Below are 144,179 nucleotides of genomic sequence, written 5' to 3'. Positions count from 1 at the left end.
CAGGACATTATGTCACCTTTATTCGTAAAGCTCCTGGATGTGAAGCAGCTAACTGAAGCAAGACTAGACCAGACTTCAGTCACAACCTACAATATCCCCTTAAAGATGTCCCGTACCTCACGCTTCATCAGTCTCCAACTCAGCTGCTGCAAAATGGAGCTAAATGATCATTTTTTAAATCATTGCGTCCCATGCTTTGGGCTGAATAGCAACTTGGTGCAGATGGTAGATGCCCCTGAAACAGATCACAGTTGTCTCAAAGGCAGCAATAAAAGCTACAATTGCAGAAGCAGAGAAGTTATGCAGCCAGATGCTGATTTGCTGGAGGATTCCTCCTTCAAGCTCTCTTAGTTACATTTACAAAGCCTGTGTGCTTGCACTTATTGCAAGGGGAAGCATTAATTTAACATTATACTGTAGAGTTGCTTTAATATATGATCCCCCTGCTCCTTTTAGTCAATAAGAGAACAATAACTGTAGTTTCCAGTAGTGTTGTACCCATGTTGGTCCCAAGATATGAGAGAGTCTGAGATAAATACAAGTTGGGACAGATTGTTAAGCGTAAGGGGTTAAGAAATATTAACTTATATTAGCTCGGACACTGGTTTTCTTCCCCAGACATCTGTGAAGCTCAAAGGCTTGTATCTTCCACCAATAGAAAGAAGATGGTCCAATGAAAGATATTACCTCATCCTCCTTGTTTCTTTCATATAACATTATATTATATAATAATATAATCAATCTAATGATCCCTGAAAACTATGATGCACTAAGAGCACATTGCAGTGTGATTACAGGAGCTTTAAAAAATGCAACTGTACATTTAATACTAAAGAATGTGTGTAAGTCTGAGAGGTATCATTCAAGATCTTGAACCAAATTCCCACATTCTAAAGGATGGTTCAAAGATTTAAAAAAAAAAAAGCTGGCAATGAAAACGTGCTGGGAATAGAGTTGTATACAGAGATTTTGGCACAAGAAATCAGTGTCCATACACAAAAGACCAAAAGAATCTGCAACTGCTACACTGGTGAACCATTCAGGGCTAGTCTACAGTAGAATTGCTAGTGCAGATGCTCTATGCCGACAGAAGAGAGTTCTCCTGTTAGCATAATAAATCCACTTCTACGAGAGGTGGAAGCTATGTTGGCGGGAGGAGTCCTCCCACCAACATAGCGCTGTTAACTCTGGCACTTAGTTTCTGTAATTTATGTCACTCGGGTGGGTGACTTATTCCCAACCCTGACTGACATAAGTTATACCAACGTAAGTGCTAGTGTGTAGAAGCCTAGTCTTTAAGGAAGAGATCAGCTGTCTCTCTCATGGGAATCTCCCTGGCAGCAATCCATCAAGCAGCAGTAGAATAGCTACCCACTTAAATATACCAAGTTGCTGGATAATGGCCAAAAACTGAGGAAGGGAATAAAGTTACAGAAACAACAGTGCACACATGAGTCTTGTCTACTCTACAGCTTCCCTTCTTGCTACCACTGATGGAGCGGCACTGACAAGCACAGGTGGTGAACTGCAGCTCCCATTTTTGTCAGCATAGATGCAGACTACTAGACTGCTCTCAATGACACTGGAGAGTTATTTTATTTTATTAATTGCAGCATACATTACATAAAATAAGAATTTAAGGAAGGAGTCTTCTGACGTAGTGCTCTTCATTGCAACCTGGGAATACATTTCCACTCAAGCCTGCTGAGTCCTTTGGAAACAATGAACTGTTCTCCTAAAAATTTATTTGGCTTGCTTGTGTATGGCAGAGAATAGTGTAACTGACAGGCTCTCAGTTTGTTATAGAAGACATGGGACAAATCTGTTCTTTGTTTAACTTCAGCAAAAATAATGGAGTTACCTCACTGATGAAATTGGCACCTGGGTTTTAAATAGCTAAAGCTAAACAGATGTTGTCACTTTAAACACAAATACTCCTTTTTTTAATATCCATAGGTATCTCACTAATATCATCTTAGAATATTAAAATAGAAAATTTAAAAATTGAATCTACTTTTCACTATTTATTAAGTTTGTTTATTTTTTCCAAATCACTCAACTTGAACAATCCAAATAGACTATTCAGTTTCACCTTGGTCTACAGTTACTTTCTAAAAGGGTCCAGTTCTCACACTAACAGTTTCTCTGATATTGCAGAGGAATGTTTGTTTCTTTTTAAAATGTCATTTTTGAAGGTTTATTTAAAATGTTCCTATTAACAATAGGATTTGGAAAACTTTTTTTAAACCATTGAGCAAAATTTTCAAATAAAAAATTTCAGATGCTTTAGAAAATATTACCCATTATCAATAATTTGGGCCTAATATAGGGGAATCTCCATCAGTTTGTTTAAATCACTCCAGGCAGGTCAGTGTTAGGGTTTAAATGACAAGACAATACTTCTTTCACCTGCTGAAATTCAATCGTCCTGTAAATAGATCAAGTTCAACCTAATTAATACAGGAATTTACATGAAACCCAAATTAAAGTAATAAATAATTTTCCAATTTTTTTCCAGTGGATTACAAAGACATGAGTTATTTAATAATCTTCCAAAAAGTGTAACTGGATGTCAACTTGACATGCTATACTGATATGCTAAACAAAACGCATATTTGATTCTCATGTACCTCAAACAGCTTCAACACAATGACCAAATTTATCTCTGGAATAAGTCCACAAATCACAAGAAGTTGCACAGATGAATTTGGACCATTTTATTCAAGTTACGGTTTCATGCTTTTAGTAGATATTTCTGTTCTTCTCTTAAATATAAACGATATTTGAAGCACATTATCAAAAGTAGACATAAAAAAATTGCATTGTATCATTCAAGGTGACAAAAGACCAATTCACATTCAGTGTAATCTATATGTTCAACTATATATAAAGCACATAGGAACAGTAGGGATGAAAAGGACCACTGAATTTAGACAAAAAGAAGTACAGGGAACTGGAGCTTACAGAAAGCATAAGGAGGAATTACTGCAGGCAGGATGAGAGGAGATGAATGAAGGAATAAGGATTTCAGGAAAGAAAGGGGTTAAGAAAGAATAATGTGTAGATGATATTTTTAAAAGGGCTATTACACAAGCAGATTTACAGAACTCAAAAATGCAATAGAGAACAGAGTTTAGTGCTTCCTGACAGTAAAAGTGAATATAAAATTTGAGTAGAACAAAAAGGATTCTCATCAAGCAGACCAAGTACTAGAATATCAGTTATGGATACAGTGAGTAAAGTTATGGCAAAGACATGATCTAATGAAACAAACAGTCAGAAAGTGAGGCGTGCCTAAACAGGTAAGCGTTTGGGGGTTTTATTATCTGCACAGAAATTATACTAAAGGTTGAATTTAAAAAGATGACCAGACTGAAATAGATGAACAGAAGAGAAGCCAAGGACTGAATTCAAGATGACACCATAAGAGACAGGCCTATATGGAGAGATGCCAGTTACAAAAAGAAAAATGGTTGGCTAGGAAAGAATTCGTAACAAAATTTATTCCTTGCTGGAACCTACTATCAGCAATAGGTCTCCTTGAATGGGTGATCAAATATTTTGCCTGCTAATGACGACAGGTTAAAATTGTAATTCTTTTGGAGGCTTTGCGTGTGGAGGCCTAGGAATAGAATAATGGAGACCCTCTCCCTTCCCAACAGAGAGAAGGAAGCTGTGAACAGGGGAGAGCTCTGTCTTTCTTCTTGCAACGAGAGGAAGATGAGTCTTAATTTTATCAAAGAGACTATTATGAGAGATGGAAAGCCCCTTAGAAAAAAATAGAGACACCATCCTAAAAAAATCCTAGCCCGCTTTACCTTCCCAGTAGCAGTGGGTGAGAGAGGATGCATTTATGACATCACTTGTGGGAGCCACCCACACTCAAATTTCTTATCTATCTCAGGCAAATAGGTTTAGCCTTCCATCCAGTAGCTGTCTGGTTCACTTTTTCAAGCCCTGACTATACTGTTTACTTGCCTGAAAGACATGACAACTAAGGAACACTATGGATCAAGTTCTGGTTCCGCTGAAGTCATTGACAAAGCTCCCATTGACTTCAGTGCAGGTAAGATTTCACCCTAAATCTTTATTCCATAATAAAAATGTTATTAAGCTATAACTAAGGTTGTAAATATGTATTAAGATTGAGATCTAAGTTAAAAAAGAGCCCAGACACTGAAAAATTAGGAAACGTGTTAAGATAAAACTGTTTTTTAAAGTTCACAACATTCCCCTAAAAGGGCTTTTTTTTTTTTAAACTGTACATGTCATCCACAACCACAGACTTTGCAGAGCTCTCAAGTTTTAAATAGCACTCAGACGCAGGAAGAACTGGAGAGGCAGAACTACTGTAGTCCATTAAATATGGAAGTGTCAGTCTGAATGTAGAGCCAGTGAGTGTTCACAGGTTTATATACCATTAATTCCACTCATGTAATGTGACAAGTCAGACAAGTTTCCTAAGTAGCTCCTTCTGATAATGACTGTCAAAGGGAGCACTCTTTCAGCATGTGTTTTTAATGGGCTGTGCCAATTAGGTATCAAATAGGCAGGTTTCTTAATCTCTGTGTTTGCCCAGGTTTACGGTATGACAAACACTAGATATAGTATAATAATATTACTGCATTCATCAAGTAAAGAATTAACAGAGTAAAGAAGATAAAGTAATATAAAGAAATTTGTAAATAACCTCTCCAACTTATAACTATAACTTTTATAAGGCTGGCATGATAAAAATATGGATTTTTTTCCTTTGGATCCAATGTTCATTTCCCCCCCCCTTTCTTTTTTATAATCCTACAGAATATTTAAACACTTTTAAAAACTAAACATTAAAAATATAAAACTGACAAATGTTTCATGACGACTGGACAACAGATTTATTTCTTCTTGTCCCTCCACCTGCATATTTGCCATAACTTTACTTTTAATAAATAAACATATCTGCTGGTGCTTACACAATGAAACAAAGATATTTAAGGATTTTACTGCTTCACTGAGACTACAGTAAAGCGTTTTAGTACATATTATAGTAAGAATGAAACTCATTAAAAGTCTAAACAGAACACCAGTCTATTTCAGCCATAATAAAGCTACATGGCTATCCAGTTTCAAAAGGAAACATCAATCTACTCCCCACCTGTGAAAACTGAGCTTCTCACTTTCTTTATCTACAGCCACCAGTGCCACATGTTGACCTTGTAAAAGAAACAACAGACTGCAGGTGTCCTCACCAATGAGCAGACTCTGTGATGTGGAATTGGTGTTTAATTAACTAAAGTTTCAGATCTGTAAGGTTTTTAAAGCCTCTCAAAAACAAATAAAAATAGAACTAAACAAACTGTTACAGCTGTAAACTATTCAGTTACCAGATCCTTATTAATAAATATAATTCAGTTAATAGAACAGAAGTAAATAAAAATAGAGTCTTTATGTGAATAACTATTAAGGGTTGAATCCTGCTCCCAGTGTGGCTAATCACAAAAGCTCCCACTGACCTCAACGAAGGCAGGACTGGGTCCTAAAAATGGGTGCCCCTGCATAAATAATATTCTCAAAGTAACATTATTATTTCTGAGCTCCCAAAAGCGAACACAATAGAAGTAAAAAGATTCACTATATGTTAACCAAGTTAAATTGCAGTATTTTGTTCATACTTTTTGAATTTATACTTTTATTTATACTTTTTAAAACATTGTTGTACTGAAGTAAAATGGTTCTAAGCTGCTAAAGAAAGCAACTTATATAAGTGAGCTCCTAAAACTCTTCATCCCATTTTTCAATTTCTTCCCAGTTTCAGTAATCAATAATGAATGGCAATAATGAATGGTACTTAGCAATTATGCCTTTATTTATCATTTTAAAATGTCATCTTAAGTATTCAGAGACTGGCAATTAACTGTTCTCTCAAGAGATGCCCTTTATCTCCACATATATCTCTTCTTTCCCGCTAATATTTAGAGAGATATTCAGTTTAATGCACAACATAGAGTTTCCACAGCTGTGACTCCGCATAGCTTCATTAGAAATGCAAATAGCTCATGCTCCCCATGTGATACACTAAATAAAGATGTAGACAATAGAAAACTGCCTGCCTTTACTGCAAGAATAAAGATTTTCTCTCCCACAAGATCTCTGAAGTTTCAGAGGAGTTCTAAAACCAAGCAGCAACCTTACAAATACTCTTCTGGAGGCATTTAATAAGCAAACAAAAGGCTAAGTAGTAAATAAATCCTCACCTGCTTAAAACAGATTGCTGCTAGTTACAGACGTAGCAACATCTACGGGGTTGTCTACACTTACCTCCGAGATTCGGCGGCAGTCGACCGGAGTTATGCAAGCTACGCAAAAAATTGCATAACTCCCATTGACTTCTCTGCTTCTCTTCTGCGCACCGTCTTCACTGCACTGCGCCAACAGGAACCGCGTTCCCGTCAACACAGCACTGCGCCACTTGAAAAGGTGGTCTTAATATGTCGATTTCTGGATCGACTGAGCTTGTCTTCACTGACTGCTCAGTCAATCCAGAGAAGTTGATCTGACGGCAGCGACTTTGCCATCGTCAGTGTAGCTATAGCCTAGCAGTATGTTATGTATTTCCAACAACATGCTCAGTGCTGTACACAGCATTGTTAAAGCCCATCACTGCCCTGATGAGCTTATCTGATCCTTAAATTGATTTTGTGTGGGTACAGAAGTCGACCCATGTACGCACACTTGTAAGAACAGGGTCTCAAGAAAAACTCCAGACACTGAAAAATTAGGTAACGTGTGTTAAGATATAACTATTTTTTTAAAGTTCACAACGTCCCCCTAAATAAGATTTTTTTTAAACTGTACATTTTTAAGTTAGAACAATTCTGTAAGTTTACTCTATACCATTTGTCTAACATTTTAGAGTAAATAAGACATCTGACTGATATGTGGTTTAGTCTTTGTGGGCCTCATAGATACTACCTTGTCTGTGTTAATAGAAATATTAATACAAATCAAACCCGTTAAATACTGTAAAAATGTTAGTTTCAGGCAATTAGCAGATATGTGTTGTGTGTACAAAACCCACCGTGACTGTTAAATAGCCATTTGTTAGCACTGATGTACTAAACTTTCAGCTAATCCCTGCTACGCCAGAGGAGAGGATGGCCATCCAGATAAGAAGCAAAACACAGTGAGCCAATTTCACTATCCCAAAACAGAAAATGGGAATAGAACATCAAATCAGATACATTTCAGAGGAAAATGCCTGCTTTATCTTCATAGCTGATATTCTCATGTTGTAGATCTGAGGCAAATGATTTATCCAAATGTTGTACTGTGCTGATTGAATACTAATGGAGCAGCAACATGAGAAACTATCATATAATCTGGTATTTAGGAACAAACCTGCAGAATGACTGAGTGGAGGGGATCTAGCTAGACTTGTACATCTCTAACTTGTAGAAATGTATGTGAATACACCTTGCTGACTGCAACCCACAGTAGCAGGACAGTGCAAGCATCCCACTGCCCTCAGAGCAAAGACTCTTGCACCAGCAGAAACTAAACCGGCTCTGATCTCCTTTTAGGCTCTTATCGTCTTACCACCCTCTAAGGCAGTTGAGGCAAGAGGGAAGCACCGTTTCAGCCAAGGACTCTTGTAATTACTAAACATGATGCCCAGAACCTGCCAAACTAAAAACTAAGAAACTACTACTAGCCTCCAAGAAGGTCCTGCAAACTGAGTTGAGATGGTCCAGGCCAGCCTGCCCCACTGCACAGGGAAAGGCAGCCCCCATGCACAACGCTGCTAGTTGCAAACTAGTGCAAACTCTCCCCGAGAAACTTGCTGAGAACTTGAGATGGCACTTTTGGAAGAGCAAAGGGGGGGGGAACCCCTTCGCCCAGCTGCACAAGCCCTTTCCTCCCCTTGCTGCTGTTACCTGCTGATGTAGCCGTCCCCATCGCCATCGCAGGTCTGGAAGAGGCGCCTCATCCTCTCCTCCTCGCCGGTGCTGGACGTGTCGCTGCTGCTGCTCCCGGTGCTGCTCACGCTCACCTCCACCACCACGGCCGCAGCTGCCGCCATCATGCGGCTCTCCTCAGGGGAGCCGGAGCAGGAGCACGCAGCACAACCCCCGGGGCTTGGGTCGGGACCCTCAGTCGGCTCGGCCACCGCACGAGACACGTTCCCCTCACTCACCGCCCCGCCGTGCGTGCACGGCGCGGCTCGAGCCAAGCGACAGCGCAAGGCCAGCTAGGGGGTGGCGGCGAGCCTGGGCGTTCAGCCTCCTCGCGCGCGAGCGCCGCCTCCCGGGCCCCGGATTCGCGTTCTAGCCTAGGAGCCGCCGGGGGGGGAGCTGCACGCGCCGGGCCTAGGCGCGTTCCCGCGCGAGGGGGAAAGAAGAATGCGCAGGAGCGAGCGGCCGCTGCTAGCTGCGGGAGGCTGTTGCATTGCGGCGCCGGCAGAGCTCAGGTGTCCCCGACTCCCGCCGCGTGAGCTCTGCTACTCCTCCGCCTGCCCCATCCCTCCTTGCCCGCAGGGCCCGCCGCGGGGCAAACGAGGCGCGAGACGCAGCCCAGTGAAGCGGCTGCCCTACCCGAGCCTGGCGCTCTGCGCCGTGCACAGTATGAGGCCGGCCGGCCGGCTCGGTAGCTTGTGCGTGCCCCAGCCTGCCGGGCATCTTGGGCGCCCCGAGCCCCAGGGCACAGCAGAGCATGGCCAGAGGGGTTCCGCGCTCGCCGAGCGTGAGGCCGGCCGGGCGGCCCCTTCCAGTGGGGGGCGCGACGACATCACCACGAGGCGACAGGCTTGTCCGGGTTAGCGGGCTCCTTCAGGGCTCACAAGAGACTAACCTGACCCGCTTCCCCTCTCAAGCCTTGGAGCAGCACAGCCCTGGTTGCTGCCTGAGAGACCGGCCCGGCCCGACTAGCCTGCGCAGGCCGGCACTTGCGCGCTGGCTCAGGAGAGGGGGGAGTCGCTAGAAGCTCTGAACTGAGGCACGAGCAGCATCTTCATGAATTGTCTCCTGTTCACTCCCTAGAAGCAGCTGACACCAGTTGCTGTCCGAAGTCAGGGTGCTGGGCTAGTTGGACCATTGATCTGACCCAGGCAGTATATGGTTCACTCAATAGGCCTGGTGTTCAGAGGTGCTGAGCCCTGTTGCAGCCAATGGGAATTGTGAATATTTTTGATATAATTTTTTTTGGAGAGGGAGGGCTGTTGGGAGAATTTAATTTTATGTGTGCTAGGGAGGCAAGTCCTGCTCCCAAGTTGGGAGGCCCTGAGTGGGATGGGAGGGAGTTGCAGAGCAAGCCTGCCCAGTACTCACCCTGTTGTAGTGGCTTCACACTCCAGTCTTTGCGACTTGGTGTGCAGGTCACAGCACTACACGGGTCTGGACCGGCTATGCCTTCGTCATGATCAAGGGATGGGAGGAGAAGGGGTCAAAATCTAAGTGAGGAGTGCATGGGCCAACCTGAGTGGTGCTGCGAGCCCATCTGCCAGGTTGCAGCACTTGGAGTGGGGAGCTTGGCCCAGCCCTGCAGGACAGGAGCTGCTGCTGTGGGGTAAGTTTTTTGTTTTATTTTGTATTTGCAAAAAAACACAGGGCTTTAGGAATTGTATGTGCTTGGGACCTCTGAAAATCAGATCTAGAATGTCTCTATTTGGCCTTCTAAAAATATGTGGGGAAAAATTAGTGTACATTCCTAAAAATTTGACTTCAACTGCTTTTACAGGAGAAATAGATAAAGTGACTATACACAATGAGCAATGCACAAAGCAAGCAAAGGGAGGGAAAATGGAAACATTTTTCCTTCACGTTTTTTAGTCATAGTAATCTTAGGTGTCATATACAAAAATAAGTAAAAAGTATCAAGCCATAAGCGTGACTTCTAAATTAACAGTGTCCCTTTAAAGAAGTGATATGGAGCACTTCCTGAGGGTGTCACGGAACTTTCACTCCAAAATTTTCCACTTGTGTCTAATCTGTCCCATGTACTACATACACTCACTTGGTGGAGTTCCATGTTCTTCTAGGTGATACGTTGGTGATGGTTCCCTGTGAACTGTCTACCCTGATCCCTACGTGGAGAGGTTGCAAATGAGTGGGCTATTGGCTAGTTGCGAGAAACATCCTCATCTGCATACTTTTAAACTGCATTTGCGAACCAGACTCCAGTTTACATGACAGCAGCTGTTCATCATTTCTTACTGTTCTGCCTTCCCTTCAGTACCTGGCAAATCAAAGGGTATAGAGGAGCAATGGGCACTGCAGTACTCAGAGGCTCCCTTTTGTTCGTATCCTGTGGTTCCAAGCACCACAGGTCATATCAGTGAACAGAATGCAGTACATTCTGAAAGATTCCCATTCAAGCACCACTAACAAATGGGGCCATACCTAGAGACTGTTTTCTTGGAAGGTCTGGCAGTAGTCTGGTAAACTTGGCATAGTTGTCCAAAACATGTGGGAATCCCTGAATTAGATATTTGTATGCTTGAGGTAAAGTTACTTCTGTCAAATATACAAAACAGTTTTGAACCTGAGGAAGGCAAAAGATGCTCTAAGAGCATATTACCAATATTATGAAGAATAGTTAAATAATTAAAACAGTTAATGCAGAGTAACCACCTGTACGTCTCACATTATTTTCTTAATCATAATTTAATTAGTATTTACTTTTGTAAGGACTAAAATGCCTGGCAATTTCATGTTTTACAGAAACGAAGCCCAAGAAGAAGATACAACTTATATGCCAAGTGCAAAGAAACAAAATCATCGTTGTTGGATCTTTCTGGACTTGTCTGTTTAAAATCTCAGTTAAAAATTCATAAAGTTACAGCCCTGAAGCTGCTCTCACCTGTGCTAGGAGCCAAAGAAATTACCAGCTGGTAATAGGACAAGTAGGCACAAAGAAGGCATAAAGCCACGTTCACCCCACCTTACCACAGGTTCTCTGCCATGCTCAGTTTGGATGAAAATATAACTTGACCAACTGGATGTTAGGCTTACATGTATACTCAGAATGAAAAACCTTCTGCTATCTTAAATATGGAATCTCTACTGAGCAACTTCATGATGTATAATGTGGCCAAGTTATGGTTGCTGTAGAAGCTTTTAATTTCCACTCTTCATACATGTGAAATGTTAAATATACGTTGCAGTTTTCATGTCAAATTTCCTTGGTCCAAACCACTGGGAGAAAGGGCAGGTTGATTTCATGGAGATTTAAATTAATTGTCACTTCATGTGGGAATGGTTTTGGGGACAGAGTGCAGCATTCCAACCCTGTGAGATCCTAGGCATCGACAGAGAAGAGGATTTTGAATCCTTCAGGTGTCAGCCACTTTGTTGCTCCTTTGGCCTTCTCCTCAGAGAGCAGTGCTGTCATTGATAAGCCTCTCTGTATCAAAACATAACTCATTTCCTTAGGGAGATGCAGAGTCTAATGCTATTTGAAGCAGCATTAACTTTTGCATGGACATCTGGCACTCAGAGTGAGGAGAATGCCCTGTGCTCAGACCATAGAGACTTGAAAATTAGGAGTGCTCCGTTCTGCTTGAACAACTACCCCTCTTTCTCCTGTCTTCATCCTATCTCCCAAGTTATTTCTCCCTCTGCCAATTCCCCCACAGCTGAGCTTATTGCTGCTTCAGTGTTTTCAAGACCTAGTTTATCACTGCATCCAAACTGAGCATGGCAGAGAACCTGTAGTAAGGTGGGGTGAATGTGGCTTTATGCCTTCTTTGTGCCTACTTATCCTATTGCCAGCTGGTAATTTCTTTGGCTCCTAGCACAGGTGAGAGCAGCTTCAGGGGCTGCCTTAACTTGCACCAGCTGCCTATGTTTGCAAGGAGACATTGCAGAAATTAACAAGTCAGAGTGCAAGGATGCTTACAGCCCACAAAAGTTATGCCTGCAGAAATTAAAGTTGTTAGTCTTTAAAGTGCTACAGAACTCTCGTTGTTTTTGCTGTATACAGACTAACATGGCTACCCCTCTGGAACGTTTCACGAAAGATGCTTATGTTATTCTTATAGTTAAGGTACAGACAGCTTTTATTAAGAATTAAATTATTTTTTAATTTAAATATTACAAACACAGCAACAAAATCCTGCTATAAGCAGCTGCCTGCCACAGTATATTCTACCTTTGTGGTCCAGAATCCTGCTTTTCACATTTTTATCAACATTTTCTGGGGGGAAAAAATTTTTTAAGCAGCTTTACTACAAATGTGTCCAAAGCAGTGTATGAAAGGTCTCCTATTGGTATGTCTTAAGACCTCACTTTTCTTTCAGCCACATCAATTTTACACCTATTTAACACTATTGGTTTCAGTGGAGTTACTCCTGATGTACACTGGTGCAAAGGAGAACAGAATTATCCCATTGCTTTTTAGCAGTGTCAAGAAATTATTCTTGTAAGTATATTTTGCTACTACAGCTTGGACTTGTATGCAAGAAGGAATATTTATTTCCTGCACTTCTTTACTGTATATGCATACAGATATTTTGCATTTTCTCTTTTATTGATCAAAGTCTATTCTCTGTACCTAAATCTCTATTATAAAAATGCCACTTTGGTTGAAAAAAATTAGATTAACCTTTTATAGACAAATGAGCGCTTTTGTGGACTGTGGGTGTCAGAATTATAGAAGATTAGGGTTGGAAGGGACCTCAGGAGGTCATCTAGTCCAACCCTGTGCTCAAAGCAGGACCAGCTCCAACTAAATCATCCCAGCCGGGGCTTTGTAAAGTCACACCTTAACAATCTCTAAGGATGGAGATTCCACCATCTCTCTAGGTAACCCATTGCAGTGCTTCTCTGCCCTCCTAGTGAAAAGGTTTTTCCTCATATCCACCCTAGATCTCCCCCACTGCAACTTGAGACCATTGATCCTTGTTCTGTCACCTGCTACCACTGAGAACAGCCTAGCTCCATCCACCTTGGAATCCCCTTTCAGGTAGTTAAAGGCTGCTATCAAATCCACACCTCATCTTTTCAGCAGACTAAACAAGCCTAGTTCCCTCAGCCTCTCCTCATAAGTCATGTGCTCCAGCCCCCTCATCATTTTTGTTGCCCTCCGCTGGACTCTCCAATTTGTCCACATCCTTTCTGTAGTGAGGGGCCCAAAATGATACAATACTCCAAATGAGGCCTTACTAGTGCCAAACAGAGGGGAATAATCACTTCCCTTGATTTGCTGGCAATGCTCCTACTAATGCAACCCAATATGCTGTTAGCCTTCTTGGCAATAAGGGCACATTGTTGACTCACATCCAGCTTCTTGTCCACTGTAACACCTAGGTCCTTTTCTGTAGAATTGCTGCCTAGCCAGTCGGTCCCCAATCTGTAGCTGTGCATCGGTTTCTTCTGTCCTCAGTGCAGAACTCTGCACTTGTCCTTGTTGAACCTCATCAGATTTCTTTTGGCCCAATCCTCCAATTTGTCTAGGTCACTCCGTAGCCTATCTCTAGCCTCCAGTGTATCTACCACTCCCCCAGCTTAGTGCCATCTGCAAACTTGCTGAGGGTGCAATCCACCCCATCCTCCAGATCATTGATGAAGATGTTGAACAAAACCAGCCCCAGCACTGACCACTGGGGCACTCTGCTTATTGACTCTCCTAGATGGCCTTCTTTCTTCAGTTTACTGATAGATGCAATATTTAAACATGGTTCTGTAGTGAGGCAAATATCTACAACTCAAGTCTAGAGTTGGTCAAAAATGTTTGAAAAAAACAGTTGTTTTGGAAAGCGCTGATTCAATGGAACTGAAATGTTCCATGAGAGCTTGTCAATTCTGTCATAAATTTCAATGAAACCAGGCAGGCTGCCTCCCTGCCTTGTTTCCTGCTAACCAGCCAGCCTGCTTGCTGGGCTCCCCAAGCTGCCCAGCTTCCTGGCAGTCCACCTGGTGGTCTGATGGGCTCCCTGGCAACCTGCTCATTTCCCAGGTTGCCTAACAACCCAAGGAGGTAGGTACTGTGGGAACTGAGCAACCCAGGGAGTTGGTTGCCTGGAGAGTCCTTTCGGCAGCAGTTTATAAATTAGCCATCTGTAGAGCCCTCAACACCAGTGTGGCATACCTAACTAGAAAGTGCCAAAAAGTAAAGAGACTTCCATATGTAATATTCTTTACTCTTTGTTGATTCTTAAAGTAGGTTTCAGACTAAATTATTTAACATATAGGACTTAAGCAGAGCTGAAACATATTTTAAAACACAGGCATACTTACAGAATCATAGAGTTGGAAGGGACCTCAGGAGGTCATCTAGTCCAACCTCCTGCTCAAAGCAGGACTAACCAGGACTAACCTCAGCTAAATAATTCCAGTCAGGGCTTTGTCAAGCTGCAACTTAAAAACCTCCAAAGATGGAGATTCCACCACCTCCCTAGCTAACTCATTTCAGTGCTTCACTACCCTCCTAGTGAAAAACTTTTTCCTAATGTCCATCCTAGACCTCCCCCACTTCAACTTGAGACCGTTGCTCCTTGTTCTGTCATCGGCCACCACTGAGAACAGCCTAGCTCCATCCTCCCTAGAACCCCCTTTCAGGTAGTTAAAGGCTACTATCAAATCCCCCTTCATTCTTCTCTTCTGCAGACTAAACAAGCCTAGTTCCCTCAGCCTCTCCTCATAAGTCTTGTGCTCCAGCCCCCTCATCATTTTTGTTGCCCTCCGCTGGACTCTCTCCAACTTCTCCGCATCCTTTTTGTAGTGGGGGGCCCAAAACTGGACACAATATTCCAAATGCGGCCTCATCAATGCCGAATAGAGGGGAATAATCACTTCCCGCGATCTGCTGGCAATGCTCCTATTAATGCAGCCCAATATGCTATTAGCCTTCTTGGCAACCAGGGCATACTGCTGACTCATATCCAGCTTCTTATCCACTGTAATCCCCAGGTCCTTTTCAGCAGAACTGCTGCCTAGCTCATCGGTCCCCAGTCTATAACAGAGCATGGGATTCTTCCGTCCTAAGTGCAGGACTCCGCACTTGTCCTTGTTAAACCTCATCAGATTTCTTTTGGCCCAATCCTCCAGTTTGTTTAGGTCCTTCTGTATCCTATCCCTACCTTCCAGGGTATCTACCACTCACCCTAGCTTAGTGTCATCTGCAAACTTGCTGAGGGTGCAATCCACCCCATCCTCCAGATCATTAAATTTACTTAAACTGTTGTGATCAAGATCCACTTGTAGATTAATTATATCATACTTGAGTTTCAACAGTTTTCCTGTGATGTGTATGCCCTGTACTTGGGTACAAATTATTACTTCTCTGATATTTTAAAAAGCAATGTAAAAGTTTCCAACAAATATACACCTTTATTTTTCAAAGTACTACATGCAGGATAAGGGATGCAGCCACACAGAGGAGCTTGCAGGATTACTGCCTAAATAATCAAAATCCATCAGTTTGAATCTGAATGGCCCAAATAAGAAGAGTAAGTTACTGATTTTAAATTTTCATTTATTTTCTTTTACTCCATCAGAAGTCATGGGTCAGTGGAACTACTCACCTGAGTAAGGATTACTTAAAGAAGTAAGGTTTTAACAGATCAAGCCCTTTCAGTACTTCCAGTGACTAAATCAAAACCTGACAACCAGGAGATGAGCAATTATTCTAAATACAGGGTGTACATTTTGTTTTTTCCATAATCTTTATTACAAGGCTTGTCAACATAGGAAATTTCTAGCATAGCTATTTGGCTATAGCTATTTCAGTATAATTTAGCTATTCTGAAGTAACTCTCCTGTGTGTACACTCTAGTCCAAAATAAAAATGGTTTTATTCCAGAATAATTATTCCACTTCCAACATCCATCAATTTTTCTGTAATAAAGTCACTTGTTTTGGAATAGAGTGTACACAGGGAGAGTTATTGTGGAACAGCTATAGCGAAATAGTTCTGCTGTAGATTCGCCAGTCAATTCCCCCTTGCTATTGGCAACCATCCGAACTGGATCATGCTATATGCGTAAGAGGTCTAATCAGGTGCCTGATGAATCTGCTTTTGGCAGACAAGCCCAATTTGAGAGTGACACAGCTTGTTACAAATGTCACAGATCCATGTGTTGTCTGAGTTAGAGTCCAAGATTACATCACGCTGCTTTCTTCTATCTCACTTTGCTTCCATCCTCTGGATTAAAGCCACTTCATGTTGAGCTGCACCCAGTGCCAGATATTCCCTCCAAATTGGACAGGGTTCTGCACGCTTCTCACAGCTTTCTATGTTGATGTTGAACAACTTATCATTTTTGGACATGTCATAGTACCACCATAAAAGGCAACCCCGCTTTCTAGAGCCATCCCAAATCTCACTGTACAAAATATTCTTGGGGATATGGTCTCCTCCCATTTTCCTGACATGACTGTGTCATTGCAACTCCTCTTCTTGATGGTAGCTTGTAAGTGTGTCAGTCCTGTGCACTTCAGCACCTCTGTGTTTGGTATTTTGTCTTCTCACTTTATTTTCAGAATCTTACACAGGTATCTGATATGGAAACTGTTCAGTCTTGTGATGTGCCTAGCATATGTATTTCATTTTTCTGAACCATAAAGCGGGGGATGACAGCACTCTCATAGATTCACATCTTCACCTTAGTTGATAGTTTGCTGTTATTCCCTGCATGTCTCTGTAAATAGCTCGAAATTCTTAGCTGCTTTTCCAATTCTATTACTTCAGTCTGAAGGTCAAGATTCCTGCTGATCATAGAACCCAAGTATAGCAAAGCTGTAAACAAGCCCTATATACTGAAAAACTAAACCCAAAACATAGTACAGACACAAGCAATTGTTAGAAATACACACAGAAGAGTGATATAGTATAGGGTATGTGGAATTGTAAGCAAAAGTCATAGTTGTAGGAGAGAGACTATCCAAACAGTAAACAGTCCAATAAACACAACTAATGATAACATCTCAGTGGATTTGAAACTTGCTCTTTTAGGATTACAACTAGAAAACTGGAGAATCACCTTATAAATGTGGAAACTTTAATAATTTCTGTGCCAAAATTTGCATTTGTTGACAGTGGAAATCATTTGGAATGCTAATGGTACAAGAATGAATTGAGGAAGTAACACAATGCAAAACAACGTATTAAATCTGAGGAAAGTTTTGGGGCACCTACTCAGATTTTATGTTGTAAAATCTATGTAACAATATCACCTTGTAATTCTGCTAGCTGTTGCACATTTGTGCATGTCAACCTGTTTTGCCACCACCAAAAAATATAACTACAAAAAGTAGTTCATAATAATAGTGAACTAATAGTTCATAGTACTTGAGACTACATTGAGTATTTACCATAAAATGGCCAGTTTGGAACAGGTTCATCATGGCAGAAGGCAGCAACACCTTTGTGTATTGGGAGCCAAATCTTGTGTGTGCACATTCAAACATATATGTCTTCCTTAATAGTGACCAGGAAAGGATTTTTTTTATTTGGATTTATGCCCTTCCTCTCCTCCCCCTGCTTCTTTATGATGTATAAGGGAAGCATGAAAGTCTATTTTTTAAATTTTTTTTGCCACTTGTTTTTACATTAGAAATATCAGGAACATGGTATTACCTGATTTTGTTAGTGGTCTAGTGGAATGTATAAAGGAGTTTATTGCAAGTACGTATTTTGATTGAAGAAGCAAATTGTAACAACAACTTTCTCAGTTCAAAATGTTATTTATTGAAATTAAAAAGATTGTACAAAAAAAGTTTTAAACTCTCTTCCTAAAAATTCCTTCCTCTTTTAAAAACTCAACTTTCATTCTTTTGGCTCTTGTGAGCTCACTGCTGCACTAATTTTTCCATCCTCACAGCATCTTCAACCCTAGGCAGGATCTGAAGTTGCAAAGTGAAAAAAAAAAAGTTTCAGGTCATCTTTATACATAATTTAAAAGAGCACAGCCACAATTTTTTTTCTTTGCAGGTCACTTTTAAGCTAATGAGCACAAGATGCATGTAGGAAGATAGAACATGCCCTGTGGTTATTATATCATATCCTCAAAATAACTTTAAATAATTTGAGAATTGAGAGGCAGCACAGTGACTGACTCAAAGAATTTAAATGTATATTATTTATTTTCCTTTTTATGATGTAGCCCATTTTCAATACTTTTCTATACAATATTTCTAGTAACACAAAATAACTTTAACTGGGCTATTTACTACTTCTACCCATATTTCCCAAACTGGTGCACCAGATTATTTTAGAAGATGTAACACAGAAGAGAGGATTAAGGTAACTGAAGAAAACTGGGTCCACAGATTGAGCAGCCACCCACACACTTCAAATTTGCTGCTAGATAGTCCTGTGGTTATGGCAGTGGACTGGGACTTAGGAGATCTGAGTTTAGTTTTTGATTCTGTGACAGACTTCCTGTGTGGCCCTGGGCAAATCACTTGAGGCCAGATTTTAAAAGGCATTTAGGCACTGTGATGAGGTGTACAACCCCTGAACCAGGCAAGAATGGGTTAAAGAACAGCTTTGGGCTTAAACAGCACCATTCCTCTGCACCTCTGAAGCATGCCAGTCTTGGAGGAGGATCCTTCAAAAGGGAGAACCACAGTGCAGATGGGCCAGTCCTGGAAGATGGATGGACCTGTCTTCACTAGCTATTAGAAGGGAGACATCTGTAAGGGAAGGATGGCTTGCTGAACCCTCTGAATCTGGGCACTAATTGGGGGCAAAGGAGCTAGATGAAGGAGCAGTGGACTGAGGCCTTACAGCTGACCCAAGTTACAAGTCCAGTCCTTGGAGGAGAGCTGAGGTACTCCTGACTTGAGGAAATTGAATGAGAGACTGCCTGAACTATGATGCTAGCAAGCCAGATGCCAGCTCTTGCCCAGACTGCAGGCATTAACTAAGAACTGACAAACTCATAGCTGGAAACTAGACCAGTTCACATGTATGTTTAGTTTTGCTCAAAACAGGTATTAGTCTTATAAGAATGTATTTAGTGTTTAGACTCTATGAAATGCTTGTAAATTGCTGCATGCATTAATCTCCTTTGTAATGTCGGTATTCCAGGCTACAAGAAAATATGTAACTTTTACTTTATAACTTGACAATGTTTGCTCTAAACTTGTGAACCCAGGCACAGGAATCTTCCTACTCCACCATCCAGAAAGATTATCAAAATCAGATGGGCTATCAACCACGTGGGACAGGGAGGAAGTACCACGCTCCCCGCTCTGCCCCAGCCTTGGCCCCCAGCTCTTGACCTTGACCCCTAATCCACCCCCACCTCTTGGTGGGGTGTAGACCGGGTAAGGGGACACGGGCCAAAAATGTTTGGGGACTGTTGGGCTACAAGCATTGTCTTTGTGGTAAAATCTAGAGTACCAATTGATCTGGGGTAAGTGACTGGTCTCTTGGGACTGGAAGTAACCTGAATATTGTGTGATTTTTTGTGTAAGTGACCATTTATCACTAAGTCCGGTTCCAGGAGAAGTACTGAGAGGACCAGCAGGACTGTTTGAAATATAGATCATCTACTGTTAGAGAGACTGAGAATGGCTTTGAAGAAGCTGAAAGGAGCCAAAAATCCATGGTGGAAATAATGGTTTTCAGATCCACTTCCTCCCTCCACCCCCCTCTTTTTTTTTTTTTTAATCAAGTATGCTTGGAAAATATGCTTAGAAAGGCAAAATTAATGCTATTGCAAATGTAAGTTATATCATGTCAGAGCTCATTGTTACATTTTAAAGCCCTTTAGGGTGGCTTTATTTGTAAGGTTTATGGTTAAAGTTACATTAATTGTCCACCCAGAGACAGCAGTTCCATAATGTTAGTCTCTTTTGAAATATACTGATAGGAAAATCTGATGATCAGACTATTGACCTGCAACATCAACTCATTAAAAGAGCAAAACAACTTAAATTTTCTCAGGTCCTTGATTATAAACCTGACATGATGACACAGGGCCATTATCTATTTTTATTTCAGGCACTGAAGCAAACTTGTAATTGAACTGTTATTGGGAGTTATGTTTATTAATGATCCTATTAACGTGAGTTACGTACTTGTAAATTTTCAGGAGAATATGGATAATATGAAATTATCATGGGAGATGTTTGTTTTACTAGCTGATGAAAAATGGGCTTCTGTTGCTGTAGTGCACAAAATGTTATAGAGCAGTAGTTCTCAACCTTTTTTGTTGCTGTTGTTGGAGCTCACTTTGGGATGTATTGATGGTTGCCCCCAACCCCCGATTATTCCTCACACCATGCCTTGACACAGTATCCATAGTTTTTCCTTTGTTCTGTCCATTACTCCTTGTTGCTGCCTGTTCTCTGCTTTCTTTCTCTTTTACATGTTCTCTACTGACTTTCCCTCTGCTCTTGCTTCAGATAGCACCACTCACTGGGAACAAACAGAGAGGGAAGATGAAGGGCTTTCACTGATCTACCTTACATGGAGACTATCTATAAACTTAAATGGCTCACATTTAAGCACCTCACAAACAATTCATTTTACAGATTGGGAACTAAGACAAGGAAGGTAGCATTTTAAATAATGCCTAAGTGACTTTGGAGCCTCAGTCCCTTTTTCAAAAATCATCATGCTTCAGAGCAGAAGAGAAACACTAATTGCTGGGGTTAAGAAAAAATGTTGCCTATAGGTTGTCCAGAAAGTTCTATTTCTTACACCTTTCTGTTAAGCATCTGATTTTGGCCTCTGTTGGAGACAGAATGCCAGACTGGATGAACTACTGGTCTGATGCTATAAAGCACTTCCTCCATTCATACAAATATTCCCTAGACATCCGCTGACAAATGCCTGAGAGGAGATGAGCTTCTTCTAACTGATGAGAAGCCTGATTTATATATCTGAGAAAAAAGAACAACCAGTCTGATATAAGTGGGTGGCCTATATGTAGTGTGTATATATATCATTTATATTGTGATTCTCTTTGCCCCTTTTTTAATAGACTCTCTCTTTGTCATGGTGTGCACTGCTTAATTTTTCACTTTTTAATGATTGTTTCACCCTGTTCTTTTTATGTAGGTACATTTTTTTCTCTCCCCTCTACTCCTCCCAATGGAAAGCACAATCAATAACCTTGAGTCTGAGACACACTTTTTTAAACTCACAATGTTTCAGTGGGTTTAATATTAGTTAAAATAAATTTGTCCATCTCTAGTTTTGAAGAAATTAGAATGACAGGGCAACTGAGTCAGACATATTTGTTAGCCTAACCCAGTGATTCTCAACCTATATACCATTGTGAGCCAATATGCAGCTCTCTATGTGTTACGTGGCCCACATCCACACAATATATATATATACTACCTGTATGGCCCTGCGGATGTCACGGGCCGCAGCTGAGTGCTGACTGCTGACTGAGCCATAGGTTGAGAACCACTGACCTAACCCCATAAAAATCTGTATCTTCTTACCTGATTGAGGGTAAGACTGTGCCTTTCCTCATGTTACTGAGCACTTACTGACTTCAGTGGGACTACTTGTGTAAGTTCTCGTCAACATGAAGAAGGGTTGCAAAACCTAACCCTACCACTGCAAAACCTAGCCCTACTGCTCTTACCACAGGAGTTGAATTCTTACTTTGCCATCTCACAGTTTCATTGTATATTTGAACCAACTAGTTAACTGCACTAGACACTTGCAATACCTGGAAAGGCAACCAGTTTCATATGAAAACCTCAATCTAGGCTTTATTGCAGCATAGAATTATATTTCATTTGGTGGTTTTTGTGTTAGAGCCTTGCACCCTCACCCAATCCTGACAGGACCCAACTACAAGCATTGAATTCAGGTTGGGTAGGAAAACAATCTGATTTGCTCAAGTTGGCTCTCCTTCTTCTGCCTGGGGGGTTAGTGCATGCCCCGCTCCTGGCAGCCATTGCTGCCTTGCTGTGCTGCATGCATTCAGTCAAAGTACTTCACTTTGCAGTGCATGCAGCACAGCAGGTAGCAGTGGCCAACAGGAGTGGGGCACACAGTCACCACTGCACCAAATCTAGGGGCAGGAGTTAGAGGTGGCACTGCTAGCTCAGTTCAATGGGGAAGGGCCAGGCTGTGTGGTCTTGGGTCCAAACTGAGCTTAAAAATTAGACCTAACCTGACCTTTTTTGTGTTATCTTAAAGCTGGCTTCTCTACTTCAGACCAATGTTTTATTTGGGAATGGTTAATTCCCAATAAATCATTAGCTGTAAGATGTTTATTTTCAAGCATATCTATAAAAAGTCTAAACATCTATGGTGTGACTTATGTTTAGTGCCGTAACATTATCTGTTCTTTACAATATGATATTTAAATATTGTCATTCTAATAAATCAAACCTCTCTCTTTTTCATTGATATTTTGAGTTCCTGTCTTAAACTCCCAGAAGGATTAATCTCTGGTGTAATTGTATCAATGGGGATAAACTAGGGATGAATTTGGTCCACAATCATTAAAATGCACTTCTATTCTGACAAGGGATTATGTACAAATGATACCTTCTTACTCAACAGATCTGTTCCCTTTGTGATGAGTCATATTTGCTAACTTTAGTGATTGAAAATAACTTTAATTTTTCCCATCTAATAGAACTGGAAGTCACCACAACAATGGAAAAAGAATGCTGTGTATCATTAAAGATGTAATGTAGCATCCAGTTGCAATGTAAGGCCAAATTATGCTTAGTTATTCAGTTATAATTAAGGTTAAAATTGTGTCACGGGTATTTTTAGTAAAAGTCAGGGACAAGTCATGGGCAATAAACAAAAATACATGAAGCCTCTCTCCTCGATGGTCATCCCCGACTGAACTGGGCTGCTGTCTTTTATACTGAGGCTCCAGTTAAAGCATGCCCAGCAGTGGCGAGGGGGTGTGGCTTTCTCTGCCCACAATATGGGGTTAATCTCCTTGTCCAATGTAGAGCTGATACACCCCATCATAGGCCTGCATAGTCTTTATTTTTATGTGGGAAGGAAAGTGGTAGTGATAAGACAGAGGAGGTGGAAGATCTATGTTCTTAATCATAGATTTCCTATGTGACCTTTTGCAAATCACTTACTCTCTCTAAGCCTGTTTCCTTGTCTGTAAAATGGGAAAAATACTTCCTCATTCTGAGGATATTATGAAGCTTAATTAATAGCTGTGAGGTGCTCACATATTTGTTGAGTCCAATATAAATGTCCACAAATAAATAATACCAATGAAGATGTATATGAAAGAAAGACTCTAGCTTGATTTTTCAGAGATCTCAGGAAGAGTTTGCAAGGGAGCTGATTAGAAAAAGCTAGTATGTTACACCTAAATGGAGTAAATTCTAAATAGCACCTCTGAGGCACAGCTAACCTGGAACTCTGCAGTGCCATTTTACGGTCACTGTTCAGAGCAGAGCTGTGCCAAAGTGCTTCTTGTGTACTCATCGTAGAGTCAGTGACAACGTGGGCCACTATGACCAGGCCAATAGTCTTGGTATTCTTGATACATTCCCACTTCTAGTGATAGGATGGAGTTGATAGACAGAAAAATGTCAGTGCCTCTTTTAGTTATTTACCGTGAATTATGTGATACTTTATATGTATACACATTAAATTAATTCTAATAAAATAATGTAAATGACATTTTCCTTTAAGTGTATGAATATGAGCTACTACTCACAATTATTTTCAAAATATTACTTGTTAATATTTTTTCTCTAAAAACTAAGAAAAGCCTTAGGATTCAGATATTAAAACTGTTTAGAAGCCCATGTAACTGGTGATTCAATACTTTCTAGTCACTGATGAGTCTTTATAGATACAGTTAACAGGCTATCTGCTGCAAGAAACATGATAAGCCATATTCAGCCATGGTGTAAACATGCAACTCCACTGAAATTAATTACCCTGATCCTGCATCACAAAGCACAGAGTAGTCCCAAGATGGGAGAATTGGGAAATCCACCTTTGCTTCCCTCTCCAGCTAAACCAAGCACGTCTTCTGTCACAACTGAAGCTCTGCCTCAAATACACTGCATTTATACACGAAGACTAAATTTGGCCATTTGACTGAATTGTGAAGTTTTCACTCCAGCAAATCTCACTAGTTTCAGGGTTTGTCACTGTGATTTGGATTCAGAACTTTTGCTACATAAAAACACACATTTGTTGTACTAGCACCACCCTATGGCTAATTATGTTTAACAAAGTAACAGCAATCTTGCCAACTCTCATGATTTTATCACAAGTCTTACGGTTATTGGTGTTTTCTTAAATACCCAGTTCCTGGAGTCAAGTGAATACCAATATTACCAACTTTTCTGAGTCTCATGATATTTGGTATTTTTCTTATAGCCCCAGCTCATGGGGTCAAGTAATTATTTATGAATCTCAGCTTTTACTTAAAGAGAAAGCTTCCAGCCCTCAGGTAGTGGAAAATATTTGTGAAAATGTGACCCAACTACACCCTCATGTTTTTTAAGAGTCCTGATTTTGCGGGCAGTATTTCTAATTTGAGGTTGGCAATACTGACACAATGGCCACAATTTTCAAATTTGATTGGCTAAAATTAGGCTTCTAAATCCATATTTAGATATCTAACAGACTTTTAGAGGGGATGAGTGCCCATAAATCCCACTCAACTCAATGGCAACTTCTCTGCACTTTTTATTTAGTCACCTAATTTTAATCACTTTTTGTTTGAAAATTCTGACAAACTGCAAATTGATGTCCACCCTTTCATGCACCAGGTGATTATGATTTAAGTTTTATTACCAATGTAATATTGATGTTACTTAGTGATTTACTATAAGAGCCAAAAAGCTTATAACCAATATCCCAAATCGTCTATCTACATTCTGCAGCCAGATAGTCTAGAATTTTAAATTCCCTTCTAGTGCACATAGATAGATGTTTAACAGGAAATAGACTATATTCACTTACTTAAAATTGTAAACAAGAAGAAAAATAAAGAAAGGGGGCCTGGTGTAATGTTTCCCTAGTGAAATCTGGTCTGCTGTATTGCTGTGTCACCTCAACCCTTTACTCTTGGAACCTATCTTACCCTGCTCTGCTGTGAGAACCCCCACTTGTGGGGTGTCCATGCACAGCCACCAGCAAGCAAGCTGTTCTTTACTGAGTGAGTGAGTGAGTGCTGCTAGCCAGCCATTCTTTGGATTATACAACAGAATGACCCCAGGCACTACCCCCCATCCCAGATGCAACGCTAGGAACCTCCACCGTACAATGTCCAGTGCTGATAACAGCATAAACTCATATGTTTGTTAATTTAACAAAGAAATTGATATGCACCCACGTTGTTATTCCCAGTAAAGTCTCCCATACACTTCAAACCAAATGAACTGCTTTAGATAAAACAAACAATATTTTATTAACTACAGAGGAATTTTAAGTGATTATAAGTCAAAAGATAGCATCTCAGATTTGGTCAAGAGGAAACAAAATCAAAAGGCATTCTAAACTAAACTCAACACTTTCAGCAACATTACAAAGTTCAGTGTTTCTCTCCACAGGCTGGCTTGTTTCCCTTTAGCCAGGCTCTCCCTTTTGGTCAGCACTTAAGTTGCTTCGGGTGTTTATAGATGGAGGTGGAAGAGAGAGCATGGCAAATTTTTTAAATGTTCTTTTTCTCCCCTCTGGGGCTTTGCTCACCTCTCTCAGGGCCAACAGACAAACCATATCCTTGTATGATTTCATTCATGTCCTAAGTCAGTGAGCATTACCTCATCCTGGTTCCTTTGTTTCTGGAAAGCTGAGCTGAGTTTGTCTTACATAACCTTGATGAGGGGTGAAATGCCGCTTTGCGCCTGGAGAGTTTTGCGTGGATATGTTTTAAGCTATGAGGACACATTTTTGGGAATTAAAACTTTTTATTAAAGCTAATGTTATAAAATGACTAAAAACAGAGTTTTTGAAGGAAAGAATTTCTGTATATCTGGGAATAATACATAAATTATCCAAAAGGTACAAGGTTTGTTTAAAAAGTCATACAATACAAAGAGTACTTGATCTACAATATCCCAGATTAAGGGTTATCAATTTTAGTGATACACCATGAGACACTGGATTAGCCGAGTGTAACGCCAACCGATTCTGCATGCCCGCAGCACACACTCGTTGCAGGGTTCCCACGTGTCCAGGGCTCTGATGATCAGTGCATGTGAAACCTCATACCTATAGATATGATATTGCAATAAAATATTATAACAATAATGCTCAGTACATCATGAGTATTCCAAAAACATCTTATATGACATACTTAGCATTAAACAATATACAATTATGCTATAAGGGTGAATATGGGGGTGTAGGGTGTCACACCTGAATAATGAGTAAATAATGAAGACTTTGCAAAAACAGTTAATACACAGACAATTTTAATACATAATATCAGTGGGCCTAGATGATACTAAGCATAGATCCTATGAAGATAGGTGCCATCTAAAAACATGACCAGAACTAGAATAGATCAAATGTAAAGAATGACTTATAATTATTGCTGAAAAATTATGGAGTACGGAAAAGGAGGTAGCAGGGAACAGGAAACAAGGCAGGTAGCATATTTCAAATAAAGATGAGCAATCCTAGTAATTATTACATGCTAGTATTATTTGAGAAGCAATTATAATTAATGAGACATCTTAAAAGGAAAACAGACCTTGTAAACAGCAAGCAATGAAACCATGAACAATAAACCACAGATATGTATAAAGAATAAATCAGGTCAAACTTCATTGTTTTTTTCTTAAAATAGAATTACTCAATTAGCAGCTGGAGGGAACAGAGCAGTTGCAATATTTTGTTGTCAGTAAATACAGGAGTTCAGAAATCTCCTGCCAAAAGTTATTTCTAATGGGCTTGGATGGGCCTGTCCCATAGATTGAAAACTGCAAAGGGCTTTGGAAAATAGGTGATGTTACGTTAAGTGGCTCTCTGGGCCGCCAGATATGGGCAGAGGCGGTTGGTAAGGATCAATTTTAGGTCTGTAATTTCAAGAGTAGCTGAAAGACGCAGGAGGCGGAGCTTAATTCCCATTGACCTTCAATGGGGGTGGGGCCTTAAATCAGACGGGTCCTTCGGAAATAGTAGCCCTAAGCCTATGTGCTGGGGTGGGGGAGAAAAAACCCGCTTCCAGCAGTAACTAGAGCCACCCCGCCTGCCTCAGAAACAGGGGCAGAGCGGCAGACAACAGGGGCTTCAGCCTGACTCAGGGAGGGAGGAGCCTCGGGGGCGGGGCAGGGCAGAGCGCAGCGCAGCGCAGGTCGGAGGGAAGAAGAGGCGGCCCGCTGAGCGCCCAGCCCCTAACCGGGGGGCGGGGTACAAGGCGGCCTTGGCACAGACCTACAGTCCCGCGCGCGGCCTCGGAGGCTGTGATTGACAAACGCCTCGGACACAGGCCCAGGCCAGAGCGTGCAGGCGGCGCGCGGCCCTTGGTCCCCGCCCCCCTCCGCTCTTCAGCGTGCCTCGTTCGCCCCGCCCCCACCCGCTCTTCAGCGTGCCTCGTTCGCCCCGCCCCCTCCGCTCTTCAGCGTGCCTCGTTCGCCCCGCCCCCACCCGCTCTTCAGCGTGCCTCGTTCGCCCCGCCCCCCTCCCCCCGCTTGCAGGGACGTTAGTTCGGCGCTGCTGGCCCCGCCCCTTTCACTTTCCCTCTGACTCTCTGAGCTCCGGGGCACCCCCAGTGACCCAGCCGCCGGCAGGTGCGCGCGGCCTGCCCCGGCCGCCAGAGGGGGCCCCGCGGATCTGGGCGAATCTCGTCTCGTCCCGCCCCCCCCCCCCCGTCCCCGCAGGGCGATGTCCCGGCCCAGCAGCGTGTCTCCCCGGCCGCCCAGCAGCGCCCTGGCCAGCGGGGGCCCGGCCGCCGCCTCCGGCTTGGGCGGCAGCCGGGCCAGGGGGCTGAAGGACATCCGCATCGACGAGGAGGTGAAGATCGCGGTGAACATCGCCCTGGAGCGGTTCCGATACGGGGAGCAGAGAGGTGAGCGCGGCCGGGTGGTGCGGAGACACCTGGGAGGGAGTCGGGGGTGCGAAGCCCTGTGTTGGCTGAGGTGCGAGGCGCTCCTGGGTGAGCAGGGAGATCTGCCTGGGCCGGAGGGTGGGTGACCTGGGCAGAGGGGTGTGGGGAAGAGGGCAGGGCTGGGGGTTGGGGGGTGACCTGAACAGGGTGTGGGGGGAGGAGGGGCAGGCCGGGGTGGTAGCAAGGGGGTGACCTGGATAGGGAGGGTGCGTGGGGGGAGTTGGGCAGGGTTGGGGCAAAGGGGTGACCTGGGTAGAGAGGGTGTGGGGGGGAGGGCAGATTTTGGATTGGGGGGATGACCTGGGTAGAGGGCAAGGCAGGGACATAGAGAAGGGAGGCTGGTGGGCAAAGCTCTCTGAGGGCGCTGTGGGGCTCTTGCTTTGGGAAGTGGTGGAATCATTCCAGCATTGACAGGAATAGCTATTGAGGTGAATATTGTGTCATGGGGCTGGTAGCATGTCATGTCTGACCTATAATTGCATGGCTAGAATATATCTTGAGTGCTGGCACTTCATGCATTTGTGACCGGTACGCTCATCCCATTCCCTGAGCCTTAATGCTGCCCTGTCTCCTTTTGAGGTGCTATGCATACTTACTGCCTCTTGTATCCCAATCAGTTGTGTAAGGTCTAGCCCAATATATGAGCTCCTACACCACCCTAGTCTTGTAATTGCCCAAATGCCATATTGGCCAAAATATTCAAGGGTGAACGGTGGGCATGGCTTACTGGCACTTGTACCACTGAGATCTTACAGTGGCAAATGACTACAGTTGCCTGAAAAAGCTAGGAATCCCTGTTGTAGTAGTGGCAAGGGTTTTATATGTATAAATGGGAAAATAGTTCTATTTTGTCAGTGGGAAGTATTGGTTTGTCTCCCCTCTTTGGAGAGGGTAAATGAGACTAATTTGTTTGGAGGTTTGAGATCTCTGCTCACTAGTTCTTGGTGAGATTGGTTGTTTTGGCATGGAAATAAGCAAATACAATTTTAATTTTGTTTTAAATAGGGATGAAGAAGCATGTTAGTTATTATGTTATATCTTGTTTTTTAACTTGTTTCTAGAAATGGAATTTCCTTCTTCTTTGACTAGTACTGAAAGAGCATTTATTCATCGACTGAGTCAGTCTCTGGGTCTGATTTCTAAAAGTAAAGGGTAAGTTGATGTGAGGCTAGTTGTATTAGTTACTAAAAATGAAAGTCCAATTATCTCTTTAAAAGGCCGTGTATATTTCCAGTATTTCTTGTAGCTTGACCAAGGGCCAGTTCATTTTTTTTTTTATGGAAAAATCTTTCAGGAGGGACTAGTAGAGAAGAGATACTGAGGTTCCTTGCAGGGTTCTTTGAGCACTATTTCTCTGGTTGAAGGAATTTGGGGCCTATGCAGTTTGGGAAGCCCCCCTTTCTACCTTATGGGTCTGTGAAATCGACAAAGAAAGGACTCTTTCCACAAAGAACCAGGAGTCATTCTACTCTGAACTGTATTGCCACCTAACCAAGAGTCTTCATGGAATCTGGGAGCTTAGTAAGGGACAATATTATCAAAAGCAGCACCTCAGTAACTCCTAGAAATTTGTGGGAGCACATGTACAGAGTAATGGAGGAAGGAGATTGGATTGTACTGTAGGGATGGGTTTACTACCCCGCTTGCTCAGCATTCCAGCCTAAGTAGAAAAGGGGAGATCTTCATGCAAAGGACCCCTTTCGCACTGAGATAAACAGAAGATGATCAAGGCCCAAAAGTTCTAGGGTCACGGAGCAGGAGAGAAAACAGAGCACAGTATATATAAGGGACATAAAAATCTGGACTGCTGATAGATCAGTTGGGGAAGCATCCTGAGAAATGTTTTGCTCAAAGTCAGTCTTTCTTCTGTGATTCTTGAAATAACTTGTGAAGGGGTATTGTCAAGGTTCAAAAGCCTGATCATGACTGGTCATCATCACCCTAAATTGCTTTTGCTGAGTTCAAATGTCTCCCTAGCAGTAAAATTGATACTTCGGAATAGGATCTGTAACACCAGTTATCAGAGTTGATGGGTCACCCATTCTACTGTGGAATCATTGGAACAAATATTTTGTGTCCTTATTTTGCTCGCTTACTACTCTTGAGCTGAGTCAGCATGGTTTAAAATTTATAGGAATCTTGCACTAAATTCTTCAGAAACAATAGCTATGCCAATTCAATTTCCAGTATCTCACAAGAGCTGAGTTGAAGTGGTAATACACCCGTAATCATGGTGATACATGGTGATACACCCGTAATCATCCACAATCATAGAAAATATATAATCTAAGTTTTTTGATGGGTTGTGCAACCTAGGAACAGGATGCATTTATGGTTGTAAATATATTAAAATCAACAATCCAAAATAACTATTGTATAAACATCAGGGGCAAATTTAAAAACAACTGTGTAATAATTCTTAGCAGTGGAGAAGTTTAAATATGTCTACTTTAACAGTGTATTATAAACATTTCCCATCATATTCATTAGCAAAGTATATAATTTGCTTCTGCTTTTAATTTATCCTGTTGGATTTTCTGAAGATTTGAGAAACCTGGTTGCTTGACTATGAATTCAAGATGTTATAGTGATAAGACATTTAAAATACATAAGATCAACATTTTTCTAAAATTCCGTTTTATAATATCTTTCAGTGTTACTTAAAGCTCTTTACACAGCAATTTCTTGAACACGACTATCTATGTAAACAATTGTGGTAGCTGTGATCATGGATTCAGAAATATTCATAAACAGATCTGGATGGTAGAACTTGTTCCACTGAGAGAGGGAATGTTGGTCAGGTCACTAGATTTATTAACTGCTCTTCTTGACATGTGCAATTTATTTTAATTTTAAACTACTACTTAGACATTCACTTGAGAGACATGCTTTTTAAAAGCTTTTTGGTAAAATTTGGGTAAAAGTTTTAGCCTTCCGAGGTAAATTTGATGTGCTATTCAAATAATGGAAATGGATAGAATTTGACTTGATGTTTTACAGAAGAAAGAATATTAATAGACTAATATTTTAAATATTTTTGTATGACCTTTGAATCATGAAACGCAGGAGACTCTTAAAAGATACCTTTATCCATTAAAATGAAGGGAAACTTGAAACAAAAATCTAATGATTTTGCGGGGGCAGCTTCTTCTTTGAAAATTAAAACAAGACACATAATGATAACTGGAAGGCCACTTAGGTAATATACCTCCTGAGATAATAGCAGGTTCTTGGGTCAGGATCATAAAACCAGGTTGGCCTTTTGCTTAGGCATCTTATAGGATCTCTTCAGTTAGTAGTGTGCTGGATGCCTCCCCTATTTTGTGTTTGTGGTATTCTGCACATTATTCTGAATTTTTTAGACTTAATTTTTTTTTGTAAATCACCTTAATATAATTTAGAAGTTAATTGTCAGAAGATCTACACGTATAGGTAAATTAGTTACTACTTCACTGAATGAAAAATGTCTTTCTTCTTTCAGAAAAGGAGCAAACAGATATTTAACCATAAAGAAGAAAGATGGATCAGAATTAGCGCATACAATAATGGCCTGTAGTTTGACCCCCAATACAAAACATGCTATTAGGAGCCTAATTCAGAGATTTCCTGTGACCAATAAAGAACGCACTGAACTTCTACCAAAGACAGAGCGAGGAAATGTGTTTGCGGTTGAGGCCGGTATGTGCAGTATATTCTGATAAGAGTTTGTGAATCCATACGGTTAGAAAATAACATGCTTTTTATCTTCTCATTCTAAGCTGTGCCATTATTGACTTTTCCATATTAAAATAAAAAAGGAAGCTTATATTTGTATTCTATTAATTGTATTCCAATTTTAGATATGGCCCATAAACTAAAGAGTTTACAATTTAGACGACTTAAATCTCCACTAAATGAGAGAACTATGAGAAATGAGAGAATGTTAAAATATACATTTGATTAATTTACTTTATGCCAGAACACTGACCTGAATAATAACAGGATTATTATTTGAACAGCTATTCAGCTATGAGGGTTTATTTGTAGTGCAGGAGATTTGGTCTGGTGCACATAAAATCTATTTCCATAAGTGTACTGTACTTCATTTGGCATTGCAGATTTTATGATAGTTAAGTTCTAAATACTGCACTCCTCTTGGTGTTCTTAAGGTCGTAGTATAATAAGATTAACAAGACTGGAGTTGTGTGTGTTTGGGAGCCATGGTTCAATATCCCTGTGGCAGTGCTTTATGAAGAAGGGTGTGTATGATTTGATATAGTGTACAATTAGTAAGTCTGTTTACCTATCCAGCCTGCTTAGCCAATTGTTTGATCTTGTCCAGCTAAGTCTGTTAGCCCATGTCAATAAGAAGTGGAAATAAAGGACTCAAGCTTATACTGAATTTCCATATTCTGACTTCTTCTAGCATGAAGGTGTTTCTTGACAGTTAGTTTTGACAGTCACAGTAAGCTTATACTAAAACTGCTTGAACTAATATTTGCAAGAAGCACAAAAACCTACCTGGAATTGAATTTATTCAATAGTGATTAAATAGTTTGATTTTAGGTAGTTTAATATTAGACTCCTGTAGAATAGCGTCTTACTCTAAAGATTTTTATGGTCCTTGCATGTTTATAGTATGTGCTAGTCTTAAATATGTGGCAATGCACACCATATATCTAGAAGTATAGACTCAGCATAATCAGTTTACCTCATTCCAAATTAAACACATGTCTAAGGGTATGTCTACACTGCAATTAGACACCCACAACTGGCCTGTGCTAGCTGATTTGGGCCAGCTGATTTGGGCCTGAGGGGCTTATTCATTGCAATGTAGACTTCAGACTGGGGCTTCAGCCTGAGCATGGAAGTCTACACTGCATTTAAACAGCCCTGCAGCCTGAACACTGTGAACCCGTCAGCTGGCATGGGCAAGCTGCTGGTTTTTAATTGCCTTACTTCAGTGTAGACATATCCTAAGTGTCTGCAGGATTGAGGGCTAATTTAAACAAGGATACAATGAATGAGGCCAACAAAACATTAGGAAAGGGGTGGGAGAAGAAGCACATGGGTTACAGCAATATGATTATACATTAACTCAGAGAAAGTGTGCATGAATCATAGTGGAGTAGTTTAAAAAATCATTAGTCATTTATTATTTTAATATATGATAACTTATCTGGGAACTGTGGAAGAAATGGGTCTGCAGGAGAGATTTAAGGCCAACATGGTGGCCTCACAGGTCAGCTTCTTTAAAGCAGTTGCCACCTCGCCTTAGCTGCTTAGATGTGTGCTGTTAAATATAATGAATTGCTCTCTTTTCCTGTGGGGCCGAGTCTGATGTCTTCACAACACTTGTAGCCTTTCCTGACTTTGGCAGTGAGATATTGGGAAGGTTAACCTTTTTATTCTTTCAGAAATACTGCTGTTAAATACTGACTTCAACCAGTATTCCGGAATGTGTTCATTTGTCACATTAAAATATCTTGCTTCCATGTTAGTGCGGGGTGTGGTTTTATCATTTTGTTAATACAGAACTTTCTAAAATGAAGTCAGTGTTCAGTTTTGCATTGAGTTATAGCATTTTGAAGGACACCTTTGGTATTTACATTTTGGTGCTATGTCATTAATCCTGTCTTTTTTCTTAGAGAACAGAGAAATGAGTAAGACAAGTGGGCGACTTAACAATGGCATCCCTCAGATTCCTGTGAAAAGGGGGGAATCTGAATTTGATTCCTTCAGGCAATCTTTACCAGTTTTTGAAAAACAGGAAGAAATTGTCAGAATTATTAAAGAAAATAAAGTTGTTCTGATTGTGGGAGAAACTGGATCAGGAAAAACTACTCAGGTATGTCTCTTTGCTTAATAAAGTAAAAAGAAAAGGACCGAATTAGTTCTTTATATTGTTTGACTGAGCATATGTGTTTTATCTATGTGTCGGAATGAACTGCTAAAACAGTATTTATTTAAATGGGAGCTCTTCATGTTACTCTGTTGGCTTTTCTTTGGCCTGTTAATGGAAAGGTTCTCTGTTAAGATAAATCACGTTTTCAGTATGCTCTTGCAACTGAAATATTTGACAGAAATCAGGGTAAGCTTCTGTGTGTCTCATATCTTTCTAATCACAATATAGTTAGTGACTTTTTCAGGCAAAGTAAATGCATTTTAAAATGTTTTGTTTTATTTCACTTTTTTTCTCCTTACATCCTAGTAAACTCTCCTGACCAAGTCAGATTGGAACCCATTGTAATAAAGCAAAAGACCGTACAAAACAGTGTAAATTACTAACCAAATAGTCTAGTCTGAGAAATAGACAATTTTAATATGATCAGAGAGATCTTAGAATGAAATCACAGGTATGTCATATGTAAGACATGGGAGGTAATTGTCCCATTCTACTCAGCATGGGTGGGACGTCAGCTGAAGTATGTGTCCAGGTTTGGGCGCCACACTTTAGGAAAGGTGAGGACAATCTGGCAAGGGTCCAGAGAGGAGCAACAAAATGACAAAAGGTTTAGCAAACCGAACCTATGAGGAAAGATTAAAAAATCTGAGCATGTTTAATCTTCAGAAAAGCAGATCGTAGGGGTATCTAATAAGCCTTCAAATATGTTAAGGGCTGTTATAAAAAGGATAGTGATCAATTGTTATCCAGGTCTGCTGAAGGAAGGACAAGAAGTAATCGGGTTATTTTGCAGCAAGGGAGATTCAGGTTAGATATTAGGAAAAACTTTCTAGCTATAAGGATAGTTAAGGTCTGGAATAAGCTTTCAGGGGAGGCTGAGGAGTTTTCGTCATTGGAGGTTTTTAAGAGCAGGTTAGACAAACAGCTGTTAGATATAGTCTAAATATACTTCATCCAGAGGGGGGCTGTACTTTTACCTCTCAAAGTCCTTTCCAGCCCTATATTTCTATTATTTATTCTGGGACCCCTTTCTTATGTGCTGCTTTTTTTTAACACAATGAAGTGACCTAAGAACACAGGGCCAAATCCTGCTTACTTAATCTTACATTGGGACATCCCATGTGCATAAAGGGAGCAGGATTTATCCCAGAAAAGTCAACAATTTTTGTTTGTTTTGTTTTTGATTTTTCTTTGTTACAACCCATCCTGATTTAGAGGGTAATTGAAAATGCCAGTTAAAAAAAGTGTGTATATGCTGACATACATGCACATGCAGAAAAGTGGATAGCAATGAGTACAAATTGCAGTTAGGAAATGCAGACAAATGTAAGGAAATGGATCAGTGAAAAATCTTTGGCCAGTAGGGTTAAGGACAATAAGAAATAATTCTTTAAATTTATCGGGGAACAAACAAAATCCTAACAGTGGTATAGATCGAATACTAGATGAGGATGAACTCATGTAAACTAGATGTAACTAGATGTAAAATGTCAACTATGATGAAGAAAGGGCAGATGTATTCAGTAAATATTTGTTTTCTATATTTGGTATTTTTTATTCTAAATAATGACTATAATGTTCTCTTCAGCTCTACTGTGACTACATGAGACATTTCCTAAAAGTTGTCATGGCAAAATTGCAGTGTTGCTATTTCCCTTTTAAGAGAATTGCAGTGTTCTTTTATATATTTGGATAGAAATTAACATTGTTAAAATGTTGTTAGATCATCCTATGTAACAATGCTCCTGATCTCAAGTGAGTATGGTTTACTTAACGCTGCTTTGGATCAGGAACTCGAGGAAACAGCATCTGAAATGTTTCAAAGGCTGGAGTTCAAAATAGAATCATAGAGAAGTTATCTACCTAAAATCAAATTGAAAGATGCTTGCTCTATTTCCCTGATTTTATCAATAATAGCTTATTATGGGTCTGTTAAACCCTCCTAGAAACAGCGAGAGTTCTGTGGCACCTTAAAGACTAACAAATTTATTTGGGCATAAGATTTTGTGGGCAGAAACCCACTTCGTCGGATCCTAGAAAATTTATCTTTTTGGCTTTGGAGTCCTTCCTCCTCCATCAGGAACAAGCTTTGCCCTCTGTAATTAATCTGAGAGGGATTCCTGTATGTTTCTCTTTTGGCAACAACAGGGGGAGTAGTCTCAACAGAGCCTCCTAAGAAAGGCTAGTAGATAGGAGGACAGAAAAGAAAGATCAATCACTTCAACATCCAGTCTTGGAGCGATGGGTTTGAAGCTAGGATAAGAAGCTGTGACCTTTCCCCTCCATTATCCCCAACACAGAGGGAGAGAGCAGACAACCTTGGGCTCCTAAACCTCTCACCGCTTGTCTATTTCTGTAGTGGTGTATGATGATCTGCCTCCTTTGTACTGAGTTCCAGTATTAAACATCTAAAATACCCTAAAATAAATAATGAAAAAAGTTGTAATAGACTATTGCAGACTGAATCTCCCTCTTTTTTTGTAATATGAGGATCAGTGCAAACTACTTTGCTCAGTGCTGCTCAGTTATATATTTTGTTTGCTGAGGTAGGAAGGTTGCAACTCTATCAAACTTTTAAAAAAACCCACCCATTTTCTTTTAGATTCCTCAATTCCTTCTTGATGACTGTTACAAAAATGGAATTCCATGTCGCATATTTTGCACTCAGCCACGACGTTTAGCAGCTATTGCTGTGGCTGAAAGGGTTGCCGCAGAAAGAAGAGAAAAGATTGGCCAGACAATTGGCTATCAGATCCGATTAGAAAGCAGGTATAAATAGTATTGCTTAATTATGTTAAACAAAAAAACAAAACCCAAGTTGTATGACTGTATCTAACTCTGAAGAAAAATTAGAGTTGAAGTTGCTCAAGGCAGGTACCTTTCATCTCATGTCTTTTAAGCAACATGCGTATCTGTGTTGCAGCATAATGAACAAAGAAACACAGATAGTTGGTTACATTGTCAGTGAAGTATAAAATGTGAAGTTCCATCTGATCAGACCTCTATGAAGGTGCAGAAACCAGAATTTTGCTTGCATAGACTGCACTTCCAGGTAATAGAATAAAAATCTCTGCTGAGATCTCTAGCCTTAGTTTGATCTGGAAATAGATCCTCATTTCCTCAAATTATTATTTGTTTTTTTTCCTCAAACAAAATCCAATCCAATTTTAGAGAAAATAAAAAAAGGTTATTTTTATTTGTTATATGTATAGTTATAAAAGTTTTAGGAGCTCTGCAGATATGTTAGGAAGACGGGCCTTGTTCTAAATAATTTAATGTAATATATACTAAATAGTGTAGAGAATAGGAGGAAACACAAACTAGCCTGTAAATGAATGGCTAAATTGAGCCCTGGTCTTTTTTTAATTTTGTTTTTATTTTAATTTGTTTATTAGCTAACACTTTTCAGCAGGAGGTTGATCAGAGTATTGGGAGACCTGTATTTTTAAAGTGGGGGAAAAAGATTGGGTGGATGCATGATGAACTGAGAGGTGGGTGGGTTTCAAGGCATATGGTGCCCCATGCAGAAAGTGTTGGGGGGGACAAGAGGGAGGAGCACACTAAGGGCTTGGCTAGTTATACAGCTTGAGTGGAGTGGAGGTGGTAAGGTAAGTGCAGAAAGTGACAAGTGAAGGAGTTAAGTTATGTAAGGCCTTGAAGGTGAATACAGAGGCGTACATTTGATGCAGAAAGTCACAGGAAGCCGGTGAAGGGGTTTTAAGGGGGGCTGACGATTATGAAAGTGGCAAGTAAAATGGATGATTTGACTTGCAGTAGTGTTTTGACAGTCTGAAGAGAGCTGGAGCAAGATGAGCATCTGTCTAGCAGGCCAGATAAAAGGAGGTTGCATAGCTGAGGGGAGGAATCATTAGTTCCTGTAGAGTTTGGTGGCGGGAATAGAAAGGAGTAGATGGTTTTTTAGGCAATATCTCGTAAAAGAACTAACAGGATTTTAGAAGCACCTTGAATGTGAAGTGAGAATGGGAGGATAGTGGAATTTCCAACAGTGACTGAAAAGAGAAGAAGGGAGCATTTGGGAGGGAATGTAGTTTACTTTTGTAGTCCTGTTGAGCATTAGGTGACAGAGGGCTACCCAGGAAGAGAAGCTGTAGAGGCAGTCGTAGATGGGAATCTGAACAGAGATAGGTGAGGGATGGAGAGGTAAAATACCTTTAGGCTGGTTTCTTCTTGAGATTTAAACTTGAGCGCTCTCTCCCTTTTGAGAAGCTGAATGAATTCCCAATTCTGTTATCATGTGTGTCTCCCACCTCTGCCTACTGGGGACACTAAAATGAGATGCAAGCACAATACAGTTTTGCAGATATTCAAAACATAATCTCTTGGCCTCCACTGACATGAGAGCTGAGATTCTTGCAAACAAGAGGGAAGCCTCTAAAAAAAATTGGCTTGTCAGTCAGACTGATGTGACCCGACTGATTTCAAGCACTGACCATTTGAAAATAGTTTTCAGTGTGTAAGCTGGAAAGTTCAAGAGCATGTTTTTACAAACTAAGCCATCCTGCAAAGTTTTCCAGATACATAAATATGCCAGTGTCAGTTTAATTATTCCCAAAGTTCTGATCTTAGGCTTTTTTACTCTGAATTTGACATTGCATGAAGGAGTCATTTCTTAGTGAGCAGGTACATTTTTATTTTGAGTACCATTCATTAATAACAATTGCAAAGTAGAGTGCATATTTTCAGTTGTGTCATTTATAACATTGCAAAGAACTGAACACGTCTGTTTCGTAACTGTCTAATTAGGGTTTCTCCAAAGACGCTGCTAACGTTTTGCACTAACGGTGTATTACTTCGCACACTAATGGCAGGAGACAGCACGCTATCAACCGTGACGCATGTTATTGTGGTAAGAACCCTTATGTGTTCACACAAAATGACATTCCAGAGACCTTGATAACTGTGATATCAGGCCTTATTTTTTCTCATTAACTTGCTGTATATTAATCTTGGTCTCAAACATTCATGTCAGCTGAGCAGAATATGAATCTTAATTACTGTATTTGATGTGTTTGGCTGGTCTATATAGTAGTTCATGTGCTTGTGTGTTTCTCTGCATTAAAAATGTTGCCTACCAATTTAATGGGCTCAGGTTTTTTTTAGTGCATACTTGAAATTAATAAAAGTACATAGATATGTTGAGGGGAGGATAGAATCTTGAATTGTTTGTAACATCCATTGGGACTAAATACAGTGAGTCTTAGGACAGTTCATGTTGAACTGTGGAGTCTGGTGAACGTGTATCAGAATTCCACGTATCTCACGTTTCTGTTTGCAGTCTAAGTCGAATAAGGATTCTGTACTGCAAAGTGCTAAGTACTTTGGTCTTCATTCTGCAGATCACTTAAGCACATGCTTATCATTAACAATGAGATTTGTCCCATTGTAATTGATATATTAAGTCAGTGGTATTATTTGCATGCTTACAGTTAAGTATGTGTTTGAGAGCTTTCCTGCCTGGGGCCTTGAGTGCTCAGAACCTTGCAGAAATAAACTGTTAGTCACTTAAGAGAGCAGGATTCATGGCAATTTTAGTATCCTGTTTACTTGCAAGAATAGAGCAAGTAGAACATCATGTAAATGCTTGTGACCCTCTTAAATTCATTATTCTGGGTTGTTTGGATATCTAAGCTGGAGCTGGTATTAGTAGAAATAATTGTAGTAGCGTTACAGTAGCACTGAAACGGTCCCAATCAGGATCAAGGCCCCATTGTGCTAAACACTGTACAAACGTACAGAAAGGTCCCTGCTACAAAGAGCTTACACCAGTTTATTGTGTGGCCTTAGATTGTAACAGAAAGAAGAACAAGGTTAACAGTCATAGGAGCACATGGTTAAATAGTGCTAGATATGTCCACAATTTAATGGTTCTCAGTTATTTGACTTTTTAGAAAAAGTTATAAGGTATAAATAATCTCTGGTCAGCTACCTGTAACTAAATTATCCTTCATAGAAGGGTATGTGGTTTTTTGCTGTTACGATAAATGCTGATCAACTCTGAAAAGTTACTTTATAAAAATGAAATTGTAGAGTCCCAGGTTTGTCTCTGCGATTTCCGCGTCACATTTGATCAGTTATTGAGTAAGGAGATTATTTTGTAACTGCCAGTCTGAAAACCTGATTTAGGATCTAAAAACCGATCAGTGTTTTGTGACTTGTGCATCATCATTAATAATAGATTCAGAAGACGGATTCTGCCCTGAGATACCTGTGCAAATCCCTCTTTTTACAGTTTTTTACTTCTGAATATAAAAATATATTTCCTTTGACAAATGCTTGTGTAACTTACAGGCCAATTACGCAGTTAGCAATGGGTACAATTTTCTCAAAAATTTTGATCCTAGATCTGGGACGTTTGTCCTTTTTCTGCTTTTTGCAGGATGAAGTACATGAGAGGGATCGATTCAGTGACTTCTTGCTAACAAAGTTAAGAGACATACTGCAAAAACAGACAACTTTGAAACTGATACTCTCTAGTGCTGCCCTCGATGTGAATCTCTTCATCAGATATTTTGGAAGCTGCCCAGTGATACACAGTAAGTCAAGTTATGATATATGCACAAGTACTAAATCTGACTAATTTTAAGATGAATGTTTTCCTAACTATCAGTTACCTATCGCATTAAAACATAAAATATTTGAATAAGGGTCTGTTAAACCTACTACACATAAGCAAATTGAAGTTGAAATTGTGTGCTAACACATACTCCTTAGCTTGCTGGATTTTGAAACATTTCTGTAATCATTCCAGATCAGTACATTATTTTTACAAAGTATTTTTATATTTTTTCTGTATTTTAGTGGTAAAGGAATAAAGTGGAGTTTAAAGACGAGAATGAGTTCATCTTGATGCAGAGAAAATTAGAAGCGTTAATAACTTTGAGTGTGATTCCCAGCACATTGCACTGAAAATATACTCCTAAGGTTTTAGTCCAGACTTTCAAATTTAAAGTTTTAGTTTTAGTTCATTTTTGAGGAAAAAGTCCTGAGTTTTATTTATTTTTATGTAACTTATGGTAAACTTTTCTGGAGCACAGTTTTTAATACTGTTGAGAATGGAGGCTGTTCTCTGAACTGACCTTTTTTGCTTTGTTTTTCCATTTGGGAATGGAAACAAGTGCTTCAGTAGCAAAAAATGAAGGCACAATTAGCAAGTAATTAAGGTTGTTAATGTTTGGTACTAGGATGATGATGATAATTCTTTACATTTCTTAATATGAACACGACTAATAATTGCTTCAGTTGCTGTTAACATTCTGTTTTGAGCATTGTTCTTACTGAGCCTTTTTGGTAACCTATGCAGTGTTTTTATTTTATATTTTAATGTTTCTAAGAGCCATTCTTTTTTGGATCCTTACTCCTTACCTGTCTGATACATAGAGGAAGCACTTCTCTTCCTGCAAATCTCAAAGGCAGTTTAGACTTGTCCAAAAAGTGCACCATGACTTGGTCACTAATACTGTGCATGCAAGCTGTGCAAGTAGAGTGTCACTGCAGTGTTTCTACCATATATTAGCATCCTAACCTTCATATTTGATTTTGAGGCAGTAGCAAAAGCAAAATCTTTTCCTTGTTTCTCTGAGGCCTAAATTTCAGGGACTTCATTCCCTGGAGGGACTGCCTGCCAAACTTTCTCTCCATTTGTTCCCTACTTCAACATATGGTGGAGTAGGGTCAGATGGAGCAAGCCAAAGGTGAAGAAGGCTTCATCTGCAAGGAAATTCCTTCAGGAGCCACAAAAGGATACCTTCTATGCCACAATTGCTCTCAGCCAACAGATCCTTCCTCTGAAGAAGTTCAGAGTTGCAGATTGCTTGCTGAGACCTCTGCATTTTTCCATACCAGCTGAGACTCCTCTTTGGATTGCCCCAGAAGAGTAGATCAGTTCTCTGGACTCAACAAACAAAACTGTGCTCACCTATCAAGGACTGCTTACGAGTAAGTCCAAAATTTCCCCAAGCTTCTGGTCCAATTCACTTCTTAAAAAGAAAACCAAAAAAACAAAAAAAACCAAACCCCCAAACAGGCTTCCATCCTAGGTTCTTAACAGAGTCACTGATAAGGAACCTTGCTTTCTTTCAGACACACCTTCTTTCCTAGAGGAAGACCTGAATGATAAGGAATGTCAGGCCTCAGGATCCTCCTATGGGCTAAGACCCAAAAGAGATCACCAGATATGAAAAGACCAGATCCCCATCCTCTCCTCATCCCTGAAGAACTCAGATCCTTATTTGTTTCCGGGTGCTCTAGCTTATCTTCCAAAGAAAGGGAATGCTTATCTTTCGATTATGTTCTTGACCCAGAGAATCAGGAGAAATTTTTACTCTCAGATATTTAAATCTGATTTGAGGGAACGTGGAGATCTAGCCAAAGAGGAGAAAGTGAGCTGCCTAAAGCCAGGAGCAAATTCCTCCTGTCCAAATCTAAAACAGAATTTTCTATTATCCTTCATTCCTCGTTGGAATTCTCTAACAAGGAGAGTTAAGCTCTCAGTTGAAGGACAAAGCTCAGTTTCAAGCTCTGAAATTCTGCAGGCTCTGAACGTCCAAAAATACTATTTTCATCTTCCCAAAGGCTGATGCATCTCTGGAAGGGGAAATTTAAAATTTTTGTTGAAGGTTCTTCCTAAAAGACCCAACAGACAGGAACAAAGGTTACCATTAAAAGTGACTTTAAAGCTTCTTCCACAGTTCTTAAGTCTTGCTGGCAACCACATGTTTATTTAGAGCTGGCAATGTCCTAGCAATACTTATTGGTTAACTTTGTCATTGTACCTGAGAGGGAAGAACTGCAGATGTGGACTTAGTCAGACCTGCTGGGTTAAGCACAGTGAATTTAAAGAGAACTGAAGCACTAAAGCTCTGGTCTGGAAGGAGAGGAATGTGAGTTCCTTTACCAAGAGAGGTGATGGCTAGAGGCCTGAGACCTGAGGGGTGCCCTTGAAGAGGCCACATTAGGTATGTCTATACAGTAAAGAAAAACTCATGGATGGCCTGTGCCAGTCAACTCAGGCTCACGAGGCTCTGGCTTTGGGGCTGTTTCGTTGCTGTGTAGACTTCTGGGCTTGCTCGGGCTGGAGCCTGAGCTCTGGGACCCTCCCATCCTCCTAGAGTCTGTGCTCCAGCCCGAGCCTGGAAGTCTACACAGCAGTGAAACCACCCTGTGGCACGAGCCCTGCCTGAGATGGCTTACATGAGTCAGCAGTGGGGTTTTTGTTGCTGTGTAGACAAACCCAGAGGAGGCAGAGATTCAATTAATCCCTTAATTGTGATACTCGCATACAAGGGTAGAAGCGTATTTCATTCCTATAAACAAAGGTACCAGAGAAAGGACTCCTATTATTTCAGCTGAAACATCAGAGGGAAACCCAGATCAGGGAAAGGGTCTAACTCCTTCTTTCAGTTTAATCAGCAAGTAAGACTACAGGTGACCAGTAACCAGTCAGCTTTTGTAAAGCACACTGCATTTACTTAGGACAAAAGCATTACAGAGAAAATGTACAGAAACAGTCTACATGCATGCTAAGTTTACCAGGCATCATGTGTTGTCCACATGGGGTCCTGATGGTAAGTACATACAAAAATCTGTCGGTTCTTTGTTCTAGAGTGGGTAACCAGAGACAGATTAGACTGACTAGTTTTTGAGGTCTTTGTCTTCTAGGCCTCCTGAACTAGATAAAATCAGTCTATGCCTCTTATCCAGCCTTTGAAGCTCTGCCCCCCTTGGGAATCTGCATAACTGGCATTGGGAATTTGAAATTATTTTCCCTTCAGTGATTCCAGATTCTGTAAGAGACCCACCCAGCAAGTCAGGAACACACAGATAGATACACCACTAATTGATAGCATAATCTATAAATGTGGCATCTGGCACATTTCAGCATAGTAGTCTTTGAGGTTTCCACTCTTCCAAGGTCTCACATCTGTCACAGAGGGCTTATTAGTTGTTCTTCAACATCAGGGAAGTAGGAAGAAAATGTTTTAGGTCTGACATCTGTGGGAGTCCACTCAGTGAGACCTTGAGAAGAGGCAGTAATGCAGCTAGCTAGGTAACCATAATACCCTTAATCAAAACCGTGCATGTAGAAGTTATGCTGAACAAAAAAAGCAGACAAATTGGAATGCTTCCTGAAGCAGAAAGTGTTAATCCCAGATTATCCACATTCAGTTGAAAAATAAACAGGAGTCTCTTCATAAGGGACTCTCACACTAAGGGTGACTGAAAAATGCTCTGGCTCAGTAGTCAAGTCTGCTTCTCTACACTTTATCTACTGTTCTGATTCTAGAAAGGGGGACTCAGAAGTTAAGGGAGGAAGTACATCTCCATTTAGAATTAGTTTTCTTCCTATTAAAATACTTTTTTTCTAAATGCTTCAGAAACAGGCTCAGAATTTCCAGTATTTTTTTTAGACCTCTAGTGAGAAAGAAGCATTTAAACAAAGGTTAATTCACTGAATTTTTTTTTTGACACTCTGATATAATCCTTATATTAGTCCTATAGCAGTAATTAGTAGCAAAGTTCATTAGTATAGTTGGATAGCTTGACCACGATAAAGCTTCAAATTTCCGCTTTTATTTGTGGACATCTCTTCTTCCCACAAAATCCCAATAAAATTGAAGCGATTAACAAGGCAAAGCACCCAGTTGATATTTTCATCCTTCTTTTAAAATGCTCATCTACCTTGCACTCCAGTACTCTTAATACAGTGAACCCCTACCAAAGTTGTTACAATTTTTCAGTAAAAAGTTATTATTGAATCTTTAAAATAGCCCTTGGAATTTTGTTGAAATCTTTTTCTTCTCCATACCAAGGCTGATGTATTGGCTCCATTGTGTAAGGATAGCTAATGGAGGCAAGGAAAATCTAAAAACACTAAACATTAATGATTTATATTTTCAGTACAAGGAAGACCATATGAAGTTAAGGAGATGTTTCTGGAAGACATCTTACGAAGTACAGGATATACAAATAAAGAGATGGTAAAATACAAAAAAGAAAAACAGCGAGGTTGGTATTTATTTTGAGGTGGGGAAAAGAGACACTAACAACTGTTTTTTTGCAGTAAAACAGGACAAATTTTTTTGTTCAGAAATAGACTTTTGTTCAAAATATTGAATGGCTGCACTGGATCAAAGCAAGTATCTTTTGGCCCTAAATGTTTTACTTTTTTGTACTACATTTTGTAAAACTTGAAATAACACTTAGCTTTCTGCTGTTTTCTTTTTTTACATTTTTTTGTTCTCCACTTGGTAAACATTGGGGGCTTTTTTTACTGTTTCTAATGCATCAGAATCCCACACAAATCACTTGTTTTACTTCTAGCTGTGTACAAGCATCATCAGTAATATCAGCAGGTACTGTATATTCTCACCTCTGAGAATAGACTGTAATTGTAGCCACACAACACAGTGTCTGTCTGCAGTGCACATAAATAACGACTATTGGTAGGTAGGGTTTTTGTTTCTTTCCAAATGGTGGATATTTAAGCAAAATAGAATCTAGAAAAACTCACAAATATTAACTAGTTTAAAGAATGCCCTGGTGTGAGAGTAAATAGATTTATATGTCCTAACACTTTAAAATTAAATTACTAAAAAAACCCCAAACTAAACTTTGTATGACCTATTAAAAATACCTATTAAAATTTAACATTAATATGAGGCATCAATATCTAGTGTGCGTCATTCATGTTGCTCACTTTGATGTTAGAAATGATAGATCCCTGTTGACCTACTAATGCTCTTATATTTCTGAGAAATATGTATAATGTCCACTATGTTGTCTGGCCGGGAACTATTTAATTCCTCTTGCTTGATCATTTAAAAAGTTTTCTATTTGCTGAGAAGTAAGAAATTTTGTGTCCATTTCTGTAGTAATTCCTTATTTTGAACTCCTCTTCCACTGCAGTCAATAGTACTAAGTCCTGATCATTTCAGGATTGAGCCTTTTGTATATTATGGCTTTGTTCCTGGCTCTTAGAGCAAAGGTTTGCAGTAATGAAACTTTGGAAGTTCTTTGCTAGTTATTAGAAACTGCCCTTGGATTTGAGGCAAAGATTCTAACTGAATGGTTGCATAAACAAATTCTTACTATTGATGCTTTTTGGGAAGTATTTATGCATGGTAATGTCCCCAACACAATTTTAAACTTAATTTTCTTTAATAAATGAAAGTGAGTATTAGATAATAAAACAGTTGCTTATTAATGCTTTATTAAAATTATAAATGTTTTAGAAGAGAAACAGCAAACCACCCTTACAGAATGGTATTCCGCTCAAGACAACACTAGCAAACCAGAATCTCAGAGACAGAGATCTGTCCCAAGTGTGGCTGAAGAGTATGACCTGTTGGATGATGGAGGTGATACAGTGTTCAGTCAACTGGTATGCTTTTCTTTTCATCAGAATTGAATTTTCGAATACACGATTTCTATATTAGTAATCTATCTCCCTCCCCTCCACTCCCCCCTCCCCACATAATAGGTGGCTGTAATAGTTACATAAGACAATCTGTCTTTAAGAAACAAATTATGGGTAGATCCTATACACTGTGAATAAGTAGTGTGCTCTGCTTGAAGTGTTGTTAATAGTAATATTTAAAATAGAAGACTTTTTTAATCCCTTGATGGTAGGAGTGAGTGAATATCTCCCAGAAGACCTTACATTGCTAAGAATAATAAATTAATGTTAAAATATTGTTATGGTTACAAAAGTGACTATAAAAAATCTTCTTTACTCTGCACACCTGTGTCTCCTTTGTGTCTTATAAGTCGTATTTGTTTGCTTCAGTGACAAAACACTTATATTCTGTATACTTATATGTATACTTTTACTCATTCCTTTCAGAGTTCAAGTTGAATTGGCAGTACTGGAAAAATCTTTTTGTTGTAAACTGAGATAGGTTGATAGGGGAATCATTGAGGCAATAAACATGGGTCTGTAGGGACCATTTACAGTTAATCTTTAATGTATCACGCTTTTAAGTAATGTTATCAAGTATATTCTGTCACACATTTATTATTATTATTATTACTTAACATTAGTTATTTAAATGTCTGATAGAATATACTTGATGAAAAATGCAGAAAAGAGCAATAAAAAGTTCAAATTTAAGGTAATCCTGATAAATCTATTTAAGTACCGATTAAAGGTATTTTTTTTTATTAAAACTTTGTACCTGCCACCCAATTATTGTCTTTGCTTAATATATAGTGTTTGTTACGTAGAAAGTTAGGATTGCTTATAATGGTATGTCCTTCAACCAAAGCATTTTATTAGTTAAACCATATTACAGAAGCCTTTATACTTTTATATGTTTAAAAATAAGGGATCGTTCCTTTGTAAGTAATAGTAGGAAGGGAATAAATGACATGTTCACTTGCAGTAATTGCCTGAAGTCACCTATTTCTTTACAACCATCTTTGCTGTTCCAAATTAGTTTAACTTAAATGGTACTGTTTGTAGTCTATTCCTAGCTGTTGTGTGTCTCAGTCTTGAGTGATAACATGAAAATGAATCCTGGTCTCCAGTATTACATGAGTAATCATCTGAGAAACTTTCAGCTCTCTGAAAATGTTTGACAAATTCTCCTGTATGTGATTCAGGAAAGGACTGAATCAAGCATAGACTACAAGTACATGTGTACATATAAGATTATGAATTTGTAGACTTCCATGTTTAGAGATAGTGATGTTTACAGTTTTGTATTAAGTGTAGAAAATGGCTTCATAGTGAAATTGTTGATATGGAGGTGTGTTAGAGGGAGACAAACGCTTTAAAATGAAAAGATTTTACTTCGATTGATGTTTAGAATATTTTCTTCCACTCTTTTTTACAAATTAGTGAAAATGACATAATTGTATATTAAATCTTTATAAAGCATTAGGTTTTAACCTATTTACAATACTTATTTTGTTTTTATTTAGCTAAAGTGGGCAGGTAACATTCTTGCTCCTTAAGTAATAATTTTGTTTGAGGACATATGGCTTCTGGTGTCATAGGACAGTAATTTTCATATCTGTATGCCGCAATTTCCAGTCATTATGGAAGCTGGGAACTTGTTTTCCTATGATGATGTAGTGGATTGGCCTAATATCACATTATTAAAATAGTGAGGGGTGGGTGTGAAATATTAGATGAGCAACTGCTTTAGAGAAGATCAAAACAGATATTTTGTTTCAAATCTTTTCTTTTCAGACTGAAAAAGATGTGAATTGCCTTGAACCATGGTTAATAAAAGAAATGGATTCTTGCCTCTCTGATATATGGTTGCATAAAGATGTTGATGCCTTTGCTCAGGTGTTTCACCTTATTTTAACTGAAAATGTCAGTGGTAGGTTGCTCTTATTTTAGTAAACTTGTCTTTCTTACTGGGCTGTGCAGCTTCCTACATAGACATTAAAAGTAATGAAACGAGTTAAAAGGGTTGTGAACTCTCCATCTCCAGTTTCTCATTTTTTGTTTACTTTTACATTAAAATACCTCTTTGAGAATTGATTTAAGATTTGTAGGATTAATGGATTGTGTCCTTGTTGATGATTGCCACAGTATTCTTGAAGTATACATATTTGTATAGAATCAATTTGTGTAATTCAATGTTAAGTTCATGAAAGTTGACAATGGGAAAAAGTGAATCTTTTTTGCTCCTTCATCCAAAAACTAATCTCTCCCTAGGTGGGTGGAATTTAGCAAGACTGCTAAATATAATAGTTGGATGAATCAGTAACGGCTGAATAATTTCCTTTTTGCACAAAACACTTATGTTTCAATTTTTCCTTATCAGTTGATTACAGGCACAGTGAAACCAGTGCAACTGCACTAATGGTTGCTTCAGGAAGAGGTTTCTTAAGTCAGGTAGAACAACTGATTGGAATGGGAGCGAATGTCCACAGCAAATCATCCAATGGCTGGTATAAACCAATTGATTTCTTTCAAAATATTTGTTTACATTTTCTAAGTAGTTTTCAATTTACATCCAGGAGTAGTTGTGTATTTTGATGATGTTAACTTAAGTTTGTCAGAACTGTAAGGTGTTTTTCTTTTTTTTTCCCCCTACCCTTTTTTTACTCTTTCTGCCTAGTGTCATTTCTCAATTTCAAAATATGTGTTTTCAAAATATTTACATGTAAAATCTTGGCTTTGGAATTGTTTTTAAATGTACTGGCATATGACTTCCCTTTCAGTGGGCCTAATCCAGAATCCATTGAAGTGAATGGGAGTCTTTTTCCATTTACTTCAGTAGGCAGTTGACCAGAACCAAAATGCTTTGCCATTCGTATTAAGAGTTACATATACAAGCTTGAAAAGAGTACATGCTATGCTTCTTTCTCTTCAGGACTGACTTATGATACTGTTTTGTAAATAGAATATCCTTGACTTTCAAACATTCTAGTTATCAGAAAAGATAACGTAAGCTCACGATAGATCATTATAATAGAGTGAAGTAGGAATTGGAATATCAGGGATTTATATCAGGAAGATACTGATATCAGGAAGTTGCAAAAACAGATTTGATTTAGGCAGAGAACAGCAAAATTGGCTTTATAAGGAGAGAATGAACAGAGGGATTTTAATTTTAAAAACCAAATCTTGCACATGTGAATCTATTAGTTTTGAGAGAATGAGATGTGCCTTTTCAGACCACTTACATAGGCAGTACAGGCAATAGTGAAGGAAAAAACAGTGTGACTCTGTATGCACATAGGCTTATGTCTTTCAATTGAAAAAGTGAAATTATTTTTTGTTATAGCTTGTTTGTACTTTCTCTTGCCCAGAGCTAGCAAACTTACTTTGCAGGGAATTCTGTATACTGTATTAATTGGATATCGTGCTTGCAAGTGTGAAAACATGTACCCAATGATACTGCATTGATGAGAGCACAAGAAGTGCACAGATGTTTAAAAATGGGGTACCCAGACTCTGTAGTTGATTAATATAAGGTCATGATAGTATTTGTAGTTCTAAATGAGACATTAAAGAGCACTTTGTAACTATTGCAGGATGGCTTTGGATTGGGCTAAACACTTTGGACAGAGTGAGATTGTTGATCTTCTGGAATCTTACAGGTAAGGTATCCCTGCTTTAATGAAACAGTTATTTAGCATGGTAAATGCCCATTATATTCATGCATAACTTTTGATGGGCACAACAGTGGTTAGTTCTCTTGCTTCTAAAATCTGGCACAAAAAGCCAATTTTCAAAAACAGGTATAAGAAACCTAGAAGGTATTTTTGCTTTTAAAAAGTATATCTCCTGTAATATTATTAGGTGGTTTAAAATATGTATTTCATATATATTAGAGTTATGTTTCATGTCTACTATAGCAGTCCTCGTTTGATGTGTGACTCTGCTCTATTTAGAGATCAAGAGCAGCTCAAACACTTGAATTTGGAGCCCTGGAACTGTAAGCCATACTCACTCTTTGTTTTTCTGCTTGGTCAGCATGTAAAGTTCTCCTCTGCGGTTTAAATCTGTTTTGCTTTCCCTTCCCTTCTACTTCCAGGTGGGGAAATTCATTTTAAATTTACTTTTGCCTCTTTGGTATAACTTTTGTCTTGTTAAACTGGTGCTTTGGAAACCTTCTTAGGGACCACTCATGAAACACTCCTTGTGTCATTTAATTATGGAACAGCTGAAGCAACTCAGGAATGTGTATCTTTGTATTACACGTGGCACCAGAGGGTACCCTTACAAAAAAATCTCATCAGTCCTCATTTTCAACGTCTTAAAAAAACCCCCCAAGATTCAAAATTGGGTGGCTAAAGTTGAGCTTCTATGGCAAAGTTTAGGCATCTTGGAAATTGGTCTGACTTTCATAAGCACTGAGCATCCAGCAGCTCCCTTTTAAAGAGCTAATGCTCCTTCAATTCTGAGATCCTAAGGTCTCCATAAAATTCTCAAATGAAGTAAAAGCTTTTATTGTTCCTACTTGCTCTTCTAGCAGTTCACTCATGAGACCACTCACAGTCCCAATCAGATCATTCAGGCCACAGTCAGGAAATATTCTTTCTGCAAGAGTTATTTTGACACTGTGCAATATTTAACCTGTAAAAGAAAGGCAAGAGGTGCATAGGTAAATAACCCACCTTTTGTGTTTGAATAAGACATTATGCCACTACTTGTTTGAGTAAGTTAATAAGGGCTCAGTGAGGAAAAAGCAGATGAAGGGAAATGGTTCAACAACAAAATTAAGAAATTTTATAGGGTTCAGGATAAGTAGGCTTAGTATCCTGGGATCAATCCTTGTTGCAGTGTCTCCAGGAGACTTCCTAACATCTGTAAATCTCAGAGACCTATCTTCCTGTTCTATTTTAGCAGTTCCAAATCCCTCTCTCCAGTTTGTCTATGAAAATCACCCTATATTTACACCCTTTCATTTTGATCTGTTAGTTCTAAAAATCTTCACCACATAATAAGGCAATTTCCCTTGGATTTTTGGTAGAAAAATCCTTAAGGATTATTACTTTTACATTCATGTAAACCACTAACACATTGTTACTGACATATCTTTGAAAAACTGGTGAGTGAAGAATTGTCATTTACAGTCCCTTATCAAAGTGTTTTGAAATGTCTTTGGTCTCTGTACAGAGAGAATCCACCCATCATTGAGGACTGAGTTTGTTATTAATTATAGAAAGGAAGTAAGCAGGTAAAAATGTTTTCATTGTGCATTTCTAAGTCTTTACACAGTACCTCCTCAAATATAACTGAATTATATACACCATACCCACTATCTATTCCATATTAACCCAATTCAAGATTATTTCTTGTGATGTGATGTCCAGCAAGCTTTTTTTTTTTTTTTTGATGCGTCCTTTACTACTAGTAACTGCTTTATAGAAGAAAATGGGAGAAAAAGATTAATTGGAGTCAAGGACTTCTTAAAAATAACTTGATGGCATATAAGATACTCTCTTGTAAGAGAATTGCTTCCGGAATGGGATTCTTTATATAAGTCCTCAAACCATATCTCTTCTGATCTCAGTAATTTCACTGACCACTACTTTTTTGTGTGTGCGCGCGCAAAATTGCCAGTCTCTATTTGCCTTAGACCAGACTAATGGTAATGTTTCAGGTCAATATTGAGAAATATTGGTAGAGTTATGTGGGAAAGCTTGTATTGCAACTGTACTATGTTTGGCTCCAGCCAGTATGCTTATTTTTGTGAGCACCAAAATTTGCATGCAAAGTAAAAGGAAAATTACAAATGATAGGCTGCCAAATGCATTTTAAATTGATTGTAAGTAACACAATTTTGTCATGGCTAAGGTTTTTAGGGTTCTTTTTACATGTGGTTTTTTTAACTACCGTATATGGTCTTGGAGTCCTAAAATTCCAACTGCGTGGATTTTCCTGCCTGGCAGTGTAAATTAAATTAAGTGAGCTCTTATATCGAAAACCCTTTCTTGCTTCCTGTAGGAGGTGCAAAATTTTTAGGGTCAGGAATCCTAGTAATTTCTAATGTGTTTGAACACCATGCTGATTGGAAGAATGAAAAGCAAAAGCCTAAAACACATTGAGGGGGAAGAATCACAATGTTGTTTTGTGACCAGAAAAACCTAAGATGGAAATGTTGCGGATGTTTTGTTGAAGGTGTTACCCTCACACACTTCTACAAAGTCTTGAGAGAAAGGGAGAACCATCAAGTGATCTCAGTATATAATCCACCGTGTTGGAATAAAGGGCACTCTAAATTACTTTTCATGTGTTAAAGGATGGGGAGAGATTCAGGAAAGGGATTGCAGTGAAATAGAAAACAAAATGTGTTTTGTCCCATTTTGTGGGTAAATGCTAAGCTATAAGCCTGTTATGAAAGAGGATTTTGGTGTTCAAATAACAAAAATAAATCAAAACCCACACCAACGCATCTATTATTTAAATATTAAATGAATGATCAGTTAAATAGCAAACAGGACTAATACTTAGCCATATCTTTTATTTCATGTTAACATTTTTTGACACAGGTGCCAAATACAGTAATGACTTGTGTGTGGAAAAACTTCAGGTCTTAGTCAATTTTGTGGTGATTTTCTGTTTAACATCTATTGGTATTAATGATTATCTCATACAAATGACCACTATGAATAGAGCAATTACCAAACAAGTTATCCGCTAGTAACCCTGGTATTTAAATACTAGATGGCCATTATTATTACCATATATTTGAGTAAAATTAATATATAGTCTTATTAAAATAATTCTTGAGCAATTATCAAGGATAAACAGAGGATACTTGTAAGGATGAGAAATATTGAGTCTTAATAAATGAACTATAAAATAAATCGACTTGAGCAAAATGAAGGGAGGGAAGATGTTTACAGATACTTATGCAGTGCATTTTATGCAACACTTCGGCAAATATCATTGCTGGCCTGGCCAAGTTGAGCAAATGTAAAGTAAGTCAAATTGTTCTTGTAATAGACTATGTATGTTGGTTTTCCACGCATAAATATTTTCTATTAATATTTTTGTTTGTGTGCCTTAGCCTTGGTATCAACAAAAATTAAATATATCTATGACGAGAGTAAGAGGAAGTTTCTAAGGCCTTGTCAACACAATTTTTAGTAAGGGTGTGATTTTTTTTTTTCTGTCAAAATTGTTAAATGTGTATAATCCTAAGGTGGGTGCACTTATATCAATATAAAAGAGCCGTATACCATTATAGTTATTCCCTTTCTCTATACCAGTATAAGGCACCTTTATATTGATATAAGTATATCACACACTAAACTAGTTTTGCTTTAACTATACCAGTAGAATTAAACTCTACAATTTTTATGTGCAGACAAAACTTTAGTCCAGTCAGTTCAACTCTTCCAGAGTAAAAGTCTCTAGTTGAAATGGGATTTAGCAGTTTTGAAACTAATATTCAACTTGATGTCAACTACATTTCTGTTTTTGGAATACTTTGTCGAAAATGTGGTTGTCACTGGGGTTGTTTAGCATGATGTGTATTGACAAATAATATATGCATAAATAATACATACACTGGAACATTCAAGAATGATATTTTGGAGCATAGAAGCTTCCTGTTTATCATGATAAAAGCCTTACTGGATTTCGATTATTTTACTACTGCAAAGACAGCAACTGTTAACTGACTTACCACTTACTCAAACTGCAGCTGTGTGTTTTGTTTAGCTGGGTATAGCTAAGAAAAAATGCATTTTTTGGCTCCCATTTTCCCTTTAAAAGAAAAATTGGATGACTGGTTTTATATGTATAATATTCTGTTGTTACCTACATCATCTCAAATATTTAATTATGGAATAAGAACTGGACATCTTGGTAGTTCTGATCTGATTTTGAATTCATGGCTATAGGGAGGCCTAATAATCTGATGCACTTTCTCCCGTCTTTTATGAGGAATAAGTTTATTTTATGTGACTCTTTGTGTGTATTTCAGTGCTTCATTAGAGTTTGGAAATCTGGATGAAAGTTCTCTTGTGCAGGCAAATGGTGGTGACCTTAGTGCAGAAGAAAGAGAACTCTTGAAAGCTTATCATCACAGCTTTGATGATGAAAAAGTGGATCTAGATCTGATTATGCATCTACTTTACAACATCTGTCATAGTTGTGATGCTGGTAAGCACATATTAAAACATCTTTATTTTATTAAGTTACTGTGGATACAGCTTGTTTCAGATGTATCAGTGATCACACTTGTCTTCGTGAATAGTAATAACTAAATACACTGAAATACTGCATGTAAAACCTTGGTGTGTACAAATACACAGTACTGGAGCATGTTTTTCTATGATTAAAATGAGTTTCCTATGTGACTTCTGTATTCTACTTTCTTTTGTTCAAAAAAAGGAGCAATTTTAATTTTTCTTCCTGGATATGATGAGATAGTTGGCTTGAGGGATCGCATTCTGTTTGATGACAAGAGGTTTGCTGATAATGCTCACAGGTAAATTCTTTAGTGTCTGTTGATAATTTTATTGCTTCTTGTCATCTTCACAACATTGATTTATTTTTTTAAGTTTTCACTTCTGTTTTGCCATTAGATATCAAGTTTTTATGCTGCATTCAAATATGCAAACATCAGATCAGAAGAAGGTGCTAAAAAATCCACCTCTGGGCATTCGCAAAATAGCAAGTATCAAATGACTTTTCAGCTGTTCACTTTGATTCATGCAGTTTTCAGGTATACAGTTACTTACAAAATAACGTTATTGTTGCAGATTCTTTCTACTAATATTGCAGAAACCAGCATCACAGTCAATGATGTTGTCTTTGTTATTGACTCTGGCAAGATGAAAGAGGTATGGTTGGATAAACTTTCGGCTACTATTATGGAAAGAAATAATACAGAGAAGTGTCAAGTGGTACATATTTTAAGTAAAGATATTAACAATACCTGTAGGCAATACCCACTGTTAGCAGGATTATTGCTGACGTTATCAAATACATATTCATTTTACTGAACTCATTGGGGAGTCTTTGAATCCAAATTTTTGGACAACTGAAAAGATATATATGTTTAGTACAGTTGTATTTTGCACTCAAATACTAAGTGTAGGAAAATATGGTTATAATTTACAAATGTAGCCAAGAAGAAATAAAATTCAATCACTTACAATAACGAGATGTTTATGCTTGGCCCTATGATAAAGCAAGAGGGAATGCAAACCACTTTCTGTGCTATGCTAGGCATTATAAATGAAAAGAATCTGATATCCAGAAAATTACATGGAACAGATTTTGGCTTTGACTTGAATTTTAAAAAGGTGTCTATGGACATGTCTACACTACAAAGCTAAGGTCACTTTTTTAAGTAGACATTCAACCACCGCAGTAATTAAGTTGGTCAGGCATGTCCACACGACGTTCATTGTGTTAGTGGAGTGTGATGCTAGCTGTGCTTGCATCAATAGACAGCAGTGCACTGTGGGTAGTTACGTACAGTGCAACTAGTCGCAGGGGGTTTTGGAAAGGGCTTGCAATGCCTTATGGGACCAAAACATTGTCTCAGAAGGAAATGGGAACATGACTTCAGCCTCCCATGATGCAGTTTCCTCTCTCCTTTCCTACCTACCCTGATATCAATGGCAAAGAATCCATACTTTTTTGTGACATTTTTCGAAAGCCTGGTTTAGCTGCGCGTATGCCAAGCATTGTGGGACACCTCCTGGACGCCAATTCAGTAGACTTACACAAGGCTGCATCTATACTGCCTGTCTGTCAACTCATCAACATTGTATTAAGCGCTATGCCACTTACAGAGGTGGAGTAATTAAATCGACATAACAGGCGAGTTAGGTTGGCAGAAGGGAGCTGTTAGTGTAGACGCATACATTACGACCTAAGTTTGTAGTGTATACCAGGCCTATGTATTTGTAGAGGAAGAGAAGTATGTTCTAAATAAAAAGTTGGTTATTGTTAACTAGCTTTAAACATGTCGAGGTACAATTTTTGTAATTATTGTAGTTGAATTTAGCTTAGTAATTTAGGTTATTATGTATGTTACTTTGTTTAATGTATCCTATTAAATCCAACTCTTGCTCTGGTGACATGAATTCTGCCTTAATGTTGTAGAAATCCTTTGATGCACTGAACTGTGTTACTATGCTAAAAATGGTGTGGATTTCAAAAGCCAGTGCCATCCAGAGAAAAGGCAGGTAACGTACATTTCATATTGCATCTTATTTCACAAACATTGAGCTTTGCATGCTTTAAATATAGCAAGTAGGCAGACCATTGCATTTTGATAAGAAGTGTTGTGATATGAATGGTTCATCTTGTGACCTATCAATGTATTCCTTTTAGTCTAAATTAAAATGATTTAAAAGCTTTGTGTTTCTATTATAATATTAAATTACTACTACAGGGAAAACATTGATACTCAAATCAGGCTTGAATGAGATATAAGATTTGTTATAAGATTTCACCTAAGCACACTTTCATTTTGGGAAGATTGTTATAACGTACAAGTCTGAAAACAGAAATACACTTACTTGCTTTTTTATTCACAATTCTTATGGCTTGTCCACACTACAAATGGAAGAACTCTTCTGTTGACCTAGCAGTGTCTATACCAGGCCTTAGGTCTGTTTAACTATGTTTCTCAGGGGGGGAATTTTTCACATCCCTGAGCGATGTAGCTAGGTTGACCGACGTTTTCGATGTAGACCTTGCTGTTTGCTGGTTTTTGAAAATATTTGGACCTTACTCACTTGTATTACAAGCATCACTTCACGCCATTCTGGCAATGTGAAGGGGCCTTAGAGTGTGAAAATTACTCCCTTTTGATCCTGCAGTGGAGTCATAATTGTCCATTTCGATTTAATTTTTTTTATTTTAGGAAGATTAGATTATTTTACTGGAAAATCTGTGTGTGTTTAAAAAAAGTATCATTTATCTTCACGTTAAATGGGCTTGACTGTAGATCTGCTTTTGTGTTTTCGTAATGAGCATTTCTTTGTGGTTTCTTTACACATTTTGTATTTGATTCTCAGCTATATTTTAAGTGATATACTTCTTCGAGTGCTTGCTCATGTCCATTCCACTATAGGTGTGTGCATGCCTCCATTCATGGCTACCAGAACTTTTTTCCCCTTAGCAGATCCCGTTGGGCCGGCCCCAGCGCCCCCTGGAGTCCCATGCACTTGCCATGGTATATGAGTCACTGCTGGCCCTACGCCCCCTCAGTTCCTTCTTTCCGCCCATGATGGTTACTAGAACTGCCTGCGCTTGCATTGCAAATGCTTAATTCCCCGTGTTTTGAACTTTAAGCAATTATTTTTTTGTGTTAATTAGTTAGATTAATAACTGTTGTAGTGGTAGCTAGAGACTTTGAGATAGTCTAGCTGAGGCTTTACCAGGAGCAGATATGCTCCGATGTCATGGCTTCAAGCCAGGCGCTTCCGGCAGAAAGGTTTTCCCACTAAGTGACCCCCACTGCCTGAAGCGTGGGGTGGGGGGAAGAAGCCCTTTGTAAGGAGAGAGAGAGAGAGGCTTTCAGACCTCCAGAAAATCTGCCTGAAAGCCTGGCTCATGGAGCCCCCCAGCCAGCTCTGAGCCAACCCACTCTGCTGTAGTACCCAGCATGCTGTTGGTACAGAGGGCACCGGTGGCACCGACCTGACTCAGCACCACGAATGCACGGAATCAGCGCTTGGAGCTTGGATGCTCCACCGCACTGTCAAAGCAGGCAGGGTGGAGCACCGATCCGTACCCATGTCAGATCACGGAGGCCCGCTGCCTGAGCCAGCGTCTCCAGCCAGGGAGCCTCCTCTGACTCGGGAGTGGGGGAGCCCCTCGGCACCTACTGGTACTGTCTACTTTGGTGGCCGTTGGGTGGCAAGAGCCTTGTTGGCCTTGCATATGCCACCGCCGCCCACACGTCCACGAGAGAGAAGGGGCTGGCTTTATGGGGGAAGCCTGCGTTGGGACCCCCTGAATGGCTCAGGAGATCTCCGGTATGGGGATGAAGATCTGCAGATGGGTTTCCTAGGGTAGAGCAGGAACTCTCCCCTAGAAATTATCCCAGGTCGCAGTTGCTGGGCCAACCTGCATCAAGGTGGAGAGCAAAGTCACCTGCCCGACACTGGTCTCTGTGCGCTGCTCCCGCCTTCTCCCCCACCCCCGTTACCGGGTGAGGTCCATCCCACTGCTCCGGCAACAGAGATCACCTGCAAGGATGCGGCGCTGATACTGGTCACTGGAGACCGTCTCGATACTGAGAAATTCGCCAGGCATTGCTGAACCTGGTTGCCGGGGAGAGACTCGGCACCGAGGGTTCACCCCCGCACCAAGCCTGCATCAAACTTGGTGGCTAGAGACAGACTTAGCACCGAGGAGTTTGCCCTGCACAGAGGCTGGGCAGAGCCCGGTCGCTGGGGTTTGTCTTGGAGCTGAGATGCATGCAGAGCACAAAGTCCTTGGTACCGGGATGACGCACGGGTCAGCCCAGCTTGCCGGAGTGTTGTCCGTATGCCTGCTCCAGCCGTGGCACCCACAATGAACCTGGTAGTCAAGGTCATCGACGTCAAGGGGACGCTCTCTGGAGCGACGGTACTGCATAGTGAGAGCCCTTGGGGCAGCCCCAGCCATGGTCTTTTTTGACGGTGCCTCAGTGTCCCTTTCGGGATGTAGTACGTGGGGAAGCCACCACCAACGAAAGGTGCCAGAGCTCCAGGTGGATGGCCTCAGAGGCAATGGTCACCCCAATGGCTGTATGGAGGCCTAGGGGGTTTCCCGGGGGGTGTGACGGGACCACAATCCATCAACCCCTCGGGGATTCAGTCAGTGCCTCAGGTACAGGGAAGGGCCACCATTCACCCTCGGATGACTACTCGGCCCCATGGGCAGGGACTCCTGTGTGGACTGCCTGTTGGCAGGAAGAAGTGCTGTGGCCTGCAGAGCCCTTCCTCCTTCCCTCCCCCACCCCCTCCTGCCAGATGAAGCATGCTCCCGAGCCCTGGGAACTGCTCAAGAGGTGGCCTCCACCTTGGGGTTGGAGGCGAAGGAGCAAAAGGGGTGTCAGACAATCTTTAATGTGCTACCAGTGGGCTCCACAGTGTGGTAGGCCTCCTGGTCTACAAAGGGACACTCAACATAGTGAGGGTCTCATGGCAAACCCCCTCCTCTGTAGCCCAATGCCTAAATGAGCCGAGAAGAGTATTACACCCCAGCCAAGGGGTTTGAATACAGTTCACCCACCCCGCCCCAGGTCCCTGGTGGTGGTTGCCACCAACCACAGGGATAGGCAGGGCAGCCGGGCTCTACTCCAGAGAACAAGGGCAATTGCAAGCCAGACTTCTTTGGAGAAAAATTTTATTCAAGTAGAAGGTGAGCCCTCGGGGGACTCAGTGAGCCTCTTGCTGAGGCTCTGCCTGGCAGCAGGTGCTGAACCTGTATACTATTGAAGAACAGGGTACCATGGGAGCTAGAGCAGCTCTCCAGGCATCCTTAGTTGCTGCTGATTCGATGGGCAGAGCCATACCCCCCGCCATCGGCATTGCTGGAGGTTAGTGGCTGCAATCCCGGGCTGTCCCAAAAGGTCCAGCAGCCCATCCAGGGCCCTTCCTTGGATGAGTCAGTTTTGTCTTTGGTTTGGATAGAGGCGAAGCTGCATGGTCTCAAGGACTCCAAGACCACGCTCTGTTCCCTGGGCTGCTACATGCCACAGACCTTTAGGTGTCAGGCAGGTCCCCAGGGACAGTAGCAGCAGAGGTGTCAGCCAGGGCCATCTCGCAACAAGAGTCTGGGGATCTAGGAGATACCATCTGCCCTGAGTGGCTTCTTAGGCCCTTAGTAAGGGTTCCCTCAGCGATAGGGCAATCGGAAAAGGCCCTTTCTGATGGTGCATGCAAGGGCAGCACCCTAGCCTATACCCTCCTTCAGGTTCGTGTGAGCCAGAATGCCATCAGACAACTGGGTAGTTCGGTGAGCTAGGGCCTCCGGTCGTCTCCTCCTCCCGCCACCTTGACACCTCCCTCTTCCTCCTTCTCAGTGGCAATTTCACATCAAAGGGATTGAGGCCACCTCAGCCCAGAGCAGTGGGAAAGGTCCCACAGGGCATGGCAAAAGAGGTACTACTTGAGGTACTTCCTTGTCCACTTTCTTAAAAAAAAAAAAAAAAAAAAAAAAAAAAAAAGGTGGTGGTGGGGGGGAATTTAAGGACGGTGGCAGACCTACATTGTCTCAAATACTGAACAAGGGACTCAAGTCTCCCATGGTCTCCCCATCTCCAGTATTGGAAACAGGAGCCTGATATGCTGCCCTGGATGTCAGGGACGCATATCTTCAAAGCTTCCTTCACTTCGTAGGAGTTGGCTCCCTCTAAAGCTTTACGGCTTTATCCTGTGGCCTGTTACTTGGCCCTGAGCGTGTTTACTGAAGGCCTGGCAGTGGTAGCTGCGCGCTTGAGGGTGCAAGATTCGCCCAGGCAGGTCCAGGTCCCAAGTCCAGAGCAATGTGAGCCAGCCAGGCACCACTTGCGGCTGGTGGGTCCTGCTGGTAAACACACAGAAGTTCACATTAACTCAGGTGCAGCCTACGGAATGCATCGGTGTGACCGATTGCTTCCCGGACCAGAACTTCTTGCCCCAGCCGTGCTGTGAGACAGTGTCCCTCAGGATAGCCCACCTGCACAAATGCCCTACAACAACAGCCAAACATTGAGAGCTGATAGGTCACAGGGTGGCCTGCACCTTTGTGGTGAGCTAACTAGCCTGATGCTTAGGCCACTTCAGTCACGGCCCCGGGATATAGTCCGAGCAGCTAGCTTCTGCACCAGGAGGCTACGGTCCCCTTCCCTCTCCTCCCCCACTTCCCTTCCCAAAAAAAAAATCCAAAAAAACGTAACAGCAGCAAGCCCTAGCCTCCCTAGACTGGTGAATGACTCCTCGGGATGTGTGAAAGGGCGTTCCGTTCATGGAACAGGCTCCTTCAGTTACCCTTATATTGGCTGCCTCAAGCAGAGGGTAAAGTGCCATATCAGCGCTGACCTCGGCTCACAAGGCGTCTGGCCAAGGGAGGAGAGGCGTCAGCACACCGATGTGAATACCCGCGAAATGCTCACAGGGCTTGTGGAATGTTCCTCTGCGTTATTGAGGGCAGGGCGGTACAGGTGCTGACAGACAGTGCAGCGAACATGTACTACATCGGCAGGCAGGGGGAGCCCATTCATCAGCCTCATGAAGGGAAGCTATCGGTCCTTAGGACCTGGCAGTGATCACCTCCCTGGGGTGATGAACGATGAGGCAGACCGCGTCAAGGGGTCGCTCTTCCTCACCACGATGCGTTGCTGTGCCCATAAAGGGCGTCTACGACCATCTGGAAGGGGGGTTTCCCCAAAGGGAATCTGTCCGTATCGGACTGGAGCACAAGGTGTCCACAGTGCTGCTCTCTCTGTGGTCAAGCGGGGAGGCGATCGCCAATGCTGTTGGTCTGTAGCGGTCAGAGAGCTTCATGTTCACTTCCCGCCTTTCCCCTCCTGCATACAGTCCTGCTAAAGATGAGGAGGGGTTAAACACATGCCATCTCGATTGTTCTGGCCTGGGCACGCCAGCGTGGGTTAGCATTCTGCTGGATTTCTCGATCACCGCCTCGGGAGCCTCCGAGTTAGTATGATCCCAGCTCCCAGGATCATGGTCACCTGTGGTGCCCAGACCTGGACCCTTGACACCTCAGGGAGTGATGGGTTGGTGGCCGAGAGGCGACAAGTGAGTCCTGCTGGGTAGAAGGAAGCTCTCCACGCAGGTCGTGTACCGGGTTAAGCGGAAGTGGCTGTTGCCTGCCAGAAGGAATCCCAGGGTATTCTGCCCAGTCTCTCACCAATCCAGGCGATCCGGGAAATACTTGCCACAGTTAAAGCTCCAGGGACTGCCTGTGGCCTCCCCAAAGGCCCACCTAGAAGCCATATCAGCCTTCCATCAGTCGCTGGAGGGGGGATTGCGGTTCTTCCATCTGATGTCGGTTCGGTTCCCTGAATGGGGTGGAAGGCTCTATCCGTAGGTCCACGACCCGGTGCCTCCCTGGGATCTCGACCTGATCCTTTCCCATCCACAAGCCCCCCCTCTTCCTTCTCCTCCTTTCCCCCTCCCAAGCCCAGGGTGTCATGCCCTCTACTCCGGCCTTCCAGGAAGGTGGCCTTCCTGGGGCGGTTTACCTCGGCAAGCAAGGTCTCCAGGATCAGGGCTCTGACCTCGGATTTCCCAACAACACCCCCCCTCTCCCCCCCTCCCCCCCCACTGTATTCTATAAGATAAGGTTCAGTTGAGACCGCACCGGGTCTTCCGGCCTAAGGTGGTTTCCCGGTTTCATTGTGACCAACATATATTCTCCCTATGTTTTCCCCGAACCACATGGTTCAGAGGAGAAGAGAAGGCGGCACTCATTTAAAAATGTGAGAGGGACCCTGGCTTCTACATCAGATGTACGAGGCCGTTCCAGAGAGCGATGCAGCTCTTCGTCACAGCAGAAAGGTTCACCAGCCTATGCCCGGCGCATTTTCCTTGTGAATAACTTCCTGCATCGCATTCGGCTACGAGAAGGTGAAGGTGCCGCTTCCAGGCGTCACCACAGCTCACTCAACAGAGCTCAAGCTCCATCTACAGCTTCCTAGCGGAAGTGCCAGGGCAGGGCATCTGCAGAGCAGCTGCCAGGCTGGCGGTACATACCTTCATGTCCCACCACGCATTTGTCCAATGGTCATGGGAAGATGCGGGCTTCAGCAGAGCTGGGCTGCAAGTAGCTAACCGCTAACTCCGGCCCACCTCCAAGGTACTGCTTGTTAGTCACCTGTAGTGGAATGGACATGAGCAAGCAAGAAAGCAAGATTACGTACCAGTAACTGATGTTCTTCGAGATATGTTGCTCATGTCCATTCCACAACCCACCCTCCCGTCCCCGCCGCCAGAGTTAGCAGAAAGAAGGGACTGAGGGGGCGTAGGGCTCGCAGCGCCTCATATACCGCAGCATGTGCGCATGACTCCAGTGGGTGCTGGAGCTGGCCCTATGGGATCTGCTAAGAGGAAAAAAGTTCTGAGAGCTGTGCACGGAGGCATGCACACATGGACATGAATGGACATGGAATGGACATGAGCAACACATCTCAAAGAACATCAGTTACTGGTAAGTAACCTTGTATTTTGTTTCCAAGGGCTGGACGCTGTCGGCCTGGTATCTGTTTCCGACTCTTCAGCAGGCTCCGATTTCAGAATATGTTGGAATTTCAGACTCCAGAACTTCTAAGAATGCCACTACAGGTGGATATTCCCTTGAAAACAATATTTTTTTCTGTTTTACCATAAATCTACATATTGCTTTATGTATGATGAAAGAAAAGATCCCCATCTTTAATACTTACAACCTCGGGTATATTATGGGATGTAAAATATGATATGAATTGATCAGGTTCCAAAAAAATGTAGAGGCATTGTAGGAACAGAGATGAGTGCGGTGGAGTAACACAGAAGCATGGATGGGTGCTTGATACCTATGAATTGGGAAGCTGTTTAAGGCAAATCATTACACTAAGTAGGAAGTGGAGAAAACAAGGTGGGCACTTAGAATGCATCTGGAGGAGCACAAGTGTAGAATAAAATAAGATGAGTTGTAGATGGATAGTTCGAGTGTTAAAATTAGTGTTTAAATTATTAAAAAATTTTAGGGACCTGTAATTTAATATGGCTCTAAAAATGTCAGTGGGAAAACACAGAAAATAGAGTGCAAGATCTCAACCTGTAGTTAAAATCTGAAGTTGAAGTTTCATTTTATCAGCTTACCAAATTGATATATTTTAGCATATAGTAACACTGCAGTTACACTCCTGAAGCTGGACTAGTTTTGAATTAAAAGAACTGATTTAATAATTCGTTAAAGGACATTGTCAATTTAAAAATCACACTTTCTGAGATTTTACCTCCAGTAATCATAAATAACATTGAAGATGACTATAAATGAAAGAGATGAGAAGAGTGTATTTCTTAGGTTTTTTCAATTTACTTTGTATATTTGATAACACTATAAAAGAAAATATTACTGTAATTCACATTTTGGGGAAAACTCAGGGCAAATGTAGTACGTGATTCACTTAACTCACTTTTTTGAAATTGTCTAGATTTCAGATTGACAGTGTATTGTGTGCTAGCTTTTCTTAAAAGAAAATACAAGCTGCTAATGAGATTTAAAAGCTGCTAGCTAGATCATATATCCAATAACTCTTTCTAAGAATTTTAGTACTCATATCAATCTATGTGTAATGGTTAAATGAGCTGTAAGAGTGATACTTAGCTAATTTTTTTCTTTAATTTAAAAGGGAAAAAGTAGAGATTAAATAATGCAACTAAGGTAATTCATCTTTATTGTTTACTTTGCCCATTGCCTCTCACTATGTTTACATAGTGTTGTATCTTTGCACACATGCAGTCATATCCAATACTATGGTCATTTAGTCTAAAGATTTCTTTAGTGACCGTGAAAATCTTGAAATTCCGTTTTTTTAATCTAGCCCCATTGTTGTCAAACTTTTAAAAAGGCCAAAACTGAGTGCATTATTACCTGTTTTGCTTGCACAATGTAGGGGGGCTCAAGTATTGCATAGAATACTGTTTTGAATAACTTTTGATGTAGAGTTGCTTTCTGGCACAGTTTGCATTCACTACATGTCTAATGATGTGCATTGAGAGAGAAGAAGGTATAGTATTTTATTCATTTTTTTTGTGGATTACAAATCATCCCTTATTAAGATTTGAATGATGAATATATTTCAGGTCATACATGAAGTCCAAATCCGGTATAAGAAACTGATTTTTTGGAGGCTTTCTTAAATAGTTTTCCATTGTTAATTCATAGGAACTTTGTTTGCACACAAAACTGCTAGCACCAGTTAATTGTCCAATTGCTGACTTTCTGATGAGAGCCCCAGATCCTCCACCAACCTTAATTGTGAGAAATGCTGTTCAGATGCTTAAGGTGAGTAAATGAAATAGATTTATACATTAATATTTTGCTTATTGCTTCTGTTCTTGGTGGCATTTGCCTTAACATAAGTGGGAGTCATTCTAAGTTCAAGATGCACGCAGTTGCAAGATAAAGCCTCCATTTGGATAATGGCTTAATGGGAATCTTCTTGTTAAGTGTTCTCAGACTTTCATTTGGTGCTGACTAGGCTAACACTATGCCCTGGATAGGAGAAGAGATTGATTTACTCTTTTCCAAAGCCTTTATTCATACTTTACAGGTAAATAAGGACATAAACAAATATGCAGCTGTAACATCTTTTCATTGTTCTCAGGCACTTCTTTCTGTCTGTGTTGCTACTACTTACCCCTTGATATGATAGTCTTCTTGACCTTCCTGGTTGATGGAAGGGGAGGAGGAATGAAGGAGTCATTCCAAATTTGGGTCTGATTATGTTGCTGGTATATTGTGTTTTACTAATCCTGTTACCTGGATGGCATTTACTTCCTACTTTTATGCTAAACTTGCTTGCTTGTTTCTCTCCTTTTTTTTTCCCCCCCCCTTCAAATCAGATAATAGATGCCATGGATACCTGGGAAGATCTCACAGAACTTGGTTATCATCTGGCTGACTTACCTGTAGAGCCACACCTTGGTAAAATGGTGTTGTGTGCTGTTGTTTTGAAGTGCCTGGATCCTATTCTTACAATTGCTTGCACGCTTGCATATCGAGACCCTTTTGTCCTACCTACACAGGCCTCACAAAAACGTGCAGCTATGCTGTGTAGAAAACGTTTTACTGCAGGAACGTTTAGTGACCATATGGCGCTCCTCAGGGCATTCCAGGTATTATTATTTTATCTACAGAAGGAGTATTGATAATAGTTAGATCACATATAAAGTAATGGTGGACTTTACAGTCCAACTATAACTTTAAGTCCTTTGTAAAGGATTTCATTGTTTCCTGGTAGACTCTCTCTGGATTGAACCCACTAGTAATTTTATGTATGAGGAAATTTTTAATCTTTAATTTTAATCTTTTAAATAAAATCTTTTAAATTTTAATCTTTTAAGCATGATTTTGCTGACCTAATTCAACTCTAAAAGTTTTCATTGATGATGTATTTCTAATTTTAAATTACACTTAATATAGTACCAAAAAGTAATAATTTTGAGATGCATTATGTTGATGAGAGAAAATATAAAGAGAGTATTTATTTTGCTTGATGATAACAGAAAAAGGTCCAGATGGCTTACTGCCTTTAGGCTTTTGTTTCTGTCTTCAGTTGAAGTGAATTGCACTATACTCAAAATAAACACCTGGCAGTTTTGAGTTAAACACATTTGTAGGCATTTGAAAAAATATTTTTCTGCAGGCATGGCAGAAGGCACGAAGTGATGGCTGGGAGAGAGCCTTCTGTGAGAAGAATTTTCTCTCTCAAGCTACTATGGAAATCATCATAGGAATGAGAACACAGTTGCTTGGTCAGCTCAGAGCATCAGGTAACTTCAAAAACGTTTCATGTGTTTTTCTGAGACTAGATTTATTATGAATTGTTAAAATTTGAATAATAAGAATGAATTTCAAGGAAGTGCAACCATAACTTATTTGTGTAGTACTTATTAATACAGGGACTCAGAAAGCCAAATTTGATGATCTCATTATGCAACATCAACTTGTTTAACCTGAAATGGGCTAACACACAGTGAGTGAGTCAGATTCTTACGTTCAGCTGAGTTGTGAATGGTATAGGTCCTAAGAAGGAAGTGAAGATGGCACTAAGCTGGCTTTCCTTTCCTGATCCAGATGGATTAAGCTGGCTTCTGTGGTATAACTTGGGGCAACCCTAAGGGCTGTTCTAAGTTACTCTGGCTAAAATGATCCAAGATCTGGTCTGATATTTAGTGGAATAGAAATCCCAATGAAACAACTTACGTGTATAAGGTCTTCATTCTCAGTATTTTGTAGTTAATAAAGAGCCACTTTATTTTAGTATGTCAAAGCCCACTAACTGTAAGGATCTCAACCAAATTGTTGCATTAAATGTGGTAATAATACATACTGTGTTAGCTAGTATAAAATTTACAAGAAGCATTATGTGAGTTTATAAAATAAAGCATAAATACATAGTTTTTGCTCAAATGGAAATTTTAAAATGTATGTTTTTTTTAAGACTTCCAGTAATCTTTTTTCCCTCCCATTTAGGTTTTGTTAGAGCCAGAGGTGGAGGTGATATTCGAGATGTTAACACCAACTCTGAAAATTGGGCTGTGGTGAAAGGTGCTTTAGTGGCTGGAATGTATCCTAATCTAGTGCATGTGGACAGAGAACACCTTTTATTGACTGGCCCGAAGGAGAAGAGAGTGCGATTTCATCCTACCTCTGTTCTTAGCCAGCCTCAGTATAAAAAGGTAACATTTCTGTGAAAAGTTTTAAAAATACCTCCTCTTAGTTCTGTCCTTTTTAAAAAGGTGTGTGTGTGTATATGTGAAATTAATTACTATAGGGAAGATAAAGTAACTGTTTTTGTAAATTGGCTAGATGGGTTGGAGTCAGCTTATGTTTTAAAAGCAATATATGTTTAGTCATCTTGCCCTGAACCAGAACCAGAGTCATCTTGCTTGGGGGAATGAGACAAAATTACTAAATAAAAATATGGAGTTGTTTTGAAAATTTATTGACTTGTAGTGTTGACTGAGTTTGGAATGACAGCAACAAGGATTTTTGACCAGAAGCACTGACCTAGATTTTCCTTTGATATTCTTTTTTTTAACTAAAGAAATTTGGTTATAAAATAATAATGTAAAACTATAATACATTTTAATTTTTAGTATATCTCATTTTGCAGTCCTGAACTGTTTTACAGTTTATTGGGCTGCAGATTTGTCATGGCATTTTTATCAAAAAATCGCAGAGCAATCACGGTAAATTTAGGAAAAGTCACAGGTTTGGGAGGAAATGGTGTGTCAAGTCATTGAAGTACCATTTAAAGTGTGCGTGCATGCGAACGTGTGTGAGCTATCTCGGGGAAGAGGGAGACACATGGGTTCTGCCTCGCGGGAATGGGGGGTCTTGCAGGGGGCGGGCGGGCTGGAGGACCCTGCAGCAGCAGCTCCTGTCCCACAGTGTTGGACCTGGCTCCATGCTCTGACCATTGCAACCTGGCACATGGGGTCACAGTGCTGCTCAGGTTTGGCCTGGCCACTCCTCTGTCATGAGAGGTGTTATGACCCCGTGTGCCAGATTGAGTTTGCCACCATGCAGAGTGAGTTTGTTGCAGATTGATAGAAAAATCACAGTATCAGTGCCATTTTTCTGACTGTGACAACCCTGCAACCATAACCATTTATTTTAAATTGTTCCTAAAATGTTTTCATTCTCTAACAAATAAAAGGTACAAGAGCCTTGTTTTTGTTAACAGATTCCTCCAGCAAATGGTCAAGCTGCAGCAATTCAAACACTCCCCACAGACTGGCTTATATATGATGAAATGACTAGAGCACACAGGATAGCCAACATCAGATGCTGTTCAGCTGTGACGACTGTCACTGTGTCCCTCTTCTGTGGACCAGCTAGGTTGCCAAGTAATGCTTTGCAGGAACCTTCATCGTTTAGAGGTATAATGCTTTGAATTAGAAATTTTTCAATTATAAACAGTACTTTGACATATTAGAATTTCAAGACTGCTTATACAGGAATATTTAATGTATTTTGGGTAAATTGTGAGGGTCAAAGCCAAAACCATAGCTCTTGCAACCATTGAAAAATGTGTTAATGGTCCCATAGCAAACATCTTGGTTCTTATGGTATATGCTGTTTAAAGAGTAAATAATGGAAAAACAGAAAATGGAAGAAAAAAGAAATGTCTTTTGTGCAATGCATAAGAATTAGCAGGATTGGACCCTCAAGACCTGCGGAATAAAATGGTATTTTCTGCTCTGATATTGAAGTAAAGGTAGATACTCCAAATTAACAAACTCTTTTGTGAGAAGTTATATCATAAATTAAACAGAAAAGTTATATTTTAACATCCACCTTCATTAGAAGTACAGGGGAAAGAGAAAAAGCCAAACAAAAAAGTTCAAAACTAGTAGGGGAAGAAATTGTATTTTCATATTTAAAATACAGGTATACAGTTTAATAAAAATGCTAACGTAGCTTTTATTTTTTGAATTACATTAATTTAGTGGATGGTGTTCCTAATGATAGTAGTGATAGCGAGATGGAAGACAGAACTACTGCTAATCTGGCTGCATTGAAATTAGATGAATGGCTACATTTCAAACTGGATCCTGAGGTAAGTAATTCATTGAATGAATTTACCCCTTTTCAAGAAACAAATACTGTTTGCTTTCTGAATTTCTTCCCTTTACTGTGATTTTTAAAATAGTTGCGTCTTACAGAATTTCATTGAGAAGTTAAAAATAATTGTGCATCTTTTTTTCAAACACACACACACTTCTTAGGAGACCTAAATGAAAATCATAGCTAAGAACTTGACACTGGGTTGAAATAAGCAAAAAGATTTTTTTTTTTTTTTTAAAGGATTCAGAGTGACCAGTGTATCATATATTAGCCTGCTCGCCCACCACTTAGTCTTTTCAAATTATCAGATATATTTTTTTAAGACAGAAGGGTTTTTGCACACTCTACCTTCCACTGAATTAATCAAGGCCTAAAGTAATTTAAATTAATGTAATAGCTTTCTCCGATTGCAACAAATTAATGTCCTTATGCTGCACTGAGATGCATTAATGCAGATTCTTCTGCATGATTCCCACTGAAGGCAAAGTCATTTGGAATCTAATAGGTACAAGGATGTGCGTTATCAAATACAGGATCAGAGCCTAATGTTGTAAACTGGCGTATAACTATGCAGGTGACTGAAAAGTAAGATGTATGGGAGTATATATTATAAATGGAATACAGAAACACTGGCAAGTATTTTTTTTAAATGTGGGATTTGGGGAATTTTTACATTTGCTTCCAGTTTGAGTGTCACTTTTCAAATTCTGTTTACCCATTTCCTTTGCACCAGAAACAAAGCACTACTGTTAGATGGAGACATCAGAGTTTGCTTGGGCACCAAATAAGGAACAGAAGTCAGTGTCTTCCATTTGGGGAATTCCCATAAAACTTGTTCAATAAATGAATGTCTGACCTTATCCAGTGACTATGTATATGGTTCCATCAGACATTATTGAGATGCCCAGGTCTTAACTGTTTTCTTCTGGTAGCTCTTACATTTCCATATGGGAAGCTACCTTTCATATTTTCCTGTTTTGTCTGCACGCAGCCATTGAGTGAATCTTGTTGAACACCAAACAGTCATCAACACGATGCTGCTTCCGCTTCCCTAGGTGGTTCTGCACAGCAGAACGCTGTTAGGCAGCCTGAGGAAAGGAGTAGCAGAGGCTAGAGTAAGCTGGGGACAAAGTGGTCATTTCTGGAGTTGAAGAGGGAATATGGAGAGAGTCAAATATGAGAACTGTCATGGATGAATCTAGGGAGTGTAAATCTTGAGGGAGGTGGGGAAGTGGTGGTAGTGGTAATGATTGGGAAGTGACCAATCTTGGGTGAATCTGGGTTGAGAAAGAATCTGACTGGGCATGCTTGAGCAAAGCTGGGCATCAGTTCTGTAAGGAGGAGATGTTGAGGTACAATCTGGAGTTGGCAGGAGAAGGAGAGGTAGAGATGATTGGAAGGAAAAGTAGGAAATGGTGAGAGATATGGGGGAAGCTTATTTAGGTAGTGGGTGAAAATACACTAAAGAGACAGGCATTTTAGCTTAATGCCTCTTCTTAAAATTGTGTTCTACCTAAAATAGGATGAGGAGCATGGGCTACCAGGGAAAAGCCTTTAGACCCAATACAGAAAAGTATAGAGATCTGTAGAACGCTTTTTTGAAGTGAGCTTGGAATGCTTTTATTAGTTCACCTAATATCCACACTGAACTCTTAAGCCATCCATTTTAGCTTAAATCTATTTTAAGGGAAGGCGTTCAGTTAAGACTTTGTTTTATCCAACTGTGATTGAAGAATGCATATATTCAGAAAGAGAAATTACAGAGAAAAGGCATAAGATAAAAGAGAAAAACAGGTGAACAAATAAAAACTAGGTTCTAAATAAAAATTTAGAGAAACTGCCGAGAAAGCTGAATAAGGAAAACTCAGGAAATGTTTTGTTTTATTTTGTTAATATTTATTGTTTTTATATAATATATAAAGTTTAAAAAAAAAAAAAAGAAAACTCAGGAAATGGAATTTCACAAGCAAAAAGTTATGGAAAAGATTAGATGCAGATGCAAAATAAAAGTGGTTGAAAATAATTTCAGAAAAAAATTGGAGAAGAATGTGCAGAAAACAAGACCATATGATAGGCTAGTGGTTTTAAAACTGATTTTTAGTTTTACTAAAAAATGATGTATGTCACAGTTTGGACATTTTTCCCTCTAGAATGTCACACATTGCTTAGGATGTTAAGAGAGGGGGGCGTCTAACTGCAATCAGTCCTTTTTAACAGAGATGAAATTTATTACAGGCTGCCAGTCTGCTGCTACAGCTCAGACAGAAATGGCATAGTTTATTTCTGCGCCGCATGCGAGCTCCTTCTAAACCTTGGTCTCAAGTTGATGAAGCAACTATAAGAGCAATCATAGCTGTTTTAAGTACTGAAGAGCAGTCTGCAGGCCTACAGCAACCTTCAGGAATTGGGCAAAGACCAAGACCTATGTCTTCTGAAGAACTTCCCTTAGCATCTTCTTGGAGATCAAATAGCAGTAGGAAAAGCTCAGCAGAAACAGAATTCTCTGATGACTCTTCTAATGCTGAAAAGTAAGTTGGTAGAAACCTTCCAGATACGAGTGGTGTTTTTTTTTTGTTGGGTTTTTTTAGGTGGAAAAGTGTAACCTGTATTTCTGCTTATGGCAAAATCATGACCGTGGTTGTGGAGTAGAATGAAATAGTATAGTTTTCGCTGGGACAAACTGAAAGCAGGTCTGGTTCAAATTTGTATATACAATAGAAAATTTCACTTTTTGCAGATGACTACTCACAAAATGAAAGTTGGTCATTCTGTGCAGGTCTCACTTTCTTCTTCCACTTGTGCTCACACACCTTTCTTTGCTCTTCAGATCCATTGTTATTCCATTTTAATTCTTTAATTTAATTCCATTTAATTCCCCACTTTGTTTTCATTTATCTCTTTTCTCCACATCTACCCATAAATTGCATTATGAAAAGCCCATGCCATGTTGAGACTGGCGTAATAATTTTTATACTTTGAAGGAAATGTTATTTAATTTTATTTATGTATTTCCAGGATACCTTGAATTCTTTTAGGGGCCTAGAGGAGAAAACAGACAAATAACTATTTTAAAATAGATTCTGCAAAGGTGACCAGATTGAAATCAAAGTCATGCCTGAACTAGATAGGAAGTAGATTCTTATTGTTGTGTTGGTAGGTTTATGGCTATGCTATACGTTCCATTCCTTTAACGGATTCTACAGACACATAGATAGAAACAGATATTTTTAATTATACAAGGGTAAATTTCAAATTTGTCATACAATTGATTAAACTTTGCATGATGCATATGGATCATGATGCCAGGGGTAGGTCTATTATGCAGAAACAAGCACTTCTCTTTTCAAATTGCCTTTTGAAAAACAATTGGTCTGAGTATGTGTTCATGAGATAGGTTTAGTGTCTATTAAATGTAAGTAATACTAAGAGAAATGTAAACTTTAAGACTAAAACATTTAGCTGTGCTGTGTGATACAACAGTTTTTGTTAGGTATATTGTGATGGTGTTAAAATTTGCCTCCTGCAGTGATCTTGCTTATATGCGTCCATAATATCAAGCCCCTTCAAAAAATAAAATGTGGTAACTTTACCAGAAATTTTTTTAAAAAGCCACCAAAATTATTTCTTAATTGTCAAATAAGGTTACTCTGAGTACACTTAACTTCTGAACCAGATTAATTGGGGAGTGTGGGGTGGGGAATCTGTCTCATGCATCATTAGGAAAGAAGACCAACTGAAAGATCTTGCTGTCCTAAGAAGCGTGGGTGTGTGTGACAGAATACTATATTTTTCCAAGTATGTCTGTCCTCTGAGGGGCAGCATGCTACCAATGCACCCTATCCACCAAATTTGCCTCTGGAGGGAAGGAGCAGAACCCCCATCCTCCAAAACCAGAGAATAACTGGTATTTAAAGTTAACTGAAAATTGTTTAACTTGTGTGAGGAATGTAATGCATGTAACCATTCTGCAGACTCTTAGAGCTTTAGCTGAAGTTTTTAAAAACTTTCTGCTATGATTGCTGTTTGTACCGATCACTTGTTATGTTGTGAACAGTTTTATATCCTCTCCTATCCTCCCTCAGAATCCTAATGAAATCTACATCTCCAGCATTTCACCAGCCTCAGAAATACAAAGAAAGAGGTATCTTGCACTCTAAAAGAAGTTCAGATGACAGGTCAGATCAGTCATCTGTGAAATCCACAGACAGTAGTAGTTATCCCAGCCCATGTGCCAGTCCTTCTCCTCCATCATCTGGAAAGGTAAAGTATCATCTTATTCATAAGTGTTAAAAACTAGAAAATCTGAAGTAAACTTGCTGATAGTCTTCAGATGTAAAAAGAGCAGACTATTATTTGTATTACAGTGGCACTTGTGGATCCTAATCAGGGATCCTGGCTCCAATGTGTAAAGCACTATAGGGGCGGCCAAACCGTGGCTCATGAGCAGCATGCGGCTCTTTTTTACAGTTAAAGTGCGGCCCGCGGAGTCCCCTGTGCCCCCCTCCTCCCCATTCTCCACCTACCAGACTGGGGTGGGGAGCTCAGAGCTTCTGCCCTGTGGTAGGGCTAGAGGATTCGGTCTAGTGGAAAGGAGAGTCTCGGGAGGATCAGTAAGTTTGCCCACCCCTTTTGCTATACAAACATAAAGTAGTGCATGCCTCCAAGAGCTTACACTCTACATTAAATACCCTCAGTACCATAGTTTGAACACAACAAAATTTATTACCAGAGGAATTCTTCATAGAGTGATGAATTAGAACAAATTGGAAAGCTTTTGGCATGCTGCACACAGGGCATGTTGCTACATGTAAGTGTGCAAGAACAGCTGTCTGTCTTATTGTACACGTACACATTACATACTGAATTAAATTCACCTTGCCTTTTCCTCATGGTTTTAGAATAATATATGAAAATCATTAAATGCCATGTACTTAATTATTTAGCAATCAGATTATGAAATTAAATAGTAGCATGACCTAATAGGCTTTTTCATCTCTCTAATGTAGAAAGGTCCCATTAATGGGAAAATTTTGGTGCTGCTTTACTATGGAGGTATATTAGCATGCCTCCATAATGTGTCTTGGTAGTAAATTGTCTGAATTTGAAATTACCAGTAGGTGTCCAGCATACATAGATGGGCAGGGATCTAAAAAGAGGGGTCTAATCACTGAAATTGAGGTGATGAACATAATATCCCTAGACTAATATTGTACTTGCCTCAATTTGAAAACCATATAATACATTAGGAGAATGCAACTACCATTTTCATAAGGAATAATCTTGCATTCTAGCTCACAACTGAGCATTAAAAATTTTGGACTGTAAATTGATCAGCTGTTGTATAACTATATGTCTTAACTGAAATTTTCTTTTGCTACATTGAGTATCTCTTACTCATTCTTCCCTTTTCTTTGGGTATCTTCCATTTTGTCTTCCTTCATGTTCATCTCCCTGTTTTGTGGCTTACTGTTATAGGAGATAGGGCTTTCCACCTAGAATTACACTGTATTCTTTGGGTATATGTTTAATGTATCTGAAAAATGTGAACTCCTTAATTACAAAAATTTTCCTAAATCAGAATTTAGCCACTATTTCATAAGTCCACTCAAACCTTTTGTTTGTCAGATGAAAATGTTTTTATATTTTTTCTAACAATATCAGCTAGAAAAGTTATCAGATTGCACACCAACTTCACTGGTGATCATAGCAATTTCTTAATCGACTGAGATTCAGCACCTGGACTTCTCCAACTATTGTGACTTTTGTCTGAGAGTCTTTCCCTCCATTTCCTTTAATGGTGTGCATCAGGGCCACACTCCATGGTTCTCATTTTATTTTGTGACACTTGCGTTATGTCTTGTAGCTTCATTGTGGTAGCTATGTGCATTCCACAAGAAGAAATATTTCAATGGAGTGGTTGAGTTTAGCTTCCTTCATGTGCATAGAGAGTATGCCTTCAGTCACTGATTCCCTTTGCCTTTCTCACAGTATTTCCATAGATACTGGATACTGTTTGCTCCTTTTTTATAGCAGTCTAATTTCCCCCCACCTCCTGCAGGTCTTTTGTCTCTAGCAGGTTTAATTGATTCCTTATTTAATTTTTTGAGTTGTGATTTCTGGAAGGCTTATTTTTTTCATCCTAATCCTAAAATGCAGAGGGGAAACATCTTTGCAGTTCCTGGATGTGAGAAGGACATTTTGATAGGATTAAGGTAAATTATTAAACTGTAGCCTGTCTGATCATATGTTTTACCAAAAGGACGATCAAACATGAGTGAGCAACTTCTAATTGTTGCAGTTGCTTAGGGCTATTCTTCTGAGAACTGTTCTTTTAGTTCTATTATTTGCTAGAGTTTCCTAAATTAATAGCTTTAGATAGATGTGTCAAAATTAATTTCAGTTAATCTCAAATGGGATATTTAGCTAGCTGTTATTTGCTGCTTCTCCTTGTTATTTTGGGTAATATTACTCATAGCTCATTATCTGAGTCGATGGCAACTGATCTGCAGAAATGGGAATTTCTTATATGGCAGTCCCTGTCTCCAGACTTGTACCAACACCTGTCTTTCAGTTGCTGTTAGTCAGATAGCTAGTTCCATCCAGTAGGCTTCTGTTGTCGCTTGCTAAAATTGAAAACTAATTTCTGCTTTGGAGGCTGTCAGCTGGAGCAGGGTCTGTGGATGAAGGAATTACAAGTGTTACTCATTGTGCTTGGTGGCCTCCTTGATTTTCACATGAGAAACCACACCTATCCAGCCTGCATTAGTGCAGTAAGAAATTCCTCTTTCTGCAAGACTATAGTTCTGCTATAACTTTGTGAAAAGATGGCTAAACAAGGGATTTTTGCTTTCTTCAAATACTAGAAACTCAGTCTGCTTCATTTTTGCAGGGATCTAAGTCTCCTTCACCAAGACCAAATATGCCAGTTCGGTACTTCATTATGAAGAGCAGCAACTTAAGAAACCTTGATATTTCTCAACAAAAAGGTATCTGGTCTACAACCCCAAGTAATGAGCGTAAACTAAATCGAGCCTTTTGGGAAAGCAGCATGGTTTACTTGGTATTTTCAGTTCAAGGATCGGGACATTTTCAGGTGAGTCTTAAATTAGTGCACCCTGGTGGTCTCATAGCACTGCAACAAATTACAAGGCACAGAATGGGAGTTTTGCTTCTGATTTTTAAAGCTTTACAACTGTTGTGATTAGTAGGGTGACCAAGTAGCAAGTGTGAAAAATCAGGACGTATGTGGGTGGGAGAGCAATAGGCACCTATTTATTTGAGAAAAAGCCCTGAATATCAGGACTGCCTGTATAAAATTGGGACATCTGGTCACCCTAGTGATTAGTGATGGAGAAAGAACATTTCACGTCCCTTTGGAGTCTCCCCTTCCAACTAACTCAGGAAAGTCATTGAAAAACTGAGGAAATCTAGATATAGTTCATTAATCAGAATAATGTTTGTGTCCTCCATGTGTTCTCTGGAATTAAAAACATAGGGGGAAATAAGTAAGGGTATCCTCATTTCCCTCCCCCCTTCCTCTGGCTTCTAAAAATAAATGTAATAGTGTACATTTGTGATCTTAGCATGGAAACTTCCTCTAAAAATCATGGGGCTCCCTAGCCTGGGAGAGATGCCGATACACAGACTGCTTCCACTGAGTATTTGTCCTAGATCCATAGATCTTAAGACCAGAAGACAGGACCATTATGATCATCTAATCTGATCTCCCATGTAACACAGGACATATAATTTCACCCTGTAACTTCTGGTTAAGCTAAGATCTGTCTTCCTAAAATACATCCAATCATGTTATAAAGACTTGAAGTGATGAAGTCTACCTCATCTCTAGTTGTTCCAGTGGTTAATTAACATGGGTATTAAAAGCTTGTGCCTTATTTCTAGACTGTATTTGTCTAGCTGTACCCTCTAGCTATTGGATCTTATTATGCTTCGGTCTGCTAGATTTGAGTCTCTTGCTATCAGAAATCTCCCCATGCAGGTACTTGGAGACCAAGACCAAGTAACATTTTAATCTTCTCTTGGATAAACTAAATAAATTGAGCTTCTTGATCTGGACTGTGTTTTTGTTTGTACATCACAAATATAATTATGGTCACTTGCACCTAGAGAACTGATTTTTAGTTCAGTGATCAAATGTTCTAGATATAAATATAAATAAACTGAAAAATTAAAATAATATTGCCATACACTTTACTACTTTACCATGCTTTTTTAACTTTGTGTGCCTTTCAATGTACAAAATAATGGAATCATTTTAGTCATTGTTTTTCTTGTTTAAATTATCAAGACCTTAAAAAAAATCAGAATCAGTGTTAGACTGTTTTAAAATATTACATCAGGCATTTTTTTTTTTTTTATTTTAAAGTGAAGTGCAATCACTTTCAATTCCACCATTGACATTTTTAAGATGTATTAAAAAAACTAGCCTGTGTTGAACATCCTTACTATCTTAAATTTGCTGTTTTGCACGTTTTGACCTAATTGCATTCCAGTACATGGACCAGATTTTTGTAATTAGTTTTTTTAATACTTTTGAAGGTCATTAAATACTTTTCATATGTTATATAACTTGATTATATCTCTCTTCAGACAAGGAAAGAAAAATAGTGCTAGATGAGGTGTTTAAGTACATTGAATTTTTGTTCAGCTTCATTATATGGGTGATTTCTATCTAAAAATTCCATTCATTTGCACCAAGGGACATGAATTACCTGTGGAAAATCTGATTGATACCTCTACTTATCTTTTCTATACCTCTGTTTCCTCCTCTGGAAAATAAGTAAAATATACTTGTGTGCCTCATGGGGAATATGGTGAAAGACTGATGTTTGAGTGAAGCACTTTGACATTCTTGTATTAAAGAGACTATGTAAATGCAAATGATTATTTTATTCCTAGGTGGCAGGGTATTGTTTGATTTATACAATCTACTTAGTTCTGTCTTTCAATTAAATATATGTTGCTTCCCTTTTATTTTTAATTTTTCCACAGGGTTTTGCTAGAATGTCTTCAGAGATAGGACGTGAGAAAAGTCAGGACTGGGGTTCTACAGGCTTGGGAGGAGTGTTTAAGGTGGAGTGGATCCGGAAAGAAAGTCTTCCCTTTCAGTTTGCACACCACTTACTCAACCCTTGGAATGATAATAAGAAAGTACAAATAAGCAGAGATGGACAGGTAGCATTTATTTTCATTTAAAATATGATTACACTGCTCAGTGTTGAACATACCGTGTATTTAAAAAAGGTGGTTTTTGTGGTTTCTTTACTTTCCATTTTGTATTCTAATCTTAATGCATGAGTTTTTTTTCTTATTTTTAAGCTTTTGCCCACTCTAACCTTTCCTATCTGGTAAACTTCAATTTCATATCATTGGCTCACTGGGCTGTGTTACCATTAACTTACTGGGAGGGTTCCTGTATTCCTTTATTGCTGAGATGGTTGTTGGAAATCCTATAGAATTATTCCTTTGTCCTGCATTGTTTTGCCTTACCTTTATTTGCAGCTTGGTTGAAGTTTGTTCTGAAATGGGGTTGCTTGTTTTTATCCAGAGTAAACAGTCGCATGAAATCCAGCCAGCTTTTTGCTTCTTTTGGACATGGGCAAACCTATTGTGCTACTTTCAAATTAATCTCCATTAACTGGAAACTAACTTGCTTTTCAGTTTCTCAGCAATGATAAAGTCCCTCCTACCCAAAGAGGTTTCAAAGCTGAGAACTTGAGTTTTTTGTATAGTTTTAGGAGACTGTATCATTACCCTGAGAGAGAGTTGGTGGGTGGGGTTTATTATCCTTGGGCCCAATCCTCCAGACTAAGGCCACAAGCAACTAATGGTATCAAGCATGCATAGTCTGCTGGGCACCATTGCACCAGCCAGAGTGACCACAGTTGATGGCATTGTGCCAGGCATCATGTAGGGAAGTTCCCAGATCTGGCTCAATCCTGTGAATCCATGAATCTCTTGGATGGCCTGGCCCACAGGCAGCATCAAGGCATGCACCCCTTCACAAGTTGATGGAGAATTTGAGAGCACAGTGTGCTGGGGTGTTTTTGTCCATCCTGACAATGTGGCCAAAGTCTATACAATGCGGCTTTTGAATATAAGGAGCAATTGAAGGAAGGCCACATCTTTGCAAGATTGTGACATTTCCTACAAAGTCAGACTACTTTGTGTTCAGGTTTTGGCACTGACTGCGCAAGTGGGATGATTTTAGGATCCAGATTTCTGACTCGTATAGCCATACAGGCAGTACACAGATTTGATAGATCCTGAACTTTTGTCTCAGTGCAAAGATGTTTTTGTGTCCACTAGTGAGACATGGATTTGAGATAGCTGGTGGAAGATTCCCCCTGTGCAGGGCAATTCACCACTGACAGAGAACTTGTTGATGCAGCTTTGCTACCTCCTATGCCCAGTAACCCCCGTTCCCCAGTGCTGAGGGTGAGTTATGTCAATGGGTTGGGGAGGGGAAAGAGTGTGGCACAGTGGAGCTCTACCATGTCCAAGCCTCTACAGATGTGAAGCCCCTAAGAATCATGCCAGTGGCCTAAGTTAGGGTTGCTCCTGTGCAACGCTGAATTGCACTGGAGCCTGGCAGTGCATGTGCCACCAGTTCCATGTGCCCTCTGTCCACTCATCTGAGCTTTTCTTGGATGGAGTGGAGCATTAAGGACTCTAACCCTTTATATTATTTTTTTTAGTTATGCTTAGGATGTCCTTTTGTATACACTAATGTTGTGTGGGAGTGTTAGAGTTCTGTAGCAGGTCTCCCAGGAAAGAACCCTGACCGCTGTTCTACGAAAAATCATGGAGGAAATGTATAAACAGTCTGAATCCCGTTTTCCCTCAAAACCATGAGAATACAGCCACGTGGACACTTTACCATTTTACTTCTGCTTATTGCTTGAGACAGGCTAGGTTGTATCCTCAACTTTTCTATTTTCTATTGTATTATAAAGATTCTTATACCACGCTTACACATAATATTTAAGTATCTAACTTGGGATCTGTAACGTATTTGTTGAACATCTGCCTCTGATTGTACTTAGTATGTATTAATAGCAAACAGGATTCGCTCTTCCAGACAAAACAAAAACCAAATATTGCTAATTTTGTCTTTACCTCCATTGCTGTAATTTGCTTCTCTGTGTTGTGGTCATCTTGTAACATGTCTGGTAGTATTAAATGCCATTAAATGTATCACGTAAGTTATTTTTCTTTTGGTCTGCAGGAATTGGAACCACAGGTTGGAGAACAGTTGCTACAGCTTTGGGATCGGATTCCTTTGGGAGAGAAAAACACAACTGATTGACAATATACAATGACACACTTGAGGTATTACACTATCATGTAAAGTCATATTTTTCTGTGGTAGATCATCAGTAAACTTTTCCTGGTCTTTATCCTATGTATTTTCACCAATTTTAATGGTAACTATTAAAGAAAAAAGCTGCTGCTTAATTTTGTTGGAGAAAATATAGATTGTTTTAATTTTCTTAATCTTTTTCTCCTTGAATTTTACAGTTCTGGCCGCTGAGAAACATCTGTTTTTATAACCACTAGAACCAGCACTGCTCAGCACTGACACAAATAGAAGAGGGAAAAGCCATGTAATGAAATTGGCTGTTGGAATTCAGACCATTTCTCTAAAATTAGCATCATAAAAATAAAATGAAGCAGGTTTTCAGTAAGCTCACAGTAATAACTGATATAACAGCATTTTGCTAGTGTGTTTTTGACTGAATGAAAAATGATGTATGTTTTATTTGTGTGATGTTCAGTGTGCAATTTATTTCTAAACACTTAATTTTGAAACTTCAAATATTAAGTTTAAAACAATGGAGCAGACTGAAGTTGCTGGTGAATTTTAAATAGTACAGTAGGCAGTTAAATAGACCCTTTCCTTTCAGAACAGTCCAGTGCAGCAGAAGGTTTGGGAGCAACTAGTGTAATATTAATTAGTCTTAGAATTAACATTTTATTATTTAGTTCTTGAGAACAGAAATTTCCAAATGTAGTTGTTGAAGGTTTTTCAACTTAGATGCTCAAGGGCTACTTTTATTATTGGATATATGCAGACAACTGATGGGGCAGAGGGTGCTCCTTCCTTGCTAACTAAAAATTGCATTTAAATTTGCAGCATGAATGGAAAGGAAAGGAAGGTTCTCCCTTGCCTGAAAGGGGGACTGGAAACTCCCTCTAGACCAACCTATCTTTTTAATCTGCATACCCATAACTCCCTCTTCATACGGTGGATACTTCCCTCATTGCTACTTATTTATCATCTGTATGGAAAGTGGATCAGCTTTTTCAAAGGCTGAAGTCAAAGCCAAAAACCTTGGGTTTCTAACAAGTAGCATCTTTTGTTGAAGACCTAATTTTCTAATTGCTCTCTTTCCTGACCTGCATATATGCTTTTGTATTGTCCTACATGTACATGAAGGCATCCATACTGTGTTACACTTTTAATGATATACATAGCTGCTGTACTGTTTTGATGGGCAAGATGGACATTTAGCAGTCCAGTGATATCTGTCACTGATCTTTAAATACTTTCCCTTTCAACACTCATTAAAACTTTGGAAGGGACTGCAGTTCTATACGTTAAAAAACTCACAAGAAGAAAAAAAATTGTGAGTGGCCTTAACAGCAGGGAAAAGAGAGAGAAAAGAAAATTCTTCTGTTTTATTTGGGGAAACATTGATACATTACATCAGCTAAGATTAAAGATATTCTGAATGCTTACTGACTTCTGCATGAATTTTTATTCTTTAACTTAAATTTTTCTTGTATAGATTTGACACGCTTGGTTTGAGATCACCTGCAATTAGGTTCCACTGTACATCATTGTAATTACGTTTTCCCTTGTTAAATTTTGCTAACAATGAGCTTAGTTTCATATTTTGCATTTTAACTGTTTAGTGTTTTGAAATTAGAAATATGGAATTTCTGGAATAAAGTTGTTTCAGTTTTAGCTTTATGATGTCTTCCAATCATTAGTCCTTGTATATAGAGTAGATGATCTTAGTAAAAATACTACTTGACCAAATTCAATGTAAATACAATAGTAACTGGCAATACACATTTAAAAAATGCAGTATATTATACAGGAAGTAAAACTAATTTAGTAAATGTATTGAGTTCTTAGTTAGGTGTGGGAGAAGTTGAGTTAATTATGAGCCAAAATGTTATAAAACACAGTGTAAAATACTTTGAATCAGGAATGGGTAGTAATTTCCATAATAACCACACTTTCTGCAGTTGTCTATACCTTTCATCTCAATTTATGGGACAATGCAGCAAATGGATTTTATAGCACGGTTGGGACATCAGGATGAATTTTCCATGTTTTTTTTTTTGAGCATGCCATCTCTGCTAATCTCGACAAAACCAGGGTAATGCTGTGCTGAGAGAGTAAGGACTCAGATGTAATTTAGCTTCCAATCTTGTAATTTACTACAAATTCTGACTCTGGTGGGCACACAATTAATTGGTCCAGTGGTCTTGCTTTTATTGTTTTCTGGATTTTTTTTTTCCATGCAAGTAGCAAGACCTCTTCCTTTCCTGTTTTGTCCATGGATATTAGTTCAGGGCATTCACAGTTCGTGTCTCGGAGGGAAAACTGAACTCCAGCCTCTGGGAGGATAAAATCAGAAATGAGTAATGGCTTCAGTACCAACATCATAGGTAAATGGGGGTTGTGCCATAAAAAAGCTATGGGTATAAGTATGGGAATATCTTGCACAACCTGATGGGTGTTACAATAACTGTTGTACATGAGGATACAAAGGAGCTTAAACCTCTAATTCATACATTTGTAAGGTCAGTGTTACAGTATGTCAACAACAACAATAATAATAAAAAGCTTCCCATTAGTTTATAAGGCTGCTTTAACAGGAGATATAGAAAATCAAGTAATCGTGAATAGTTAGATATTTGTTAATGCTCATCCTGAGGGTTTTTTGACATGCAGCAACAATAATTGTGGTGTGGTCTGTGGAGGGGGTGGTAAATGCCTCTGCAATAAATAGCAATACAAGTTGATACACGCAAAAACTTCCAGCAAAGCTTTCTAGTAGATCCAAGTGTCTTCAGTCTTTACCATTGAAGAAACTAACTTATTGAGAGATGAAATTTTGAACTAAGAAGACTAAACATTGTGATTTGTGGTCTCATTTTGCTGTTCAAAGTCACTTGCAGACATTTGTGTATTTCTAAATAAAAATACAGGACGAAGGTTTATTAATCCTGTCTGTCAATCATTTTCTCACCTAAATTGGATAACTACTTTTTCAAGTCAAAGTAAACTAGTTTGGTAACATAAATATTTAAATCTAGGATGTTAAACTGCACAATGACAGTTAGTTTCCAATACATTAACACAAGCCATTCTTGATGTTTAGACCAGGGACCTGAATTTTAGCTTGGCCTTCACTTAGGCTCCTCTTTAAGACTTGCTTTGGGATCTAAAGGCTTGTCCACATTAAAAGGTTCCACTGGTGGATCTTTCCTATTGGTGGCAAGTGCCATGCCTATGTACACAAATTCTCTTATTAATGGTTCTCTGTACATTCATCCATTTAAGTTGCCTGGGAAGTTCATTGATATAGTACCAGCATGGACACCCCTTCTCTCCCTGCTAAGGTAATTGAATTGCTCAAACAATCTTCTGCAACATGGAACAATAGCAGGAAGTAGACTGTCTGGTCATCTTTGTACACTTGACTGCTTTGGGTCATGTCAGCTCTGAATCAGCCACCTCTTCAAATCCTACTGATGCAAACGTGAGCAGTAGAGACATATTTTGGGGTGAGCATTTTACTTTTCTCAGCCTGTGTACTGATGTTGCCTTTGATCACTATACTTTGCATATCTTCCTGCATCTCTGAAGAGGTTATCTTCATTGCTTTGTGGGGCAAGAACCACATCTTGTTCCAGTTGCTGATGTGGAGCAGGGCCTTCAACCCAGGTCTCCCTCCTCTCAAGTGAGTGCCCTAACCACTGGGCCGTGGGTTATCCTGAAGTGGCTGTGCCTGTTCAAGCTGTTCCGACTTGTATAAATAGTTAAATATTAATTGGAGTAGAGACTGAAACCTTAGTCTCCTTGGAGATTGGCCTAACTACAGGTCTCTAGTAATTCTTTGGTCCAATGCTCATTTAATATTTTATGTGAAGTGGAACAGTTTCAACAAGAAAGATTGAGACCCACCCTAGAATACCCTATAAGTCAGTGTGGGGATTTTAACCTATCTCCTACATCCTGGGTGAGTGCTTTAACCACTGTGCTATTGGGTAGAGGACACCATCACATATGTGTTTTGCAAGACCGGACTGACTTGTCTTAGCAACTAACTACAAGAGAGTGTTCATGGTGAATCTGAAGCAGAGAGAGGTGCCTAAAAGGAAGTACCTAGCTCCTTTTAGGAGTGGGGTTTATACCTTGCTCCTCTCATCAGCATTTTTTACTGGCTAGCTTAGACAGCCCCCTGCTCAGCTTGCTGGCATCTCTGAATTGCATCTAAAGGTGCTTAACTCTTCCTATGCATTATATAGGGACCCTGGGTGCCTAATTTTGGGCTGAAAATTCCGCTAGGCGGGAGGATACCTACAAATTAAGTGTTGCAACATTGAGTCTTAGTCCCCTTTGTGGATCTAGCCCACTGGGGGTGGGAGAAGGAGGGATCTTTCTTGAGGATGAGGTTATCCCCAACACATCTCCATGTGGTAGCCAGAACCCTGGTTTGGAGGCTGTTGACCAGGATCTGTTTTGGTGCAGACACAGGGTCATATGTTGGCTTTGCCAGAGACAGTGGAGTTTGGAAACGAGGACCTCATCCAGTCAGCAAGCTATTTTTATTGTGGCCCTTTCAAGCCAGTTGGGGGGGTTAATCCAGTTAAGAGGTATTTGGGGGACTTTCTTCTGGGTTTGCATGGCTCCTACTATTACTGATTGTTTTAAAAAAAAAAAAAAAAAAAAAAAAAGCAGATACTTCTGCCTTCATGTTTAGCTATGTCCGTCCCTGGTTCTTATCCTTCATTGTTGATGTACCATGTTCACTGTTTTTCCCTCCTCACTAGCTGCAGATGGACCACTCACCTGCTGCTAGGGTGACCAGATGTCCCAATTTTATAGGGCAGTGCTGATATTCAGGGCTTTGTCTTAGATAGGTGCCAACTACCTTCCAGCCCCTGTCCTGATCTTTCACGCTTGCTATCTGTTACCCTATCTGCTGTTTGGCTTAGTTGACCCTCACCTTCCATCTCACCATCACTGCCCTCCTCTCTGTTCAGTGCACCACACGGTCTCATTGAATTGTGTTGGACACTGGAGTAGCACAACACAAATAGTTGTAACTATAACACAAATAGCATAACTATAAAATAGTTCTATGGGGCAGGGTTGGTCTGTCTCACCAGTGCATAATACAAGTTGGATGTCACTGTAATATATAATGTGTATACTTAATAGCCTTAGAGACCCTACCTGAATATATGGGCCTGAAACTCTCTAGAGGGTCAGCTATGCTGGAAAGAACAGCTTGGAGTGGCTGTCAGATCTTCTGCATGAGAAATCTTGTAACCATGAAGGAGGCCAATGTAATGTCAACTTGAAATTCATGCTTTAAAACAATTAAGTGTCAGTCATTAAAATGTGCATATTAGCCTGTGTTAATCTGATTTCACCCCTATTTTACCCTCTGCTTTCCACTTGTCTTGTTTTAAATTGTGAAATCTTTAGGACATAGGAAGACACTATGAGCTTATATCATGGTTGCACAAAAGGGCGTCCATCTGATAGGGGGCCTTTGACCACTACCTCAAAAAATATGTTTGAAAGACCTGCACTGAGAATTTAGCTGTTGTCAAGTGCAGAATCCAGATAATCTTAGTGAGCGAATCTTTGTGTGTGAAACTATAGAAAGTGGGAAGCGTTTACACATTGTAAAGGAAGTATTCTTTTCATAAAGAATACCCCTGACTGCTATACCATTCATGCAAATTAAAATGCAGGCTTAGTTATCTATTTGGAAAGAGCTCTACTAACAGGCAGTGCTCACTGTAGCAAGGAAATTGTGACCTGGCACAATTTCTTATAATTTTTGAGGCTGATGTTAGTCCCTTAAAGGTATGCAGTTGAAGGTTGACACTTAAAGGTTAAAATTCCTTTCCATTGCAGATGCTCATTAATGCCCTTGACAATTTGACCTTGAAAATAGCCATGAGAAATAATTTTGCTGTAAAATAAGATTATTGAAATAGTCTACATTTTGGAGATTTTTATCTTGAAATTTAGTTCTCAGGTGGTCCTCAGTAGAGTGAAAACCTCTGCTTGTGTTTTCCTTTCAATTTTTTGTTAGGGTAACTTGTCTCAAGCAATCTGTAACCAATTGCAGTGAGAAGTGGTGGTGTGGTGTGTTGGTTTTCTGAGATTGGTATAGAACACTAAAATTACAACTGGGGAGCCAAAATCTGTAGTAAGTTGTGCTGCAAACAGTTCACCCCTTCTTTCAAAGACAGAAATAAGGGCCACCATTTGGGATGAAATGTGGCAATTTGTTTTTAACAGTGCATGGTCAGCTTAAACTATTATGCAGTGCGATTGTGAAAAATATCATATCCACCGTATGCAATAATTGATCCAACTCAGTTTGGAAGCTGGTAAAATTGCATCACAAGGCAGTAACAATGAAACACAGTTCTTATTAAAAAGTAGGACCTGAACTGAGGCATGTAAATTGTTTGGATTGACCACTGTATCTCTTCATTTTGACTTTTCAGAGCTAAATTGACTATCCATCTGAGATTTAGCCACATGATTAAACTTTGAAAACACTTATATAAAATTACACCCATTTACCTGTAAACATCATTGCTTTAAGAAGTTAGTTTTTACTTTTTTAAATTGATATTTATCTGTGGTCAACTAAGACAATTTTGTCAACTTTATTTTTTAACTGAATAGGTGTATATTATGAACCAGCTTGCTCATGGAAACTTCCATTTACGCATAGGTTGATGATGATGTACAGTAGACATGGGGGGGAGGGTGGCTGTATGTATGATACTGCTTTCCACCTGCATTATCATCTTCATGTAATTAAAATGATGCTATTAAGATGCTCCATTCATTGTGTATTTTCTTCTAATTAAATTACGCTTAACAGTGTATAGCAAAAAATCTTAGTCTAGTATTTTCACAGTGCCAGTGTCTAATAAACATGTATACATTTTTAAAATGCAAAACATTAGTTTTATATGTTTCAGGTTTGACTCCCTGTATAAATAAATGGCCATTCTGAATAAAGTAAGAGCTAAAGTGTGGCCCGAGGAGTCCCTCAATCCAAGTGGCAAAGGCCCCACCCCCCCCCCAACTCATGTCATGCCTGACACACACACTGCCCCAACCTACTGTTGTCATAATATAGATCGCAAAGGCATCGTGTAAGATATCTTTTTGTTAACTGGTGACACTGTTCCCAAAAATTACTGTGATGTGTCTGGATTGTGCATAATGAGTTATAGATGTGTACTGGAAATACATTCTTAAAATGTGTTTGGGAGACAGAGCATGAACCAAGCCTTCCCTAGACAAAGAAATGTGTATTTACCTGTCCAACTGGCTTGGTTACAGGCAAAGAATAATAGAAGTACATTTATATAGATGGAAAACAAAGCCATCAAGCTAAACGAGGGGGAGAAGACTGTTCAGCAATCACATGGAGGGATGGAATCTGCACCCCAGGAAGCCTTCCTGGTTCTTGAAACAGAAACCTTAGAGTGACTGTAGGTAATATAAGGGGGGCACAGAGACATTTTAGTTCAGGAACAGCACTCTTAGATTCTGAGAATGTGGGGTCCCTTAGTTTGGAGGGCTAGGGATGCTGGCAACTTGATGTACGAGAACTGCTGAGGCAAAGATTCTAACTTGCTAAGATTAAGTTTGTCACTAGAAAGCATGTCTGTCTGTTTTATTTGTAACCATACCTATCTTCTATTCATACTTAGAGGTTTAAGTGATATTTTGCTAATAAATTCATTCTTGATTTATTATGCATCAATCTCAATGCTATGCATTAAACTGGAGGGTGAGTGCTCAGCTACCCAAGCAGACTGATGCATCTCTTTGGTATCTCTCTTTGGAGTAAGCGAACTTAACTTCTGTGAGTGTCCAGTGAGAGGGACTGGACACTGTAAAGAGATGGCTCTGAGTTCTCTGAGGGGCCCTGGAGCAGTGAGGTTCACTGATTGTTACCTGCAAGGCAAGGTTTGGACTAGCAGAGCCCTGAAGAGTTTGCTGGCAAGACAGACAAACTGGTGTGACACGTAGCTTAGCAGCAAAACTCACTTGCAGAGGCTGAGTGGGGTAACACAGAGGCTTACAGTTCTGGGTACTCCATTCAGGACATCACATAAATGTTGTAATGGATTCATACACTACCACTTTTAATTGGTTAGAAATCAAAATTTACATGCTGTTCTATGTCACGATTGGTGAATTTGGTCTCCTTTTTGTTCACACTGGTCTGCATCACAAAGTCATTATATAATTTGGCACATTTGACAGGGTCTAACTGAGTCAAGCCTCTGAGAGGAATACAGTTAAGGTTTTTGTGCCAGGCTGTAGACTACTGAAAAAATCATTCCCTTTCATGAAAACTACACTCATACTTTTTTTTAAAAACGAAGAAATGTTAAAAGACCTAAACATGCTGTTTACTTAGCCCCTGGGGGTTCATGGCACAGTTAACCCAGGTTTTTATTCAAGTATAGTCTAACCCCCCTTCCATCCACACATAAACCTCTCACCTGAACGTAGTGGTGTCTCCAACCCAGGCTAGTTGGAATGGCTGGGGGTGGTGGCAGCTTAGAGCCTGGCTTCCACTTTTACTCAGGTTGCTAACCTGCCCACTTTATAAAATCACTGGAGTGCTGATAGTCCTCTGGTGTTTTCCCATTTACCCCCCCCCCCCCCCCCACCACCACCACCCTTCATGTGCCCAGAAGGAAAGATGAGTTCTCCCACAATTCACAGGGAATTAATTATAAAGCAGTTTGGCTTACTGTAGCATTAATAGCCATGGATATGCCCCCAGGAGCCTTAGAGACACATGGTGCAGTGCAACTCCAGTTAGGGTAGATAGGTAGCGCTTCGCATTGTGGCTGTTCGCACCCAGATTTAATGAATCCAGGGGTTGATCACTTGTGCTAACTCTGCAGTGAAGACCTATCCTGGGGGACAGTGAATCAGAAGCTCTGCAGCTGGCTCTGATGCAAAATGCCTCAGCATGCTGCAATCAACAACAATGGTGTAGGAACACCTCCCTAGAACAGTACTGATTAGTAAAGCTGGATAAACTGCTTGTCATGGGCAGATAGAATTTAGACCTGGGGGTGGAGAAGAAACTTGTTTAGATTATTCCCTAATTATACATTATGGGGTTTCTTGTACATTTCTCTGAATCATCTGGTATTGGTTGTCAAAGATAGATCATTAGTCTGATCTGGTATGGCAATTCCTGTCTTGTACTGTATCAGACTGATGGCTGTTGGTTTTCCTTTTGTCTTTTCAGTGAACAAGTTAATTTCCGTAGTTCAGTGGTCAATTGTCATCTGATTTTAAGTTTTCTTTTTACACATAGAGTGACTGTTCCAGGGCAGTTTTGCTTTGAGATGTACTCCCTTGTTTGTGATCAGATAGAGCTCTACATAAGAATGATCATACTGGATCAGACCAATGGTCCATGTAGTCCAGTATCCTGTCTTTTGACAGTGGTCAGTGCCTGATGCTTCAGAGGGAATGAACAGACCAGGGCAATTTATTAAGTGATCCATCCCCTGTCATCCAGTCCCAGCTTCTGGCAGTCAGAGGTTTAATATAAATGTTCTTTCTATTTCTGGTCTTATATCCCCCCTGCATCTTTGCATCCTGAAGTTGCTACTCTATACTCCACTGGTAATATTATTTATAGTTAATAATCATAGAAACGTAGGGCCGACGTTGATTCCCGGCACCTGAGGCAGCGCATACCAGGAGGTGGCACCAGTCGAGGTCTGCCAGGCGGCACTCAGACAGTTCCCATTCCAGATCCCCGGCACCAAGGAGTTCACCATCACCAAGGTGGCGCAGAACCCCGTCGCCGTCGGAGGACCCGGCACCAAGGAGTTCACCCACACCGAGGTGGCGCAGAACCTGGTCGCTGTCAGAGGACCTGGCACTGCACAGTCCACGAAGCGGAACCCGGTCGCTGGAGTCTGGCTTGGCACCAAGGACCTTGGTCACCGAAGGTGTCTGCAGTGCTGCAAGGCAAGCGGCACCGGAAATCATTGGTACTGAGACGACGCTCCAGTACCTCTAGCTCTTTGGAGCGCGCCTCCGTTCGTCGGCACTGCTCGCGGCACCAGAGGCAATCCTCATCGTCCTCCAGGTTGGAGGCGTTGAGAGGGTGGTCCCTGGCACGGAAGGGCGCCCGGGACCGAGGATGGACATGGCACCCCTGGTCCAGTGGCTCAGGGGCTTCCAGGGGGGACAGTTGTCGGAACAGTCAACACCCCCACAAAGCATCACAGTCTGTGGTGCGCAGTCAGCCTCGGTTTGGCCCCAGGGTCAATGGCTGCATCAATGGCCTTATTGGGCCCATTGGGGTATCCAGATGGGGCCGGGGACCCAATCCCTCATGTCATCGGGGGTGCAATCCATGCCTCTGGCACAGGAGAAGGTCCATAGACACCACTCCTCGGACAAGAAGTCAGACCCCATGGCAGTCTCCCGGGACCACTTGGCATCACTGGAGGATTTCAGGGTGCATCAGGAGATGCTTAAGAGGGTGGCCTCCAACTTGGGGCTGGAGGCAAAGGAGTTAAAAAAGGCTGAAGATAGCCTCTTTAATGTGCTGGCGGCAGCTGCCCCAGTAAGAGTGGCTCTCCCAGTCCACGAAAAAGTCCTTAAGATTGTAAAGGCCCTGTGGCAAACCACTTCCTCGGTCGCCCCTATATAAAGGGTGGCCAAGAAAATATATTATGTTCCGGCCGAAGGGTTTGAGTATTTGATCACTCACCCTGCCTTGGGAACCCTGGTAGTAGACGCAGCTAACCAGTGAGACAGGCACGGTCAGCCAGGGTCCACTCCCAAAAACAAAGACAATAAGAAGATGGACTTGTTTGGGAGAAAGGTTTATTCCACGGCAAGCCTGCAGTTCAGGATTGCCAACCATCAGGCCCTCCTGGGTAGATACAGTTTCAACCTGTGGGACTCCTTCAGGCGGTTCACTGAGGCCCAGGACCAGGCTGCAGACTTTAGCACCATCGTGGAGGAATGAACCACGGTGGCTAGGGCAGCACTCTAGACATCCTGTGATGCTGCTGACTTGGCGGGTAGGGCCATAGCCTCCACCATCTGTATGAGAAGGTGCTCGTGGCTGTAATCCTCGGGCCTGTTCTCCGACCAGACCGATGTGAAGTTGCACAGTCTGAAGGACTCCAGGGCCACGCTTCACTCCCTGGGCCTGTGCATGCCCCAGTTTTCCAGGCATCAGTCATGGCCCCAGGCGCAACAGCAGCCAAGCCCCCTGCCTAGGCCTTTCTGACCCTATAGGCATAGGAATAGGGTATTTAGAAGGAGAAATCAGCCCCCCAGCTCGTCCTCAGCTCCCCAGCAAGGGCCGCCAGGGGAAACAATTTTGATGGTGCACCTGAGGATGGCGCCCCGACTGCTCTCCTGGATCTGCCCGTCCCTTCTTGAACAGGTTAAGGCCCTTCTATCCTGAATGGGCAAAAATCACTTCGGACCATTGGGTCCTTGGGATAGTCTCAGGGAGCTATGCCCTACAGTTTACATCTCCACCCCTCAACACCCCCCCACCCCCTTCCCTCTTCAGGGACCCCTCTTACAAGCAACTCCTCTTGCAGGAGGTGGACACCTTCCTCAACATAGGAGCAGTGGAAATGGTCCCCCAAAGTAGAAGGGGGAAGGGGTTTTATTTGAGGTACTTCTTCATCCCCAAGGCGAAGGGGGGTCTGAGACCCATATTAGACCTGCATTGTCTAAACAAATATGTCAAACGACTCAGTTTCCGCATGGTTTCCCTAGCCTCCATAATCCCTTCCCTGGATCCAGGAGACTGGTATGCTGCCCTCGACCTCAAGGATGCATACTTTCATGTGTCTATCTTTCCCAGCTACAGGCGTTTTCTCCGTTTCACAGTGGCTGGCTCCCACTACCAAGTTCCAAGGGTGTTCACCAAGTGCATGGCGGTAGTGGCTGCCCACCTGAGATGAAAGGGTGTGCAAATTTTTCCTTACCTGGATGATTTGCTGATCAGGGGCAGGTCCAGGTCCCAAGTGCAGGAGAGTGTGTCCCTCACTTGCTTCACGGGCAGCAGGCTGGGTCTGCTCATAAATGAGCAGAAGTCCACGCTAACCCCAGTGCAATGTATAGAATTCATTGGGGCCACCCTGGATGCCTCCCAGGCCAGAGCCTTCCTGCCTCAGCCATGTTTCGAGGCAATGGTCTCTATCATCTCCCAGCTGCACCAGTGCCCCACGACAACAGTCAGGCACTGCCTACAGCTGTTAGGCCACATGGCGGCCTGCACGTACGTGGTGAGACTAGCTCGCCTGACGCTCAGACTGCTTCAGGCATGGTTGGCCTCGGTATATGTGCCGAGCAGACACCCATTGAACTGCGTGGTCACAGTTCCCCCACCCGTCTTAGCCTTCCTAAACTGGTGGCGGACTCCCATGGCAGTGATGAAGGGCGTTCCATTCAAGGAACTGGTCCCGTCGGTCACCCTAATTTCTGATGCTTCCGATGTAGGATGGGGTGCCCACATCACTGCCAACCTAGGCACTCAGGGACTCTGGTCGGGGAAGGAGAGGTGCCTGCACATCAACGTGACAGAGCTGAGGGCCATTCCCCTAGCACATAAGGTGTTCTTCTGATTCCTGACAGGCAGAGCGGTGCAGGTGCTGAAGGACAACACCGCAGCCATGTTTTACATAAACAGGCAGGGGGGAGCACGCTCCACAGCCCTCTGCAAGGAAACTATCCATCTGTGGCACTTTGCCGTGAGGCACGATTTCCACCTGACTGCCTCTCACATCCCAGGAATGAGGAACGACGAGGCGGATCACCTCAGCAGGTTGTTTCTACCCTGCCACGACTGATCGCTGCACCTGGCTTTAGTGACTATGATCTTTCAGAAGTGGGACGTTCCCCAACTGGACCTATTCGCATCGGCCTGGAACATGAAGTGTCTGAGGTTCTGCTCACTCCAGGGTCGCGAAACTGGGTCGATTTCCAACGCGTTCCTCATGGACTGGACGGGGACCCTCATGTACACGTTTCTGCCCATTCCGCTCCTGCCCAAGGTCCTGCTGAAAATAAAAAGGGAAAGGACAGACGTTATACTCATTGCTTCAGCCTGGCCAAGACAGCACTGGTTCAGCATGCTGCTGGACCTTTCGATCGGCCTACCCCTGGAGCTCCCGAGGCAGCACAACCTTCTCTCCCCGGACCATGGTCGCCTGTTGTACCCGGACTTGGACTCCCTGCACCTCATGGCCTGGAGGCTCTGTGGCTGACGGAGGGAGAGAGAGCCTGCTCGATGCAGATCCAACAAGTCCTGCTTGGCAGCAAGAAACCTTCTACACAGGTCATGTATCACGCTAAGTGGAAACGGTTTACCTCTTGGGCGGAGTCTCGGGGCATTCCGCCCAGCCTCTCACCTGTGCAGGTGATCCTGGAGTATCTGCTCTAGCTAAAGCTCCAGGGACTGGTGCTGGCCTCACTGAAGGTTCACCTGGTAGCCATTTTGGCTTTCCATCAGCCACTAGAGGGAAGATCCCTGTTCTCCCACCCCATGTCGGTCAGGTTCCTCAAGGGGGTGGAGAGGCTTTATCCAGAGGTCTGAGACCTGGAGCCTCCCTGGGATCTCAGCCTGGTCCTCTCGAGACTCACTGGGCCCCCCCTTTGAACCCATGGCTTCATGCCTTCTGCTCATGCTTTCATGGAAGGTAGCCTTCCTGTTGGCCATTACCTCAGCTAGGAGGGACTCCGAGATTCGGGCCTTGACCTCGGAGCCCCCTTATACAGTATTCTATAAGGATAAGGTGCAGTTGAGGCCACATCCAGCCTTCCTGCCCAAGGTGGTTTCCTAATTTCATTGTAATCAGGATATTTTTCTCCCCGTGTTTTTTCCCCAAACTGCACGGTTCAGAAGAGGAGAGGAAATGGCATTTGCTGGATATGAGACGAGGCCTGGCCTTCTACATCGAGCGTATAAAGCTGTTCCGGAAATCAACTCAGCTCTTTGGCGCAGTGGCTGACCAGATGAAAGGCTCACCTCTCTCCACACAGCACATCTCCTCATGGATTACATCATGCATCAAGTTCCGCTACGAGCAGGCGAGGGTGCCACTTCTGGGAACCATCACAGCGCACTCAACCAGAGCTCAAGCCTCGTCTACGGCCTTCCTGGAGAGAATGCCCCTGCAGGATATCTGCAAAGTTGCCACCTGGTCGTCAGTGCATGCCTTCACGTCCCACTATGCCATCGTCCAGCAGGAGAGAGAAGACGCGGGATTCAGCAGAGTGGTGCTGAGGGCAGCTCACCGGTAACTCCGACCCACCTCCAAGGTATTGCTTGTTAGTCATCTATAGTGGAATGGACATGAGCAATCACTCAAAGAAGAAAACAAGGTTACTTACCAGTAACTGATGTTCTTCGAGATGTATTGCTCATTCCACAACCCACCCCCTCATCCCCACTGCCGGAGTTGGCAGAAAGAAGCAACTGAGGGGGCGTAGGGCCAGCAGTGCCTCATATACTGCGGCATGTGCATGCAGCTCCAGGGGGCGCTGGAGCCGGCCCTATTGGATCTGCTAAGGGGAAAAAAGTTCTGGGAACTGTGCATGGAGGCGTGCACTCATCTATAGTGGAATGGACATGAGCAACACATCTTGAAGAACATCAGTTACTGGTAAGTAACCTTGTTTTTTAACTTAGTTTTTGTGTGTGTGTAATATATAATATGCATTGTCATGAAATCAGGCACTTTAGCTGTGCTACTGAAAGAACCAGGCTTCCATCACCTTTCCCTTTGTAAAACAAAAGGGAAGAAATAAGCGAAAAGGCACTATTGTTTTATAGCAAGACTGCAAAGTAAAGTATTGTGGTACTTGCAGGAACACATTTTGTGTAGGAGAAGGGCTTCTAGCTGTCCACAGATCATGCAGCTGTGGAATTGTTTGCAAATTTGCTGGCAAGGGACAAGGCTGGGGAAGTGAGATTGTGAGGCAGCTCCTTTGAACATAAATAACCAGGCTGAGAAAAACATTATGACCTTGAAAATCCTTCTAAATGAAGGTAGGTGGTGCGGTTGTCTTGTGTATTAGATTTTTACTGCTGGTTACTCAGGCAAAAACACTCAACTTTTTTCATGCTTACAAATGAAATGGTCTTATCCTCAGGAAAGACAAAGTGGGTTAAGTAATATTTATTTAGACCAATTTCTTTTGGTGAGAGACGAGCTTTTGAGCTAAGGAAAGCATTTCTCCAGAGCACAGAACCAACACACTGAAATGCTGTAGACAGTCTCGTGAATGTGGGACTGCTTGCGAAGTTCCTTGGTTAGTTCCCTCTGGCTGCAAGGTCCAAGATTAAGTGTGAATCTTGCTCTTCTCACACTTCCCTCGGGCTGCTGTACCATTATATCCACAGTGAGGCAGTGAGAACTAGTCTCATGCAAAGGGGATGAGAATAAAGAATCTGTCCAGACCTGGTGTGTGTGTTTGTGAAGGGAGTGGGGAAATAGTGGAATGAGGTTTCCTGATAGGAAGTAAGAACCTGCAATATGCCCCAGTTGGGGCCACGGTAAACAGGAAAGAACCATCCTGATTTGCCAGGGGTTCAAGTTATCACTCCAGAGACAGAGAGCTCAGTCAGCATGTACTGCACACGATGTGTCATTGGTGCTTGAGCAGCAAACATCACAGTAACATTTCAGACCAGTCGTTGGTGGAGTGGGTGCTATATGACATAAGTCCTCCTCCTGAGGCTGTAGTGGGATTGGCAGCATGGCCTGAACTAGTCACAAGTCCCAGATGTAGGATTGTTGCATATCAAGATTGAACTGCGTGTGGAAGCTTACACAGTGCTTCTTGCTCTATGCCTGACTACTTATTCACCCGTGAGTGCTCACTCTTCTAAAGGGAAGCTTTTTCTCTTGGCCAGTAGCCATGCATTAATCAGAGATGTGACATTTCCTTTAAAAGCCTTTTTAAAGAGCAGTCTCTGCCTGCAGATAGCCAAGGTGATACAGGATCAGGGCAGAAAGGATTACTCTACCTTTTAAAAGGTTTTAAATTACATTGCCTTTACTGTAAACATTATTATTGTCATAAAACAAACAACAACAAAGAGGAAAATAAATTGAAAGCTTGGATGATACCATAATAGTGGCCTAGAGAGGGAAGTGAGGTCAAAGCACAAGACTAGGAATCAGGAAATTATAAATTCTCATCCCAGCTCTGACATGGCCTCTCTCTATGACCTTGGATAATTTTTCTCTCTCTTTCCCTACTTACAGTAAGGGGATACTAATATTTAATAAATGCCTAGTAGGCATTTTGTAAGGAATAGTTAATGTTTGTAATGTGATTTGAAGATGAAATATGCTATGTAAGTGCTGTTTGTGTTATTTTATTTACTGTATATACTTTATTTGTTTCATTTACTGTGTACATTTGTGCTAGCCTAGCTCCAAGTCTATAAGCACACAGAGTATGAGGTTCCTTGTGCCAGTCAGAGGAAGCATCAGTACATTCCTTTATACAAATAAATGTGGTCTCCATTTAACTCACTGTTTCTGTTGCCCTAAATAGCTAGCAACAGAACTTTCACAATGTCTTTGCTAAGCCCTCTCATATCTATAATCTTGGAAAGTGTATGTGTATGACAGTGTTTGTCTTGCTGGATTTCAGAGCTGGATGACTATATTTTTCAATACATACTTCCTGTTTCTTCCACTGATCAGTTGGCTATTACTACAATAAAGAGGAGTTGCAAAAGTCCTGTTCTTAAAGAAAAGGGGACTCTGTCTCCTCTTAATTGTTCTGGAGCACACAATGATACACTAATTACTATTTGCTATATCTAAAAATTAAAACCACAAAAGGGACTAAAGGGTACAGATAAATATCACTGAGTGTCTTATTTGGTGGCTTTAAAAACAAACACGGACTAGTAAATGGCAGTCTAATCTGGTGCAGCAGAATTTGAAAATGAAATAAAATTCCAAGCAGGTTGTTAATTTATGATTCAGTAAAAGAGTAAGGGTCCAATCTACCACACGCTGCAGTCAGTGGAAAGACTCCCAAAGTCTTGAATGCTTGTTGGATCAGGCCATAAGTGAGAAAAACCTGTTTTTAAAGTAAAATGGCTTAACCAAATTTTAAAAGAGGAATTTTAGGAGCGGAGAGGGAGCATGAGACTGTTTAGCAACCTATTTAATTGTTTGGTACACATGATAAAGATAGCCCACAAAAAACCCAAGTAATACCTGGAAAGCATTCAAGCTCTTGGCATGTTACTGCTTTTCTCTGCCAATCAAGATTTGATTCCTACAAAAATAGGCTCTTATCAGTAAAGCAGCTCTGCTTTACAAATTCACCTCTGATTTACAGTTCAGCTGAGACAGCAGATAGTCTGAAAGTCAAAGGCGGCCCCTTGGCTTCAATAGCAACAGTTATCTCTTGAAATCAGCAATGTGAAAATTGAGTATTTCAATGGGGGGCAATCTTCTGTCAATTGCTTGGAGAAAGAGTTATTTATGAGGGGTGGTAGCTGAGAATTGGAAAGTGGAAACGGCGGAAAGAGCCAAAAATGAATAAAATAAACAACACACAACAACAACAAAAGGTGTGTTTAATAGAAATTTAATAGGAATAATTTAATAGGAAAATGAAAATGTGGTCAGTTGGCTAGGGAAAATATGTTCTAGTTTAGAAATGTACAAAATGTCCATAGAACATAAAAAAGAACCGGTCATGTTGGATATCTGATCTATTACACTGTCTGCAAAAAAATTGCATTAAATGCTCATTGTACAGAAATGTTACCAGTTTTTACTGAGAGAAGGGATCAAAGGGAATCTGGGGTGGGTTTTATGAAGGGAAATAATTTGAACTCCGTACCCATGCTTTATTATATAAAATGGCTTTGGAATTTTGCACAGAAGTAAATCTTTGTTACTGACTGTCAGTAACGTCATGCTTGTGGCAGCAATGCCCAGGAACTGTGTGGGTCTACTTGTGTATAAATTCTGTTTAATGGTCGTGCTAAGGCACTCCAGGCAGTGTGCATTTCTAGGGGATTATTTCAAGTCTTGGTCTCCTTTCTAGAAATGTGCATAGGTGCTGACTTTTGGTTTTGCCAGTGGTCAGGTCTGGCTTCCCATCTATGTGGCTTTCCCACAGGGCTTTTCACCTGCCTGCGTGGCTTCTGGCAGGGGCCGGGGCTTAATTCCCCTCACCCGGCTTCTGCCAGGGCTAATGGTCAAGTCCAGCTCCCCTCTGCCCTTCATGGCTTCCCCACGGGACTATTCCTCCCACCCGCCTGGCTTCTGCCAGGGTCCAGGGCTTAGTTGCCCCCTTCCGGCTTCTGCTGGGGCCAGGGTGTTGGGTCCAGCTCTCCCCCATGGCTTCCCCAGGTGGCAGCAGCTGGTGGGGCTTCCCCCCCCCCCCATCCGCCTGGCTTCTGCTGGGGGTCTCTGGCGGCCAAGGCTTAGTTCCCCCCACCTGTCCCTGGACATCTGCTGCTGGGGGTGCCAGCTGGTGCCCAAATTTCCAATGGTCCCACATTGGCCACTACTACACACTCACCCACACTCTGCCCCACTCTAATAGTGGGTTCCCTCTGCCGGGACTTACCTACTGTCTGGAGTCTGACCTGGAGCCTGGGAGGGTGCTGGGAGGGGAGCTGCAGGCTACAGCCACACCTGCCATCTGCCCATGAGGTACATTCATGCAGATATGAGGGGAGGCAGTTGGAGAGAGGCGTGGGGTGGCCCAGGGTGTGTTCCCAGGTGAGCAGCAGCAGGGTCTGGCTGCCCAAGGGACCCTGCATACTGAGGACCTAGGGCGACCACACCTAACCCTGTCCCCAAGCCTTTTTTTCCCCTTTCTGTTACACAGTGCTGGGGGGGGGGGGGGGGGGAATCATTTGGGAGTTGCCCCCCGTCCCCCTCCCAGTGTCCCTGGCTGGGGGCTGTGCTGTGATTTAGTGCCTCAGCCACATTAAACCAATTAAGAGCTAATGGACTCAGTCAGCAGCTGATGGGCAGGCAGGGCTTGCCAAACAGCAGCTGCAGCTGCCTGTGTGAAAGAGTTGCTGGCTGCCTGCCAACAGTTATTATCCCAATTGGTCAGATAGTCATTTTTTTCCTGTGGGTGCCTCGCTCAGCAGCACCCACGGAGTTGGCGCCTATGACTGGAAGGAACTGGCGAGGTCATCTAGTCCAGCCCTCCTGCTCAGTGGCAAATGGTGAGTCTCCAGTGCCCGGGGACCAATACTTACATTCGTACCTCTCCTTTTCGACGGCAATGGTGGCAGCACCCCACGGGCGGGAGGGTCTGCGGGCCTGTTTCTTGCTCTCCCCCACTCCCCCTTGCTGTGGGGGCAGTGGGTACGGCGGGGAGTGGGAGTGGGGGAGAGCAGGAAATGGGCCTGCAGACCTCCCTACTCTCCCAATGGGGCACTGCTGCTGCCATCAACAGGGTGGGAGGGGTGCAAATGTAAGTATGAGGGGGCCACCCGGTGGTGGGTGGGGTGTGACAAGCTCTGCTCCTGAGCCCAGCCTTTGGCTGCCTGGACCCTGCGCAGCTGGGATCCCCGTGGCTCTTGTGCCAAGCTTGGAGGCGGAGAGGCTGGGTCGGCGTGGCCGCTGGGGATGTCAGTGGAGGTCAGCTTCTCCTCCGATAAGGGCCTGGCTGGGAGGACCAAGTATACCTACACCATTCCTGACAGGAGTATGTCTAACCTGTTCTTAAAAACCTCCTTGGAAGACTGTTCCACAGCTTAACTGTCCTTCTAGTTAGAAAGTTTTCCCTAATATCAACATACCCTCCACTCCATCACCAAGTCATTAATTAAAATAGTTGAATAGTACAAGACCAGGACTGACCCCTGCGGGACCTCTCTATATATAGCCTCCCAGTTTGACAGTGACCCATCGATAACTACTCCTTGAGGATGGTCTTTCAGCCAGTTATGTGCCCACCTTATTGTAACTTCATCTAGACCACAGTTCCCTAGTTTGCTTATGCGCCCCTGAGATATGCTAGTCATTCAGAAAAGGCACTACCTGTTGTCTTACTGCTGGAACTACAACAGCTTTGAGTTGTTTGATGCTTAGATAAAGTGGACAGTTGTCAGTATTCAAGGCTTTCTGTGTGCTGCAGATGAAGGAAAAAGAGATACCACATGATGATCAGAGAAAAGGCAAATGACAACTGATTTGTCTCATTTGGGAACTCCTGATTTGCCTTCTTCCACAGCTGCTTCTGAAGGCTCAGAAGCCTTGACCTTTATCAATCTTTCCTTGTCCCCACACCACTTCACTAAAAATGAACTCATTTTTGGCCTTTGATGAATGTTCAAAATGACACCATCTGTCACCCTGTCTTCTCAGAGGTCAGAAGCATCCTGACTCTCCTAAAAGTTCAGCTTCCTTTTCAAAGAACATGAATAGTGATTGTTATGGACTGGGGAAAACCACAAAGTGACATTTGCTGAATAGTAATTAAGAGAAATCATGAGACATACTGTAAAAGAAGGAAAGCAGCAGTTCTGTTTCAAGCTGCCATCCCAGAAGCCCTTCTGTTCCCTAGGCTGGAACAGTAGGGGAGAGAGCAGAATTCTTACTGAGATTTGCCTCATTTATTCTGAGAATGAGGGTTTTTTGGTGCTAGTATTTAAGAATTGGTTTCTATAATTTCTTTTCCCTATATAATTTTTTTGTCTGGGTCTGGCTGCAGTGGGTGATGCAGTGAAGTGGGGACGTTCCTTATTGGGGACAGAGGGAGAAGAACTGTTTTTGTCCCTTTGTATTCCTGGTGTATTTGAAAACTGGTGAAACACAATATGTTTGTTGATGAAGCCTCAGGGGCCTACTTACCTCTCACCACATGCAACCTAAGCTAAGGTCCTGTGTACACCAGAAACTGTCGTGGAAGAACAGGATGGAAGCTGGCCACATGATTTTTCTACAGCAGGGTTTCTCAAACTTTTTTTTGCTGGGACCCCCTTTGAAAATATTTCAGGCTGTCACGATTCCCCCCTCCCCATGCCATGCCACCCCACCTTAACTTGGATGCACAGAAGCTGACAGCTCATGAGTCCCCCATAATAACCTGAGGGGTCATGGCTCCCAGTTTGAGAACGTGTGTTCTACAGGAAGTGCAGGAGCTCCAGAGGTTCTACATGACTTCCACTCCAAAGCAGCATTGCAGGATGTGGCCAAGATAATTATTGTGCATATTCACAAATATGGTCAACCTGAGCAAATATGGACACCACACACAAGCCTGTATGTAAATGATTCCTATCTTAACAGAAGTGACATATGACATAGAGCTGGATTTGGCCAAGACATTGGGAGCATTTCCAACCTGTCAGCATGCCCCTTGCAGAAATGTATTGTGCATAACCTTAAGTATTTGTGCATTCCCTGGGTTTGTGCCCTTTTCTCTGGCCTCCAATCCACAAGTGTATTTTACTAGTGGAAACCTTGATGGTCTTGTTTGGTTTTGCCTTTATGTTGTTGAAGTAGGAACTGTAGTAATGGAGCATCTATGTAATACAATAATAATGGAACTTCCGTATTCATTTGCCTGAGGTAACCCTTATAAAACTGTCCTACAGTAAGACTCAACTTACAGTAGTACAGTATTTTTGGTAGAGAGCTAGAAATCTTTGTAAAGCTTTGGTGAATTTTAAGTGGCAAGGTGTAGGTTTCTTTCAAATACTGGAGCCTAAGAACATTAAAGGCCTGAAGCCACAGTTGTCATGAAAATGGCTCCTAGTCACCCATCCAAACACCTTCATGTATTTTGCTGCCAGCTGAAAACACACACAGCATGAAATATAATGGACAAAACAAAACAAAACAGCTAGAAGATTTCTCTGTTGACTTTCTGCTTTACTTTTTTCAGCATAACTGATGCCTCTATGTTTCCTTTGGTTAAGCATGGTCCCTCCAGTGCCTTTGACAAGCATGTACAGTATTTTTTGTGTTTTATTTTGAAGGGTGTCAACTGTGAAACTTTCTTATTACAGGCTAAGAGACTGCACAGAATATAACTTCAAAAATTGACAGTTGAGGACCCTAGAAAAATAAAACTATATTCTAACTAATTCAGATAATGAACAGAGCAGGTATGCAAAAAAAAAAAAAAAAAAAAAGTGTCTTTAGGAATTTTTAAGAGGGCAAAAAAACCTCATTGCCTTCTAGAAGCAATAATTTGATCTTCGCTTCAGGGATCCACCTTTCTGCTTACATCTCACTAAGATAAGCATTCTAGTATAGTAAGGTGCATGAGCGATGAGACCCTCTAAAGTCAAATAGAGATAAGAAAATGCAAAAGGATAAAAGAAGCAATTTTGCAAACAAGAGTGTCTGTAATAATAATCAAATATATAGGATAGAATGTTCAACAGGGCTTAACTATCTCTGTTGTTTCTATGAATTAAACCAGACAGAAAACAATGTCTGTGTTGTTAGTTGTCTCGTGCTAATGTCAGAAATAGATAATTATCTTTAATACTTTACACTAGAATAGGAATGCTGCAAACTTTCCTTTTTTTTTTCTTTTTTTTAATAGTTCAAATAATCTTCACCTCTGAGCTTTGTTTCCCTTTAGATCTCCACTGTGGATCTCTCTTGATTACATTCCGATAAAGAAACAGTATTTTGCAGGTAGGAATTAGTTGTTGTTTTTAACTAAGCTTTGAAAATTATCATTAAAATAACAATTCCAGTTATGACTAAGATTGTAAAGTGCTGATGCTGAATTTATATCTGGTGGAGCCTGTTGTTACCATCTGGAAACAAGGAATTGTGGAGCACAGATGGTGGGGACTTCTCTATATGTTAGCTCTCCCGATGTGTTTGAGTTCTGGCTTGCAGCACTCTAGCTGGGCTTGCCCTAGGCAGTAGCTGGCAGTTATGTCTAATTATGCTTAATTCTGTGGTAATTTTGTGATGTGGTTTAGCGGTAAACAGAAGAGAACTTGATTAAGTCCATGGGATTTTATTAAGGAGATGATCTAGATTTAAATCCAGGTTTTTTGAAGACCTGAAGAGAGAGAATGGCATCTTTACTGGGGCACAGGGTCACTTTGTTCTTCATGATATTATCCTCTCCCACATTATCCTGTGTAAGAATGGCATAGATTCATAGAGTGCAAGGCCATTGTGATCATCTAGTCTGACCTCCTGTATAACACAGGTCATAGAACTTCTCCAAAATAATTCTTAGAGAATATTTTTTTAGAAAAATATCCCATCTTGATTTAAAAATTGTCAGTGATGGACAATCCACAGTGACCCTTGGTAAATGTTTCCAATGGTTAATTACTCTCACCGTTAAAAAGTTATGCCTTATTTCCAGTCTGAATTTGTCTAGCTTCAACTTCCAGTCATTGGACTGTTATACCCATCTCTGCTAGATTGAAGAGCTCATTATTAAATATTTGTTCCCCAAATAAGTAGGTACTTATAGACTGTAATCAAATCACCCTCTTAACCTTCTTTTGCATGTAGTACATAACATATTTTAGAAAGAATACTCTGACTCCATAATGTGGTTTTTCAGATCTTTTTCTTGATTAAAAACCAAGGCTAAGAGGACTCTTTCCTGTCACTCTTTCTGAATTATGTTCATATTTTGGAGACTACCTGTGAAATTTTCTTTCTGAGGAAAGTGCCTTTAAAAATCTCTACTCTTTATTCCATGCTTCCTCTCTTATTAGCTGGTGTTTTGCTTTCCTTTGCTGGTGTGTGTTTGTTTCCTCCATTAAAGATGGGCTTAATCTTGAATCCTCCAGCCAAAACACTGGGATGCTGGATCCTCATGGCTCAGGCCTATCTCTAGACAAAGGATAGATATAAGGAGGAAATAGAAGTTCAGTTAGCAGGATGCTTTTCTTGGCTTGTGCTGTCTGAAATTGATGAGGATGATTTGATTTGTATCAAGGTATTCTTCCATGCTCTGATTATTTTTATATCTTCTATTTGTAGTTATTTTAAACAAGATTCATTTTACTTTATTCCTACTTCCCAATATTCCACAGCATGCTCAGTGAGGTTATTCCATTGTTCTTTTTTGTATGAAGTTGGTGTAGCCATATCAGGGTCATGTTCGTAGAGGGTCCTTTCCCTCCCTCTTGCCCCACACAAATAAGCCATCCCCAATTCCCTGTCCATGGATCTATCCAATTGTAGTGGCAGCTTGCTGCTAAAGCAATAAAATTCCATCAGTTCCCTAGTATTCTGTCCTGCAGTTTCACTTCTTGGCTCTTCCATCTGTGCTGTGCCTAGCATGAAACTGTTATGCCATTGTTTGCTGTGTACTGTACCTTTAAATTTAAGAATTCTGGTTGTCTGTCGAAACATAGTTCTCCAGTGCAGAATACTCCTGACCCCAAAAACAAAAATCTTCTCAATGCACCTCTGTAATGAAGCTGAGAAGAAATATTCAAGCCACAATCTAAGAAAAGTGTTGAGGTGCCTGGTCTCTGTCGCCAACAATACCCTGATATCCCTCAGCTGTTCATTTAATTTTCTACAGATGATGGCTATGCCATCATGGGATGTTGCAGTGCCTTCAAATGCACTCATTTTCACTTTGGTCTCTGAGCTGACCCTTGTTGCCTTTTGCAACTACCCTTCCTTGGAGCTCGATTCCACAATCCTGGGCTTTCTAGTCTGAAACAAGCATAAGTGCACAGGTACTCAGACTTCCTTGTCTTGCAGGCCCTTGAGTTGTGGGTACCTGTGAGGCATGTGTAGAACAGGATGACCGCTCACAATGTAAAGAAGTTTTTATGATTTGTAGCCTTTAGAAGGTCACACACGTGATGGAATTTACATATCTGATTTATTTCGGTATGTAAATTCTCCAGATCTGTAACACAAGGCACAAAATGCTATAAACCACTAGATGACCAGAGGACCAGATTCTGATACTTATTCTAGTTTAGTAGCACCTAGTCCCACTGAATTGGAGTAAGACAAAATTCAGTGTGAATATTGGTATCATGCTCTCCCAGAGCAGGTTATGTAAGAATGTGTTACGTTGGCTCAGTTTATCAGGAGAGAGGTCTATCATTCCATTCCAACTTCCATTACTTGAATGAGTTTCTAAAAATAATACACAAAGCATAAAAATAACTTCTTTTTTTTTTTTTTAAAAGGGCACAAGTGCCAAAGAAACACGCTCCACTTGTCAAACTTTAATCACTTTTCTACAAAGAACAAAAGAATAACACTAACTTTAAAAGTATTAAGTGGAGTCAGGTTATATTGATTCACTTTCTTCTGTAGGCTAGAGATAAATAGGAGGAAAATTCTGGTGGTGAACAAAACAAAAATGGTAGAGAAATAATAAAGGCTAATTTTAACTGAGTTGTTGACCAAAAGGGATAGCTTTTAGAAATATAGTTCAGACTGCTCTTAGATTAATTTGCTGGTTATTTAGCTTCTGGAAACCTGACTTTAAAACTAGCTTTGGGGAACAAATGAAATATTATGCTAGTCTAATTTAGTAATAACATCATCAGACAATTCAGGGTAAATGAGCTGGTATGTGTGAGGACTGTCCAAGTATTGGAACAACAGGAGTGTTACAGGTCAGGATTGAAATGCATTCATTAGGTTTTATGGAGAAGCTAGCACAAAGCCCATTACTGTATTTGACTGTAATTTATTTTCCTGAGTACTATAATTTGGCAGATATATAGATAATAAAAATTGGGGAAAATCTTCATATAGATGATTTATTTACAGATTTGGTGCCCATTAGTTTTGAGAATATCGTTAATAGCCATAATGAAAAAGTGCTAATTTGGGGGATTGGATGCTTTAAGAAATTAAATATTGGGTACAGAGTTTTTCACTCCTGTGTACCTAGATTCATAACTAGCCAGTGTTGGCAGCAAGTGCCTTAAAATTATCATAATCTGATCACTGTTTTGCATACAAGATAGGTTGGAGGTATCAGTGAAGGTCATAGTGAGTCGGTATCCTTGTCACAAGACTATAAAAAACTACCTGACTGAATTAATTTGCTCCATGCTAAACTAAGAAAAACTAGGCATCCTAATCTGAACTCTGCCTTGCTCCCATTGAGGTCAATGGCAAAACTTCTGTTGACTTCAGTGGGATTGTATTCAGGCCTTAGAATTTGACTTTCAAAGACGATCCACATTTCACCTTTATTTATCTCCGATCTTCCCATGTCTCTAGATAACCTGACACTTTGCCATCAGGTTCAACCACAGTGATGTATCTCTTTTTTTCTTGAAAGGATTTCCCAGAGGTAGCCTTTGAAAAGATTATATGCATATTTTGCACTGAAGAGATGAATTAGATGTAAACAGAGTGAAATATGAGAAGCAATATGGTGCAGCAGATATGGACCACCTTAATAAGAATAAATACTTCCTCTGGGAGATCCTTATCCTTAAGGCTGATTTCCATTTTGACTCTTAAATACCTTAATGAATCATTGAAATTAGAGAAGGAAAATACCTATTGGATCATATACAATAGTTTATTGTCTTATTGATACAGAATGGGTGCATTTTCTGGTCTAGTTTTTAAATATTCCCAAGCAAAGTTCCAGCCCTTTCCTTTGGTGACTATTCCACTGCCAAACAGATGTCACTATCAGGAAGGCTTTCCTCATGGTTTCCCTTTTTAAAAAAATGTTAATGTAATTACCCCATTGTAACTATCCTAAATTACTCTTAGCTAGAGAGAGTTTCTTATCTCCTGAACAAAATAACTATTGCCTCTCAGTAATAGTTATTAAAAATGTAATCAATACAGGTTCTTAGCATACTTCCCCTGCCTCCCCACATAATAAATTACAGTATTTAGGGTATCAAAAAAAATCATGTCAGCACTTTCTGTTCCATGTCTACTAATCTTTTTTCTGGAAACTCCCATAAACACTCATTGTCAGTAGGTGGTGGTATTCTGCCAAGGAAAACTTAGGCAAAATGTGTGAAATATAGATCCATGAGTACATTTTAAGTAGTGCTCTATACTATTTAGGCACAAATATTTTTTAAATTACTGCAGCTTTTCCCTTAATGTTTGCTAAGAAAAATGTGAAATTTTTCAGAAGGACAATCCTGCGTGTATTATTTTGAAAAAGTTAATTTGCTACTGATGAATATCTGACAAATTCTTTTCTCTCATGCCATTTTTTTTCTTTGGGGGTGTTCAAATAAATACACCCACCAACATCATTTAGGCTTAATGTCATTGTGTGTAGAACCAGTAGAAGCTAGTGACATCTAAAATTGGCTAGGTAAAGTTAATGTTAATGTTTAATAATGTGTTCAGAGCCAATTTATATTAATGAGTAAAAGAGAATACTGAATCTCTGACATAAGGTGCTTATGCAAAGTATTATTTTTAGAAATTTGTGTTTGTGCTCTATTTTGCGTCTTTGAAATGAAAGAGGATCTGAAAATTTAAAAAAATTCTGCTGTTTTTTAACCTTGGACATATCAAGAATTTCAGGTTTTCTGGGGACTTCTTGGAGTGTGAGGGTAACAAATGGAGCATGGGACTTAACTCTTTAACAAAAGCATAATTTCTCCAAGATGCTAATTAGGCACAGAAGTTAAACTTTTAATGAAATCAAATAAAAAATTCCTTTTGTTTTATACCATAATGTCACTAGTCCTCCATTTGTCCCCATAGAGTCTCTGGGGTAGGCAAGACTTGAATTTCCAAGGCATAAAACAAGTGGGCTTTGTTTATATATCATAAAGAAGCAAAAAAGATATAAAATCCATTCTCTTTCTCTGGCAGACCACCTTTAACAGCTTATCCAGCAGAGCCTCTGCTGGAACCAAAGAATACACAGAAGCTAAGGCAAGCTGCTCTGGTCTCACCCAGTCTAAGCCTGGTCCTTCTTTGGGGTGATTATCTTTGACAACAAATACAAATATAATTTCTCTTAGACTCCTAACATTCCTGTACACCTACGGTTGTTTATCTTTGGAGTCCCTTTAATATAAACAATAAGAGTGACAGAGAGATTAAAATAAAAACAACTAAAATCTTGATGGAATTATCTTTGAGAAATTTTGAGAGGGACCTCTGGACCTGAATCTTTGATACTGTGAGGCTACGTCTTCACTGACCGCGGCAAATTTGCTACCATCAGATCGATTTCTCTGGATCGACTGAGCGGTCAGTGAAGACCCGCTCAGTCGATCCAGAAATCGATGTATTAAGATCACTTTCTCAAGTAGCGTAGTGCTGTGACGACAGGAACACGGTTTCCGTCTGCACAGTGCAGTGAAGACAGTGCGCAGAACAGAAGCAGAGAAGTCGACAGGAGTTATGCAAGTTTTTTGCGTAGCTTGCGTAACTCCGATCGACTGCTGCCAAATCTCTGAGGTAAGTGTAGACAAGCCCTAAGTCACAACCACCAGGGCTAGAGACTTCAGTTTGACATAGCTGAGATTTTTGTACACAAGATGGCAGCCTCAAGAGAAGAGTTAGAGCTTGCTGAGCCAACATCAACTGACCTAAATTGATCCCACTCCATATACTTTGGGGATGGAGTGTGTGCCACCCACAGTACTTCCATTGTGTTCCACTCAGGAGGGTGACACTGTGACTAAGAATCACACTCCAGAGCCTAGTTTTAAAAAACAAAGAAATCAAAAACCTCTCCCCAGGAATGTGTGTCTAAGAGCAATACCAGCAGGTGCTTAAGAGTAGCATACAACAATGTTGTCATCTGCTAGTATTATAAAAGGTGAGGTCATTTTCAGAGTAAAGGCTTGCCCTTCTGAGGATGACAATAAGCAGGAATGGGCCGGAAAGAGGGCAAGCAACTCTTAGGCCAGGTCTATGCTAGAAACTTGTAGCAGCATATTAATGTCAATTATGGGGGTGATTTTTTTTTTAATTTAATTTTATACTGGCAAAAACCCTAGTGTAGGTACTGTTATACCACCATAAATGTCCTTTTATGTTATAGCTTATGTTGATTAAGTAACTGGTATAAAATATATCAGCTGCAATCTACACTGTCAGTGTAATTAACCTTTCCTAGTGTAGTCTAGGCCTTAGAGAGAATCTTCTAGTACATTTTCTGACAGCACAATTAACAAAGAGGGTGGTCAGTGCTTATTTAGTTTTTTGGGATGAATTTTTAAGTTAAAATTCACCTTTTTAGCTAGCTTGACTACTGTGGTAATTCAATTCTTTGTCACAGTACAGGGGGAGGTGGAATACTGATGCTCATTGTAGGGTCCATACAGACGACCAGTCAAAGCATAGAATTTGTTAAAGTTTAAGTTATCCACACCAGGAAACATACCCCATACCATAGTATAACATTTCCAGATGTGAGCAGCTCAGAAATTCCTAATGAGATATTATGTATGCGTCTGGCTCACGCTGTGTTAAACCAAGTTGAAGGAGCATGATTTTTCATAATGGAGACCACTTTTGCAAGACAAATGAAAACATGAGGGGTTCAAGTTCACTAATTGGCCATCACTGGAATACTGGGATAGCCCAGGCTGAGTACAGATAGATATAATGTGTAACACCCTTATTGACACAGTTTGTGTTCCTGACTGTAGCCGGGAGGGCTGGTCCCCCTCTGAGGAGGACCCAGAGAGGGAGGCAGACCCACCCTGGCTGACAGAGACCTACCCCAGGGAAGCACCTGACCGGAAGCAAGGGGCCGGGTCTGGGCCTTTAAAGGCCCCAGTGGCCCCACCTGACCGGAAGCAGGGGGGCGGAGCTAGGCCTTTAAGAGCCCGGCCGGCGAGCTCAGTTGGGAGGAGGCGGCCGAAGGGGAAGGACGCATCTCCTCCGGAGCTCCTAGCCAAGGCCGGGCCGGGGAGCCGGGCTGAGAGGGAGTGGCCGGCCGTAAACCCAGCCCGGGGATCGACCGAGGCCTTCCCCAGGTACCCAAAAGCCTGGGAGTCGGAGGGACCGTCGGAGACCCCCACGGTCTGGGAACCAGGAGAGGGCCTGTCAGGGCTCCCCGAGGACTACGGGCCTGACGAGCAACCCCCGGAAACACCCGGGGCCTGGGAGCCGGGGACAGATCTGCCCGAGCCATGCCGAGCCTGGGACCCCGAGGACCTACCGGCCCTGCCTGAGGCCTGGGGACCGCAGGACCTAGAGGAGCTACCCTTCGAGGACGAGCCCATGGAGCTCCCCGATCTGCCGCCTGTGGACAATGAGGGCCTAGCCGGTCTACCCGACCTCAGCGACCCGGAGGAGACAGGTACCGGGGGTTTCGGGGAGGAAGAAGCCCAGGGATAGCCGCACGATAGTGGCTGAGGCAGGGGCAACCTGGGCGGTGTGTTGCGGCTGGAGCCCCACCGATCCAGCGGCAAACGCTGTTGCCGCTATTAGGGCCCTGGGCTGGGACGCAGTGGAGACGGGCGGGCCTGCGTCCCCCTCCCCCCTTCCCTATCCTCCGTGAGGAAGCCTTCCCCACCGTGCCGTTCCCGAAAGCGGCTTGCTCACCCGCCAGCCCTGCTTGAGGGCCTGGCCATAAACTGCTGCCTCGCCAGCCCTGCTCGAGGGCCTGGCCATAAACTGCTGCCTCGCCAGCCCTGCTCGCCAGCCCTGCTCGAGGGCCTGGCCATAAACTGCTGCCTCGCCAGCCCTGCTCGAGGGCCTGGCCATAAACTGCTGCCTCGCCAGCCCTGCTCGAGGGCCTGGCCATAAACTGCTGCCTCGCCAGCCCTGCTCGAGGGCCTGGCCATAAACTGCTGCCTCGCCAGCCCTGCTCGAGGGCCTGGCCATAAACTGCTGCCTCGCCAGCCCTGCTCGAGGCCTGGCCATAAACTGCTGCCAGCCCTGCTCGAGGGCCTCGCCAGCCCTGCTCGAGGGCCTGGCCATAGACTGTTTGCCTCGCCAGCCCTGCTCGAGGGCCTGGCCATAGACTGTTTGCCTCGCCAGCCCTGCTCGAGGGCCTGGCCATAGACTGAGGGCCTGGCCATAGACTGTTTGCCTCGCCAGCTCGCCAGCCCTGCTCGAGGGCCTGGCCATAGCTCGAGGGCCTGGCCATAGACTGTTTGCCTCGCCAGCCCTGCTCGAGGGCCTGGCCATGCTCGAGCCCTGCTCGCCTGGCCATAGACTGTTTGCCTCGCCAGCCCTGCTCGAGGGCCTGGCCATAGACTGTTTGCCTCGCCAGCCCTGCTCGAGGGCCTGGCCATAGACTGGTTGCCTCGCCAGCCCTGCTCGAGGGCCTGGCCATAGACTGGTTGCCTCGCCAGCCCTGCTCGAGGGCCTGCCTCGGCCAGACCCTCGCCAGCCCTGCTCGAGGGCCTGGCCATAGACTGGTTGCCTCGCCAGCCCTGCTCGAGGGCCTGGCCATAGACTGGTTGCCTCGCCAGCCCTGCTCGAGGGCCTGGCCATAGACTGGTTGCCTCGCCAGCCCTGCTCGAGGGCCTGGCCATAGACTGGTTGCCTCGCCAGCCCTGCTCGAGGGCCTGGCCATAGACTGGCCCTGCTCGCCTCGCCAGCCCTGCTCGAGGGCCTGGCCATAGACTGGTTGCCTCGCCAGCCCTGCTCGAGGGCCTGGCCATAGACTGGTGGTTGCCTCGCCAGCCCTGCTCGAGGGCCTGGCCATAGACTGGTTGCCTCGCCAGCCCTGCTCGAGGGCCTCGCCAGCCCTGCTCGAGGGCCTGGCCATAGACTGGTTGCCTCGCCAGCCCTGCTCGAGGGCCTGGCCATAGACTGGTTGCCTCGCCAGCCCTGCTCGAGGGCCTGGCCATAGACTGGTTGCCTCGCCCTGCTCGAGCCCCATGCTCGAGCCCTGCTCGCCTGGCCATAGACTGGTTGCCAGCCCTGCTCGAGGGCGCCAGCCCTGCTCGAGGGCCTGGCCATAGACTGGTTGCCTCGCCAGCCCTGCTCGAGGGCCTGGCCATAGACTGGTTGCCTCGCCAGCCCCATGCTCGAGGGCCTGGCCATAGACTGGTTGCCTCGCCAGCCCTGCTCGAGGGCCTGGCTATAGACTGGTTGCCTCGCCAGCCCTGCTCGAGGGCCTGGCCATAGACTCGCCAGCCCTGCTCGAGGGCCTGGCTATAGACTGGTTGCCTCGCCAGCCCTGCTCGAGGGCCTGGCTATAGACTGTTTGCCTCGCCAGCCCTGCTCGAGGGCCTCGCCAGCCCTGCTCGAGGGCCTGGCTATAGACTGCTTGCCTTGCGAAAGGCGCAAGACGGCTCCCAGTGGGAGGTAGCCGGGAGGGCTGGTCCCCCTCTGAGGAGGACCCAGAGAGGGAGCCAGACCCGGACGCTGCTCCCCGGTTCCAGGGGCACGTCCACACTGACCTCTAGAATCAGAGGGGTAGGTTTACCTAAAATCCATATTGTTATCCATCCATTGGTTTATAAATATTATTTATTCTTTTTAGTTTATAATTTGGCCTTAATTTTGCGCTTGTCTTTCCCACTTAGTTATGAAATCTGTGTACTAACCTACACTGTAATCTTCAGTGACTGAGAGAATTTTGAACTAGAAGCTGGTATTGACCAAAAAAGATCCTTTACAAAATACTTTATGTAGAGATCAATTATTTCTACAGCTTTCAGAGCTCCTCTTCTGAAAAACTCATTTGATATTTTTCATCTCATTCAGGATAAGTACTCAATGGCCCAATAACTTGTTATAGCTTAATGACCCTCTGGCTGTGTCTTGTTGTAATTTACCCCATTTGTGAGCTTAACTCTGGGAAAGTGGATAAAAGTTTATAAAGTGTTACAATAATCTATAATAAATGTTGATGGAAAAAGATGCAAAAGGAAGAAGGACTAAATTAGTCTAATCAAGAAGGCCCATTGATATAGTTCAATGACTGTGTTAAGATCATGCTTGGTAAACAAAATAAGTGTGGGACCGGAAGTTAATGAACCAGAATTGGTGTGTCAGAAATTAGGCCTAATTGGTGGACAAAATAATGAGGGGATGGCTTATTCCACTCATCACTCCCTTTTGTGGTGATGATAAAGAGACTTTTTGGGTACAAGCTGGCAACTTCAGTGCTACTGGCTGAAAGATGAGGGAAGGAGTGTGCTTCATCCTCATGGCTGCCTCCCTACCATTTCCTGGGACCAAGGACCTTCATTGTCCCGATCCTGAGAGAGATCCTAGCTAGAGTGGGTCAAGAGAGGGGGACCCAGATTGATATTACTACCTCAACTGACAAAATCCCAAACCAACTGGTATGTGAAACTTTGTCATCCTTTACCACCTGTGTCCTTTTTCTTCCCCCAACTTATTTCTTCTCTTTCCTATCCCTCTCCTTTTTTCCTTCTGTCTAATAAGAGTCTGGCTTAGCTCCATTTTACTCTCCACATAAGGGAGCAAGACTATCTATCTTCAGAGGGATGCCAAGACTAAATTAATATTTTGTAAAGTAGACAGAGATCCTCAGGTGGAATGGGCTAGTTTTATTAGTAATAAATGATCAGGGTTATCAAAGTGATTTCTGGTCAATAAATAAATCACTTCTTGGCTAGAAATGGAATCCCATTAAAAGTCTCTCTCAGCAATAGTTTTAAGGCTGTGTCGGATGTGAGTGATAACTTTGTGTAAACTGTGCTATAGCCTGCCTAATTCCTGTTCAGGGGAGAGCTGAGAGGGCCTGTAAGCAGCGTTCCGGTGAGTTTATTATGCAAAGGGTGCATGTGAAATGAGAAAGAAATACATTAACACAGATCGCTGTAAGTAAACAAGTTAAAAGTACAGCTCAAGTTTGTGAAGTCCTCTTGGTAATAAGCTTTTAAATATCTCCATTCATAAAGGATGCACTGTTATACCTTCATCTAAAGAAGCTTTCAGCTGGTCCTTCCTTATTAAAACCTGATTTGGTTGATAGAATATTATTTACCTGAAAATTGCACACTTGTCATAAGTAACTGAATTCTATGTTGTATTTTACAGCTTCTTAATGCTGCCACTTACTAACCCTGCAAATGGAAGTCTAAACTGAAAGAAAGTCAGAATAAAGCAATACCTCTAATTATGGTAAGCTTTTAGGGCTTGTTTTATTTACCCTTGATAGCATGGTTTTGATGTGTTTGTCTTACTTCTTGTATTAGTTATGGACAATCAGTAAAAGTATAATGAAAACTTGAGGCTTATGATCTTTAACCTCTGGAGAGCAGCTCTGCTTTCCTAATATCTAGTCAGTTAGTCTATAAAGAATGGATGTTGATCTGTGCTTTATCCCAAAGTAATATGGATTTTAAAGCCTGTGGGTGTCTTGGCTCTACTCTCTGTGAAGAGACAGAGTTCTCAAAATTAAACTGACTACATGCATTTCCTCAGTCGCAAGATGACCCAATTTCAGAGTAGAAAGAGGCTTTGGTAACCGAGTTAACCATAGACTTTGTGGGATAGATAAAGAATACTGTAATGCCATAGCTGTACACCAAATATCTGCTGTTGATTTAATCTTTGCAGGCTGCATTAGGTAAAGTTGATGATTGAGTCACATTGGTATTGCCCCAAAAGTTCAAAAATCATGAGTCAGGATCATCAAAAATCATACGCTAGGCTTTAAAGTCATGAGATTATGTAAAAATAATAGATTTGATGTTCTTTTTATTTGCCTTCTGCTTTTTGAACCTCTAGGGTGCACTGGGGCACATTATGAAGCTTTCTCCACAGTCACGAGGGCTAGAAACTTACTTTTCTTTAAGAGCAAAGGCTGAAATCAATACATATCCACTTGACTCCAGCAGCTCAGGCTTTAAGGAAAACAATAATTATCATGAAACTTGGTAACACTGTGCATTAAGCTTCTCTGCTACTGCCATCTGAGATCAAAGGATGAGTGGTAGCTGCATCTCCTGGACATGTCATCTCTATGGCTCTGATCCTGCAAATGGGACCACATTAACCATCCTGATGCCAATGCAGATTCTTGTTGAAATCAATGGGACTACGCGTGGGATTAAGAGCTCCCTTTACAGGATGGGGACCTAAATCTACAGAACAGGTGCAGCATATAGTGGTAGTGTGAGCTTCAGTATCAATCCTCTATTAGTATGCCCTGATCCTGACCTGGAAGGAAGCCACAAAAGTAGTGAAAGGGTAGGGGAGTCTCCATGCTCATTCAGTCCTTGGTCTTTGTGTATTATCTTAAATCCAGGGGCATGTACCAAAATTTAACTTTTACCCATCATCCCAGCCAGAGCTCATTCCTGGCCCCCCCACCACAGCCCCAGGGCCAGAGGAGTTCTGTGCCCTGACAATTATTGGGAGGGGGTGTGCCTCTGCTTGCTCCCCTCTTGTGTTTTAATCTATTGAGTTTGATGAAACCATTTGGAATTGGACTGAGATCACTAATTCATTTCACATAGCTCACACAATGCCTGCCAGACAATAATGTCTTTTTCTCCCCACCGATATGGTTCAGATTTGAACTGGTGACCCAGAGATAAAAGGCTTTAGAGAGCAAAGCCTGTTAGTGATTCCCCTGAGCTATTCCCACTAGAGTTTTCCCTCTGTCTATTATATGCCCTGTTCTCCAAACTCATCTAACTGAGCTCCTTAGTAGAAGGCTTTTAAACATTAGGGCCATCTGCGTATACAGAATAGCCGTTTGAAAAAGAGATTAAGCTTATCCAAATGTAATGAGGGAATGTTTTATACATATTATAAACCAATAAAAATAAACTTGACAAAAAAGGGACAGATATTGGCGAGATCATGAGCTGCATCATAACCCCTCTCCCCATTTTCTTAAAGAAAAATGCTTATAGCTTTAATTTCTTCAATGTGGGCTTCATTTATTCTTCCAAATTCTGTATTGCCCAGCAACCTTGAAGAAGATGGAAGGCAGAGTCTAACCCATGAAGTTTTCAGCCAGCATGTCTGATTACAAGTGATCAAGAGAAATGGAAGAAAATTTGAAGGAAATGAGAATAAAGAGCTAGGGCCTATGATCAGGGATGCTGGGTCTCCATTACGAAAAAAGAAGGGAAAAGAACCCCATAGATGGATATGTGACACCGGCAACCAGCTAACACTAAGGCTATGTCTACACTAAAGCTTATTTCGGCAGAACTTATGTTGCTTAGGGATGTGAATAAACCACCCTCTTGAGGGACATAGATTACACCGAAATAAGCACTGGTATGGACAGCACTATGTCGACGGAGAGCTTCTCCTGCCGACATAGATTCTGCTGCTCGCAGAGGTAGTTTTATTATGCTGACAGGAGAGTTCTCTCCCATGGGCACAGAACATCTTCACCAGATGTGTAGACATTTCCTCAGTCTAGTTTGCCTGGGTGGCAAGATAGATTGGAATGCCCATGGGGACTGTCTATGTCTCCATGGTAAGACTGGAGTGCTTTGAGAGTTCACATTTGTTACTGGCTTGGTAAAATCTAATTATAAAACATCCAGCCAGTTTGTGGTCTCTGCTCTGCTTCTCACCAGTCTGCCATGATGCTGGTATTCATGGTCGTGAGCCATGCCAGACAGCATGACAGATGGCTATTGAATGTTTACAGGTATTATGAATTTTGTGGTATAATCGTGAAAAGTAATTGTTTTGCACAGTGTGTACATTTATGTGAGGTAGAAGGGCCCATAGCATTATCGTTGCTTTGTTATAACACCACCTCTATGAGAGGGTGGCCCTGTCTGGTGCCCTCCTGTGGAAGGCTGCAGCATGAAGGCTGCACACCTGCCTCAGTTTCCCCTTGGAACTTACCCATGCAAAGGAATAATGTCTCTTAGTGACAAATTCAAACTTTTATTCATATAAAATGCCACACTCCCTTCATAATAAAAATAGTTCTTAAAACCTCAGTGTAAAACAAGATTAGCACTCAGCAGCTCTTCAGTCCAAGTCAAAGGTCCCCATCCCCATGTTACCCACCTGAGAGTCATTACCCACTCTGTCCTAGTTCCGTTAGCCCCTGTTCCAAGGCTCCGTTCTCCAGGCCTTTTCTCTGAGAGTTTCAAGACCACCTTCTCTCCCACGAGTCTTCTTCCACTGCCCCAAATCAGGTGTCTAGCAACAGAAATCCCCTCCCCCGCCCATGTTCCATTCAGCCACGTCTCCCTTCTCAGTCCTATCCCTGCTCAGGGAATGTCCCCCCAGCACCAACCCTTCCTTGTTTAGAGCTCAGCTTCCTGCAGTCCTCTACCCAGGCCTGCTTCAAGGAGGCTTCCCACACAGTGCTCCATTCACTCAGACCTTTCTCTCTGTCTGCAAGACCTATGCCTACTCCTGGAACCCACCCACCAGCATCAACCCTTTGTTTTGGGCTCATCTTCTGCTAACCAGGCTGGTTCCTCCCCTTCTTCATAGGGGTCCTCTGCATGAGCTCTTCTTTAGTTTGGCTGGGGTTCCCCAGCTCTTGCCAATCCACACCATCAACCTTTTATTCTTCCCAATGGCTCTCTGTACCAGCCTTCTTCTTCTGCTGTGTCCCTTGGGTCACTCCTTTCCTTTCCACCCTTATTTGCCCTTCTCTGTCTCTTTCAGGTCTGGTCTACACTACACACCTATGTTGGTTATAGCTATGTTGCTCAGGAGTGTGAAAAATCAATACCCCTGAGAGGTGTTGTTATACCGACCTAACCCCGCATGTAGACAGTGCTATGTCTGTGGGAGAGCTTCTCTTGGGGAGGTGGATTAACTATGCCAACAGATGAACTCTCTCTTCCATCTTCATTAAAGTGTTTACAGTGACACAGGTGCAGCTGTGCCGATGCAACGTTTTAGGTGTAGACTTGCCCTCAGGGAGCACTTTCAAACAGCTCTGGTTCACCACCAGAACTTGCTCCCCTCCAGGACCCAGGTGCTTTCTTTCAAATCCAGTTAGGAGGTATCTGATGAGTCACAGGTACACCGGACTCTTCCTTCTTAATGGGACAGTGCCACAGTTTGACAACCACATTGATTTTGATGAAGTTTTTTTTGCCAGTGAATTATCCAGGGCAGATTCTTTTTTTGCTGTTGAAAATAGTTCTGGTCAGTGGCGTCTATTCTGGAATAACTTCTCTGCTCACAAATTAGAGTAATTATTCTAAAATGTAATCAATTTTGTTCTGGAATTTTATTCTGGAATACAGTGCCCAGCGTAGATAAATTATATCAGAAAAGCTATTCCAGAATAGTTAATTTGAAGTAGCATACCTGTTAATTTCCCCTATGTACACAAGGCTTTGCAGTTTTTTGTCTTGTGCTTCAGTTCAGCCTGAAAAACTGAGACTTCCCATTATCCAGATGTGTTTTGATTTGTAGTTGCATTGGGCAAAGAATAAACATTTGGACCAAGTTACGCATAGTGTGGTTGACATAAAACAGCCAACTTTTTTCAGTGTGAAATTAAAATCCATTCATTTGTGCACCTTTTTTAAGAAAATGAAGTCTCAATAAATCAATTGGGGAACAGTTTCTATTTGTTGCTGACCTGTCACTGCCCATCTCAGTGATCTGCGAACTCTGATGACAGTTTTCTCCTTCTGTATAGTACTTTGGCTTTCTGAATTTACTGCATTACATTAATCTCAGCTGTGGTGAAAATGTGGAAAATAGTGGTTTGAATGTGTCCAGGCAGGGGCTTCTGGCATGTTTTTAGCCGTGTAACATAGGAACCAGGAGGCTAATGTTGGGTTTGTTTCTTTTCTGGGTCCATTCCTTTCTCCATCTTTTTGTAATTTATGGATAAATCTATAGGCTCTCGCCTATGCATTTTCATATAAAAACCTAAATTACATTAGACAGGAGCCTACAAACTAGTGTGTCTGAAAAGGAAGAGTGTATATGGGGTTGTTGTGTCAGACAAAGACCCAGATCAAAAGAGCTGCCCAAAGCGTTTGTGTAATTTCTTGCCGTTAGTAGCAAGGGGCCAGAACTGAAAGGAGGAGACAAAAAGCAAACACAATTCTTTCTTTTAGTAGGAGAACACTGATTTTGTTTAAAAATTAACCTTTCACTATCTCTAAACCCCCTCACTATTGTAGCTGCAGGAGTGCCAATAGCCTCCTGCTAGTGAAGTGATGCTGTGCTGAATTGGTTGTTAAGTGAAGTTGCCCTGTGGAGTACCCCATGATTTATTTACAGTTTCCAATAGCGCCACTTCTGACTGGACAGTCTTTCTGCACTGTACAGGGAGAAGGAATTTCCAAAATGGATCCTGAAATACCCTCTATGTTATTTCTGTAAATGTACTGATGAATTTATTTTTACTTGCTGTCTGATTATAGCCCATCTCCCCATCCCCAAAAATGATTCTGTAAATGACTCTGTTACAGCCTGATCCAACTCTCACTGAAGTCAAGGAAGATCTACACAGATATCAGTAGAATGTAGAGAAAAGGAAATGGGTGATAAAATATACGAAAAAGGGACTCAAACAGGAAGTGAAGATGAGGGAGAAAATGGATGCCCAAGAGATTGGCAGCAGAATTCCTCTAGCAAAATATTGATAATTTGATCATGAAAAGGGAAAGCATGTCACATGCAATTATTCTGATATTGAAAATCCTTGTTTTTCAGTAATTTAAGGCTTTTAATATAAGTTGCTTTGAAACATTCAATGAGTTGTAAATAATTTTCTAAAACGGAATTCCTATTCCTGAAGAGTTTCCAGTTTAGTATAACAGCAGTACCCAATGCGGGACTATGAAGGCATTTTTCTGTCCTGTTCTTCCAGTAAAAGTTAAGAACAAAGAAACTAATACAGGGAGAGAAGATTTGCAATATGTCAGTGATAGTTTTTGTGATGCACGGCTCTTCATGGTGTTTTTGAATTCAAGTGATTATTTATATATGAGTCTACAGCATGATTGGCATTTCCTCTGGCAAACCCTCAGGAGGTGAAAGTCAGACTAAATATGAATGACACTATAGAATTTACAAAGTCAGCCAGAAATAATCCCGGTGGGAGGGGGGAATGCCAGGAAATTGCTGCTGCTTTTTTTTTTTTTTTAAATTGAAGGTAAATTTTCTGAGGAGATAGCAAAATATAGATTCATTTAAGATGATGCTAATAAATTCCTTTTTATAAGTAAATTCCTTGCTTCACAACAGGAAATTCTAAACAATCCTTTCAGAAATCAAATGTAGGAATCAAAATAATTATAGATAATGAATATATTCACATAAATGAAGTTCATAACAAGGGAATCCTCTGTGTTTCCTCTTTCTCTTGGTTCGTGTCAGATAAAGTGCGCTCAGGACATTAAAGGGTAGAAAGCTTCCATTACCTAGAAACAGGCAATTGAAATGGGGTTGCCTGGGAAACACCCATACTCATAGATTTTAATTTTGCTGCATCATGTATTTCTAGATGCAATTATTTTTAATTACAAAATTGGTTGTCTAGAAACAGTGACATGGTGGTGGGGAAATCACACTTTATTTTCAGCCAGATCTAATAGTATTTACTCATATTACTAATTTAAAAGGGCAAGTTTTTAAAAAAATACGTGAGGTGTTAGAAATTCTGCTTGAAAAAGCAGTATGGAAATACGACTGTAGCTGCTTTAAATGCAGCTCACGTATCATCCAGTCTGCCTGCCAGTGGAAAAACCCCACCAATCCTCATGAGAGCTCCACTCTGATCAGTCTGAGAAGATTATTCCTTCAGCTTTAATAATTCACGCTCCCTGTCTGCCTTGCAGGGAGTTTTCCTCTTGCCTGGAGGACATGTGCTGCTGACTGGGGAGATCCCCAATCCCCCGCTCGTATTTTTAACAAAAAGTTCATTCTTGACACTATCTCCTTAGAAAAAAGAAATCAGTATTTTTATCTTGTTCCTTTTAACATGGAACCCAGCTGGGATAAAAAAGATTTGTGTGAGGTCCTTCCCTCAGGTTATGCTAGACATTTTTTTTTCTGTGGTGTTAGATGAAAAGAAATCAGATTTAGTTGTGGTCCCCCCCGACCCCTCTGCTCAGAATAAGAAAAACAGGGTCTTTGTGCCCTGACTACTTTGTTCCATCTGGTTTAGTCTCCTTGCCTTCTTTATACCAATGGGAAACGTATATGTTTCAGAGTTACAGGACCCTATGCACTACGTATCTCTTTTTTATTAGAGCTGTGCACAGTTTGCTGGTTTTGGTTTGCAAAGGTGTTGATTGATAGACCAGTCCAGTGTCCAGCTGACCCAGGACAGGAGGCTTCAAAGGTGGCTGAAAACCATCTTTATATGTCTTTTCCTCACCTCACTTTATGTACCTCAGGTACAGCAGAGAATTGGAACCAATGGGTTTGTTTAGGTTTTTTTTATAGAATAAAAGGGGTTTAATGGCCATCATGGGAAAATCTCATTTGTAAATTGAGGTTAGGTGGGCAACAGGATGGGCTTGGAGGAAAAAGAGAGTTGAGGCAGCATACGAGGACAAGAAGAAACACTGTCAGACAGCTGAAAGAAAAGAATTACACGTGAATTTTTGCAACAAAAGCAGAACAACTTGAAAATCCAAAGTGGCCATATTTCATTCTGGGTTTTGGAAAATGATTTTATGGAAACAAATTACTTGTGTATTTGCTCAAAAATAAGATTATTTTTAAGATTATTAATTTGACTCAAAACTTGTGTAAACTTGATGCAATACCCACAAAATATTTGAATTTCTAAATTTAAGATGAAAATTAAATGTTAACAATGTGTGAAATCTTGAGATTTCAAGTGTTATGATTGGGAGAAATGGCCACTTTGTGAATAAATGAAATTTCTGAGTGGAAGAAGGACTAAAACTGTGTAAAATAATGTGAAAAATGTTGCACATTTTTCACGTGTGAGCAAATATTACCCTCTTTCTGTGAGATCTAACTCTGTAATCTCTGTCCTCAGGACACTAGCTCTCCTCCAAGTCATTCCCTTCCAGTTGCCCAGGTATGTTGGGGTCAGAACCCCAATTTGTGTCTTTCTCAGGTGAGAATTTTACCAGATGAGCAAGAAGCACAGGTTGATTTATTTTTAAATGTATAATTGCACAAAACACAAATGCTTACATCTGACTGTCAAACCCAGTTATGCTGCTGTGCACTAATACAGATTCAAGTTTGTGATTCTAGCTTTTTCAGTAAAAGGAAATGTATACTGTAATTATTAAAAACTATTGTTTGTACATATACATTGTTTAGCTTACTAAGATTTTAACATGTACTTGTAAAAATGTTGTTTTTGCAGCAGTCTTTGGCCATGACATAGTGGAAGGCTCAGTATCAAAAAAGGGAAGAATCATGGTGAGAGAATCATAAATTGCTAGCAGCATTGCTTCAGCACAGAAATTGCTTTTATCAAGCGAGAATTATGTGAGGACAATTGCACTTGTTCATATAATACATACTTTGCACTTCTCTAGCACCTTCTGTCTAACTAGCTCACTGTCCTTTACAAATATTAAATGATTTAGCCTGACTACACACCTGTGAAATGCCCATAACTATCCCTATTTTACAGATGTGTAAACTGTGACACAATCAGAATAAAGGTGTTGTCTGAAAGCAAATCTGTAGCAGAACAAGAAAGGGACCCATCTCTCAATCCCCAGTTCTATACCCTAACCAGATGGCCAAGTTCTCTTGCTATGTTTATTTCCCTACCTGATTGTCTTTTTATAGTAGTCTCCAGGAAAGAAACTGAAACTGTGGAAAAGTTTTAGCAGGCGCTATTACATCACTATACCTATATCGGCTGGCATGGGGAAGCTCAGAGACGACACATAACTGGGGATGGTGGGGGGAGGGGGCACAATTGAAAAGTTCGGTGGGCACCCATGACTGCCATATCCATTGCCTCTTCCTCCACCCCCTGAAATTTGTTATACATGAAGTACACTAGTGTATATACATACACTAGCAACTACCTCCTCCTCCTCCTCCTGCTGCTCTCTGTCCTGTGGCTGCCCAGCCACTTGCACAGTTTGCAGGCCTCCCTCCCTGTCTGAACTAGCCTCAGTCAATTTAGCAAGTGTGCAAAACAAGACCAACAAAAGGGGCAGCAACACAGCTGGGAGGCACAGTGCCCCAGGTGCCATCAGCATGGGAAGGTGTGTGGGGCTGGATTATCTCGGTTAACAAGAACTTGGAGAATTATCAGTCACCTTTTGTTGGGGGTAGGGGAGGGGGAATCTGACAGCCCCAAATTGCCTTCCTTTGATAGGCACATTGGAGGTTGCTGCTGAAGCAGCAGCAGCAGCATCTGCCTCCCTTTCCCACTCTCCCTGGCCCAGCCTGCTCCCCTCATTCATCATTGGGGCTGTTGAGATGGATGGTGCTCCCCCTGAGCTGCCTGGCATTGGGCACTACGTCACAAGTCCTCTTCCCAATCTTGAAGATGCCCCCCTGTCTCACCTCAGCAGGCAGTCTGCAAAGCAGGCAGTAGAAAATGCTGGGTCTCCAGCAGCAGGGAAGGAGATGCAGTCCCATGTAGTGGAGGGAAGGGAGCTCAGCCTTCAGCCAGCCATCCTGCTGCTTCGTCCCTCTCCGCATTGCACAGACACATGGTGAGTGCCACTGCCTCCTCACTGCTGGGTGTCTTGGCAAGAGGTGGCCTGAGAAATCCAGGGGGGCCTGTGACCCCGCGTGCCCACCCCCACGTATCACCTTTGGGGAAGTGTCTGTTGTGGCTCTAGCCAGAGTCAAACTTGTGTGGTCTCTGCAGCAATATAAGGGTGTGTCATCACTACAGATGGGTTTCATTTTTCAATCAAAACTTTTTTTTCAACAAATGTAGATTTGAGTTGACTGAAACATTTCACAAGTTTGTGTCGACGTGGGTAGAAATGTCAAAATTAACTCTCCTGATCAACAGTTCTGAAACAAACTGTTTTGATTTTTCAGGGTAGATTCATAAGAGGACTTAGTCACCATTCACAAAACAGAGGAGGAGGTTATGGACCCCCTCTGGATCATGAAAAGCGTGATCAACAACTTTGCTCCTCTGGCAAAATGGAACTCTCAACAGTGAGAGAAAAGCTCGTCTATGTGTAAGACAGAACCTTTTCCGGGCTGATCTGAGACTGTGGAATGAAGGTCCGCAGGAACTAAGGGCCGTCACATATCTCACCACCTTCTGCTCTAAATGCAAGGTGTATTTTTCTAACCTTCCCTTCCCTGTTATAACCATAGCAACAGTATATTTAACAACAAACAAACACTCCATAAAACAAGACATTCCACTCCACAGAAAAATCAGTTCTTTGCTAGCTCTCGTCTTCATTACAGATGCAAGCATGGCAGGGCACCCTCTTACCACAGAGTTCCATTTTATAGTGGAAATGCGATCTTAAGCGTTCCATAACCTGTCTTACAAATTTCACAGCAGGAGCTCGTGGGAGTATGGAAATCCTCTCTGCTGCCAGCCTCTTTCCTTGTGCTTTTCATCCTCCTCTCTTTCTACCTCTATTCCTTCCCTCTGTGGCCCTCTTTCCTTTCTTTCCCCTCCTTTTCTATTCCTTTGCTGCTATTGACTCGTTAATACCTGCCGTTTCACCTTGGCCTTCATACTATTTAAAACAAACAACTGTGGACACGTGCCTGTCATTGCTCTGATCCCATTACTCGTATGTTGCATTTGCACACTTTCCCCTCAGGCTTCATCTGTATTTGGTCTTTTCAGGGTTCTAGCTCATGGGACGGGGGACTGTCTTACATGATTGTACAGGACCAAGAACATTTTGGCCACTACTGAAATATAAATAATATTTCAGTTTTGTCACTGTGGGGTGAGGCAGAATGGCCTCCCTCCCCACTTGAGAGCTAGGGACCACTACACTCCCCCTTGTGGGTGGAGCAGGAGACCCATGTAGGAGAAGGGTGAGACAGGAAGGGGAATTACAAACAGCGGGCCCTCCTGCTCAGTTGGGCTGGAACTGCTGGAAGAGAAGGATATCTCTCTTCCTTCATTGTCAGAGCTCAAGCCTGCCACTTGGGATGCTGAGAAACTGCTAGAGCCACCTGGGACCATGAGGAGCTCCTGTTAACTGCCTATCTGGGGAGATGGACAATGACCCCAAGGGCCAGGTACTCCCAAAAAAGTTAGTAGGAAGTAGCCCAGAGAAGCCAGACTTTAATCCAGTTTGGTTGTAAGGGCACAAGTTGGTGTGTTTTGGCTGGGACCCCACCGACCCAGTGGCAGGACCCTCTGCCACTGATAGTGTCCTGGGCTGGGATTTGGTGCAGTAGGGTGGGATTGGGTCTCCCCTTCCTGTCCCCTGCTGCCTACCCCACTCTGGAATAGCAGCTACCTCACACTCGGCCAGGAGGACTGATTGATAGCTCTGCCCTGCTACAAGGCCAGAGCCCCAGAATTTCTTGGTAGCTCTGCCTAGCCAGGAGGCCTAGGCAAAAGCCTATTCCCTGCCCGGCCCTGCCCAGATGGCCGGAGCTCTTGACTGTTAATTGCCTGTTTGTTTCCTGATACAGCGACACAAAGTGGCCTCCTTCTTGACTTGAGAGTGAGGGACCACTGCACAGTGTGTGAAGTATAGGCAATACTGTGTAAATCCTGATGTATGTTAATCAAATGGAAAGTTTTTAAGGGCAACCTGTAGCAAATCATAGTAAATAATCAACTTCCTTTCCACTGTGATTACTATTGTAATTGCAGACTGGGGACAGAAAGAACCTTAGCAACTATATTACATGTAAAAGGGAAATGGTCACATAAGAGACTTAGTAGACTCTGATAAAGGATAAGCCTTGGAAAGTTTAACTCTAAATTTTAAATTCCTGTACATTTTTTTTCTTGTTTTCAATGTACACAAACGTCCGGTATCCCTGCTTTCATTTTTTATTTTTTTGTGTTCATGCATGATTATTAAAACATTATTTAAATCCATTACACTCAAAATAACATGCCTGTGAACTGCATTGCTCATTTGTAAACGATTGTAATTCTATCATAGACAAAAAACAAACATTTATTACAGGACACAGATCTGTTCCTAGCCACATTTAACACTAAGGTTAAACTACCACTACTATTCCTTAGGGTTAAACACAACTACGAACAGATATTCAAGAAATTCAGGTGTGGAACTTCTGGACATTCCTTGCTCAATTTCTGTTAGAAGGCTTTGTTTTTGGCCTTTGCCTTAAAAATTATCTTGTTGGCAGCTCTTCTGCTGCTCACTTTCCATCTCTTTCTCCATGCTGAACAGACACCTGGAAATACAAGAAGGGTGAAAATAAATACAAGCAAAAAGTGGGTAAAATTGGCTATTGCCTATTAAAAATAATCAGAAAGGATCATTATAGCAAGTTTCTGGAGGTGGTCGAGACATTGTTTTATAAAATCCCATTAGCTAACAAGCTGTCCATGCGTCCCTTTAAAGCTAACGTTACATAATCTGGTATCCAGTTTCATTGGTGCGAGCACCATGACAATGGTTTGACAAATGGTCTCATTTCTGTTGGGGAATCTTGTGTGGTCACTTTTATCCATAGGTATATTCAATGAGTACTGATGGCTAGTGTTTACTTTTGTGTCAAATAATTAAAAAAAGATCTCCAAAAATATATATCATTCTTATTTTATTTATTCACTCATGATCCCCTCACACTCCTTGAGAAACTATGCAAGTCGTAATGTCACATCTAGAGTCACCAACAGTATAACACGTTTACTGGAATAACAAAGTCAGCATTAAAACTGAAGTATTATTTTCTTCACGAGGCACTTGAAGAGTCTGGAAAAAAATGAACTTTGTCAAAACCCTTCTGAAAGCCTCAGAGTGGAACTGTAACAGGCATATAGTCTAACTCTCAAGATAAATTTCTCAATCACTTTGCCTCTGCATTCCAGAGAAATGTTTCTTGGAAAACACTGTAACTTAGAATCAGGTTCCTCTTTAAAATAGCACAGTAATAGAGAGAGAGATTGCAAAACACACGTTCTCTGTCTAGTATGTTGCTGCTCATAATAAGCATAACTGGGGTACAGCATTTTGGTTTTGTTTCCTGTATACTGCTTTTAATTTATTGTACCTTGCTTTCTATTGCCATGATCCAAGCAAGAAGACCAGATTGATTATTGCTATAGCAATGTATTTGTTATAGTCAGTGATTGACAACTCATCTGTGTGTGGTTGGCATGCTGGGACATTGCTCAAAGATGGCAGAGTTGAAGATGCATTGTGGGTGAGTGTACTTTCATCTTCATTTCCTCATTTTCAGAGGTTTAATTTAGCTACTTTCCACATTCTTGAAGGGCATGAGGCACCACTGGGCAAGCTGAACTCTGCATTAATGACTTTTTGGACATTCAATAAAGGCCTTTGCTTGATTCACAGATTTACACTACCAAACTGGCAAAGAAATGAGGCATCAAATCTTAACAGCATGGCTTAGCAGCATGACACGCTCCTGTTGGGAACATGTTAAAAAGGTATGGTGAGCTGTTGACTAGAACTCCTTCCCAGGGAGACTGAGAGATTTAAACAAGAGTCATGGGTGTTATTCCTTATATGTCAAATGCGTGCTTTTTTATGTTACATTATTTTCTACATCTACTATGAAAGTAACTATTTTCTGCCAGCTTCTGCAAATGTATGACAAAGTGTTTAAGAGTAGCCTGGTATTGCTCAGTTCTTTGTTTCAGAGTGTGAAAGAGAAATCACTCCAACTGTGGCTTTATAAAAAACTTCAGTTTAAAGGCATACTTTTTAATGTGACTTTCTTGCTGCCAGGAGTTTCTCATTTGATGTTACAAACAGGTGGAATTGGGGAGGGGTGGCTGGTTGAAATTCTGTTTCATGTGTTCCTCTCCTTTAAGTAGGCCAACTGACATCAGATTTCTTTCATCAGTCCAAGTGTCTCCTGTCCCATTTATAGTGACAAACAAAAGCAAAACAACCCTTTCCCTGTTGCACTTTTTAACATATTTAGTCTATAGGAAAAGACTAGTTCTGATTACAGGATGGTGTATAGCATAAAACAGCCCTATCTTGCTGTGCAAATATTGCAGCGTCTTGATGAATGCTAAAGCTGACTGAAAACTGCAAAACAGTATTTGCAAATGTTTCTGGAATTCAGAATGGCTGCTCAGTTTGACAATGTTTATACCTCTTTCTCTTTGCTGTTGATGGACATTAACGTGAGTGGCTTTTTGTTCATGCTGACTGTAACATTTAGCCAGTCACCTACATCAAAGTCAAGGGTTGTTTGTGCATGAGGAATAAAAGACAGCTAAACAAAACTAAGGAGGACTCTGCTCTCTTTTCCCTGGGCATCTGGAATGTTCCTGTGCTAACAGCAGTAACACAATGAAAAGCACCAGGAACCAGCAAACACAGGCTGCATGTAGTGGATCCACCTTAGTGTTTGAAAAGGTCACTGCAGAAGGCTCTGAGAACAATAAATGGCCATTTGATCAGCCAGCCATTAGGCTTCAGGGGCAGAAATTGCCAGTTCAGTTTGTCACTTTTGGTTTTGGTTATTTGTTTTATTTTGGATTTTTTTTTTAACCAGATACAAAGGAAGTCCCAGGTGTTCTATCACAGGACAGATTGACCTTTAGCACCATCACCAAGATCGGGTAAATGGTGCCGGGATATAAAATTTCATCTTCTTACCAGCACTTCTGTGTTTCAGATCCTTATTGCACTAATCTTTGCATAAATATCCATATTGTTATATGATCAAGTGTATTAATGTGTGAAATAGAGAGTTCATTATTCACTATTTGTTGTTCATTAGTCCCATTTATATAGCCTCCATCAAAAGCAGACAGTATAGAATCTACACCATTAATAATTGTAAAAATGAATAGTTCAGAAACAGTTCATAGGCTGAAATTGGTTGGCATAGATTGTGAAGTAGATTCTTCAAAATAGTTATTACATTTCTAGAAATTGGGCAGCAGTTCACATATGATTCATAAAGAGTCACATTTGTCAGACAATTATTCATAATTAATTATTAATTATTTGACCCCATAAAACCTAGCAGTTTGAAGGGCAAATTCATCTGTCTACCATACACATTGTAGATACATTTTAATTTCTAATGGACTATTCTCTTAAGTGTAGTCATCTTAATCAGCTGCCACAACTGTTCAAATACCAGGCTGGAATTCATGTGGTGTCTGATTAATGAAGTATTTTGTTATCAAGGAGTATTGCTACACTACATTTGTTACACTAATAATTACAGGTGGCAGATGGGCAAACAACCATACTTCAGGATCTTTATCTTCTTGATCCACTGAACTGAGATGTACTGTATGCTATAGCTGAATCTGGAACATTGACGGACTATTTTTATATTCCTTCTGGCACACCTTGGATGGTGTGCTCTAATTTTTCTTTGGCATAATTGTCAGTGGCCATTATCTCTGCTTGTGGGGGGGCTGATGCCTTAAAATTGAGAAATTCTTTCTCCCACCCTCCTCTACCCCTTGCCATCTGCCTTAAAAGAAATAGAATTAGACAGGGGAGTTAAGGTCTACATATTTTTTTAAAAAACAATTTACCCTTTCTGTAAGCTTGATTACAGAATTGCATGTAATTCATGAAATGAATTAAAGGACAAAGAGGTCTGCATCTGGGAAATGGTAATGTTTTGGCATTGGCACAATCCTTACAGAAATTGTTGGGAGTAGAGCTGGGATCTAGGAGTAAGCTACTGGAGCCCCTATATTATCCTCCTCTTCTGCTCCATTATCTATTCTCCCATCATCTCTCTCTTCTTAAATTCTTAATCTGCTACTTGTTACCTTTTCCCCCTCACTTTTTTCCTTCTAATAATCTTCTCTCCTGTTCTCTAATCCTGCAGTGTCAGTGGGTGCCCCACTCCCTTGAAGTCAATAGGTCCTAAAGATACCCAGCACTTTTCAGTATCAGTCCCTGTGATATAGCAAGGTCCGTAGGAGAGTGCATGAGGGGAAGTATATAAGCCCCAGAATGCTCAGGGCTTTATTCCCTGCAGACTAGCCAGAGTCAGTAGAGGGCAATTAGGAGCAGCTGAGGCCAGTTAAGGCCCAGCCAGGTGCCTGATAAAAGCCCACTGTGCCAGAGAAACAGTGCACAAGCTGTAGGAGTAGGTGTGCTGCAGACAGGAGTACAGTGGAGGTGTAGCAGAGTGGAGGAGTCCCCAGAGAGGTACTGAGCCCAGTTTGGGCAGCAAGGAAACAGGGCTGAGAGGCCGGAAGGACTAAGGGGGGAAAAGTAGCCCAGGGGAAAAAGACTGCAGCTGTGAATATAGTGCCAGCAGCTCATAGCTGCTACTTATAGGGCCCCTGGGATGGGACCCCGAGGAGTAGGTGGGCCTGGGTCCCTACCCCCCTCCCTGGGGAGATAGGGTGACAGGCGACTCCCTGGCCCACTACGAGAGGTGAAGCGTGAGACCCACTAGAGGGAAGCCAGCTATCTGCCACAGCCCTTAGGGTATAGTTATGCGGCAGTAAAATATGAGAAGCTGGCCTGTGTCAGCTGATTCAGGCTGCACAGCTATAAAATTGTATTGTAGACACTTAGGCTGGAGCCTAGCCTCTGGGATCCTCTACCTTCATGGGGTCCCAGAGCCTGAGTTCCAGCCCGAGACTGAACGTCTACACTGCAATCTTATAGCCCCGCAGCCTGAGTCAGCTGACACGGGCCAGGTGTCAGATGTTTTATTGCAATGTAGACATACCCCAATTTACATATTTCTTCTCTCCCCACATCTCCCCCTTTTGTTGTGGTTCTAATGCTGACAATGGTTATGTGTAAGAGAACCACATTCCTGCAGAGTCACTTACTGTTCTGGCTGCTCGCAATTTTCCTGTTTCTCAGTCAAATGAAAACAGGCCAGGCTTCTGTTTATAATATGGCAATAGCTTTGTTCAGCTTACAGGTGCAATAGCTGTCTTGCTGATGTTTGCAGTAGTGTCTTAATGAGATGCTTCCTGTTTCCCCAGTACTGTCTGGTGCTGTTTGTGTTATTGCTGTTTTGTGGACAGTAACATGCTAGAATACACTGAGAGAGAGTCTTAAAATCTTGTGTTTAAAAGCTAGTGAGAAACAATGACAGGCTGAAGCACGTTAGTCCTTTAACATAATTAGAAAGATGATCCATCAGGCTTGATGAAGGCATCCTTAATCCATTCCCTCTCAAGCTTATTTCTCCTGTCTGTGTTCACTTGGGTTGGAAAACCATTGGATCCCTAGCCACTGCTTTTCAAGCTATGCTGTCTAGCTGTAGGCATTTCTTCAAATCTTGAATGCTTGCATTTAAAGGAGTGCTTGCTAATGAACAGATGACTTCAGACAGTTGTGTAGTTGAAAGGAGGAATTTCCCTTCTGAATATTCAGATACCTCAGGGTATACTCCATTAGAAACTTAACTCAATGATTTGTTGTGGAGGAAATCAAATTACCACCTATCCATATTGATTCCTACTACCTACTCCTATAATATTTAGTATTTTACATCTGAGAATCTCAAAGCACTTTATACACAATTATAACTTAATTTACAGCAGTGCTGTAAGATAGGGAAAATTTATCCTAGTTATACAGCTGGGGAAAGTATTTTCAGAGAGAGATTGTATTTACAGATATGTAATTGTTTGTTTGTGTGACAGAACTGAGACTAGTATCCATCTAGCCAGAATCTTGCCCCTACATTTCAGTGACCCTTAGACCATGGTAAGTTTATGCAGATATATAAGAAATATAGCTTGATAAAACAACACAGAAAGTTGACAATAAAGCCTCTAGATGGTGATGAGCAAATCAGCATTGTTGTGTATTTTATATTACAGAATTTGAAGAGTAAGTTTAACAGGTTTATCACAGCTTTGGGCCTTATAACGGAGAATCTCAGCTGTGTGTGTGTGTGTGTGTGTGTGTGTGTGTATATATATATTGTGATATAGCGAAGACAGAAGGCTGTAGGAAAGTGATTGAAGGCAGATATATAAGCCTCAGAATGCTCCGGGCTCTGTTCCCTGCAGTTTAGCTGAGGGTCTTTAGGGGGCAATTAGGAGCAGCTGGGGGCAATTAGGGACCAGCCAGGTGCTCCATAAAAACCCTCCACCCCAAACAGACAGGGCATGAGCTGGGAGGAGTAGAAGTGCCGTGCTGTGTGTTGGAGTGCTGAGTTGCGAGGCGGAACAGACCAGAGTGCAGAGGTTCTGTGGAGGACGGTACCAGGCTCAAGAAGCCAGAAAGAGGGGGAAAACTAGCCCAGGGGAAGAGGAGTGCAGTTTGGAGCACAGTGCCAGCAGCACATAGCTGCTTCTCATAGGGCCCCTGGGCTGGGACCCGGAGGAGCGGGTGGGCCCAGGTCCCTACCCCCTCCTCGGGGAAGACGGGGTGACTGAAGATGCCCTGACCCACTACAAGCCACCAGAGCGTGAGACCCGCTAGGGGGGAGCCGGCTGCCTGCCACAATATGTATAATATTTGTGTGTTTATAATTACACACACATGGAAAGTATGGCTCTAGCCCTTTTCCTTGTAAAGATAGCCTTGAAAATGCAAACTGCTTATTAAGAGTGAACAAAATATACAGCTGGGGGAAGATCCCAACAATAGACACTATTTATATAAAAGGACTAGGGTAAGGCTGAGCTACAACATAAATCTCCTTCAGCTTGGCATGACCACCATATAACCATAGAAATTGGGTATAGTTAGGAAAGGGCTGTGGCATAATATTGCTTAGCCTTGACATTTTTGAGTGGGCTGCTATCTCTGCTTATTTGCATTGTCCTGCTCTCTGAGTGTCCATGATTGTCTCACTGATAGTAGCTACTGCAAGGCAAACTTCCTTCTTGTGTCCCCCACACAGTGTCTAGGTGTACATGTGAATACATTGTGTTACCCCTGTGAATGCCTTCTCCTCCTTCCCTATCCACCAGCTACTCCAGGAGCCTGTGAAGAAGAGGAGGAGGAGGAGGAAGGGAGGTGGGATGAAGCTTCTGCTACACTGAGTGGGAATCTGTAGCAATTATAGCCCATCTCTCTCCCCTTCGTTGCCCCTCTGCCTGGCCAGGCATAACTTGGAGCCTGAAAGGCTGGTACAGGGAGAAAGCTTTTAGCGCTATTTTACTCCACCAGCCAGCAGAGACTTATTTCCCTATCCACCCCCCTTTCACCCACTTAGAAACCTGCACTCCTGTCATATCATGCCTGCTAGGGGAGACCACTTGAAAACTGATTTCTAACAATGACCACTTAACCCATCGCAAGAGGGGCTATACCTTCACCCAACTACTGCAAGCAGACAGTGTGCTGAGTGGCTTGTCTAACACCACTGCTGCCAGGAGAGTCTGCAGGACAACATGCTTGTTACCACCACTGCTGCTGCTCTGAGGAACAGCTGCCAGGTAGGGAAACCACTTTGAAGAGCCTCTATGAGGAAATGTGGGGAAGAGAAGCTAAAAAGCTGAGGGCCAGCTTTAGGGGCAGGTGACTGCTGGGGGATGCTGGTCTAGGAGTGCTGTTTTTGTTGTGCTTCAGCTTGAGAGCAAAGGTGTGAAAAGTGACCCTTTTTGAATTAAAGGGACTAGGATTAATCTCTCTTTCTATGTTCCTTGTTCCACTTTGGTTCTTCAGAACACTAGCTGCTTTACGTGTTATCCAAGTTTTAATTTTAAGACTGCTCAATTTAGCAATCTCTCTCCCAGCTAGACTTTTGTGATACATTGCAGGAGAAATCCAGGCTTTCAAACTTACATATAGTCTCTCATTGCAAAGATTTTAAAGGTTAGTCCCATCCCAGTTCCACTGAACCTTAAAACTGACTGAAGTGCATATACAGTAAATCTCTGTCTGCTTTATGGTGATCTGAAACCCACTGAGCGATCATGCCATTGAATGAGGAGATTATAAAATAGGTTTACCCACGTACTTGTAGCTACTGCAATTATTTTCTATAGTGCACTGGAAGATTTTTCTTCAAACAATTCTATAATGCATAACATGTATCAAAGGTGGCTGATATGGCCCCAAGTCAACAAATAAAGCTGGAAATGTCTGTCCCAAGTTTGAATTAAGTCTATTAGGTTTCTGCTATATGGAATGAGGAGCAAACAGTGACTAGTGAATAACGAATTGATGGTAACCGCTCCAATGTGGTCTTACTTTAAATCTCTGGGACACATGAACAGTGTTGAACTAATATAACCTAAAAATGTACATTAAATCTGGCAGAGAAATCAAATGTTAATTTATTTCCATTTCAATTTTATTCTGGCCAGGGGCTTTATTGCAAGTTAGCAAATCCACTTTTAATTTCCTTGCAATTAGAAAAGAGGCTGAACGAAACCTGTAGATCTAATAGGTTTAAAATGAAGTGCATGACCTATAAATGGCCTTGCATAGAGCAAAGCTGTACTACAGTGTCATGGGCTGGCTGGCCCTTTGAGGCAAGCTGGGCTCAGTCTTGACCATGACTTAGCAACTATCCCTCAGCCTCACTAGTAAGCTGACAAGGTAAGGGATAATTAGTGGCCCCAACTGAGACTAATGGGGCTTACATACAAAGACTGATTCCAGCTGTGGTGGTAAAGCAGCTAGAGCACTATTTAAATGGAGCTGGGTACTTCTTAAGGTAAGGATTGGGAGAGGAATTTCTCTCTAGGGGAAGCTGATTGTGATGTAGAGTATGAGTGACTTATTGAACCAGAACAAAAGGTGGGTTCTCTGTAATTTGGAGTAATTAAATCAAGATTTGAGGACTGCAGTAACTCAGCCAGAGGCTATGTGTCTACTACAGGGGTGGATGAGTGAGGTTCTGTAGTGTGCTAGGGCTCAGACTACATGATTATGATAGTCCCTTTTGGCCTTAAAGGTTTTTATGAGACTCTCAGGCACTACAGAGGACTCCTGTGGGGAAACCCTGAGTTATAGCTCTACAAGAGTAAGGGAATTGAAATCAAGCCCAGAAGGGGAAAAGGACTTTTAGTTTAGAGCTGAACTCTGGAAGAGGACTGAACTATTATGTGACTTAGCTGGAGGGCTGAGTCACAGAAGACCCAGTAGGGGAGTCTGGGAAATTTTGCTGAATTACATCTGATGGCTTAAAAATCACATTTCTTTTTCCACACTTAGGGTTAAACCACTTGAGGACTGCCAAGGTATCTTGGGCATTCTGTACGGATGAGTGGGACCTCCTCTTAAGTTACTAGGAGTTGTAGGTTTTATTAAGTCAATCAAAAACATTTTTTTTCTCTGCCCTTCCCTCTCACATTGCCAATGATATCTACATCCTGATCAGGCCCAAGTCTGTCACCCTAACTCCTGCTAAGTAGCACTTTACTTCACAAGTAGTCTCATCAATGGGAATAAGGGTGGCAGAATTGGGCCCTAAAGTATGGGTACATCAGGCTCTGGTTGGGCATGGATGGGATTTCTGAGCCTGTATGGAGCACCATTGACTTCAACCTCATGGATTTCTGCCCTGAGGTTCCTTTTTGCAGGACTGGGGACTCTTTTCATGGGAAGGGATTTGGTGTAGAATGAAAGCATGATCAGCATGAGTTTGGGAGTGTTGCGTTACTCCTAAGTGGTAAAACTCTGAATGAGTTATGCAGTGAGTGCCTAGCTGAGTACCAATGAAATCTTTATATTACATCATGTTAAGCTCTGATGTAAAGTGTTGCCATCATACACAGAACACGTGGTGTGACTTCTGACACAAGTTGAATGTGTTAAAGTTTTTGTTAGAATTATTTTGGTATCCCTTTGCCTAGTGCAAATTTTTGTGTAGAAGTGGTTCTTCAAGCTTTCTAATGCTCTCTGGTGAGTTATTTCCTGTTCTTTGTTGATTTTTTTTTCACCAGAGTTTCACTCGTGTAGTAAAAAAAATCTGAAGCAAATTGGCAAAGCATTTGGTATCCATCTTTCACAGATGAATAATTTACCCATTTTTGTGCTATATCTATAATCACAACTGTATCTTAATGAGATCTTGTGATCTGGAAAGTTTTTGTGGTCTTTTCTTTCAAAATAAATTATTTATTTATTTATTTGAAAACTTACGGTAGCTTTTAATATACCCTTCAAGTAGTCTATATCTTATGATGTAGTCTAGTTAATGAAACATGCAATAAAAGAGCATAGATCTGAATAAAAACACTCTGGTTGGAGTTTGCAGCCTCACTGCACTGGCTGTGCTCATGTCGCTTACAAACACTTTAGGATGTGCTGACAGGATTTGACAATGCATTGAGTTGAGCATTTCAACTGCTGGCATTCATAAACTCTGCAGATGGCATTTTAAAGGGCACAGAGAGCTTATGTAGCTGTGACATTGGATTTCCCAAGTAGAGGAGTTGGAAGTTCCATGGTCATACAGCCCTCCGTTAGGAAGCGCTGATATTATTTCTTTAGTTTCTGGAGGAGGGCTTAAGAAAGCGTTCTTGTTAAGGTCCAATTTTTGAGCCTCTCTCAACCTTTAACCTAACAGTATTTCTAATTTCACTCTTGATAGTGTTACTTAGGCTCTGAAAACCTTGAACTATAAAGGCTTGCTTCTGCCCCTGTTCAAACCTTCCCCTGAATTCAATAGGAGCAGGAGAAGGCCCCAGTAGAATTTTCTATGGAAGTGCAAAGAGCACAGTCCAGATGGAAGCAAAATGAACTCATTTTTATGACCAATGCTATTAGGATAGAAAGAGATAAGATTCCCTAATGATTATGCACTTAAAGTATTGCCAAAAATTGAAATTGTTAGTAACCTCTTTCAGCTGCAGACGGTGGGCAATACACTGATCAAAATGATGCACAGCAATTGCCAGAAAAACACTGAAAAAGGATGTGATTTCATCAATTGCCATGCTGCTAGCAACCCATCTAACTGTGCATTCCTTATCTAATGTGCTGTATTTTCAGAAAAAGTAGCTAGATGCAACATATGCTGCCTCCTTAATGTTACTTGGAAGATAGGCTATCTGAGAACCAATGATACAGCTCATCTAATTCGATATATCCTAATGGCCTCATGGTGCTTAATGCAGTATGATGATACAGGCATAAACAGAATAATTTCTCCATTTGGGAGTAAATTTTGGTTCACCGGCCAATAATGTAATAATACAAATAATGTAAACATAAATGAAAATAAATGCTAGCACCAGACTGGGTTTGGGACACTCACCTTCCTTTTCCCTCTCCCAGAAGAAAGCAGCTTCACAGAAATTGCATCTTAACAATTTATTTTGGTTTGATTTACAGTTTTCCTCCCAGTATGCCTGTCGGCTATTCCCCTCCCCCATTAAAGAACTCAAGTGTAACTCTGTGCCAGATGTGTGGCACAATCTGTTATCTTTCAGGGCTCCAAAATAAGCTCCTGCTCCTGCAAACACCTAAGCACATGTGTAATGTTTAAAACCCCTTGACACCAATGGCACTACTAACATGCATAAAACAGCCTATGTCTGAACATGTGTGCTGTATCAGCGCCTCAATCCAAAATGTCTCGAAGTATTTTGGGGTGAACTTCGTAAGACAGACAATTGAGGCTCAAAATTAAATTAGCCACTCATTTGTAACCATAATATCAGTAGTGTGACACTAAAATAAAACAAGAGACCATGAACAAGATTATAAATACATGTTTGGCTCATGTCATGACCAAAACTCACTTGACCTTCAGTCTGACTATATCACTGGAACTTCATAATGATCTGTAATTTTGTTTGGCTAGACATTAATAAATACAAAATTCTACAGGAATTCCTATAGAAATGTGTTGCGTTGATGTGGTTCTCAAGAAATTTCAAATAATTGTTGTAATGAATTCTGAACAATAATTTGTCTCATTGAAAGCATACTGCTGTTTATAACAAAATGGGTAGACTATATATACTGTAAAGTATTATATAATACAGACAGCAAAATAATGTGGTCAGTCAAGTGTAGAGTGACTCATATTTCATGAGTATTCTGTTATTAAATGAATTCTTAGAGGACTTAAATATTTTATTGTGCTGGCTATGTGGACATCAGACCTTCATCACCATACTTATTTTTATCTATTGGTTAATAAAAACCTAAATACAATAATATAATATGTATCTTATTTCTACAGTGCCACGGCAATGCATGGCATCCAGACAAAGATGTCTGTCTTAATGAATTTCAGTCAAAGGTCACCTCAAATTTTGTCTGTCTTAATGGAATGGTGCATAGCCTCATAATATTAACAGAATTTATTTAATTCAGCATCATGGTCAGGATAACTGTTATGCTGATGGCAGAACTGCATTAGTCAAGTCCGTATTTTATAAATTCTAACCTAGTTTCTGATGGCAGATCTTTCACTTCTGTTCTTATAGATGGTTTCTAATCTTGTCCTGGTTGCACTGTTGATGTGAGTGAGTATGTCACAAAGAAAACAACATTGCTACTGGAGGTCTTCCAAAACCTGGAGAGATAATGTATTGGTACAGTAGTATCTGGTAAACTGTTATAGTAATATTTACCGTCTTACATCAATGACACTACTTTATTTTTTTAACTAGTGTTCATAGTCTGCACAAAGAAGTGAACTGCAGCTGGATTCTCGGAATGATCCTTCGGCCTATTGTTTTTTTCACTTCTGTTGTTCATGTTGCTGAACTTGCAAGTCCAATTGGTGTTTTGTTTCTTTTCTGTAAATTGTAATTTAAGAAATACTATCTTAATCACAATTCTGTCTGAACTTTTTTTATCAACAGTTAAATGGTAAAATGACTCAGCTCTGAGGAAAAAATAACCCAACTTTTTTTTAGTTTTACTTTATACATTTGACATTATGCTGTGTGTGTGTGTAGTCTGATTCATGAATTCTCAAGTATAGTCAATTGATCAGTTTCCCTGGTTTTGTTTATGTGGGTTTCTAGCATGTCAATAGAGCTGCCACATCTTTGTTTAAAAAAGGGGATAGTCAAACCATACAAGATTAGCAGGGAGACTTGGACAGCTTTCATTTAAGTTTTTATTTTGCTTTGCTTTTTAAACCTGACTTTCAAATTGTTGTGCCCAAGTTGCAAATATGAGATTTCAATGCTTCTTTCCTCCCCTTCCATCTCCACAAAATTCAGTTATGTTGGCTTTTGTAGATTGAAGTGAGTTTCACTTATTACAGGAAAATAAGGTTTTCAATCATATATTAAATTTTCCTTTAGGAAATCTCAAGTTGTCTTTGATATATTAGTACATCTAGAATTCTCAGTTTAGCACTAAACCCTTAATTAAGAGAATGTATATATCTACTTATTTTTGGACATCTTCAAATCTGTAACTGTATAGGAATTCAAGAAATCAACTAAAATAGTGGTGTCCTTAGACAAACAAAGTAACAAACTATTAAATACGTTGCCCTTCCAGAAAAGTAAAAATAACCTAATTTAAACCTTTATTGCTTGGGTCTAGCTTCATGTGCCCTTTAAAACCAGGTTAATGAGAACTCTTCAGATGTCTTGCTGCACATGAGGGTGAGATCAATTTTTAGTAAAACTTGTGTAATTAAAAAAAGCCACTAAATAGCATATTCCCATTAATGATGTATTCAGAACTGAAACATGTTTATATGTTAAAAAGGTGCTCAAACAATTCTTTAATTCTCTTCATTACCATAAAAGAAGCATCCCCAAAGGGATGCATTTGATTTCAAATCAGTCTATCTAGGATATATGTACTCTTTGCAGCTTTTAAAAAAAAAAATAGTTATACAAAAGTTGCAAGGCTGCGCTGGAAGGCTGAGAGTATCAGAGGTGAAGGAAGAACAGAACAAATGGTGAAGGGTGGTGTAGGGTTTTTATTGGGTTTTTAATGTTTTCTCTATTGGTTTTATGTTAAGGATAAAATGTGCATGCTTAGAAAGAATTGCACAGTAGATTGACTGACTGGTAATCACACTGATAACCGTTTGTGAAGAAAAGGCAACACACAGGAATAGGGATGTAGAGCAGGATATCAAGTATCTATCCATGGCTGATTTGATTTGCAGTAGACTCTCTGTAGGGGAATTCCCCTCCATCAGAATAGCCTGCTTAAGCAGCTGTCTCTTTCTGGGGAGGTCACAGTATGGGCAAGGTAACTGTTCAGCCCTGCTCAGAAAAGAGACATGCAAGTCTCCACCCAGGAGGCAATGGCTGGGGAGCTGGAGCCAGAAGCCTGAGCGTGGGAGCTGTTGCTGGACCAAGGGGGGAAATACCAGTGCAGTTGCCCTGAACCGTGACAGGCAGCATGATTGCAGCTGAAATAAACGTGAAGGGTGAGGAAGCTAAAGAATGTGTAGAACCAACAGCAGGCTGTTGTGATGGAGGCGATTGCCCTGGCTATACCTACTACAAATCCGCCATGGGTATACCTTGCTATACGTACGTCCCTGTTCATGTGTCGTAAAGCATTTCACACCCTATGAGTTGTTTTATGCCTGGTAGTTTTTGCTATTCAGACCTCTTCATCTTCTTACCCCCTACCCCCCCAACTGCAAAGAGATTAGCTTGCATTACTGTTCATTTCAGACTCTAGGCCATCACCAATGGCAAAATTTCCTTATTGCCAGACACCTGCTACTGTGGAGTCCTGCCATTCCAGGCACTGATCCAGGGCTATGTGCCAAAATCATATTGTGAAATCACTTGACTAACTTCCCTGTTGCAACAAAGTGTAAGAAAAAGCCTTCCCCTCTGAACCTTGAAACTCACTGTGTAGATCCTAATTTCTGTCTTGGTTTTGGTTCAATCAGAATTAGAAAAGCAGCCACTCCTTATTGTTTTCAAGCTATCATTCTCTTAGTATGGTTAGGTATAGCATTATGTTTATGCAATAAGCAGTCTTAATTCAGTAGTGAGACTGTAGTTTCTCTAAAGTGTATTGTATTGGTTCAATACTGTAGTGTATTTGATCTATATGAGTAGATTTGTATTTAGATATGTATATATCTAATATATATATTTGTATAGATATGTATTTAATCTATATGAGTAGTGCTTAATCTGAGCCATGATTTAGACAGATTTATTGTGGTAATACTTTCATAGTGTCCCTAGAAATCCAGGTAGTTGCAGAGTCTGTGTGTGTTCTTTAGCCTACATAATCTGTGTGTTTACTGCTCCTTAGTTCTGTCTCTTGCAAAGGACATTACATAAACCTTCCATAAAAACCTTCCATAAAATGTGTTGAGAGCAAAAGAATTACTCCTTGTAATAGTCTGTGTAGTATGTTTTAACTGTTGATAGCTGAGGGAGACAATTACATCCGGTTACTCATTCATGCTATGTTTTGGGCTTTCCTCAAAAGCCTGAAGATTAGATTTCTTGACATTTCTTGCTTGTATAAAGTAATGCTTTGTGAGCTGTTTCAGGAGACCATTAATTACATTTTATCTCTCTGTGCACACCAGCCCCATAGAACAAATCTAGTAAAGATTAGAATGTAAAGTAGCACAGGTTTGAAGCCTGACTTATGCAGATAAGTGACCTGGCATAATACATGTTGTTCCTACTTTTGTGGCTGAGAACAAATACTTAATGTGAGTTTATGAATGGAAAAAATTATTAGGTGTTCTTTCTTTAAACAAAGCTTTTTTTTGAAGCCATTGGCTGCTAACATTCCCTTTCAGATTTGGTAGAATTCCTGTAGATATTATAGTACAGATGTCTTATTATGCTGCTTATTTGGTATAAAGATCTGACCATATTGATGGAAGTTGTATTCTAAACTCAACTGCTTACTTTACTCAGCCTGAATGGATTTTTTTTTGGAATTTATTAATGTCTATAGTTCTGGGATTTCCCACCACATTCCCTCTGTAGCTTATCCCTTAAGATCAAGTGTGTGTAATTTAACCATAGAATTTCCAAAACTTTAGCTAAGATTGTCTTGATTCTGCAGGGGATGGACTCAAATGATTTAGTAGGTGGCTTTTCATCAGCAAGTTGTACCCTGATGGACAAATCCAATAGAATTTTATGAAATTCTATAGCTGGGATATATATATTTTTAAATCTAGAGACGATTTCATTCTCTATTAAATTCCACAGGTTTTCAGAGTAATTGCCATAGAATCCTACTGGTTTAATCCCTATTAAGTTTTATAAATTCCTTTTTTTTTTTTTTTAAAAGAAAAGAAAAAAAAAAAAGGGAGAAACATGGATCTTAATGGAAGCCGTAGTGGACTAGGTGTCACCACTAGAGATGGGTTGGATTAAAAATATCTTATGGGTACTTTTGAACAGATGCAGATGCACAGCTGTGCAAGGCAGCACTTATAAGAATGCCATGGGAGCAGCCAGTCACTATTTCTAACACTGCAGTGCTCATGTAGGTAGAACTACTTTCAGTGGTAGCAAATGTCAAATAACATTAAAAACTTGTGCTCTTTTTAGAGTGGGAGGAGAGTGAAGGAGAAAAAGGAGACTGACTGAGAGTAGAGTATGTCCCTGTATAAATCTAGAGTAAAGCCCTGTAAATCAATGGCATTACTCTGAATTTACACCATTGTAACAGTGCAGAATTCGGCCCATTGTACCAAATCATCACTTCCATGAAGTGTTTCACAGAGACAGATCTTCAAGAGTATTGGGTGTAGAATGAATCTTTATCATATCACACTTGGGACACTTCTATAGTGAGATGGTAATAAAGCCTTGCACGGTTTCTAATCCTAATTAAGTTGCATTTTTAGTATGGAAACTGTGTATTTCAAGCCTTTGTGATCCATGATACAATCATTTTTGTCTGTAGAGTTAATGTGTCTGCTTGCTGTGCAATACTGATCTGAGGAAGGCTCACTCTGGGCAGTCTGAAACTGCTTCCTTTCCTTTCTGGAACAGAAATAATCTTAGAATGATCTAGCATTTTTCTTACAAGTGCAAGTATTCATTGCATACTTCTGTGGGGGAAGGATGGAATTTGGCTACTTTTAGTTTGTTTCCAGTGGAAAAATCAAAATCTTAACAATATTTCACTTTGGATTGAGCCCACCCACACTGAAACACTTTGTCTTGTTGAAGTGTCTTATTTAAGGTCAGTTGGACATTAATCCATGTCCATCTGAGCTGCTGCATTGCCTTATGGGATTTGTAGCATTGATGCTTCATGCTCCATTGTCCTATATGGGCAGGCTCCTTGGTTGGGCCGCATTTCTCCCATGTTAGATTGTAATTTCCTCTGGCTAAACTACTGTGCTTCATTATGGAAGCTCATGACTATGGTGTTTCATGGGAGGTGTAGTCCAGATTGGGAGCCTGTGTCCCAAAGAAGAAAAGGGGCATGATGTATACTGGCAGTTTCAGGAGATGCAGTTAAATGTTGAATGGTGTGTGAGAGAAACAAGACACAATTTTTTGATTGCTTCAACATTGAAGAATTAAAACTTTTTTGCACTTTTTTTTAGTTCTGTGGAATCTTAAT

The 144,179-nt window shown here is 41.2% G+C and overlaps 1 protein-coding gene and 2 long non-coding RNA genes across 8 annotated transcripts; all 3 read left to right on the top strand.

Moving 5' to 3' along the window:
• Nucleotides 1-27,582: 27,582 nt before the first annotated feature.
• Nucleotides 27,583-82,567, top strand: YTHDC2 (YTH N6-methyladenosine RNA binding protein C2). 4 transcript variants are annotated; one of them, XM_067569230.1, is made up of 30 exons: nucleotides 27,588-27,913; nucleotides 29,014-29,104; nucleotides 31,434-31,630; nucleotides 33,580-33,779; nucleotides 36,439-36,605; nucleotides 38,601-38,703; nucleotides 40,234-40,390; nucleotides 44,754-44,861; nucleotides 46,088-46,236; nucleotides 48,049-48,184; nucleotides 48,635-48,761; nucleotides 49,851-49,916; nucleotides 54,257-54,435; nucleotides 54,667-54,763; nucleotides 54,837-54,948; nucleotides 55,038-55,118; nucleotides 56,392-56,474; nucleotides 63,464-63,569; nucleotides 65,158-65,277; nucleotides 65,838-66,110; nucleotides 66,641-66,767; nucleotides 67,471-67,676; nucleotides 68,687-68,882; nucleotides 69,453-69,562; nucleotides 71,806-72,098; nucleotides 73,653-73,830; nucleotides 76,460-76,663; nucleotides 78,583-78,765; nucleotides 80,819-80,922; nucleotides 81,112-82,567. In XM_067569230.1, the coding sequence occupies exons 1-29, from the start codon at nucleotides 27,730-27,732 to the stop codon at nucleotides 80,897-80,899; spliced, it is 4,314 nt and encodes a 1,437-aa protein (XP_067425331.1). In that variant the 5' UTR covers nucleotides 27,588-27,729; the 3' UTR covers nucleotides 80,900-80,922; nucleotides 81,112-82,567. The 4 variants fall into 4 exon arrangements, with proteins under 4 accessions (XP_067425333.1, XP_067425331.1, XP_067425332.1 ...); XM_067569231.1 differs by having other exon boundaries at nucleotides 27,589-27,913; nucleotides 54,861-54,948; XM_067569232.1 differs by lacking the exons at nucleotides 78,583-78,765; nucleotides 80,819-80,922; nucleotides 81,112-82,567 and adding an exon at nucleotides 75,727-75,782 and having other exon boundaries at nucleotides 27,583-27,913; nucleotides 76,460-76,646.
• Nucleotides 82,568-125,834: 43,267 nt separating this feature from the next.
• Nucleotides 125,835-128,222, top strand: LOC137166867 (uncharacterized). The gene is made up of 3 exons (XR_010923850.1): nucleotides 125,835-125,868; nucleotides 127,860-127,986; nucleotides 128,139-128,222. It is a non-coding gene; the product is annotated as an uncharacterized lncRNA (long non-coding RNA).
• A 2,658-nt stretch (nucleotides 128,223-130,880) lies between these two features.
• LOC137166896 (uncharacterized) lies at nucleotides 130,881-139,877 on the top strand. 3 transcript variants are annotated; one of them, XR_010923861.1, is made up of 4 exons: nucleotides 130,882-130,946; nucleotides 132,410-132,473; nucleotides 133,936-134,158; nucleotides 139,298-139,877. It is a non-coding gene; the product is annotated as an uncharacterized lncRNA (long non-coding RNA). The 3 variants fall into 3 exon arrangements; XR_010923862.1 differs by lacking the exon at nucleotides 132,410-132,473 and having other exon boundaries at nucleotides 130,881-130,946; nucleotides 139,298-139,876; XR_010923860.1 differs by lacking the exons at nucleotides 130,882-130,946; nucleotides 132,410-132,473 and adding an exon at nucleotides 132,888-132,973 and having other exon boundaries at nucleotides 139,298-139,875.
• The last annotated feature ends 4,302 nt before the right edge of the window (nucleotides 139,878-144,179 follow it).

The sequence above is a fragment of the Emydura macquarii genome, unplaced genomic scaffold, assembly GCF_026122565.2.
Source record: "Emydura macquarii macquarii isolate MOO-44397 ecotype Brisbane River unplaced genomic scaffold, CSIRO-AGI_Emac_v2 contig_2897, whole genome shotgun sequence".
NCBI classification, from domain to species: domain Eukaryota; kingdom Metazoa; phylum Chordata; order Testudines; family Chelidae; genus Emydura; species Emydura macquarii.
This window is presented reverse-complemented; position numbering and strand designations above follow the sequence as displayed.

What these genes read in the sequence shown, in the direction of transcription:
- YTHDC2 (XM_067569230.1), top strand. Translation starts at nt 27,730, where the DNA reads ATGTCCCGGCCCAGCAGCGTGTCTCCCCGGCCGCCCAGCAGCGCCCTG. An exon ending in ATGCTGTTCAGATGCTTAAG is followed by an intron (nt 65,278 to 65,837) that starts GTGAGTAAATGA and finishes CCTTCAAATCAG; the next exon opens with ATAATAGATGCCATGGATAC. An exon ending in AAATAAGCAGAGATGGACAG is followed by an intron (nt 78,766 to 80,818) that starts GTAGCATTTATT and finishes TTTGGTCTGCAG; the next exon opens with GAATTGGAACCACAGGTTGG.